The sequence below is a fragment of the Rissa tridactyla genome, chromosome 12 (genome assembly GCF_028500815.1).
Source record: "Rissa tridactyla isolate bRisTri1 chromosome 12, bRisTri1.patW.cur.20221130, whole genome shotgun sequence".
NCBI classification, from domain to species: Eukaryota; Metazoa; Chordata; class Aves; order Charadriiformes; family Laridae; genus Rissa; species Rissa tridactyla.
Window position 1 is genome coordinate 8,434,507 of NC_071477.1, and position 126,538 is coordinate 8,561,044.

At 43.5% G+C, this 126,538-nt stretch overlaps 2 protein-coding genes across 4 annotated transcripts; both read left to right on the forward strand.

Moving 5' to 3' along the window:
• Nucleotides 1–30,288: 30,288 nt before the first annotated feature.
• On the forward strand, nucleotides 30,289–45,572 carry SALL4 (spalt like transcription factor 4). Of its 2 annotated transcripts, none has more exons than XM_054218858.1 (4): nucleotides 30,289–30,681; nucleotides 38,709–41,243; nucleotides 41,895–42,202; nucleotides 43,066–45,572. In XM_054218858.1, the coding sequence occupies exons 1-4, from the start codon at nucleotides 30,612–30,614 to the stop codon at nucleotides 43,486–43,488; spliced, it is 3,336 nt and encodes a 1,111-aa protein (XP_054074833.1). In that variant the 5' UTR covers nucleotides 30,289–30,611; the 3' UTR covers nucleotides 43,489–45,572. The 2 variants fall into 2 exon arrangements, with proteins under 2 accessions (XP_054074833.1, XP_054074834.1); XM_054218859.1 differs by lacking the exon at nucleotides 30,289–30,681 and adding an exon at nucleotides 31,299–31,357.
• Nucleotides 45,573–56,936: 11,364 nt separating this feature from the next.
• Nucleotides 56,937–120,446, forward strand: ATP9A (ATPase phospholipid transporting 9A (putative)). 2 transcript variants are annotated; one of them, XM_054218210.1, is made up of 28 exons: nucleotides 56,937–57,083; nucleotides 68,046–68,190; nucleotides 68,519–68,632; nucleotides 71,220–71,328; nucleotides 78,113–78,171; nucleotides 79,075–79,126; nucleotides 79,691–79,785; nucleotides 81,018–81,098; nucleotides 82,476–82,551; nucleotides 85,418–85,494; nucleotides 86,089–86,249; nucleotides 87,013–87,155; nucleotides 87,933–88,045; nucleotides 90,846–91,058; nucleotides 96,380–96,541; nucleotides 102,363–102,455; nucleotides 103,282–103,365; nucleotides 104,228–104,398; nucleotides 106,249–106,347; nucleotides 106,624–106,713; nucleotides 106,850–106,994; nucleotides 107,754–107,818; nucleotides 108,610–108,765; nucleotides 110,152–110,216; nucleotides 111,046–111,154; nucleotides 112,424–112,481; nucleotides 114,315–114,518; nucleotides 115,641–120,445. In XM_054218210.1, the coding sequence occupies exons 1-28, from the start codon at nucleotides 57,016–57,018 to the stop codon at nucleotides 115,775–115,777; spliced, it is 3,144 nt and encodes a 1,047-aa protein (XP_054074185.1). In that variant the 5' UTR covers nucleotides 56,937–57,015; the 3' UTR covers nucleotides 115,778–120,445. The 2 variants fall into 2 exon arrangements, with proteins under 2 accessions (XP_054074185.1, XP_054074184.1); XM_054218209.1 differs by lacking the exon at nucleotides 56,937–57,083 and adding an exon at nucleotides 62,311–62,579 and having other exon boundaries at nucleotides 115,641–120,446.
• The last annotated feature ends 6,092 nt before the right edge of the window (nucleotides 120,447–126,538 follow it).

The window sequence follows — 126,538 nt, forward strand, 5'->3', positions numbered from 1 at the left end:
CACTGTTTGGCAGCATTAACTGGAAGAAAATGCAACAACATCTATTTGGAATATTCAGATTTTAAGCTTGTTTTGTCTTTCTTTAGGGGTATATTGAAACCTATGTAAAACTTGACGTTTAGAGATAAATGGCACGCATTAGAATAATCTGCCAGGTTCTGACGGATATGGGGTTTTAACCACTTAAATCCCCAAAGTTTAAAGGAAAGCTAATTCTCAAAGTTATAGTCGTCTGAAATAGATGAATGTCACCTGACTTTTTGGGTCAAAACCAGGTGAAACTATTTTTCCTTGATTTGAATATAAAACTGTGAGCTAGATGGGTCTCTCTTGCTATTAGACCTGCTTTTCAGTGAATTCGGCCTTGGTTTGGAAAAGGAGCGGAGCATTTTGAAGAAACTGATCTGAATTTAGAGTTTGGAATAAAACCATAAAGCAGGTAAGTCTTGTACAACGTTGCGTTCCTGTTTTGAACAACTTCCATGGTCTTAATACTTAGCTTTTCTTTTTTTCCCCCCGCTAAAGATTTTCTGTGTTGCAAGACGGGTGCCAGGATTGCAATTTGTTATTGGAAAGATCTGATGTTAGTTAAAAAAAAAAAATAAAGCGAAAGAAAAAATAAACTTGTAACAGCTGCGTATAGTTTGACAGAGAGTTATAGCAGCGTCTCCCTCTTGTAGAGGCTGTCTGTGCTTCTACAAAAAAATCTTGAAAAATAGTTAAACGAGCCTGCTTTTCTGCCTTCTGTAAAAATGTGGGGTTACCTCTGTGTAAAAGAAAAAAAAAAATTAATGAAATTCAGCAATCCGGTTTAACAATGCTACTGTTTTGCTGTTTGGCTGTACAATGAGCCGGCCTGGCTGTAGTGTTACAGGCAGCAGTTTCTGTGCAGCAGCACAAAGGACACATCAGATCTCTCTCTCCTTTTTTTTTGCCTTTTTTATTTATTTATTTATTTATTTTGCCTTCCACCCACCTTCCTTTATCAGCACAGCCCTTACCCGCTGTTTTGGGTTTTTTGGGTTTTTTTGTTTTTTTTTTTTTTTTAAAGCCAAAGGAAAATGCCCAAGTGAACAGGGAAAATGTGTTTTCATGCCCAAGATTAAAATTAAAAAACAAATTAGGAAAAGTTTGTGCTGGGATTTATTTTTTTTTTCTGGATTTAAGTTACATTGAACTGACTTTTAAAAATATTCTAAAAACATATTTAAAAATATTTTACAGGGTGCCTAGTTAGGTGGGGGAGTTCAATGAGCTAAAACCCTGAGGACAGTCAGAGGACAAAGTGTGATTTACATTTTAGGAGCATGTCGATGTGGATTAAATCCGCAAGGGAATCATACCCGCAGTGGAGATTTGGCTGCACCTCTGAGTCTTGCCTTGCTTTTTCATGGAGGTGGCGGGGGCATTCTCCATCTCCCCGGCAGTCCCCAGCCGAGGGGACAGGCCCCTCCTGTACACGCTCATCCTTTCCAGTGCGAAGGCAGCTTTCCCCGACGTCAGTAGCAATTTTCTGGAATGCTGGATGGATGCATTGGAGCTGTGAGAGGGAACCCATGTCCGGCTGAGCCACAGCATCCCACCAGCATGGCAGAGGGGGACCCCTCCTTGGCCAGCACAATGAGATGAGCCTCCTGTTTGTGCTTCACACGCCGCTGCTGCTGCTGGCAAATGTCATAAAGCAAACCAGCTTCCGCCCCAGCTTCCCAGACAGGCCCCTTCTGCCCCCTTGCCCCGGGCCAGGGGACGCGGGTGGGTGCGAAGGGAGCACCCAGGAAGGCGGTGGGTGCACTGAGCCCACCAGGGTTTCAGTCACCAAGCCTTGCGCCAGACAAGCAGCGGAGCAACCTCGGCTTTGCCAGTGCTGCCGCTTCAGATAAATTCCTTAAAACATCTTTTTTGTGTGTTTCCAGGCTGCAAAGTTAATTTAAAGGGACACTGTCAAGGTTAGCGAGCTCACAATTTGATTTGACGGGCTGTGCGTGTGTCCTAATAAGTGTTTGAAAAGTCCGCATCGTTCTACTTCCCCCCCTGCCCCCCAAGAAAAAGATTTTTCTTCAGGGAAAGTATATCAAAGCTGCAGGTCTGACTTCATGGGCAATCCTGCTAAATCTGCCCAGTGTTCATACATAATAGAGGAAAAGCAAATTAGAATGAAAGCAAGCTTCCTTTTCAAGCTTTCCAAAGGAATGAGTTGATTTAAAAATAAAAAAAATGAAAAAAAAAAAAAGGAAAGAAAAAGAAGCTGAAGCAAGAGGAGGATTTTATAAATGGTGTACAACTCTTTAAGCAAAGCTCTTTGAAATTTAAAAACCAAACAAACATAGCAAGTATTTGTCAGTGGATTATGGGGCACTTATTGACTCCTACAGTGGTTCCCACACTTCCCAGGGTCACACTTACATAGTCTCCCCTCACATCTGCTCCAGCCCCTCCAGATATAACCGACAAATCCTGACATCCAGACTTCTCCGCTGTAATTACTGTGTGTTGGACTTATCAGTTATTCAATCAATAACCCGTAAGATGTGTATCCTCCTCTATCTATGTGCAGAATCTTCCTTTCGCCCCCATTACTGTGGCGTTGCTCAATGAAACAGAACATGGTGAAGCTTTGGGGTTCTTTGCTTCAAGGTTGTTTTTTTTTTTTCAGGAATGAAATGAGGATGCCTGCCTGTGTTTCAAGGTTAAGTAAGAGGCTAAGCCTCTTACTTGTCTACGTTCTTAAGTTGTAGAGACAAATTATGTAAATATGAACCCTGAAACTTGCTCCTAATTTTTCAACAGGACTGTGTTTTGGCATTTTTTTTGCAAATATTCCCAGGAAAGCAAGGGAAGCTGTAATACAGGTGCTCAAAGAAATCTTTGAAACTCTAGGGTCACCATCAACAGGTGAATCAATATCTGAGGCATTTGGAGTCCTTAGCATCTGAACACCAAACTTACATAGTCCCTCCGCAAGTGTGCTAGAACTGGTCACCTTATCATCACCACTGGCTGAGGGATCAGGGATTTATTTTATGCTGTGGAGTATGGATATCAGAGACAAATTAAATGCCTTGCAGTACTTCATATAAACCACATAGTGCTCAAAAAATAACTTCCCAAGTTTCAGCGTATTTTTCGTGTCTTCATATGCAACTTGTGACTCTTAAAAATACCGCTTGCGTGGCTCCTTCTGGCCAGCATGGCAAGCGTGCTTTATGCGCTGTTTATCAGGATTTTCTTTTATGTTGAGATAAAATATTTTACCTCCTCAGATGCAAAGCAGTACTCCAGAACTGTTAGAAACACCGTGAATGAAAAATGTGGAACACTGTAAACTTAGTTGAAAAGTTCCGTTTCAACCAGTTTGTTACTTTTCCACTTTCAAGGATAATCAAACCAGATTTGATTGTAGTTTTTCTCCTATCTTCTCTGTACGCTTTTGGGTTTTTTTCCCCATTCCCCCTTCCACTGCCACAATAGGGAATGAGAGAAAACACTTTGGGGGGGTGGAACAAAACAAACAAAAACCAAAACCCACAACAAAACATCCCACTTTATTATTATTATTATTTAAAGGATTATTATTCAAGTAACTTCCGAAAAGCAGCTTCAAATTTAATTTCTTCATTTTGATTTTGAGATATGAACAATTTAATCATTGACTTAGAATTTCAGCTAAACCCCGTGCAATTATTTCTTCAGATTAAAGGAAGCGAAGTGCCCCGGCTGAATTTTCTATGTGTTTCGTGCAGCCGCCACTGGACGCCTGTCTGCAAGTCCATTGCCTGAAGAGCTCAGCTGGCTCCGGCAGAGCTTACCACGCTGTTTCTCCTCGCGCGCGCGTGTGTGTAGGTGAGCTGTGCTGTAGTCCTGCAGCATCCCCTGGTCCCCCCACCCCCCGCAGCATCCCCTGGTCCCCCCCGCCCCCCGCAGCATAGAATCACAGAATGGTTCGGGTTGGAAAGGACCTTAAAGATCAGCTAGTTCCGACCCCTCTGCCACGGGCAGGGACGCCTCCCACTAGACCAGGCTGCTCAAAGCCTCATCCAGCCTGGCCTTGAACCCCTCCAGGGATGGGGCGGCCACAGCTTCCCGCCGCACGCCCCGCTCCCCGCACCCCCGGCCCCGCAGCGCGGGCGCCGCGGCGGGAGCTGTCCAGCAAAGGCCGAGGCCGAAGCAGCTCCCGGCGCGGAGCCGCTCCTCCACCAGCCGGAACAGCCAAGGACGCCCCCGAAAACCAACAAAACGCCGCTTTGCTCTTTTTCATACTCGGCGAAAATACTAGGGGGACTGTTTGTTTCCAGCTCCTGTGAATTTTACAGAGTTGCATCAGCTCCCAAGGCAAGGAGCTGGGTGAGGGAAATGGTGCGCGATGAGTCACTCTCCGCTTTATGAGCATAAACACACATGCAGGCACGTACGTTTACAGCCTCCGAGTTTGCGCTGAGCAAACGTCCTGCAGCCCGTGCTGCCCCTGCTTCAGCTGCAGGGTGATGCCTCTCACACCTTAAATCATTCCCAAAACGGAAGGGTTCACCTGCACAGGCCACCACAGGAAATACAGTTCTGTTTACCTTTCTGCAAAACTCTGTGTAATTATATTATAGGTTTTTAAAGGCTTCATTGTATCACATATGTTAAATGACTATCTGAAGGAACTCAATCTCTTTCTGCAGGCTTTTCTGAAGTATCTTTTTTCCCCCCAGAAGCTGTCCTAGGCTTTAGGACCCCTTCCATCTCACCTCCCACGGGTAAGCCATTAAGCATGAGACTGAAACGCAGCGCATCTGTGGCACTTATTGTGTTAAAAGATAAGAGATAACTATATGTGAGGGATCAATTATTTGGCTATAATTCAGCGAAGTACTGAGTCATGCTCCAAAATTTAAATGTACACATTCTCTTAGGGTTACTTATATGCTTAAAGTTGGGCACACGCGTAATCAGTTTGTTGAATCAGGGCCTAAAATGGCATGCTATTGCTCAGTATAAATTATACTTTAAAGCTTATTCTAGAGCACTATGGTAAAATAAATCTTTATCTTAGGTACTTAGTACTAATGAAAAACAATATTATCGCTACTTTTCCTATAGCAATTCACTTAAAGAGAAATGTTGTACAATTACAGAGAACGGCTAACCATGCTTCTTGATCAACCTGATAATTAATAGGAATAGAGAAAAAGCCCTGTATTTCTGAGTGCTGATCAGGCAGCAAAGGCACTCCAAACATCTGAAGAAAAAACAGTTTGTTAATTGCTGTCTAGACAGTTTATTGCTGCAATAAGATCAAAACACAGAATACTGAGGTTTGTGGTATGAATCATGCAGACTAAACAATTGTTTTATTGCATTTACAGAGCACTTGATTTATAACGCAGTCAGCTTGGTAATAAAATTCCTCCATTGTATATCCTGAATAATTTCACCTCTTTTCACATCTCTCTGGTTTAATTCTATATCAAGATGTTTTAAAAATGTCCGGATGGAGGGGGGATTACTGTCGTGTATATATAAAGTTACTTATCTGGGGTCTCTGCTATATCATCAGTGAGCGTACAGCATTCAGCTGAGCCTTGATCAGCTGATGGTATTGTGGATACGCTGAAGAACAGATTTATTGGTCTGCCGTCTGCTGTGAGTGCACTAGCGGAAAAGTAAGACTGTCCCATTGCAAAAGGTTTCATTCCACTTCACGTTCAGCTAAAAGGGATCAATCAGGCAAGTGAAATATTTTTTTTAAAACTTTATGACTCTACAAAACTTTTTTTTTTTTTTTACTGAGAAGAAAGATTCATGTGTCTGCTTCTGTGGGTATCTCTGAGGTTTAAAGGGAGTTTTTCTGGGAACCAAGAAACTTTTGGGATGATGGAAATTCCTCTTGTCTTTATTGAGTGCTGAGCTGGGCTAAGGGAATAGTTGCACGAAATCTGAGTCTGTGCAAAATGCCAACTTTCCCGGGAGCATAAAGTGATGTTGCCTGTGTCTTTGTATAAAACAACTTTTTTCATTTTCTTTTCATTTCCTAGTTTTGATGAATTATGATCATTCCAATATCCATGAAGAGCAAAGAAATAATAGATCAGATTGTAGTTCTGGAGGAAAATCAAACCAGAGACCTAAATCTTGAGAATCCGAATTTCACAAATTACGGACTGCAATCCTGGTCCCATTGAATACAGGGGAAACATTGCCATTGACTTCACTGGGTGACCACTGCACCTACAAACTTAGTGAACTGTTTCTTAATAAATCTGACAGTGCTGGGGTAAAGCAGGATGATATTTCTCACTTCATAAATGCCTGTTTACATAAGATTTTGAAGTAAAAGCTGTTTGGGTAAGTTTAGATAAGTATCTTTGACTCAGTGTTTGGGGAAAAAAAAAAATCCTTCTGCAGAGTAATCCCCTGACTAAGAAGATCTGTGCTGTCTCATCGTAATATCTTAACTTGAATACTGTAGTCGTATTTCAAATTAAGCTCTTTTTTAAAAGGCAGGCCCTACCAGGCCTGACTGGTAAAATATGTCTGAAGTGGAGGTATGTTTGCATATATCCACACTTGGCTTCACCAGTAAAAGTTGATATTCCAGATGGTCAAATGACATTACTTCTAAAATAGCACTAGGTCTCTATCAAGACTGTTCCACCCACAAAGCTGCTGTATGGGCTCTTCTTTATCTCCTGGTACAAACTGCACTCCAGAGAAATGACAGAAAATACTGCAGTACAAATTTTTACTCCTGTTGCCCACTTCCATGGTGTGTGGAAATCAGTCCTGGCCCTCTAAAGTCTCCCAGTATTACGTTGCCTGTCTGCCTTGTAATTCCTCTTGCAGCTCTGCAGAAAGACCAGAATGGGTCCGTTTCAAGCTGCATCTGGACCTCCAGCTTCCACCTAGGGCAGAACTAACCTTCCCGAATGGCCAAAGCACACGAGGAGCTGAATTTGCAGGGGAGAGGTGGTCTCTGAGAAGTGCAGAGGCAGGAGCGCCTTGCAGAGGAAGAGCCAACGTGAGTAAAGGTAGGACTCTGGGTACCAAGCCGGACAGTGTCTGTCTTGTGACTGATCCCACAGGCTTTTTGTTTCCGGAAAGCAGGAATCTCCAGAGCACACGCAGATGAAGACCCAGCCTGGAGGCTGGGGGTTCAGCTAGTGCACTTTCAAAAGAGACCCACAGGTTCTTGGAGACCCAGACACGCAACCCAGTGAAGAAGGGAAAGACATTCAGGTAGATACTGTGTTCCCCAGAATAGCACCTCCACAGACGTCTATTTTTTTCTTCTCTAAATGACAGAGAAACAAATACAAGAGGAGAATGAGAAAGTGCCTTTTTAAATGCTGGTTTATTTTAAAAAAATTTAAAATGGTTACAGTGTTAGACAAAAGCAAATACTAGAAGCCATCATGATAGGACAGGGTAAGACAGGCAAATGGGCTTCTAGCAGCATAAATCAATGGCTTGTGAACAGAGAGATGCTGAAAAGAATACCTGAGATGTAAACAGAACTCAGTAATCTTGCAAGCAATCCAGGAACTATAATTTACAGCTAGAGGTTTTCATGAATAAAATTGTAAAGTAAATCTATAACTTTAATGTCAATAACGCAGAACAATAGTTTTTTTGGTTTTGAAAGTCCAGAAAAATTACTTGGTTACTTTCTAATAAAAGAGAGAATCTGTTGCTGCCTGAGAGGGTTTGGCACTAAATTAGCTGGTGGAAACAGCAGCAAAAGCTCTTTTCAGAGTCCAGCTTCTACAGAGGTGTTTTTTAAAGCTGAGTGAATACTTCTAGAAAGGGTTGCCTTGGTTTTGTGTGGGAGGACACTGGCCCACACCGCTCAAGCTACCACAGCTTTTTGATACCAGTTCAGGCAGTTTTCTTCTCTGTATCTCCAACGTTTTACGTGTAACACTATGGCAGCCACCAGCACGTAAAGTAAAATTCGTGGTACCATTCCTGTATGTGTTGCCCAAGATGCTCTAGAGTCCATCCCCTGCTGCAGAGAACCTACCAGGGAGCTTTTACCCACCCCACTACGAATGGCCAAAATGCACTGACAAGAGTCAAGGTATTCTTATGAAAAATTTTAAGATAAAATTATGGGAATTTGTTTTGCCCGCTTTTCAGTCTAATTTTGGCTTGCTCATCCCTGATGGCTTTGAGTGTGTTATTCTAGAGAACCACTTCCACCACCTGCTCAGAGTGTGAAGCCAGACAGGAGGGTGGCACAGATGATGTGTCCTCTGGTCCAAAACTGTCCTCAGGACAAAAAAGCAGAGGAATTTATGGTGAGGAAAGGCAGAGTGAGAGAAGGATTATGTCTAGGGAAAGGCACCAAAATGTTGTAGATACTGTGAGCAACAAATGTAGGTGCTGAAAGGCATTGTGAACCAAAGACCCAGGGAGTTACAGCGCCTGACAGCCAGCGCTCCTCCAGCGAAGCCCCTTCTCTCCCATCACTGCAACACAAGCTGTTACAAGCACACGTACTCGGGGGCAATCAGCCCTTCGTGCTTTTTTTTTTTCTTTTTTTTACACAGCTTTAAATGCTGTTAGAAGTATTTCTGTCGTTTATTGCTACTCAATAAAGTTTTATCTTGTGAAAGTCATGATTTATTTACTCCATCTCGCAGAACAGACTTGTGCGCTCTCCCACATCAGCACCCCTTTACCAGATTCATAAAACGTGTTAACAATTCATTTAAAATTCATATACAAGCCAAGTACAGTTCCTTCACAAAGCTGCACCAAGTAATATAAAGCAGCACGCACCCTGACATATGGCACACTGTCAACGTATGCTCCTACGGTCTCCCTCAGCTGTAAGTACTTCAGTGTGCTTTTGTAATTGCTCGTGTGCCCAGCCAGTCAAACGACATCTTTCTGTTTTTCGGTTACCACTGAGCTTTTGCTAATTTCCCCCTCTCGGATACCAGGAAAACACAGATTGTGAGAATAGTTGGTTTAGAGAGGGACTGGCCAAGAACTTATCTCCAGCCTTTCAGTTTATCAACTGCCTGTTTAACAGGGGGCTTTCACCTGCTCAGACAAGATGCAGCTTTTTGCTGGTCTATGTGTGAGTTACGCACGCAAAAAGGTAAGGTGAGAATCAAAATAAGGGTTTCTATTCCTGCGTGCCCCTCTGGGAAAAGCATCTTTGCCTGTAGCTCTTCCAACTTCTCTCTTCTCTTCTCTTTCCTTCTGAAAGGTGCAATAATTGTCTGGTTTCAGTGACCTTTTACTAATGGCTGTGAAATATCTCTTTTTATTCCCTTTCCCCGATATGTTCGGTTTTACTGCAGCAGACCCGCTCACAGCACTGGTATCTTCATTTTCCAGCACCAAAGGATCCTGGCTCTGAACCTGACCAGGAATATCTCTCCTCCAGGCTCCTCACAGCAAGATGCCCCACTTTCAGCCCCGTCCACGCAAAGAAGACTTATGGGAACACAACCTCAGACTTCATCATCCTCCGGTATCTCACAATATTTGCATAATTTCCAACCCAACAAGATGTGGGGGATCTGCAGTGTCCCTGCCGTGTGCTTTTTCCTTCTATTCCTATTTTAACAGGGCCGTGGACTCTGAAAGACAGCCTGAGGTTTCTGAATTCCAGAGGGAAAACCACTGGCAATTTTGTGCTGACCTAAACAGTAACGATACCGTTTTGGGGTGTGGACAGGACCCAAGTGTGTGCTTCAGGCCCTGATTGTCCTTCAAAAGTGCACCCAGCCTGCTCTGCTCTGTGTGAAGTTGGGAAGGGTCCTTGCTGCATTCCTCACAATGTTGCTACACACATTTGTGCAATATTTGGCTTATTTGTGCAACATAATTAATGAAACATGTCTCATTGGCACCAGCATCCCTAGGGACCCTAAAGCAAATGGGAGTCTTTGAAGCCTTAAAGGGTCTTAAAAGCAGAAAATATTTACCACAAGTTTATTAAAACAAGCTTTACTGGTAATAAATTAGCAGCCTGTAGACATGCCCTTTTCCTGAGGATCTGACATTAATCTTTTAGAAAAATACAGTAATGAGTTATAATTTTCATAGCACCTTTCAATCTTTCCGTTCGCTAGCTGCTGATGCACTTTGCTACCAAAACCTCTAAGTTTGGTAAGGTGTCCCTTCCTAAGGCACGTCCTCCGCAGAAAACAGCCGTGAGTTGATGACTCCTGTCCGTACGCAATTCTCAGAAAGTCCATGAAAGGCATCAAGCCTTACGCAGCACTCACAGGCACATGCGAGCAAAACCCCACACATAACACCATCGTGTTATTCCTTTTCCCATGGCCACTGATCCATGATGCTGGAAGTATTTTAAAGACATTGATCCAGAGTCCCGGTAATTGAGCCGGGGAGGGCTGATATGTCCGTTCTGTCCCTACATCTGCAGTTTAGGTTATGTGATCTTACTGTGCTGTTTCAAAACCACAAAACGCTGGGGGGGAGTGTTTACGGATTTGCACATCCCTTACACTGCACCATTGTATGGTAAATTATATTGGAGCCTCTCCGGAGCTCAATAACAAAAGCCCATTGTTTGAGGGTGTTATACATCCCGCGTGCTCAGCCTGAGAGTTATACTTGTATCATGAAAGTGTTGGCGAGTTCACATGAGAACTGCTTTCTAGTATTTCTGTTTGGATTTTTAATGACATTTCTGCAGGTGCACAACTTTTAAAAGGGCTCTTTTCTCAATCTACAGAATTGTTCCCAAATTCAGCTGGAGCAACAGCCGTTCCCAGCAATGCTGGATTTTTAGCAGTCATCTCAAAACTTTTTGTCACGACACCTAGTATTACTCAGTTTTATTTATGAAGGGTGTGTTTGAATATCTTTGCATTAAATAGGGTATAGGGGTGGGAGATAGGTTGTACAGTTCGGTGAGGGCTAAATCAAGTCCAAGGCAGTTGCACTTGAGGATGTGTGCAGATATTAATACATTTATCTTTTCAGTGTAAATGCTTTCTTAAGTTAATAAACAATTAAGTTTTATTGCAGGATCAAGCCTTATGTGCCAGGCAGTGTATTCTTCACTGTATTTGACATACCCTGATAACTACTCAAAAGGTCTAAAACCTGGGGACTCAACTGTGGCATCTGTGAGCATGGCTTCATGGCTTGGTGACAGAAGGGGCTCGGAGTATTCTTGCCCCATTACACCTATCCCAGTTCCCATCCTGAGCTGGCTCTCCATCCTTTGGGGTTTTTTTTTGTGTGTGTGTGTGTGTGTTTTTAAGCTGGATCAGTTCCCTGAACTGGATCACCGACTGATTTCACAACCAGATGTGCCAGCACAGGAAGGACTGTGGTGCACGCAAGAAGAAACGCGGAGGGAGTCCTGGATTGTTGGAAACCACAATTGCCTCAAAACTCGCCATAACATGAATCCGCAGATAAGGTTAGTCATAGCCTGCAACGTGCAGCTGATGACTGACCCCATGGGAGAATCGCTTCCCAGCAGCGTTGTGCAAGGGGCTCATACTCTGTCTTCCTAAATCCTGGAGGGCTGAAGCTTGTTTGTACAACAAACAAGGCCCAGTTGGAGTTTAGCATGCCGAGCTGTCCCTCTCTAATATAATTCAGCTGTGTATGTATTTCATTGCAAAGAAAATATAGCTATGAGTTTTTCTAGGTTTCTTCATCAGTGGCCACTGCATTAGTGCTAAACATTCGTGTGACTTCTACATGTTGAAAGAAGTACGTTGGGCAGGTTTCTGAATAAATGCAAATCAGAGGTGAATCACCTAAAATACTTGGAGTTGCGGGCACAAGCGGGATCCAAGTCAAGCCACTTGTCCTAGTTTCTGTCACACAAACACTAACCCTTTATAAATCATTAATTTCCCGACTGTTTATTATCCGGGGGAAGTAACAAAACAGTAGTATCACATAACACATCCTAAGAATGCCTTGTTCATTTTAAGAGCAAATAAAACTAAATAGCACCAAGTTGTTAGTGATGCTGCCTACGAGACCAAGCAGAAACACAAAAAGGGGACCTTAATCAGGCTAAGGCCGCAAAATAAACAGGGGAATGGGTAAAAAAAGAAAACTAAAAGGCTAGACAAGAGTGGCTTCACGTAGACTGTCTTCACAGAGATATTCTTTGTTTACTATCACGTGGAAATTGTCTCTGCTCGTTACATGGTGGGGCTTTCACCGGGGACACCGCAGCAGCGCTGTTAGAGTGCCAATGGTTTCCACAGCTGCTGCCGTTACCCTCCGCCGCCTTTCTCACAGGAATAATCTAACACCTACCCATGGGCAGAGAACAGAGCAGAGCCACCGGTTCAAAAAATAATCACCAAAATGAATTACTCCGTTGAGAAAGCAAACTTTTTGTTGTTTTGCTAGCACGGCCCCTCCTCTAATGTGTTTGTCATCTGTCGCCCAGAAGCCTCTTGCGATGATGAGGTAACGGCATTAATTCCCATCTGAAGATGAAGCAGAGAAAGAGCGATGTTTATCTTTGCTATAACTCGACTGAAGTTCGCCTTTCTGCGCAGCAGCGGCTCGGGGGGCGCAGAGCAGACCCTGCCGCGGGCAGAGGATGCTACAGCCGCAGGCGCCACCGGGGCACCGGCGTTCCACCGTGCACCTTGGTCCAAAATACGATGACAAAGTTGCAGGCAGGAAGGTGAGAGTTAGATAAAATAGGTGGAAATTCTAAGTGATTTTGTAACCTTTCAATGGACAGCACCGACAGCTGAGAAACGCACGGTTATTTACTCCCCGCTAATACAGCAATGCCAGAAACTGCACCGCTTCGGTACGGTCGAACCTCACCAGTGCAAAACGTATTGGCTTTTTGTCAATTTAGCTTTAATCACTTCCCACTTTCGCTAGTAAAAAGCCCTTTTCTGGCCAACATTCCTGTGTTTATATGGAGCTGGCTTTTTTTTATTCGTCAGTAAAGTATTGTACTTCTAAACGTGATGTTAGCAAAACCCTAATCCAGGCCTCACTTTGGTCCAGATGTTATTTATTTTAATCTCTTAAGGCTCCAAAATACTATATATTTACAGTTGCCTTTAAAGTTATTGTTAGGTACAAAATATTAGAGACATAGTTTCATCTATAAAATGCATAATTAAATTAATCTTTACCATACTTATTTTACATCGCACAGGAAACATTTTCGTCTGATGAATACCATGGACATATAATTAGTACTTTATACCATAAACTAGATTATAACTTACACTGTCCACCCTGGCTCCAAAAATCCTTGCAGATTTTAATTCAATTGCTGCGCTTTATCTGAATGAAAGCATTTGAATTCAATTATTATTATTCAGTGCGGATTTGTGCCTTTATGTAGGTTAGATGTGGTAGTAGTTTTAAAACAGAAGTTTAGTGGAAGTCTCAAATTAGGCATTTTTGCATCTATATTTAGGCATCTGCCAGATTTTAAATGCTGAACATCTGATTTTTCTAGCTGAGGTTTGCCTAAGTGAGGGTTTAACAGGAATCAAGACTGGCAGATGAAAGTAAAGGGAAACTAATTTTGAGGTATTTCTGAATTTCAATGGGAACTGGGTGCCTGACCTTCTCGGACTCTTTTGAAAGCCCTCTTACATGCCTATCTCTATCTTTCAATGACTAAATACCTTTCAAAATCTGGCAGGACGCTTTGGATAAATGTTTAACAGTAAACCCAATAAAATCTCCTTGTTCTCTTTGATTTGTTCGTTCCACTGCCTGAGACACTTTTAGATATTTTTGGCAACGAGACATCCCTTGAGGTAGATCTGCCCTTTTTACTTTTAGCTGAAGATAAGCTAGATGTGGTTGCAATTTAAAGACGTTTTAAAAACGGAGTGCTGGAATTAGCCAGATGGTTCTATATGTAGGCATCTCCCAGATTTAAGCTGCAAAGGGCCGGTCGGGGGGATTGATGCTCTGCGGTCCCTCGCTCAGCCCAGGGCTCCGCCGGGAGCGCAGCCTCCAAGGGGCTGCCGCAGGAAGCCGAGGCAGCCCATTTATTCTCCTATTACAGAGCCATTCCTGTGTTTATACCATCTTGTTTAGCTTACTCCTAATGCACATCCTAAGACGTACCTCTAATACACATCCTAAGACATGTTTATGAAAATTCTTTATAAGCAAAATATTTTACTTCCATTGAGTAAGTTCAGATACAGAACAGCCTCAGCGCCACGGGCCGGTTCAACTGCACTCTCGCTCTCTCCCTCTGCATCTTTTATTTAAAAATTCAGCCTTCAGCCCACCCACACTACCACAGCAAGACCCAATAATTGTAACATATGGATTCTCGGCCAATCTTGTGCTGCTCTTGTTGGCAAGCAGTAATTATTCTTCAGAAGATTAAATACTACTTAGAGCTGCAGAAGGTACGTTGTTAGCTGGAGAACGAGCAACTGGGGTTTGGACTCATGTTGGGGTTTGATTCTTTAAATGCTTATTCAGAACAGATGCTGTATCTCTTTATGAAGCACATATTCCCAAGGTGTGATCATCCACTGTCCGCTAATTTGGAAATCCGTTCCATCGAATGGGCTCGAATGAATGGCATCACTGAACTGGCTAAACACCAAAACCATGCCCTGGTCTTAAAAAGATTTTGAACGTTTTCAGAACGCACTGAACAGACTTGGTTTGCATGTGCTCAGCACTTCTGAAAATCAGGCAAGAAGCTTTTAAAGATTTAACAGTCACTCGTCTCCAGCAGGAAGTAAAATCATTTAAAATTTGAAGAGAGACACATAAAAAGGGGACGTGACATTCAAGAGATATTTTATTATATTAGACAGCAAATTCATAGGAAATGCTCTTTCAGTGAAGCGATTTATTGCACTGTGGGACTCATGGCCACCGAGACAAGGATTTTAAAAGTTTCACGCGCAGAGTGGATGACAGAACTATCTTTGTTTAACTGTTATTGCTAATGGCATTTCTGCAAGGGTTGTTTAACCTCAGGCTTTAGGGTCTAATCTATACTCTGATTTTTCAGCTCAAGATGAACCTAATGCGGTGCCTGATTATCTTGCATGGCTTTTTACACCATCTTCCCTGAGCATCAAATGATGTCCAGTATCAAAAGTGGCTATTGAAGGAGATAGGCACCTTGCCCTCCACCTCGTTTAGTCCCATGTGGTAATTTCTGTTGCCCTAAAATCAAGTCTTGGTGTTCAGACACTGTGGGAAGGGTACTGGGCAAATGCCCTGCAGAGAGATTCTGTCTCTAGAAGGCAGAGATGATGAGCTCTACAAGCACAGCAATAACCAGCTGCTTAGATAAAAGCTTTCTTCCCCAGATGCCATGATTTGTCCCCAGAGTCTTGGTGTACATGTTCCCACGTGCCCTAATCTCAGATTCATCAGGATTCATGTGGGTGCCGCTTCCACATCGCCGAACTCAGCATTATTTATGTTTATTCTTTCCTGGAAAGAAAAATATGAAAATACTTTACGTGCTTTTTAAACTCATAAATGTAATGAATCAAGGGCAATTTGGCAAATCTGTTTTATGGCTAGAGGCCCACCTTGGATCTGCCCACTTAGTTAAACTCAATCTTGCTGAGGCATCTTTCTACCTCTGAAGAATCTGTCACTTGGAGCCAATCGATCACGGTGACGTCCCGTCCTTCCTAGCCCGACAATGCATGTTTCTTTTTATTTGCCCATTACTTCACTTCCTGCCATCTATCTCCCTCAAGATGTCTTTCCATTATTTTTAATACCTCGTCCAAGTTGTATCTCCACAATCTATTTACCCGCTGTGATCATCAGACTAAAACCAGAAAGAGACCGAAGCTCATATTCCCAGCAGGCTGAAATCTGATTTCCTGGGCCGTTTTATTCACGTATCATTGATAGTATCTGGAAAACTGAATATGCACTGGGTTTGGATGAATAAATTTCACGTAAGAGTGAGGTAAACACAGCATTATGCCTCACAGGTATTCAGACAAAAAAAAAAAAAAAGAAAAAGAAAAAACAGATTGGCTTACATTACTCCAAAAGCTCCACAATTATCTCAAAGCCCTCTGAGATTTAGACATACATATATATACACACACACTCTGGATATATAAAAATACTGTGTGTGTATATACATATATATATATATACTGGAAATCTATATATACTTTTATTTTTTTATATATATATAAAAATACAGGAGATATATATACTAGAAATGTTCTGTTCACTTTCTGGGGATTTGTGACCTTAGGGTGAACCCCACAGAGACCCCACATTTTCAAGCTTTTCTTTATTATCACATGTTTTAAGATTACTTTACAGATCCGCAGAAGAAAGGCTTCTCTTACAACCATTTGTTTCTCTAGCAACTTCAGTTCTAAATGAAACATCAAATATCGTGGGAGTTAGTAACCCGAAACCGAACAGTTTGTATCAAGAAACTGCTTGATACGAACATTCAGTGCTCTGAATAGTAGTCATTCATTTTCAGAAGTGCCATCAGCTGGCCATGGAATAGTAGGTTCAAAAAATTATGGAAGTTTGCATAAATAGCTCCTCAAACAGGCATTAGTGAACGAAAACTTTTTTCCTCTTTTTTTGCACATGCATGGATGGAACTTCCATCGTATTTCACAGATAACACATAATTACATGTAAGGCTTGATTAAATAAAATCAGTTTTTCTTGAAAAAATGTTGAAAGTAGGGGGTTAGGTAGGAAGAGAAGCTGGTGGTGGACCAGAGCCTCAGCTGTTGCCCGTTAACACCACTGCTGCGGGAGCCCACTTATACCCACCCCATCGCTCCAGAGCCCCCGGCTGTGCCTGAGGAAGGAGCCAAAGGCTTGGCGGATGCAGGGGGGAGAAGACGCTGTTCTCTGGCTATGGAGTAATGGCACAAAGGAAGAGCTGGACATCCCACTCCTCAGGATTTATGAAGACTAAACAGGTGAATTTATGGATGACTTTTTCCCTCCCCTCTTGTGTTACAGTAGCAGGCTTTGGCTAGTTTGGATGCTAGGGAGCTAAATCTGCACGTTCAGAGACTTTTCACTGGTGCAAACTCATTGCAGAGCCACAGCAGAAACTGGAGGGGAGGCTCCAGCACCCCCACGGGACAAGCAAACCTGGTGTTTGTGCTGTAACGTGACCGAGCCTTTTCTTGTTTCAGGAAATTTCAAGTCCTTCTTAAGTCTTTATCCACATGAAGCCTTATTTTGGAGCCACTGCTCCTGATTAACTCTCTATGGATACCTAAATATTTGGAAAGCTGCTTAACCTTGGGGAACGCTCCTAGTGATTCACTGTGGGGGGGCGTGGAGGGGGCAGGGTATTTTAAAAAGAAAAAAAGTTATGCCCATACTATGCAACTCCATGACTCGAGGTAAATCCACCCTGGCCCAGGAAACCATATCCCGTGTTGCTCATTCAGAGCGCCTCTTCCGAGAGGCTGCTTGTTTGTGTGCGGCTGCCCCGGGCTATTGCAGCGAAATTCCTTGTGCTGAAGCAACTCCATTCATACAGGCAGGGCCAGGAATAACGCACAGCGAGGCAACGCGCTGCTCATCGGCATTAGCCAGGAGCTGCAGATGTAAACCCTAACCCATCTGAATTCACTTCTCTTTACACGCCACGCTAGCAATAGCATGTAAAACACAGCGCAACAAAGCTGGAAGGAGAAACTCCCATAGCTTGTGTTTACACCATGCATCCAACACACCTCCCCTTTTTCTGGAAGAGTTACAGAATGCATTAATTGAGCTTCAGGGTGGCTGCTAATTACATCATTGATTTCCCTTTTCCTAGAGGTGAAGTTACATTAGTGGCAAAAAAAAACCAAACCCTTGCACAGCCTTCCCAAAAGTAGGAATCGCTCCTGAACACAAGCCTTCATCCTGTCCTGTCCAAGGCTATGTTGGTGAGAACCTGATGAAAAGGAGGTAACCAGGTGGTGCAGGTGGTGTGGCTGGCAGGAGCCTGTAGCCCGTGGCTGGCATGGTCCAGCCTCCCCTCCTTGCTGGATGGACCCATGAGCATTTTTTGTGGCTGTGGCCTGAGGAAATGATCCAGCTGAGCTAGCAACTTTTTTTACTGGGTTATTTTCCAGCCAGTGTAGCATAAAAAGAACAAAAGAGAGGTGGGAGCACAGGCTGGTATAGCCATGATGTCGTCAAGCTACACTGGGAGGCTTTGGCTCCATGAACGTGAAAACCCTCTCTAAAGACCTGGTGCCACCATCCTTCATCTTCCCATCCCTGCTGGAAGCAGAGTTGGCAGTATATAAGTATTTTGGCTCATCCCAAACTGTAACCTCGCCCTGAGAGAAAGCACCAGGTCTCCTCATTACAAGCCACTTGGGCTTTGTCATCTTCTGTGTTTAAGCAGTCCTGAGCACACTGCCTGCCCAAGGTGGACAGCAGGGGGGGAATGAGGGTGACAGGCTGCGCCCCGGTTATTGTAGGTGGTGATACCATTTCTGAGAGCAGCATTAGCATTCAAACTTCAAGCTATTCAGCCTTGATTTCACCATTACTGACACTGAGGTCAGGCAACCGCTCTCATACAAAGCCTGGCTGGGAGAACCGGCATTCGGAATTTCGCATGTGGTGGGTGAGGATGTGCCACCTCGGCACGGAGTTGTCCTTGCACTATGTCATACGGAGGTAACACCCTGCACCTTGATAACGCACGATCGGGTCTTTCAACTCCCAGGCAATGACTTTATACTTTCTTTGACATGGCTGTAGGGATGATAAATATACATGCATTTCTTAAGATTACTTCAGATGGTCTCTGAAGGCCTGAGTTCTTCCTAATCTCTTTTGCTTTTTCCAAAATAACAAAAAAGATTTCTCAGCCGTCTTAAAACCTACCGGGAGGCCTATAGCTTCAGACTCAAATTACAACTTGAAAAGACTTGTAGGAAACAAGTCTGCAAATGTATTTAGTGTATGAAAAATTATTTTCTAAAAAACATACAAGATGTTCTATTTCACCTAATTCTCTATATTGATTTCTGTGGCATCATCTTCTTCCTTCTCTTTTTCTTCTTTTAATGCATTTCTATTTCTTCCAAACACACAAAGAACTATTTCTTTTACAAAACAGAACAAAGAAGTTTTCCTTCCCAATCAGTAATTTCGTTTTCTTTTGTAATTGTAAAAAGAAACTCCTGAAAAATCAATATATTGTTGCCAAGTCATACACAAACGGGAATGGAGCAAGCTTAGTAAATAAAGGAAATTGCAATTTTTTCCTCTCTTTGGTCACCCTTTAGTACACTCAAGGTGACTGCCAATCTCTTCTGTGCTTCTGCTTTGCTCCCCCACCCTGTCTATCCTTCCCTCCTCCCTGAAAATTTAAAAGTTAGTCTTGGAGATGAAAAGAGAAGGTTGAAAAGAATTGTTTCTTGGAGTCTAAATTCCTGATGTCCTAAATTACAACAACCCCCACCCCGAAGTGATTGGCTCCTTAAAGTAATCTGACCCCTCTCAATTAACTAGCACAGAGATAAAGATTGCTCATGCTAAAGTTGTCACATAACACCAGGCTTAGAAATTGGAAAATCTCAAGTAAAAGACAGATACCTGTTCGGCTGTATCAATAGTTTCAACATATATCAATACTTGGATATGATTTCCTCTCTCAATGTGCAAAATTGAGTGAATTTATGCACCTAAACCTAACAAGAAGGGCTTCTTGTTGAATACTTTAATTAAAATATATAAGAGACCATTTACAAGTTGAAGCTTTAAGAGAGCTAGGACCTGTGTTGGTTTTTTTTTTTTGTTTTCTAAGGCGCAACTGTCATCTGCAAAATATACACGCGGAGTTTTGAAGCTCAGATGTGAGCTGCTTACAAATCCAAGAGAGGCAGAAAAAGATGTTTTACCGACTTGATTTGCACCTGCAATTAAACAGACACACAGGCTAGGCTAATTTACACTGAAACTTAATTGCGAGCATAAATCTTGTGTATACAAATGACATATAAATAAAACCACTCCTGGATACCCATGATCTGTTACACAAAGGAGCCAAGAGTCCTATATCTCCTTTTTTTTTTTCACGGCTGTAGGTCTCACTTTGGGACACAGAATTACTTTAATGCATTCGTCGTCTTCCCTTCTTCCCTGAAAATAACTGTGGGATGTCAAAAAAAAAAAAATAATCAGGACACAATTTGTCCTGGAGTACCTTTAAACAGAGATGCTGTTAACAATTAATCAGCAAAAAGAGTGTGGGGAAACACAAGCATGTGGATCATAACTTATTAACTGTAATTCCAGCTTGTTTGAGCATCCTGTAAAGGTGCTTTGTTGGTCTTGAGTTTTTGTGGAGGGAGCCAGGACTGAGCGTCATAAGGAAAGGGTCAAGGGATTATAGATCTGCTGAGGCCATTTTTATTTTCTAAACAATATTTCATGTGTGGAAGGCACTTTGAGACGCCAGGGGTGAGCAGTGTACAACTGGAGCAGCGTTCTCTATGTGAGTGGCGAGTTCTTGATGAAGCCTAAAGGAGAAGGTAAAAAAAGGAAACATCCAAAAAAGAACAAAAAGCAACCCAAGTTGGCTTATGTGCAAATACCTCCCACATAACGTATTTCCATATCAGCACGAATGCTTGGGGGATTTTGAGGAGCGCGTATAAGGAGACCAAATGGGGCTGAGAGGCTGAAGGCTCAAGAGACCTAAAGTCACTTCATGCCTGGAGCAGAAGGGCGCACCACAGCCACCCTCTGAATAACGATATCTTCATGGAGACTTAGACTGTAACAGGAGCAGATATTTTGAGGGTTGAATTTTAATTTCTTTTTGTGACATGGCTGGTCAGTTAAGAGGCTGCTAGAGTTGTTTTGTTTCTCTTCCACAAAATGCAATCTCTAGGGTTTTGCTACTTGAGTTATGAGCCTGCTGTTATTCTGATAAGCCCGTTTATGGTGTGACCTACTTAACCAGGGCTCTGGTGGCTGGAGGCTCACAGTAGTGCAAAGACTAAAGGCCACAAACAGGAAAAGATATCATATGAAAAAAAAAAAAAGTTTTCAGGCTTTTGTCCTTTACATGCTGCAAGGTGTCAAGCACTGAACCAGCTCCGAGACCATTGTTCAACCAACTGCTCTTTTCAAATGGAAATGTCTGCAAAAGCCATGTCAGCAAAAGGAATTCTTTGCTTAAACTGTGGCTCCTAGCTTATATCCTACAATAAAACCTGAGGCCTATTAGTCCATTCTTAGGACTTGTTACTAGGTTTTAAACCCCCTTTCAAGGCACAGTTTTAGCCTAATCTGGCTGTATCACTAGCACGGGCAAGATTATGAAGCTGCAAGGTTATGTTGCCTTTGACTTGCGGATGTATGTCAGAAGTCTGGTTTATAGTTTCCACTGGTGCAATTGTCTTTTAAAAAAATATCTTTCTGCAGAAGGCACTGGAGCAACACAGGACTAGCTACGTCCACACAGGAAACAGGATCAAGGATTTCCAAAGGTCTGTTGATTTTTCAGCTTTCATGCTCTGAAGATACATTTCCTTTGAAGTGTCTCAAATAGGGTAGTATCCAATTATATTTGTAATCCCAATCTAATTCAATCAGGGACTCCAATTATAGCTGATCTGCCTCTTAATCTAGTTAAAGTCTGTAGAGTAGACTGCACCTTAGCTAACGTAACCGAATTAACATTCAAGCTGTTGAACACTTGTAATCAGGGATAACCAAGTTTCAGCCAGAGCTAGCTGAAAAGTGGGAGGTTTACAAGGGAAATGGGCTGATCTTCATTTCATGTCTGAACCCTGCAACAGTTCTCCTTGCAGCTGACTCTCTGCCAAGCTTCTAAAGGGCCTTAAAAAGGACTTTTGGGACGAGTGAAACACAACGGCTATTTCAGCTTTATCTAGTTGTGTTCTTCCTCCCAAACGCTTCATCCCAGCTCCCCCAGGGGCTCAGGAGCACTAATGCAGCACCATTTCAAGCGCATCACCTTGCAACTTTCTGGAGCACGTGGCCCAGCAGTTTCTTGGCACCTTACCCGCTCATTGTGTGGCCACGGCACATCTGGAGCAACCAGGCAGACACCCAGGCCTTGCACAAATCCACCCTCGCCTGCACTCCTCCAGGAGAAAGCCTCACCTGAAGAGCCTCCATGCTCTTGAGTAGACAGCATGCATTGAGGGACAGCAGGTAGATGACCTGACATACATGGGAGCACATGGCTGTGGTGCATCATTTACGCTACTCCAGGGAATAATCACACAGCACTAAGGGTCTTGTAGGTATAAAAGCAGACAGATTGTAAAAGAGCTGTCAGGAGAACTTTACAGTGATGGCCCCACTGGCCAGTCATGTCGCATCAGTGTGACTTCAGAAAACACCTGGTTAATCAACCAATGTTAAAACCAGCAGGTCCTAAAGCAGCTCGATCAGCCGGTGTGGATGGCGCTACAGTGAAACAACTGAGCTTCATAGGCAGCAATGCTTTAGGGTTGTGGGGTTTTGTTTTGGTTGTTTGGGATTTTTTTAATTTATACCAGAACTGGCTGGCTGAGGTGACCTTGGCCAACAAAACAGCAAAGATGTCTTATTGTGTTTAATCATACTTGGGGGCAGCTATTAAATTTAATTAGTTCTGTCCCAACTGCCAGTTGCTCAGTTTCAATGTATTTACCCCCCAATTCCAGGCGCTCTCTTTCAGTTTTAAGGGCTGTACTTAAGCTGCCTTGACGAAGACCAAAGTCTGTTTCAACCTTTTTGGGAGACAATGTATGAACTAACACTCAACAATCACTTCCTTTGTTTGAAGAGAAAATAGAGTAGCAATGCTGTCTTTTGCTGAAAGTGGTGTCTGACAGCAGGAACACCTTGCAAAAGATGTCAGCCTACCCCGGTTTGGCCTGAACTTTCTGATCTGATTTAGGACTTGTTTAGAAAGGCAAATGCATTCTCCTAAATACAGTAATACAGCTATATACAGCATCCAGACTGATTAAACACTCTGGGATTTATAGCATTATACCCGTAGTTTGAATTTTCAGTGATAAATCTTCTTGTGTGAAGAAATTTGAATGTAATATTTTAGGTCCAAGTAGAGAAAAATATCAAAAGTGTAGTCTTTTCTTCAGTGGGCTCATTCTGCTGTGGCACTTCAGCATCTCTATGAAAAGCCAGACAAAATCCCTTTAATCATTCATTTAAAAGAATGATATTGGAAATTTCATCAAAACTGGAGATATGCATTTAAATCAGAGTTTCTTGAAATAATATTACTTATGGCAGACAGAACATTCTAGCGTCTTTGAGTCTTGGTCAAGAATTGATCTGTAGGAAAGCTGGAACGAGGAGAAGGAAGGGATGACTTTCTTCCAAACTTTACTCTCAGTACAAGATCCATAAATTGTGAAAGTAGGATACCACTCACAGTAAATTGCTCAGATATTCAAGAGTGATCATACTATTATATCCCCACCATTTCCCCCCTCATTCCTGGCAAAAAGAGTCGAGTACTAAGCTTGATCATTTCAGATATTTAAATCATCGTTCTGCAACTAAGCTAACACTTCACCAAAAAAAAAGTGTAATTCATAGATTTTTGTCCTTTTTTCTTGCAGTCTGTCATCATGATAATATTATGTTGACTTCATTCTATTCATGGTTTTCACTGATAATGTTTTGGTTTGGGCTTTTTCCTTCCTTGGTTTGTTTTTTTGCCTTCCAAACATCACAGTTGAAGACAGGGGGCTTGAGGATTTTTCAATTATTAATTTTCAATATTTTTTAACTAAAAGATGAGCTATCAAAGACCAGATGGCACCTCCAAAACCTGCTAATGCTTTAAATCTCCACTAGCAATTGGCTGTCAGTCCTTCATTAGGCATGGCATGAATCAAATTCACCCAAATAGAAACTAGACAGATTAAGGATGGCGAGTAACTGCTGATAGAAGTAATTGGAAAAACTGCCACAGCAAAAGAAATGGAATTAGGTCTACCATGTAAAAAATAAATAAAAAAAAATCTTACTAATCATAGTCATAAAAGCATAAAATGAGAGCTAATTTTACTAAGTAAAAGACCCCTGCTAAGTGGTACTTTGACATCTGAAAATAATTCAGTTTTGATCTTGGTGCTTCACTGATGTCAACAAGGAAATTCATAACTCTCCCCCCGAGCTGATGTTTCAAGCCGTCACCGCACAGACGGTCGCAGATCGCTCGAACCCCGTTGGCAGATTTTCTGTGCAACCCCCAGGAACATGGACCTGGGAAGAGACCTTCTGGAACCAAGCTCAGCCCTTTCCTGGGACAGGCAATGTCTTCCACGTACCTTTTGTGGGCTGCTTTTTAGGATAAGGTAGTGGCACGACATATTGACAAATTAATTATGAAGCGATAGTACATGCAATTCAGTCACAGTTATCTGAGGTGATAAGGATACAGGGGAACGTTGTCCTAATTTGTTACCCACTGAGTTGTATTAAGCGTTGCCATCTGATTGAATATTTCACCATCGCATTCAGATATGGTTCGGTATTCACTGAAAAAACTATACCCCATAATCAAAACTCATTACCCCAGTTCCTAATTATGATGGGGATTTACCACAGGCAAATGGCAGCCCTGATGCACTCCAAGACCCTTACGCCACTGCTGGCCCTGCGTCCCCCCCCTGCAGAAAGGGATAATAATTAGACATCTCTAAAGGCTCCATTACAGCTTAGTGTTAAAAACAAGATTTGTGTACATTGTCTGGAAGGAAACAATCTCACAGGATTCCTGTTACTATCTGTGATGTATCATTGGGTCATGAAATTCAGTGAAGACAGCACCACAAAGACAAGTTACACTTGCCTCTGATCTTACGTTTATTCAGAAGCAAGGAAGTGTTTGAAAATGAACAAATATTGCAGAGTAGGGGGAATGCTATTGACTTAACACGCGGTTAATCCATTCCTTAAAATACTTGGTTTGTATTCTTGGGCAAAGCTGGGTCTCCCATTCTCCAGACTGCGTCTGCCATCAAATACAAGATATTACATGAGGAGACTTTTCATGCTGTGAGAAATAGAGCTGATAATGTTTACTCTTGTGTAGATGAAACGCTTGGGCATTTTAACAAACATCCAGAGATTTGTTTGTTTACCTGCCTAGCCCACATGCCTCTCATTCCTCCTGGCCGGGGAGCCAGTTGGTGGTTCTTTCAAAAAGTTACAACTCCTATGTTATTCCTTCCCTTGCTTGGGAGAGCCAAGGTTTGAAACCGAGTTGCTTCCTCCGTCTTCGGTCAGATGCATCTTTGGTAAAACGCATTTTAGATGTAACAGCCCATGGGCATCACCCCTCTATTAGTTGCATTAGAAATACCATTGAGAAGGTAGTATTTCTGTTGTGTTTATAAAATCTTAGAGTTGGCAGCATTGTCAGCCTGACTATAAGAGACCGCGTTTACAAGAGGGAGAGTAACTACTATTTCTCACTTGTTACACACCCATCTGGTTTCTTTCTCTTTCACCTTCCCACACTGTAATGGAGGTGTGAAAATCTTGCCACCTCAAAACTCTTCCTCCCCTCTTCAGTATCATCATCAATATCTAAATATTGCTCCTAAAACATAATAATGCAAACTAATGTCATCTCTTGACAGTAATCCCAGCCAACGGAGCTGGAGTGAACAGTGGGCGAGGGGCAGTCAGATGACTGCACAGTCACAACCATGAAAGCGAGAAGGCTTGCTCCTATCGGAAAGTTTCAAAACAATCTAAGTGGCTGCTCACACTTAACAACTAGCTATTAATTAATAGTTAATAACAGTTATAACAGTTAATAATAATTAATAACAGCTCTGTGGTGCTGTTACACTGACACTGTGCTTGTTTAGCGATAGGAGGAAAATATGAAGCTCTGTTAATATCTTTGTTGCAGCTCTTCATTACTGTTTTACTTAATATTCTGGCTCTTAAATATTTAGGACTGAGTGTCTGAGGGAATGCAGTGCCTAGATCCCTTTAGCGTGTTCAAAAGAATTGGCATCAAAGATTCTAGCGCAGCAATAAAGAAACTGGAAGCAAATTTAGGCAAGTTTCTAAATTTAACTTAAAGCGTATTCATGAACAGGCGTACAAGGGGTTATATTGGCCTGCAAATACACACAAAGTAGGGCCCTTGCTCTAGTGAGGGGAGTTGTATTTGTATTGACAACTCCCACACGGGAGGTGCTTAAGCTATATTGTGGCTGTGTTAACTGCAGCCGGACTAAAAGCATCCCTAGGTCCATAAGCAAGTTGTTCCCTGGGTAGAGGGATAAGGAAGCTTCTTTCTACAGGTTTGTGCTCCATCGTTCTCCCACTCCTCGGTGTTTTCCCTGCTCAGTCCAATGCCCACAACCCGTGTGGGTGGCTGGTGCCAGCGAGTGTGTGCAGATCTGGAGCAACACCGTGGCTGATGGACCCGCAGTGTGTAGGTGCTATCTATCTGGCTTGCTGGCTGCCGTGGGGGTAGGGTTTGAGCCATAATTCTGTCTTTCAGTGAGGACGTTAATTTGGATCTTTCTTCCCTATCCAGATGCTGATTGTCACACAATTTGCACGAACTCCTGTCTGTGAAACTGCTCCCCTGCTATCAGGTTCGACTGAAGTGGTCAGCAGCTTCAAAAAAAGGAAGATGGATGGATGGACCAAGGAAAAACATAACCCTTATTTTCTTATAAAGTAGGAAAAAATAAATCCCTTAATTACAGTAGTTATAATTATATAAAAACTGTCTAAAGAGAGTGTCTCCTGATTTTGGGTTCAGTTAGAGTCTAGTCTGCGGGAGTCATAAGTACTTACCAACATGCAATTTAACATACTTATTAACTACTTCTGAATTTGAATGTCTGGGTCTCTGCATTCAATCTTGATTAACTGGCCCAACAATGAACGTTAATTACCCTGATTTACATTGCCTACAGAGCTATGGTCAACTTCATATCAGCAAACTTAGCCTTCCTAAATGTGTTCCAACAGGGTAACATTCAAGTCATCTTCCATGTAGTGGAGACAAGCCCTGAGAGCCTACACTGGGAGATTCATCTTGTGATGAGCCGCAGGAAGGTACAGGGGGAAGGATACAGGAGGAAAGTGAACTGCTGGTGTGCCTCAAAGTATATTAAGACTGTTTAAAAAAAACAACAAAACAAAAAACAAAAAAAACCCAACAAAACAAAACCCCTCTTCAAACTATAAAGATGTAGGTAATACATAGTGCAGTTTAGGAAAAGGCATTTTTATTTACATTTAAATTCTGAATTTATTAAAAAAAAAGATGAACTAGGTTTTAAATTTGTGCATTCTTCCCAGCAAGAATAGGACAGCACAGGTTTTAAGACAACGTTCTTTACCTTGGTGGGAGTTAGTAAGTGCATATGGAGACATATATACATAGATAGATATACAAACGTCTGTGTATATCTATATTTTTTTATATATATCCCCACAGACATACTTATCAGATTTTCCATAGTCCTACTCATTTCGCAGTGACATTCCTGAAGACAGGAATTTCCCGGGCTGGGCAGAGCTGTGGTTCCTGCCGCTGGCAAGGGTTTCTTGTGGCAATGAGTTCCACGTGCTCATAACACGGGGCGTTAAAAAAGCCTCCTTTTATCAGCTCGGAGGGTGGGGCTGGGCTGCTGTTGGAAGGATGCCTATCGAGGATGATGCCTCAGCTCTGTTGGTGGTAGAAGATTGTTCCTCTGGACTTTCCTTAAAAAAATAAATAAATGTCAAGCCAGAAAAGGAAGCCTGCTATTTTTCAAATCCAGAAGCTGTAATCATGCTAATCCATATGATCGCGCTAAAGCCAAGCAACATGCCTTTTGCGTATGATGTAATCATTCAGCGTAGCCTATTTATAATCACCACTGCCTGGGAACACCTTCCCTGAAAAATATAATCAGGACAGTTTTTCCTTGGTCACATTCCTCCTCTTCCTCCCTGTATTTTTCAGTCCGTTGTGCTCTTTCTCCTACTTTTGCTGTCTTCCCAGCCTTAAGCACAGCAACGCCCCTTGCTTTTTTATCTTTCATTTTAAACTAACACTTTCCACGTCTTCTATTCTTTCAGCGTGTTAGAGCCATACCGAGCGAAATCCCAGTCCTCTGAAATCAATACTAAAACTTCCATTGATTTCATATAATATATTCTTTTAAATTCAGTACAAATGCTCCACATGAGTCGCCTATTTTAAATATGGATCTACTGTACAGGGCTGTCTGTCTCTCAGCTTGATACATAAAACAGCCTGTTTAATAAATTCGCTGGTGTGGGTTGGTAGCATTATGCGTAATAAATGAAAATCTGTTGGTTACACTGAGCATATCGAGTGTAAAAGGAGAAAATTCATCAATGTGAATATCTATCTGTGGATCAATTGGTATCAATCTTGTTTAACAGTCTATTTCCTCAGGACACACTTTGGAAACAAAGAGCATTTCAAACTGCTGGTTAAACAAACAAATATATAGAAGCTCCGTGGGCAACATGAAGGTGGAGTAATCGCCAGATAAAAATGGTCAGAGTTATTTTAAATACCTGTTAATCTCTTCTATTTTATATCAGTAAATACAGGGGTTTTGTTGATGTAACGTGTCCATTAAAGTGCATCATGAGTAGGGGGTTGTAAAAGCGTTATTTGCTTCCAGAGGAAAGGGCAAGGAAAGTGGCCTGAAAAACAAAAATTGTCCCCTGACCTCCATGCTCAGTAATTGTCCAAGGAGGAGGGTGATACCTTCTGCTCTGCAAGATTTTTTCTAAGGTTTGTATTATCCTTAGCTAAATAAAACCCCTTACGAGACATTATAAAAACAAAACAAAACCCCAAGAGGATATATAACTAATTAGATCATGACGCGCTGTTTACCTTGGTCTACAACGTGAAGATCTTTTCATGGCTGTCCCATGCAAACTACAGCTTCCCCCTCCTCAGGCATCACAACAACAATAAAAAAAAAGACGTAATCCTGAGCAGTGCCATGGACACTTGGCATGACTGTACGCACAAGCTTTAGAATGTAATAAATGTTGTACAAACCCCAGGGTTTTTACAAAGTGGAAACGCCACTAAAGTAACTGGTGAAATGAGACTGTGGTGTTGTGCAATGTCCTGTGGCAACTGTGTGGCCTCGTTAGGTACCATTGCTTCCTCCCTCCGCCTTCCTGCTGTCTGGTAAGATTTGGATTTTCCACTCTACATTACCCTCCTGAACCCCACGTAATCTCGGCTGGGTGTTTATCCTCACAACAGCTTTGCAGCCAGGCAAATGTCACCTTCAGTTCACAGGTGGGAAACTGAGGCACAGACCCTGGTTAATTGTTTGCTGATGAACGCGATGGCAAGTGCGTGTTGAGTCCGACTTCAACTGAACTTAGATCTTCTGAACCCTGCTCCTCCGAATCAACAAAATCATCTCTTCATCAAATCAATCTCTCTCCAGTGTGTTCTAGCACACCATTTCATTCTTTGTGAGGTGTTCTATGTGAAAACAAAATTTAAAAAATCATGTCTCCACGAAGATTTCGCAATACATGTCTCCATATATTCAAGGATCCTCACGTTTTTTGCTTATGAAGGTCCAGCTGGCTTCAGTGGGGATGAGAGGGGTAGAGGTGACTCTACAGCACTCGGGGGCTTTACAGCGAAGTAAATCCGAGCCTCAGCTGAGCTGGGTCCTGCAATCGCCTCTGGCCGCATGGACTCTACCCCCAGTGTGCCACCAAACGCCAGGGGCCACCCAGCTGGGGCGGATTTAAATCTGGAGCATTTTCACGTAGAACCCACCAGCAGAAGAGGGGAATAAAATGAAAATTATTCCACTATGTACATACACAGCTAACTTAGTACAGGCAAACACTTTCAAAGTGGTGTTTTTTCACTTGCTTCAAGTTTTTCGCATGAGCGTTTTACATGTCTAAAGTTTTTATTTTCTGTTAAAAATACTGTTGGCTCAATTTTGCCAGCTTCCCAGAAAGTGAGACTTAAAAGAAGTCTTTAAACAAATGAACCAACGCCAAGCATAATTACGCACCGTCTGGATCCGCTTTTAAAGCCCCTGAACTCGCCCACACCACCGGGAGACCTCCAGCTCGTCCCTTCGGACAATCGGTGCTCTTTCCTTTTCCACCTTATCTAACGACAAAGGGAAGAATTAGCATTGTCCTGGGCTTTGGGAGAAAATAAAAAAAAAAAAAAAGAAAAAAAAGTCTTTAAAGCACAATATAAAAAGCGCAGGTGAGATAACAAAGGTATTGTCCCTCGCCAGCCTGGAAAGTCGGGCTGCCGGGTTGTTTGTTTACTCTCCACGCTGGCTCCTGCCCGGGGGGGGGCTGCCGGGGGGCGGCCCCGGTCCCCGGCGGGGCGCTCGCCTTTGTCGCCCGCCCGGGCGGGCCGGGCCGGGCAGGGACTACATCGCCCAGCGTGCCCCGCTGCGCCCTGATCAATGGACCTTATTTGAATAATCTGTGAGCCCTTGGACTCAGGCCAATCAGCTGTCAGGGACCCATGATAAATCGCAATGCATTATTGATAATCATAATTACTCTGACATGCGCATTCCGCCCAATGGGGGTAATTTCCCAACTCTAGGAATTTGTTGTGAAGAGGAAAATAATTGCTACTATTTTGCTCCCGATGCTGGTGCACCATGTCGCGACGGAAGCAGGCGAAGCCCCAGCACATCAACTCCGAGGAGCAGCCCCCAGATGCTGCAAGTGGTAAGCGCGGAGCCTCCGCGGGTCCCAACTTTCCCGATGCGCGGAGGCGGCGGCGAGGGGCTCTTGCCGGGGGGCTTTTTCCACCCTCGTGTTTCACCCCCCGCTCCTTTTCCCCCAGCTCCCGGCAGAGCCCGACCCCCAGCTCCCCGCAGGCTTTTTGGGGGGCATTTAAATCCCCGCGCCCCTGTGGAGCCCCCAGCTCGGGGTTGTTCCGCGGGGCACCGGCCCCTCGGTATTTCGCGCGGGGGCGGGGGGGATTGGACTTGGGCTGCTCCGGGGCGCAACCCTGCGCGGTGCTGTCCGAAGGGTCCCTCGCCCTGCCTGGCTGGCCGCCCCCCAATGTCGTCCCGTCCTCCCCCCCGGCCGCGCTGCCCTCGGGGTGCAGCCTCATGGGAGGGGAACCCCAAAGCCTCCCTTCGGCGGAGGGCATGGGGGGGGCGGGGGAGGAAGGAATTGCGAACGGTCTTTGCAGGGGTAGGAAACGACTCGAGTTTGGTTTCCCCGATGTATTTAACACTTTCTCGGTAGTTATGAGGATTTTTGTGGGGCTCTTAAAAAAAAAAAGGGGGGGGGGGAGGGCGCTCGGACTATTTTTGTTGGAGATCACAATCGCCCTGGACCTTTTGTAGCTTGACCTCCAGCCATCTTTGATTTCCGACTTCCTAAAATAACTCCGGTGAGCTAATGTGGGGTGTGCGGGAGCGCTTTGTATTTGGGCGCTGTGGGGGGATTTCGGTACCGCAAATCGCCGACCCTCCTTTTCGGGCAGCTGGCGGCCCCGAGCCTGCCTAAGGGAAGGGGAAAGTCTAAATTTGCGCTCAAATTAGCCCTTGAGCTCCTGGTGGGGGTGGTGGGCGTGCAGGGCAAGGGCGGGGGGGCGCTCCCTTGCTGGTGTCCCCCACGGGAGCGGGGAAGGGTCGGGGCTGCCGGACCGTGCCCGGCTTTGCAGGACGGAGCGGCATCTCCCCGCGGGGTGGGGGCTGGCGGCTCCCCGGGCTCCCCCCCGCCTATTGCCGCCCCGGGTGCCGCGGAGCCGGGGGAGCTCCCGCGGTGCCCGTCCCGCCGCGAAGCGAGAGCGGAGCCCGGGAGGGCAGGTCCCGGGTGGGGAAGGTGGTGGTGGTGGGGGCTGCCGGGGAGCTGACCTGGGCTGCGGTTATTTAGAAGAGTTGTTGTGGTCGTTGTGCCCAAACGCTTCTATATGCCCCCCAAAAACTTTCTTTGGGTTCTCTGCCCTCCTAAGGGACGGGTTTTGTGTGGGGTTTTTCCATCCCTAGAGCTGATCGATACAAATGCACGTTACAGGAGCTGCTTATTCCCAGCCCGCAGGAGGTTCGGGCTCTTAATTTTTTTTCCTCCTCCCCCCTCTCTTCTTTGAGTCGAAATGTGCAATTGTTGGGTCCGGTTAATGGTGACTTAAGAAACAGCAAGCTGGCCAGAAGGCAATAAATCCCATGTTTAATGCATGACTGTTTTCCTTTGTGCATATGGTTAGGTTGGGGGATGGAGGTGATGTTTCCACATGTAAATCTCTGCCCACTGCTGGAAAGCCACCTCCGGGGCTGCGCTGAAACAAAAGGGTTAATAACTCCTGATGCGGCCCGCTTGGGGCGGGGGAGGTGTGCGGGGAGGGGAGGATCGCTACACACCGTGCTCTCCGGGGCAATGGCCAGCTGCTTTTTTGTTGTTGATGGTGGTGGGGCTTCTTTTTTTTTTCCCCTCTCCCCCCACCCTCTTTTAACAACAAAACCCTGGCTGGAAATCCCTCCTGCCGCTGGGGCAGCGATCGCGCAGGCCGAGGGGACCCGGCGAAGCTGTCGCCCCGCCGGGGGGGGTTTCTGCCGCCTCGGATGGGGTCGTTTTTTGTGGGTCGTGGGGCTGTTGCGGTGGCCGGAGCGATGGCGGGGGGGGCGGTGCTGCTGCTGCGCGCCGCCCCGCGGCCGCGCTCCGGCGGGACCCTCCGCTGCGGCCCGGGGGGGAAGCGGCCGGTGCGGGTCCCCGCACTGAAACTGCGTGATCTCCGCTTCTGCCACCAGAAATAAAACCCGCGGCTCCGGTGCCCCTTATCGCCCGCAAACCTCCAAAATAGCCCTGGTACGCCCCGCTCCAGGTGTGCCCGTAAATAACAAGTGATGAAGCTGCGTAACAAAGTCGAAATCCCGCAGGGATTTGTGTGGGACATTATCGAGTATATACATAATAGTAATAATAAAATGAAGCCCTTATTTTTTCCTCTTTTTCTTTCCTTTTTTTTTTTTTTTCTTGCAAAGCGATTTGGGACCCACCTCTGTGAACAATGCAGCGTGTTAAGAAACGGTTCTGCTAACCTGGTGATCAATTAACAGGTCAAAAAATCAGCAGGTGGTCACTGGAGAATAATGCTACATACTGAAAATTAGCATTTTCACAAAGGGGTTGAAAATGCCCATTGTGCTGGATCGCTGCCATTAAAAAATGTGATTCATTCTTAAAAAAATAATACAGTATCAAACTGCCACTTTTTCTCAGGGAAAAATTGGAGATTTCCTTTATTTAGATCTGCTTTTCGTGCTTTGAGCTCTGCAGAAGCGGAGAAAGGGGGAAGGGGTGTTTTAACGAGGAAACCCAAGTTTTGTGGTGTTTTTTTAATTATTATTTTAGTTTAATTTCGGGTTGCCCGAGGCTGGCCTGGCCACCGGGGCTGGGGTATCAGCATCCCCCGGCCGTGCCCGGGGTGCTGCAGCCGTGTGAGGGGTGCGAGGGTGCCTGGGAGCCGGGGAGGGGGTGGGAAGGGGGGGGACGGGACGATGCCCGGCTTGTTTTTCCTTTTACGTAAGTGAAACATTATATTGGTTGTAGTGATGAAGGCCTTTTGCTGGGCTCGGCGGCATGTGACGTTTTGACAGAGCTGCTGCTCTAACCTTTGCCTCCTCCCGCTTGCTGTGGGTGGTAAGTTGATGTCAGGCTCACAATTAGGACTCTCATGCAATTGACCTTGGCAGCGGGGTTTGTGCCGTTTAGCTCGGTCTTAAACACTGTACTAGTGTTAAGTGTGGTCCGGGGCAGCCGCGGCGGCGGGGGGACCGGCACCGCCGAGCAGGTAGGGCCGCGGGCGGGTGGCCGCTGCTGCCGCTTCTGGGGCGAAACCTCGGGTTTTTCTTTTTTTTTTTTTTTTTTTTTGCCGTTTATTGCTTTATCTTGCAGCAGGGGCGAGAAGTTTAAAAAAAAAAAAAAAAAAAAAAGTCGTTATAATGTGTAATGCCTGGGTTGGTGTTGAGGCCGGGTGGGTGCCGGAGGCGGGGGGTGCTCCCCGGGGTGGCCCCGCCCGGGGGCGGCCGGTGGCCCGGCGGGGCCGGGGCGGGCAGCGCGGGGCGTGAGTGCCCTCCACCGACCGGCGCCGGGACGCGGGGCTGCGGGAGGCTCCGGCAGGTAACTCCCCGGCGTACTATAAGGCGGCAGACAGAAAATCGGGTGGATTTTTGGGTTTGGTTTTTTTTTTTTTGGTTGTTTTTTTAAAGCCCTTTCGAAAGACGGTGCGGAGAGCGGGGCGGCGGGGGCCCTGCCGTGCCCTCCGTTTGAAGCCAGTGCCTCCCATCTTAACTTTTCCTGCCCGTTTTAACACTTCTCTGCCCTTGGCCGAATATTTCGCTCGAATAAGTGGATAATCAAAAGGACGAATCAGTAGGTAGATAATAAAAAAACCCTAAAGCCTTGAGAGACAACCTGAAAGCACGTGAAATGCTAATTGCTAGGTGTAACACGTTTCTGGCTTGTTCTTGGGTAGAAAAATGCTACTGATCAATTCAGCGTAGAAAACATAAAGGGCATTGGAACATTTCTGTAAGTAATCAGTCGTGTATTTTTCTTACTCGAGGAAGTGGTTTTTTGTCATAGTTACAAAGAAAATGCTTTAAACGGTGTTTTATAGCGGGAGAAGGGAAATTTCGGACAGTTTAAAAGTTCTTGTAAGTTGTAGCTTTTCAGCTGGGAACAGGGAAAAAAAAAAAATCAGGGAAGCACGATGCCTGAGAGCAAGAAGGAGCTGATGGCAGAGGTTTTCATATCTAGGGCTGGAGTGGGTACTTGCTAGTCCTTCATGAGTTAATTTTAACTGTGAAAGTGGATGGTTTTGTTTTTGTTAAAGTAAAAATAGTTGATCAAATGCAGTCTGTGAAAAAAGTAAGCTCACCAAAGGTATTAAACTCTCGAAAAAAAAATAATGGGGGAGGAAAGCTTGAGCTCTGACCATTTCCTCCCAATTCAAGTGAAACATAATTTTATCACAGTTGAGGGGAGGGGGGGAAGGTCAGTAATTGTTCAGGTGAGTGGTAGACCAGCAGCACCCATTTTGAAATTACATCAAACCAGACAAGACTTCGCTCTTCTTTTACTGGTTCCCTTAAAAAAAAAAAAAAAATTAATGCGAGCTGTGTGGATTTTATCAGCCTTCCTTGTCGATGACCGCCTTGTCCTACACAATAGTGGATTTTTTCCATCCATTTGCCAGTGATTCAATCTAACCCCCCTGCTGGGTTTACTGCATTCTTCTAACTTATTGGATAACTAGATGCTGAGAGATAACATTCCTGAAATTCGGGGGTGGGGAGATAAAAAAAAACAGTAGAAGCCCTATCCCTGGGAAGCCTTGGGAGAGGGTTAAGTGAAGTGCACAAGCAATTGCTGTGGCAGGGCTCTGGGCTCCGGTAAATCCTCGTACAGTATGTGGACAGAGCTGGCTGTACAGGGAGGTGTCCTTGCAGAGAAGCCCCACGTTTTCAGACCGTTAAGTTCATGAGATAACTGCTGGGGGGGAGGGCAGGGCTGCGGGGGTTTGGGTAAATGAGGTGCTCTGATTGCAGGCGCTGGGTGCTCCTTCGAGGCTGGGCAGAGGATGTAGCTAGAAATCAAGATGAAGAGTTTCACAGAAGCCGACAGGTTTTTTTAAAGAAACAGTAAATTGCTCTCCTGTGTTATTCCAGCTACTACACAATAATCGAGCATCCTGCTCCCACTGACTGTGTCTTAATAAACCTTTTTTTGAGATAGGGAAAGCTATTATATTCCCTGTTATCTAAGGTAGAAGAGAATATAAGGCACAACTCTTCCCTACTTATCATGCAACAAGTCGGTACGAGCTGGGAATTGAATTTATGTGGAGTCCTGAGCTGTCTGCCTGACTGTCAGACAGGGTAACTGGAAAGTAAACGGTGTGACAGTGGCAGTGGGAGCAGGCAGGGGCAGGGCTGGTAACCTGCCGCACACAGGTCCCTTCCATTTACTGGAGTTTCTTCCTCTGGGATGGCAACTGGTGCTTAGGACCAGAAAAGCTACCTCTGGAGCTTCTCAGAATTATGAAAATTAGGAGCATGGGCTGTGCTGGAGTTTGGAGAAAGGGGCTTTGAATTTACGGTGGTCTTATCAGTGGAAAAGTGGAAAAATAAGAAAGTGCTATTGAGGGCAGGGAGATAAATGATCAGGTGCTTTGAAGCAGTTAAAGTTTGAGGATGTGTCTAGACGTAGTTATCCTGGAATATCTCCTTGGGGGTGGGCAACAGGCTTTCATGCAGACATTTCTGCTCCACTTGAGACATTTTGCATGGCCACTGTGGAGGTGCAAACTGCAGGGTGACATGCATGGGCTCACGGAGGAGGGGCTGTGGGAGAAAGACCTTTGTGCTTTCTAAGGTAGAACCTAAGGTTATTTTGCAACATGGGGAAACTGTGTAGTTGGGCCTGGGAGAATGGACTGTTAAAGCCCTAAACCCTAAAGGATTTGGACAAGAGGTTTTGGTGTTTTAGCCTATTCTGTGGAATACCTGTTGAGTGGATGAAAATAGTTAGGAAACTAATGAAGTAAAGACCTCTCCAGTCAGAGTACAGAGTAGTTATGGAATCTTCTTGTCTTTTTTCAACACCAGTGCTTTCTTTCCCATTATATCTGCTCAGACTCTTGCAAAGATGTGTTTTAAAAACATCCATTCTTGGCTTCAGTTGACCCTAATTTATTGACTGAGTTCTGAATCATGTGCTGCTTGTACTTGTCTGCAGACTGGATTTCTCTGTATATTTTTCCATAGAGTTAAATCAATTTAGGGGCATCAATTTAATGATATTTGGGGCAGGAAATGTATGCTAAAACTATGCTTGTACTCTTCATTTCCTTCACTTGTGGAAGTTGTTTGGGCGGGGGGCGGGGCAGGAATATATAATTCTCCCTGTTTAGATATGAGGGATCCAAACAGTTTTGATCATAGCTGTGCTGAGAGCACCTTTCCCCCACGTTTAAGATACTTGTAACCCCAAAGTGTCTGTGATTAACAGAATTACATACATATACATTTGGATTTATTGCTCTGCACACCATAGCATAACAGGCCTTTGATACTTGCATTTTTTTTTAATTGATCGAGTTGTTTGCTTTTTAAGAAAAATAACAAACTCTCATGTACACTCAATATTAAACAGTTGGAAGTTTGGTTTGTTGAATGTATGTACGATACCCTTGTGACCCTAACAAATGTCAAGGTTTGCAGTATCCTCCCATACAGAGCTCTTATGCTACCCCGAAACAGTAATTCAACGTGCTTGAGTCGTTGCTTGGACATGCTTCCCCTCACCCTGCCCTGTACAGGATATACACATGTATCAGATGTGTGGTTCAGTTACACCTTTAAGATGAAAGCCGCAAATAGCTCCTGCGCTTGCAGAGTCTTGGGTTCCCCTTGTAAGACAGTGCGGGCTTGTAACGTGGAACCAGAGCTGAGCCCCAGGGTGAGTTACTGGAGACGCAAGACCTGAACAGAGGAGATGTCGCAGCGCAGGTTCTCAGCTGTGGTGGAGGTCTGCAGCGTGCCCCGCCGGCCGCGTGGGAGGGGATGCGCTCGGTTACTGCACCCGGGGCACCCATCAAAACTGGGCCAGTTAATTAATGGGACTCACAGGACGTTTCACCTGATGGGGGTCGTTGAATTATCTGCAGTCCTTCCCGCCTCCCCCTCAGCTGTGTGAGCCTCAAGTCTTACCTCCCGAGCCCTCCATGCCCCGTGTGCTCGCCCGCCTCGAGCTGTGTGCGAGTTGTTGTTTGAAGGATGGCTAGACATGAGCAAAAACATCCTGTTTTGGTGTAGAATTTCTCTTAACCTCTCTTCCCGTTCCGATATTTCCCTGAATGATTTTTTTTTTTTTTTTGGTCCGCGTGCAAATTACGCGCAGTCTAATCAGCGGGGTGCTGATGGAGGCAGGGCAGGAGTGGACTGGCTGACCAGCTCTCCTTGCCCCCTCCTCCAAGCTCCCTAAAAGCAGGTGAATTACGGATGTAGTGAAACACCCCGTCCTGAGCGGGTCCAAAACGGCTGCGGGTGTTTTGCGAGCAGGACTTGTTGCTTCGCTCTCTAATATAATCATCAGTATCAATGTAGGCTCGTACCTACGTGTGGGGTTCTGTAAGTTAACCATCTTTTCTTTACTCCTGTGGCTTTTTAGAGGTTGTTTTTAATGTGAGCGTGCTTTTGAAGTATTTAAAAGCTAATATTGGACTTGCTTTTGCTTTTGTCAGCCCTCTTCGGTAGTAATGACTTCCATAATGGCGGAGTGAATGTCATCTAATAGTTCAGTGTGCTGCTCTAAAATTGTTGTGTTAACAATCTTGTGTGAATTTCTGTGAGATGGTGAACTGAGGATTAAAGACTGAAGGGCAAACACAAGTTTATAGGATGTTTTGCTCAATGTTACAATATCTTCTCTGTCTTCCTTGAGGCGTGTTCCTTTGAGCTGTTTTGCAGGTGCTGGCTGCCTTGCTGCACCATCCCTTTACCTCTGTAAAGGGATTTGCGATATTACTGGTTTTATTGAAAACAGAACTAAGATGCGGATTTCTTTGGGGCTGCAAATGAATTAGCAGCAAAACAAAGAGCAGGAGTTCAGATCGAGCTGCAAACTCAATGCCGGTGCCTGGTGTCTTTAACTTGCAATTCAGGCGAAGTCGGTGATCTTAAGAATAGGAAATAGTCTAAATCTAGCTATTAACAATGCGACTTTCGTTTATTTTTAAGGGAGTCCACAAGACGTCCCAGGTGACGGAGATGGTGAAATGAGTTCCAAAAGGTGCCGCACGGAGGAAACTAAAATCTGTGAGAAATGCTGTGCAGAATTCTTTGATCTCTCTGAATTCCTTGAGCATAAGAAAAATTGCACTAAAAATCCACCTGTTCTAATCATGAATGACAGTGAGGGAACAGTACCCCCTGAGAGCTTCTCCGAGTCTTCTCTAGGGAGCTTTCCAAGTGATCGGATGGATAGCAGGGCACGCAAGGACATTCAGGCAAAGGGCTGCACTGGTTCTATGGAAAAGAGAGAAGGAAAAATGGATGCTGAAGCGGTGGGAGGAATGTACCTTAAAATAGAACCCCCCGTCACGCCTGCGGCTCCTGGGCTAAGCTATCTACCAAAATCCAAAGTACCAAACACTAATGTGACTTTGCAGACGATACGTGGCACTAAAGTGGCTGTGAACCAGCGGACCTCCGATGCCATCTCTTCTTCGGCAGCCAGTTTTAATGCTATCCCAATGATCCTGGAGCAGCTCGTGTGTTTGCAGCAGCAGCAACTCCAGCAAATACAGCTGACGGAGCAAATTCGCATTCAGATTGCCATGATGGCTCCCCATGCCCTGCATCCTTCCATAGCAGCTGCTACTGATCCACTAAAAGCTCTGGGCGCTCACATGTCTCAGCAGCTGTCGGCTGCTGTTGCTTTAATCGGACAAAAAGCTGGAAGCCAGAGCCTATCACTGGAATCCTTGAAGCAAGGAAAACTACCTCATTCTAACACTGGCGTTGCGGCCGCCGGCTCGCTGGCTGCTGGGCTTTCCTCCTCCTTCCCCTTGAAGCCGGAGGCAAGCAGAAGCCTCCCTGGCTCCATTTCTCGGTTCCCAAATCCTTTGCTACCTCAGTCCTCCAACTCCGTCATCTTCCAAAATCCGCTTTCGGCCGTTTCTTCTGTAATAGATTCCTCAAAGAAGGGGAAGGGAAAACCTCCCAACATTAGCGTGTCTGAAAGCAAACCGAATGCAGAAGAACCGTTCTTCAAACACAAGTGTAAATTCTGCGGCAAGGTCTTTGGCAATGACAGTGCCCTGCAGATCCACCTCCGCTCCCACACCGGTGAAAGACCCTACAAGTGTAACATTTGTGGTAACCGCTTTACAACCAAAGGAAACCTTAAAGTGCATTTTCAGCGTCATAAAGACAAATACCCCCACATAAAGATGAATCCTTACCCGGTTCCTGAGCACCTGGACAATGTTCCCACCAGCACTGGAATCCCGTATGGGATGTCTGTGCCACTGGATGAGTCTAACCTGATTGTGGATAGCAAACCTCTCCTAACAACCCTGCCTACCTCTGCGGCCACCAGTGCACCTCAGACCGCCTCCAGCCTAGCAGGCGTTAAGGAGTCCCTGCCTGGTACCTTCTCAAATGATCTGCAGTCAAGGCCTTCTCCAGAAAGTGAGGGTGGCTCTTCCTCATCAGGGGCGGTCGGTCATGAATCGGGAACAGAGCAGAGCTTGAGTTCACCACAAGCTACCTGCAGCGTGAGCATCTTCCATGTAAGTGGGTCAAACGAGCAAGGCTCAGAAACATCAAAGCTTCAGCAACTGGTTGAAAATATCGACAAATCCACTGCTGACCCCAACGAGTGCCTGATCTGTCACAGAGTGCTGAGCTGCCAGAGTTCACTCAAAATGCATTATCGTACTCACACTGGAGAGAGGCCGTTCAAGTGCAAAATCTGTGGCCGTGCCTTCTCCACTAAAGGGAACCTTAAAACTCATTATGGTGTCCACCGGGCCAATACTCCTTTGAAGATGCAACATTCATGTCCTATTTGCCAGAAGAAGTTTACAAACGCAGTTGTGTTGCAGCAGCATATCCGCATGCATATGGGGGGACAGATACCCAATACACCGATGCCGGAAAACGCCTGCGACAACACTGATGTGGATCCAGCTGTGGCTGAGAAGAACGGAGACATCAGTCGCCCGGACGAGACCGTGGAAAGCATAGAGATGGAAGAGGACCTGGACTCTCAGGATGGCCCTAGGAGTTCTTCAAAACCTCCTACTCCGTACGATGCACAATCAGAATCTCCATCCACGGCAGCCACCTTCTCTGGTATTGCAGCTCTGGAGAATCAGATGAAGATCGTCAACTCTGCTTTGAACTTGCAGCGGCAAAGCAGCTTGAAGTCTAGTGACAACGGCTCAGCAGAAAGTGATGGCATGACAAATGATTCGTCTTCTGTGGCAGGAGATCCAGATTATCAGAACGGCAGGAGTCCTGCTGCCTCTGAGTCTGCATCGCTCCAGGCTCTGTCCCCAGCCAACAGCCAAGCTGAGAGCGTAAGGTCAAAGTCACCTAGCTTCAACAATCAAGAAGATACAGGCACGGGAAATAAATCAGAGGGTCCTGAGAACACTTCTGCAGAAGTGGAAGGGGTCGTCGGTGCTTTGGATTTAACTTACGGCAATATCGGTCGAAAGGTCATTAAAGAAGAACCCGGCTTACACTTTGCAAATGGAGAATATGGTGAGTAACATGAAATGCTGCAAGAACTTGGTGTGGGGTAGTAGGATTGGAGGAAATCCATCTCTAAAAGGACCAACAGGAGTCAAAACTTCCTCAGCTTTCCCCTCTTCCTTCACCCCTATTAGGATAGAGGCATATGCCCTGGAAACTTTTGCTGACTCACTCAAAATTCAACAAAATTCAGAGACTTAAGTGCTGTCATCTCCTGCAAGGGGGAGCATAGAGGGCCTTAAAATAAATAGAGGCTGTGCACTTAACTGTCTTTCACGGGCTCATCTGATACCTCGCTATAGCTCTCTAAAAGATACACGTTTCTGTGTCGTGGAAAACTGCTTAACCCGAGAGTGTGGCATTAAAACTCTGGAATCTTTTGTGGGGTTTTCGAGCTCTTTAGCACTGAGGCTGATGTTGATCTAAATTTGATCAGAAGGTGAGACTTCCTATCTCCTAAGCTCACCAACAAAAATAGGGATGAACTGATTTTTTTCAGGGCATCCTAGCAAGTGTAATAGCAGCCCTTCCACAGGGCTTTGGAGGGCTTTGCGGTCACACTTGTCAGGCTCTAAAGCCAGGGCCTCTGGTATCTTAGCCAGACTTAAGTTTGGAAGCAGAAGGAATTTGGGATAAATGTTATCTTTGCTTTCTTTCCAGGTCGAAGTAGTATTCCAGCTGCTTTTGTCAGAGCCCCACCAGCCCTTATAAAAATGGAGATGCCCAGCGAGCGTCCCATTAGCACTAGCCATTTCATTGGCCCACCAGCTCTCTCCCCTGGTGTTGCCCCTCTCCTCGTGCCACGACCGAAATTCTGCCGTCCTGCCAAACAGCACATCTGCACTACGTGTGGGAAGAACTTCTCCTCTGCCAGCGCCCTTCAGATTCATGAACGGACCCATACTGGTGAAAAGCCATTTGCCTGCACCATCTGTGGGAGAGCCTTCACAACAAAAGGAAACCTGAAGGTAAGTTGTCCCTTATGTTGTGATCCCCTTTGTTGGGGAAAGTCATACCAGTGAGGGAAAGACTAGCTAATGCTTGTCCTGCCCTTGGGGACAACTTTGATTTTCTTTTTAGTTCCTCAAATGGTTAGCCTTGACTTTTGTGTCTCCTTCCTGATTTTTTTCACACAATTTGCTAAACAGTGTACTGGGATCACACACAGAAGTCTTTGCTACTGTCCTTGACTTCCCTTTTTGGATGGTAGGAAAGACTTAGCCTTACTAAGCAGATTGCTTGATTATTTTCATTTGGATTTCAATGTGTCAAGATATAAGGATTTTATAGACTGAATGCTACAAAATGAGGCCTACAAAATACATGCATCACACTGCACTGCTTGAAACACCATGCAGGATGAGGAGGGATAAAACTGAGAGGATAATCCCGAGATGGCACAAAGTACTTGGGGATTTTGTGTCTAAGCACCTGCTGAAGTCCTGCAAGTCTGTCCTTATTGTCTGTCAAATTAATCCATTTGCTCTCTCGCTTGCACAGAGGCTTCTCGCGTCCCATGAGAACCTCTTTGAGCTCCTCAGTCCTCTTGCATAAATGGGGAGGGAAAATACAGTGAGTGTAAAACCACTTCGGCAGTAAACTAGAGAGCCATAGTGATGTCAGACAGTACATATGTATGATTCAGAGTGTCTTACACACGCCAGCAAGAGAACAAGAACTAGCCAGCTTAAATACTTACCCGAATGCAAGTGGAGTATACGTGACTCCTTTTGAGCAACTTGGCTGTAAGCAAAGTAGAACTTGGGTATACCATAAAAAAAACCCTGCAATATTAATGATTCCCTTCACTTTTTTTTTCCCCCTCTGGAAGGTCCATGTAGGAACTCACATGTGGAATAACTCTGCCAGACGGGGAAGAAGGCTTTCGATTGATAACCCCATGGCTCTGCTGGGGAATGATCCCAAGAAGGTATCTGAAATGTTTCCAAAGGATATAATGCCTCCTTCAGTGAGCATTGACCCCACAGTATGGAATCAGTATGCAGCGGTACTCAGCAATGGCATAGCGATGAAGACTAACGAGATCTCGGTGATCCAGAGCGGTGGCTTACCTGCCCTTCCAGTCACCATTGGGGGTGGTTCGGCAATAAATACCGCTACGGTCTCCAAAATAGATGGGACCCAGTCTGGGACTGGTTCTGATACGGAGAAGGCCAGTGGTGCTGCTGCAGACAATGTGCCAAAACACCAGTTCCCTCACTTCATGGAGGAGAACAAAATTGCTGTTAGTTAAAAACTCAAGTGAAGCTGACGTACAGAAAGAACAAATATATATATACACAAACATATATTTTTAAGAGATTCCACTTCAGCCTCCTATTTTCCTATTGACGTGCAAATGATTTTATGGTTGTCTTTGTAAGAGTTGCCCAGAGTACAATCATGATATTGCTTTGCAAATAGTAAATAATAAAGAATAGGATTTCCTTCTATTTGGAAAGATGCGGGTCTTGCAAAGTAGTTCTTACGTGTGACTTTAATGTGTACAGCCTTACAGAAGTTTCTACAACTTGAAATTCCAAAGGTTAGAATATTTACCTCTTTGTTTAGAGTGAAATATTTGGGGGTTTTGAATAGAGTGGAAACAACCTACTGTTGATGGAAAAGCTTCTATTTACTGATGAGAAATGAAAACTATTAATGCGGGTAAATATCCTAGAATGTCTGCCACCCTCTTAGAAATAGTTTTTTCTGTTTGGATTTTTGGCTCCGTGTGGTTTCTGAATGTACTTTTTACTATAATGGCTATAAAAACTACAAATTTTTTTTTTAATTCCTTTTTTTGCCTCAGAAGTTCTATGAGAAGAAAGTTGCTGTTTTTCTTTAATCACTGCTCCTAAGGAACTAATTCTCTGTATTGTTGACTGCTGCTTATTTAATACTACTACTAGGACAGTCCTCCAAGTATAGTGCCAAAACTCCTACTTCCAAAGATGTGCAGTTTTTCCTAGATGTTTTATTTCAATACCGAGAGCCCCAAACAAGCATGGGTGGGTATGTATATACTTTTTTTTTTTTTTTTTTTCTCTCCTCTCTTGAAAGGGAAGACTTGCCTTGGGAAGTCAGGTCTAAAAGCTCTGCAAGGAATCTCAGGTGACTGTTGCAATTAGGCATGGGAACTGGTTTCCTTAGCAAGAGACTTTTTTATTTTTATTTTTTTTTCATTTGGGTAATTTAGAAGATCAGTCTGTGTAAACCTGTATTTAAATATGAAGTATTCATGCTTAGGTTAAATGTTTTGTGGGTTTTTGGATGGCATTCCTACTCTGGTCATTAAGTTTCTTGGTGGTCTGTGAATTTGCATTCTACCAAAATGGTAATTAATGATCCATGTGTATTGTATGAAGGTTGCTGGGATAGTCATCTGGATTCTAAGTTATCTACCTCATTTTTTCCTTTTGTAGTTGTAGTGTCTATTTTTCTATTAATGACCACTGTAATGAACTGAGATTCAAGCAGATGCTTCCATGCACTATCTGAAACCAAAACCTGATGTATTAGTGGAAGCACCTGAAGACTTACTGGACTGACCTTTCACTATTCCTCTAACGTCTGCTGGAACTGTGTGTGTAATGGGATCTAAACCAGACTGGAAAGTGAGCATTTGGTATGGAAGGACTGAGCAATGGAAAGAAAAGTCTAGTTGTTGACTGCAGGAAATCTTCAAGTCCAGTCTCTGTCGTGGAAGGCCCCAAAAATGCAGATTACCAAAAGTTTGTGTAATGTTGTTGCACCTGATTCTTGCTTATGATCTCTGTATGCCGAGTTGTGCCTTTCCTGCTGGACTTGTAAGTAAGAACATACCAGTACCTGTTTACACTGTAAAATGGATATTGTTACATAGACCATGTGAGAGGCATCCCAATTGTCAAGTTTCTGCGTTGTGAATGTATGACTTTTAAGAACTCTGTAGTTTTGAGTATCTACTGATGCGTTTCTGTTGACATTTTGAGAATAAATTTTGGGATGGCTTTTTCACACTTAGTGCTGAAACTTTTCTGGCAGAGCATTTGTCTCCTGAAGAGCAAATTCAATAGGCAGCATGCTGTCTCACTCCAGCGACTCTGTTTTTAAATCCCTGATCCAGGGTTGTGCTTTAGTTTGTTACTTGAAACAACAGAAAAACTAGGTAGCAGCGCAAGAGTCTCAATGAGTTTCTTGGGAACAGTTGGGGCTTGCCCCAGGGATGTTGGTTCCCACACTAAAATAGAATGGCAGTGATATGTGCGGTAATTCCTGTACTGTGATCACCCTGGAAAGGAATATCAAATTATCAAATTGTGAGTGCCCAAAGATGCTGACTGCATAGAAAAATGATAAATAACTTCTAAAGAGCAAAGGAAAACAGAGTTCTGAAAACAGCCCTGATCGAATGGAAAAGTGCTGAGATTTTGACACTTACTCAGGACCTGAGCTAGTGAGTGTATTTAGTGCTGGGGAGGCAATGGTGTGGAACAAGTCTGCCTTGAAGGTGCGACCTTCCAACAGGGGCAGGGAGCACCCATGCGTGATCACTGCTGCCTGGTCGTGGTGGCCGTTGCACAAGGCTCATGCTTCAGGGTGGAAAAAAGCATAAAGGAAACACGTGTTCTCTAGGCACTACTCCAAGCTCTGGAGGAATGAAAAAAGAACAGGTGGGGAGGGCAGGACCAGGTGTGAGGTGGTCCAGAAAGGTGTGCAAATGGCAAAATAAACAGGAGCAGAAGGAAAGGTAGGAACACATGGTGGATGTGAGGAAAGGTAGAAAACATACAACACTTAACTAGTCTACACAGAGCATGCAGTTGTTTAAAAGCAGTACTGTGGTTCCAGGAGGCAAAATATTTGGTGCAAGATGAAGGTGTGACTGTTCTCTGCTCAGGGAAACCAAGGGATTATAATCCGAGCCACAATGGATGAGGAGTATAGAAAAAGGTCTCAGTGGCGAGAAGTAAATATAAATCTCGGTACTGTTCTCATCCCTGAGCTGATAACCCGCTTTGAGAGCAGCATTGCTCTGGGTGCCCGCTTGGGCTCGCTGCCAGAGCTGCTGCTCTGTGCCCTCAAACCTTGGGCTGGATTTCTGGCTGGTTCCTTACACTGGTGGTGCTGGGAACCCCAGGCAGGAGGTGCTGCCTGTGCAGGACTAAGTGCAGTAGCACTAGGAGCAATGTGGTGCGAAAACAGAGGTGTTGGGTTTCCAGGAGAGGTGGATGGGATCTAAAGACCTGCCCTAACTGGGAAAGCTGCTCTCCAGCGTGGGCCAGCCATGGCTGTTGTGAACAAGTGGTCTGGCTTCCAAAGAGCCTGCGATAACAAGCCTGCTCTCCACCGATGGCTTGATACTAAGCGGTATCACAGTGCTATGAAAATGTCATCAGCATGAGGAAAGGAGCAGTTTTGTTAGCAGGAAGTCAACAAAACCTGCTGTCCTGGGGCTTTGCATCTTGGTAGTATCTGTTGATGTCTCCTCATCCAAACAGCTCCTGAGGTTTGGGGTCTCTCTTAAACGTAGATTCTGAGTCTGTCCCAGGAGGACTGAGCCCACGTTACAGCTTTATCTCAAAAGGTGCCAAGCTGTGGGGCTCTGACTGCCTTTTCGTGACCATCTGTAAGAATGTAATTATGTATTCAGACCTCTGCCTTCTTTAACTGTATTGGTCAACAAGTTGGAAATCAAAGGGAGATGAGGAGGGAGGAGGAGTTTATTAAAGCATGAGCTCTGGATTAGAAATAAAATGTCGGGAAACTGATGGGAAACCAGGACAAGAGGTTTTGGCAAATAGTTGTACCATATCCTGCAGCACGGGGTTGCTCGGGGAATCGGGTAGATGCAGCTGGGGCCTGCCTTGGCCAGGCAGGCGGCAGTGGAAATGAAACGATGGGACTTGGCACAGAGTCACCGCAAGGCTTTACTCTCCAGGCCGCGGTGTCAAGCTCTCACTGTGCCCAAAGCTGTATCATAAGGCAGCTCCAGGCCGGAGCGTAGCAGGATCCCCAGCTAAGCCGCTGTGGGCAAGTCATGGATCTTGTCACAAAACTTGAAGAGCGGGTAGGACCTATCTGACCACTGTCCCCGTGGCAGAAAGTGGGCTGTGCCATAGGGATATTTCTGCTGGAGGGAGCTGGGGGGGACTGTGTTTCTGAAACAAGCGAGACTGGGAATTGGCTGCTCTCCTGTGTACAAGAGCTCAACCAACACCACCTGAAACTCAGCGTGGTGGAACTCATCGCAATGGCAAGTGTTTACAGCAACAATTGCGTCTTAACAATTAAAAAAGACGGCTGATTCTCTTCGTCCCTGTGCTGATGTAAATTAAGAACAAGTTTACCGAAGCTGATGTAGCTCCACTCGTGTGAGAGCAGCAGTGACACGGTATGTGCGCTGTCTCTGCTCGTTAGCCTCTCCTTGTGCCTAAAGGACTCTCCTGTTCTTATTTGTTACTCCTTACTTTGCTCATCGCATAGGGGATTTGCCCGGGCTGTTGTTGCTTTTGCAGAAGTAGCATATTAACTTGCCTGAGCTAAGGTAAAGGCTGGCTTACTTAAAATATTAAATTTGAACTTAATAGTTGCATTGCTTTAAAAAAAAAAAAGTGCAGTAGGTTTACCTTAATGTTTTAGCTCTATTCCTCTAAAGAAACATCACTCTTGACCTACCTTTTCTGTTCAAAACTTTCCAGAAAGTCAATGGGAACTTTGAGGGGTGAGCTTGTCTGAAAATCATGTAGATAACCAGCCCCGCAGGCTGAGCTCAGTGGCTGATTGCCTTTCCAACAGCTGGCAGCGAGGAGCTGGGAGCCTTCCCAGGGCCGCTGATCAATACACCTGGAGGGAAGTGTAAAGGGCCGTTGAGCTTGGATCCACAGAGGGGAAAGGACCTGGCTGAGGTGCTTGAGCTGATGGGAAGGCAGAGAGAGGTTGAAACAAAGAAAAAGGTACAAGTATTGCATTAATTTTTATTTATTCCTGTTGAAAACCACTGTGCTTACTGCAGGGTTTGCAGTACATTTGGAATCGGGAAAAATGGTTCTGTTTGTAAAAATAACAGCTTAGGCAGAAAGCCTTCTTAGCGTCCATGTGATCCCATGAGGTTGCTGCTATGGTGCTGAGGCTTTCTGGGTCTCTCTTTGTGTTGCGTGTTCAGATGCGAGGGCTCTCTGCGTGCGCCTCCCCCAGCCGCCCCGCGCGCGCTCCCCGCTGCCTGCCCTGCCCGAGGCCGGGGGGCTGAGCTCGCGCTGGACTTGCCTGTGTGTGACTTCAGCTCACGTTCATCGCTGACCTAGAAAAGTGTCTGTCACTGCACAGCCACAGCAGGACAGGAAGCATAACTTGGCAGCGGAGAAAAGAACCGGCAATCGCACACTCCTGCCTATTATCATATTATCTATTTCATTATCATATCTTCTCTTTTCTGCACTTTGAATTAATTGCTTATAAAGGGCAGCATTTTTGCAACATTTTGATTGCTGTTAATGCCGCTGATTCTCAAAGCTGTCTGACTTATTGGAAAGCATGCTTTTTAATGCCTATTATAACTGAGTTATGTGCTGAACATCCCAGCTAATCTAAAGCAGCATCCCCCTCTTTTCAAACGTCTTCCTTAGCCTCTCTGGTGTCACATCTTGCAGCTCAAAGATGAACTTCTCTGATTCGATTGTTTCGTGCAGAAAATATCTCAATTTAGAATGAGAACAGGTGGATCTCATTGTGTGCATTATTTTCCAATACTTAGTTTAGGCAAAATTCAGACGTTACTAAAGGTTTGTATAAAAGCACCTCTCTATATAGAAAACTAACAAACAAGTTACCTAGCGGTATTTTTTTAATAGATTTATTTATTTATTTCTAGAAAACACAGAATCTAAATATATGGAGGAAAAGCGGAGGTACTGTCCATGATTTCAAGGTAATGCCTAGAACTGTAAGAGCAAAAGAGAAGAATGTGGTGAAATATAAAGACCACAGCCTCCAACAGCAACGGGCATAGGTCAGGAATCCAAATCCGCTGTTGCAGCGTTTCAACGTCGTAGCAGTGGAGTGCGGTCACCGCTTCCATACTCTTGGAAGCATGAAGGCCATCTCTGCTGAAACTGTGCTGTCAAACTGCGGGTCACTAAGGGGTGTTCCCCGGCTCCTCTCCCATGCCAGAGCCTGGCTTCGGTGGGCAGGTACCACACCTGAGCACTCATGGTAGGTCAGGATGCCTCTGTGTTCCTCCTCACTCTGGTTAAGCAGGACACATTGAACAGCACAAACAAAGTCTTTTTAAAAACAGTTTGATAATTGTTGTGTGGGGACGTTCCTATGCTTTTGCTCACAAAGGTTTAGAGGCAAATATGATTCAAGGCATAAATAAGATACCAAATTTTATTAATAATGTTCTTGTCTATACTTCAGTCAGCTCACTTAAGCTTTCAAATAAAAGAAAAAAAATCCAACAAAAACCCAAACAAAAAAACCACCAAAACCCAAACCAAAACCCAAAACAAGCTGTGAGATGACCAAAAGTCCAAGCACCTGGTTTATGAAACCATGAGAATGTGAGGGCCAGGCGCACAAACCGTGGTGTGTTGTGAAAGGTGATGCAGGAGGAATATACGGGGTAAACGACTACTTGACAAATGACCTGTATTCTTAGTGTAGTAATATAGAATGTGTCCTGAAACCTTTTATGCATATTATCTTCCTAGATCCCCAATGGCTTTGCAGTCCCGTGTGTAAATCCAGTCGACTGAATTGTCTCAACCACCCTTTACAGTCCTGTAGATCCACTTAGCGAAGTTTGTTTTAGAAAAAATTGTCTCCATGCAGTCTACGTGTTCAGAATACCAAACATAATTTTCTTAATTTTTTTTATTTTTTTTTGACCTGCAGGTTGTTTCCGTGAAACCAGTCTGATTACTTAGGTCCTTGAAGTTCAGCACACGTTCAGGTGATGTGCTGAGCTGGGGTACCTAGATCTCTGTACGTGTTAAAAGCACTCTGCAGCTCTCAGCTCATGATGTCAGATTTCCTCATTATCTATTCTTCTGTTACCCCATCAGTTCTTTCAGTCTTAACTGACAAAATAACCACTTTACGTAGGGGTTTTTTTGTAAAATTTGCAAATGTAAAATATGTAACAAATAGCAATTTATTCTCAGTTTATAGCTTTACATTTTTTATCACACCCACAGGATGCCTAACACAGAAACAAAAATCAGTATGGTGAGAATTTATAAAACCGTTACAGCTAATAGCAAAATCATTTCAAGAGCTAACAAAATAAAATTAGGAGTTTATTTGTCTAGAAAGCTGCACCTTTTTCTTTCTTCTTTTCTTATATTTGACCAGCAGGACAAGATGAGTGACAGTTTGACTATAATTGTTTTGAAAATTAGGGGCAGAAGGGTTGTTTTCTTCTTGATCCACAAGGTATAATTGTGTGAGGAAGAAAAAGATCCTGTACAAATAGTACACTTCCTCAGAGCAACATGAAAAGTATCTGCTCTGAAACTTCATTATGAGAATGCCAAATGTTCTCTCGATAACAGAGCCTATGGCAGTATGAGCTTTATTGTAGTTTCCCTTAGCAGGTGTTGATGGATTTATGGAGGGCTTCATTAAATATAGGCTTAAAGGATATCCGCTATCGCCCACTTGTCAAAAGAAAAAATAATATCAAAGCCATCCGTGCCGATCAGAGATGCAGGTGTTAACAGTGCATTATAATCTGGTAGTGTTTAACTTGCCAATTATTTGCAGTAGTCTTGTCTGAGTTCAGACGTTTAAAAGATAAATTTAAAAGATGAATGCGTCTCGTGCAGGCTTAGGGCACATGTACAATGATACCATAGTGCTAATGATTTTTGCTGCGGCATCCCGGTTCACGTTTGCATTTTTCTTACTAAAATGCTGCTTCCCAAGAATGGCTCTGGGTACGTGTGGCCATTAAGCCCCGGGAACGGGCAGCTTTGGCACGTTTGCTCTTATTTTGATGGACTGGACGTCATAGTCCGAGCCTGTTTCAGTACTGCCTGGAGAAAGAGGGATGTTTCACCAAACCCACCTCTTTCCTTGTCATTTGTGGGAGTGAGTCGGTAGCATGGGGAAATAACGTGGCGTATGAGGCTGCCTGCTGCACGGTTACTGCATGACTGCAAGTTTTCAAGCCCTTAGCAACCAAATCCCTACTCCTGCACGCTCGTCTGCCTTACAAATGCTGCAGCGGCAAACACAGCTCTAAAAAATACCATGTGCAACGGGCTGCATTTTCAGACAAAGAAGGTGCACCCTGGTATTTGTAAAACATGCACTTATGAAATCAAATAATAACAGGTAGAAAGAATAATGTCACAAGTTGAATTGCCTGTGGAATCATAAACATTTGGTGCAACCAGTTACATACCTATGGTCTGAGCCATCTCCTTAGCTGTCAGAATTACCTATAATTTGATACTCGTGTTTAGGGGGAAAAAAAAAATAAACAAAGTTAGCAAAGCCAAATGTAGCTCCAAAATTGAATTAATCTCCAGCATATAGAAAGTCAAACATAATATTATTATTATTATTATTCTACAGTGTTCATTGGGTAAAACCACTGGAGTCCTATGCATAAAAACCTCAATCATTTATTTAGTAGAACAACTAAAATGGAAGAAAATTTATAGCATATTGTGCTAAATAGGCAATAAGTACAATTTGCAAGTGTATTGTCAAAACTGCCGTCCATTGTTTGCCGGGGAAAATGGCATTTGCTCCTTGGAGGAATATAGGCACACCCCTAAAATACAGTTTATTTACATGTTCTTTAATCAGTGGAGCTTAGAGACCTGGATGCACGCGGGGATCAGTGAAACACATCGGAAGGCATCACCTGTGGGTGAGAAGCTGGTGTCACCGGCAGAGAGGAGGAGGCAAAGCCGCGGGGACGAGGGGGTGACGGTGCTCTGTAACACAGCGCTGCAATGGAGAGCTGGGGGAGAAAGGCAAAAAAGATAACGCAGAGAGGCTGGTGTCCGAAATACTGGGAACCGCTATGGCAAAGGCTGATGGACATAGACATTTCTGGTTTGATCTAGGCACACCCTGCCAGCCAGCCCACAGGCTGTGCTTTGCCAGATTGAACTTCTACTTGCATTTGCAAACTTGAATGGCAGACCACAAGAGATTTGTGACTATTCAGCACGTAAAACATAATCCTACTTGCAAAGCAAGTGTGCTTGTGCCGCCTGCTCTGGGAAAAGATATTAAATCATTCCAATCATCAGCCTGATAGTTTTGTACAACCCTTTGCATTAAAAACGGAAGCTCAACCTTGGACTTGCCAATAAACAATTTCTGGGTTTGAAAGGGGATCTATAATGTGCAGTGATAAAAGCACTGACAGCATCTGATAAACTCTCTCTGCCGGGCAGCCTCCGGGGAGGCCAAATGGTCCAGAACTGGTTCCATGACAAATCATTTGGGGGGGGGGCGGGGGGCAGAGTGGGAAGAGGAATAAAAGTCTGCTTGCTGTAGTGTTCATTCAATCATTGGGGGGGGAAGGGGGGGGGAAGTCCTGGGAGAAAAAACACAGCTAATGACTTAAAATTTAAAAAAAAAAAAAAGGCTCCTTTTAATTAGCAGTTGTGCAGTATGAATTCAGCAGCTTGCAGGGCTCCTTTGTGAGCCTCAATTTCTGTGCTTACAAAAGTTGAGCATCAGAAGAACAAGCCAGTGGCATCAGAAAAACCAAAATGGGTTTTATTTCACTTGATTTAACAAATCTAACCTCTCAGTCTGAGGCTGGAGGTTTTCCTTTGGGCATTCCTTCTCAACAGGCAAATGAAAATCAAAGGCTTGGAAATCAGGAGAGCACATACCTGCTGTGAACGGCGAGATCACATGTAAAATCTTTATAGCAAAGCTATTGCTATGCAAGAAACATGTCAAGGAGTGGGTTTAGCCCAGTCTAGAGCTAGCCTACAGCCTAGTCTAGATCTTTCACAGTGATTTTCTAACTAAAAAAACAGAAGTGTTACAAGACAAGACAGACAATTAGAGTGCCCATAAGGGAGGCTTTGAAAGTTTGTTTGGATCTTCAGATGCTGCAGGAGTAAGTCTGCAGGCTGCAGTATCACTGTCGCTTGATTTCTGTCACCATTTGCCAAATTCATTATCCTTGATTGTGCAGATACGTGTAAACCTGGCTGTGCATCCCTTTGCTCCTCTTTTAGGATTACTGGAATTGAGAGTCACCACATACGACAGTCGTTTTTTTTTCTCCTCCCGTGTCCTTGGATGGCGGAGTTGGGCAATGTGCCGAAATGATGTGAAGGAAGTTTAGCTGCTCCGTCTAAAGGAGGGATGTCATTCATTCCTGTCTGAAACACAAAGATACTAAGAGCTAAAATGTGGTGCTTAAAAGAATATTGGCTGTTTTAAAATCCAGTGCCGCTTCCACCTCAAAACAAATAGCAGTGACATTTGATAAGTTTTATTTCAACTACAGATTGAGCCTCGAGGCTGGAGGCCGGGGTTGTCATTTCAGCCAGTTACAGTGTTAGGCCAGTGGTTTCGTGGCAACGGTGTTATCGCTTTTGACAGTTTTGGTCAAGTACAACATCCTGTTTAGGTTCTTCAGTTGCTCCTTTTATTAAATTATCATTTGAAGTGAATTCTATCATCATATCTTTTCTCTCATTTAAAACGAAAAATAATCTGCAGTTGATCATGAGAAAAAAAATGGAGCAAGTATGTTTCACGAGCTGAGATGTTCATGGGAGCAGAAGGGATTTCTATTTCTACTTCAATTGTCCCCATGAGTGGATAAGAACAGTAGATTGAGAAGTAAGAAATTAAAACATGGTATTACTTAATTGAAATACAGTCTAAAAGTCAGTTCTACAGACAGTTTTTGTAATAAGACTGCCCTAGTTAGAAGGCATTGAAAATATCTGCCTAAACATTCTCAGTGCTGGAGCCTGAAACTGGTGTAACTATTAATTACGTTGCTGAAATGTCCTCATTACAAAATGTCAGGATGACTCTGCTTCAACTGCAAAGAAAAAATTTAAATGACAATTGCAGTTTTTGTGCTGGTGTAATCCATAGTGTAATGTGAGCTAGAGCGCAGTGAGGGCAAGAAGGAAAAGAGAGAAACTCCAATGCGATTCGCTATTCTTTGCTCTTATTTTTGGTTTTTTACTTGTATTATTTGTTTTTCTTTTTTTTAATGGTCTTCATTTTTCACGGGGAAAGTACTAACTCTTATTTAAGATTACCTTGAGCTCATTTTAAGATCTACACAAACATCCCTCGTCTTAAAAAAACAGTCTGGCACATTCTGCTTCTTAGTGTGTTAAAACAAATGGTGATTTTTGAATTTACGCTGGGGCGTAGCCACTCATTCTATGTTCTTGGTCATTGTGATTGTGGTATTTGAGTTCTGCAGACCCGTGAGCAGCTTAGATTGACGGTGCAGGCAGACGAGATCCAGCAGCCCAGGACAGGAGGCAGCTGCAGGGAGCAGCCGCAATAACTAAATAAGGTGCCTGCTCTAAGTGCTCTAAATACGCTGCGTGTGTAAGTAGGCACGGTGAGTCTCTGCCTAGCGAACACTTCCAAGCAGGTTATTTGTTAAATGAAGGATTTTGCAGACTGTTTGAAAAGGAATGAGAAATAAGCTGGCCGTGCACTAGATGGAGATTCAGATTTTGTGGTGACCAGGACTGCAGTGTAAGATGCTGAGAGGGATGTGTAGATCTGACTGTCTCATACGATCTTTATCTGCACTGGGCATTTCCTCCATCCGTATAGGTGCACCAGTGTAAATCTTGCTGGTTTCAAACAGGAAGAAGCTATGCTGGCACGAATGACAGCCTACGCAGGCTTGGTGGCCTCGCTGGTGTGGCTACGCCGGTGGCAGGAGCAAGCTTAGATGGGCAATGCCCATGGTGACAGAAGCACTCTTACCGAAATGGTCACCTTGTCGGCTGGATATGAGCAGCACCCATGGGCACCTGCCCGCAAGAGCCACGGTGGCAGCTACTGCTGGGTGCAGGCAAAACTTAGATTACAGAAAATGTCGAACACACACATTGTGATTCCCCTTGAGGCAAACCCAGCTGAAGAAGCTCCTGGTCCAAGCCCGTGGCCTCCTGAGGCTGTATCATTCTCGCTGGTGCTGCTTGGCTGTTCGCAGGCTGCGCTCAGCATCCAGCTCCTAATGGGATTTGATTGAAACAAATAAACAAAGGAACTCCCCCAGACAGATGGCTTTTGTAGAACCAGTCCCTTTGCAGAGCTGACGTAGAGCACGGTCACACAGAGCGTTACAGGGGAATGGCGAAGCAGGAGGAAGTCATTTCAAAGGGGTGGGGGCTGGATCCCCATCCACCAGTGGTGACTCTGTGACACGGGACCATCGCCTAACTAGTTACACAACCTGAAGCAATTTTTTCTGTTATTACTGACATTTTCTCAATCACTTGTTGGTTTTCTACACTGACTTTACCCAAGCTTCAACCAGGCTATCATCACAGTTTCTGGTGGCTGACCAGATACCATCCCAACTTCCCTATTTGTGGTTTTCTAGATGTAATTTAACATTCCACATTTTAAGAAGGATGTGTTACATGAATATTTGTCTTGACCATTTTTTTTCATGATAGTATCACTAGTAAAGTGTACTTCGTTTGAATAGGACCATTGCAATACCAGTTTCTAATCCTCCTTATGAAATACATCTTCACCAGTGGGAATTTTGTTTTTCATGTTTGAATGCAGAATAAGGTCAACAGCATGAAAGGTACGTGGGCTGGGGGTGAGCAGGGTGCGTGGTTCTTAAAGGATTCCTTTGCTTTCTTGTTTATGGCAAAGAACATGAAGATGTGGAGATGGCAGGAGGAAAATGCAGTGGAGGTAGAAGAGTTGGGAGTGAAGCAAGATGAGTGGATGGAGAAGACAGAACGGGTCCAAAGACACATGGGCAGAGTTTAGCTGGGATAGGAATATGAAGGAACCAGTTGGGAAGACTACAGTGGCATCCAAGAACCTTGTCTGATGAAATACAAAGTTTATCAGGCCAAGCGTGCATATCAGCTTCTGTAGCCCAGCGCTTTATTGGAACCTGATTTGTATAGTTTTAACGAAGATTTAGTCACTGTGATTGTTGAGAAAACCTTGAAGCCAGAAACAGAAATGCTGGTGCAATTTGTGCCTAAATTTGCAGAGGAAATCTGAATCAGGATCCAGAAATGAGCATTGCCAGGGTCGGTGAAGGTCACCGAGCAAGAAGGATGGAGCAGCATCCCTGTAAGGTGTGTGTGTGGGGGGGCGGTATAAAGAAGGGGAGATAACCTGCACCTCCGCGCTGGCTGCAGAGGACACAGGGGCTGTGGCGTGGGCCTTTCCCCCGCGGTGAAACACCCCACGGGTGCGGAGGCGGTGGGTGCAGAAGGCCGGCGGTGCCGGTGTGGGACGTGGAGGTGGGCCGTGCGGGGCAGGGGCAGGCCGGAGCGCGGGGGGGCCACGGGCGCTGGCAGCCGGCGGGGCCCGGCGCCCCGGGTGCGGGGTTGGGGCAGAGCAGGTGCCGGGGACCGGACAGGCGGAGCGGCCCGGGAGGGGAGAAGCGAACCGGGCCGGGAGGGCGGAGCGCACCGGGGCGGGCGGAGCGGGCGCGGCACCTGCGTGCTGGCGGCCCGGCGGCGGCGAGCCCGGCCCCCTCGGCGGAGCCGCCAGACGGCGGCGGGCCGGGCCGAGGCGCTGCTGGGAAGCGCATCCCGCTTCGCTCCGCTCCGCCCCGGCAGCCGCGGCCATGACCGACAACATCCCGCTGCAGCCGGTCCGGCAGAAGAAGCGGATGGACAGCAAGCACCGCAGCGGGTGAGCCGCTCCCGCGGGACCGGCGCCCCGCGCCTTGCCCGCCCGCCGCCTGCGCTGCGGGAGGCGGGCGGTGCCACCCTCGCCCCCCCCGCGCCTCGGGGCGGCGGCGGGGCCTCGGCTCCCCGGGATGCCCGGGGCAGGGGGGAGCCGCGTCGCCTTGCGCGGCCGCGGTCCGAGCGGAGGAGGAGGAGGAGGAGGAGGAGGAAGGGGAGGCAGGCGCTGACAGGTTGTTCCTGACGCCATTGCCGTGGCACGCCCGGGCGGAGGGCAGGATCCTGCCGGGCGGTGCCGCGCTGCGGCCGGGGGAAGCGGGGCCAGCCATCGGCTGGCAGCCCTTTGCGTGGAGGAAAATCCATCCCGGTCGGCCCTTATCCTCATCGCCTTCTCCATTAGAGCCCTCCAGACAAAGCGGTGCCTGGGCAGCAGCGGAGATGGACGCCGAGGCCGGCCGGGCTGGCCCGGGAGGGGCGGCTGTGTCCCGGTTGCCCGGCTCTCGGCCCGGTTTGTGTGTCCCGGCTCCAGCCCGGCTCTCCACCCGGTTTTCCATTCCCGCTGGTGCGGGGCCGGGGAACGACAGGCTGGTGCTCGGGCGAGCGCTCGGCCTTCGCCGAGGGGTAGCGTTGGGCCGGGAATGGTGTCTGTAGGCTGCAACAAAGCTCTCTGAAGGCTCTGTTTAACTCCATCAGCTAAAGCAAGACAACATCCCTGGTGTTGCGATATCCTGAGGGTGGGATGTGTTCCTAAAGAAGATGTATCTATATATTTATACTGGTGTTCCCATGCAGGCTGTTAAATAAGAAAAATGATGCTTTAACACTATTTTGGTAGGGAATTGCATCGCTATCCAGACAGGTTGGTTTGTACGTAGTGGGGTGTACAGGGTATCTGAGTTACCTGGCTGTCAGTTATTGCAGTGCTTCTTTTGTCCCTGGATATTTTGGTTTTTAAAATGTGGTGAGTGATATTAGCAAAATAAATATCAAAGGAAATCCTGACTGCTAAAACAAGAGGAAATTGATACTTTCCCTCTTGTTTGTTATGTTTTCGGTTGATAGTTTTGATTACGATTCCTCTAACTGGAATTGTTCTGTATAGTTTATTCATTATTAGAATTATTCCTTATTATCAGCATGGTTTCTACTAATTGATGTAGCAATATCCGTGCCAGTTGATGCTGAGCTGGGAGGTGTGTGTGATGCAGCAAGTAATTCCACAGTGCCCGTGTAACATGCATCACTGGGCAAGTTCCACAAGGTGCAGCCGCCATGGCATTAAATTGGGTGACGTGATTGAAAGGGTTCAGGGAGAGGTGGATGCCTGAGAAATTTCTCAAAGCTTCTTTTCCTAAAGTTCTCTAATCTCCACCAAGGCCCTGTTGGGTATTACGATGTGGTTAGTAGTGTCTAACAGAAATTGCGCTCACCTAACCTAAGCTATGGTTCATTGGTTGTGGACTCTACCTGATTAGCAGTCACGGAGATGATGTTTCCTGTGTTAGCACGAAATTTTGTCAGCGAGAAGTTGTGAAAGGAGACTGCTTATGCTTTTTCTCAATAGCGGTCTGAATAACATGGATTTGAGGTTTTTGTTTGGTGCGGTAACTCTGGGGATGGGACTTATCATATATTGAGAACTCTTGTTGTACTGATAAATACCCCGTGATATGTTAGTAATTTGATCAAATGATAGTGTGGATAACAAAGCAAGTTGAAGTCCAACAAATCCAAGAGTATTATAAACCAAAGGAGAAATCAACCAGCAAGTCAGGGGGGGATCCAGTTGTCACATCCAGAATGGAGTCCTGGGAATCCTAAGCCATAATCAGGACCTTCCTTCTTCTGTTCCCTCTGAGAAAAACCCAGACAAAAGCACTTCCATGTGATCTTCCTTGATACGTATGAAAACCCAGGGATAAGCAAGGCTTGAAAGACTTCACCTTAGCGTAGCCCTGACTGCAATTTTTTACTGTGGGGGCTTCCTTGCACCAGTGGAGGCAAGTTCTCAGGCAGAGATTTTTGTCTGTGTGGTCTTCTGGAGTGGGGAACAGATTTCTGCTCGTGTACTGAATGACTTCATAGAAATCTTCATGTATGTTAACAAAAAAGTAAGAAATGCCTAATTCTCCTGTAGGCAGAAAAGGGCAGGTGTCATCCGAGCAAGGCTTTCGTTACAGCTTCATCCTTCAGTGTTTCCTTTGAAGGGAAGCCAGGGAGGAACTCACACAGTAGCCTTGCAGAGATGAATGATGGTACAGGCAGCTGAGATCTGTGTTGATGAGAATCCATGTGCTTAATAAACCAGTGGGAGAAGTGGTTATTGGTTACTGAGCATAACTTTAATGTGGATCTGCCTTGCTGCAGTCAAAGGCTAAGCTCTAAATTCTGCAGCTGTATGACTGTATTCAGCCACATTCTTCCAAATGCTCTGCAGCACTCTGAAAACCACTGAGATATGTGCCAGTTGGGAGGGGAGGATGGCATTAGCTGTAGTGGGGCTGTTGGTGGGATGGCAAGTGAGTCTGAGCTTCCCAGGGGCTGAGCTCTGCCGGGAACGGAGCTGCAATTCCTGAAGCACCCCAGATGCTCTGTTCAGTGCATGACACAAGTTTTTCCCTAAATAGCTTATGGTCTCAGGCCACAATCCTGCAAGGCATATTTTTTTTTTTTTTTGAAACCAGCAAACTGCTGTGCTCCTGCTGCCTCTGCCATGTGGAAAGGCCTTCATCCAGAAATGTGGGGAGGAAGAATGGGGAATGAGACGGGGAAGGAGGAGCTCCACAGTAACATTTCATGTGGCCATTCCATTGTATGTGTGTATGTGCGCTCTTTGGCTCTATTTAAAATGGCAAATTCCATTTCAAAGTCAACAGAGAGAGATGGGAGCTCCTGCCTTCCATCTGCCTGCCTGTGGGTGTGCCTCGGCGCGTGCAGAGCCGGGCTGGTTGCCCGTAGCTGGGCTGGTTGGCCCGGTGGCCCTCGGCGCATGAGCAGGGGTGGGCTGCAGGAATGGCAACGCTCCTTGCCCCCTCCGGAGCCACCCCAGCTGCGCCGTCACACGTGCTGAGACAGGGGAGTGTCTGAGTACTGTGGAGATGCAGAAAAGGGCTAGGTGGTTGTGCTCTGGTTTTGGTTGTTTCTTTTGGTTTGTTTTTTTTTTTTTAATCAATGGAAAATTCTTTATTTGCTTTTAAAAAAATGAAATGTGGAAGGTTGGTTTGCATATTAAAGGTGCCAAGGACTTAACAGCACAGCCTGTGAGAAGCATAGAAACATCATCTGAGAAATGTGCTGTTGTAGAAGTGATTGAATATGTTTATTAACTTCACTAATTTGACAAATACTACCCCAGTATTAGACAAATGTGGCATTTCTTTCCGTTAGGTTTGTTTTACATGAAAAATGCCTATGAAAGCAATTTTCATTTGCTTTCTCGAATATTTCTCCATCAAACATGCTGCACTTTAAATAAAAACTGCTTCTTGGTAATGGCTCTTCTGGCATCTGACAGTCAATCTGTCATATTAGTGCTTCTTACATCATCACTAAGAATGCATTTTTGTAAACAAATATCCTCCCAAGTGAAGTACACATTAGACCTTTGTGTTTTTCATCACCTCCCCATTCCTGTAGATCCCTGTGCAGATTAAGGGCCACATCACTTACAGGACTCAAAGTTTTGGATACAGTTCACGTTTGAAGTGATGCTTTTGAGTGCTTGTGACTCTATTTGGGGATTTGTGAGTTTGGTTTTTTTATTATTATTATTTTTGCCAGGTTATTATTTAAAACATAAACATCACAATGCTATATAAGCTTCCCCATATAAACTGTTTTCATATACTTCTGGTGTTCTCTGTAAGATAACTTTTAAAAGTTCATGGTGTGTAGTGACTTACTAGTTTACTATACTTCAGAGGCTATTGCAATACTGTTCTTCAATGCTTCAGTTGCAAAACAGAGAAGGAGAAATGTTTAGGAATGTGTATTCCTAAACTTTTATAGAAAACTGCTCACACTTCTGTAACTTTGTGATTCCCATTCCTGGAAAGTGCACGCTAATTTTATCTCTGTGCAGCAGTGTGAACTTTCCTGTGTTTTTCTAGACAATCTTTCCCTTTTGAGGACGTAGTCTTCGGATTTCCTGATGACAGTATTTTATTATTCCTAATAATGCCAATAGTTCTCTCCTACCAGCACCAGACAGCTTCCTCCTGTGACACTGACCTTGCCCTGAGCAGAAAACTTCAGAGTAATGTGATGGCCTGAGCAGCCCCTTCCCTCATCATCCAGGTCTTTAAGCTTGATACACAAAAATAAGGATGGTGTCCAAAGAAACAGTAGATTACAGAACTGTGCAATACCTATAAATTTTTTTCAGGGAGGAACAGCTAAGTTAACTGGAAAAAGCTGGTAGCCCCAGTCAAAAGGACTTCTTATTTAATGAGCACCAGGATAATCTGAAAACACCTTTGTGTGCTTGTTTGTATGTGCTCAGAGTACTTTGTTTCTGGTACCCAACTGAATGGATTTGTCAGAATGTTTTTTTCAGGGTTAAGATTCTTCAGTTTCCAGAGGAGAAGAAAGGGAAGAGGAGACTGTCTGAAACGTTCCTTGTTAGTTCACCACCCATCTTTCTGCATCTTCTTTCCTTTTTGCTCTCAGTATGAGTTGTATTTTGTCATCGCAGCATGCGGGCATCCCAAGTCGGATATTTAGCGGTGTGGCCCAGGACTTTGCACCCTAAGTGTGGCTGTCTTTCCCCACAGTACAGGTCCTTGGCAGCTTTGGGGGCTTTTGCTTTGGCTCCTGTGAGTGGGCAGCAGCTGTGCAGTGCCAGTGAGCACCAGGCTTTCACCGGTGTTGCACTGGGTGTTGTGCCAACACAACCTGGTGCAGTAATGAAAGCGCCTGTGGAGACCCGTGTTTACTCACATTGCAACACCGGCACGTGTAAGACAGAAAGGGTTCAGGTAGTGAAACTGTCGTGTCTGCCTGTGACCCTGGTAGGTTAATGAAACCTGCCGTTAGTCTATTAAAACACGATCTGCCATCGCAGCTGCTCCTGGCTGTGTAAAGCGCTTTGTGAGGATCACAGATGTCATATAGAGGATTTTAAAGCAGAACTAGTAAGCTTAATAATGTATTCTTCCTTAATGAAGTTTAAGACATCATCGATAAGTTTAAAAGTTTAAAAAAATAAAAATTATGACAATTGAATATCTTTGGATGGGAGTGATAAACATCTGCCTATGAGAATGAGCACGTGGTTCTGTGCTTGAGAAATGTCTGTGTTGTTACCAAAAGCTTATTTTCTAACTTATTTCAACAAGCCATGGGCACTTGCGCAATTAGTGTGCACAGATAACCGTCGCCGCTTAACATTCCTGCGAGCCCGAGGTTTGGATTGTGGGCTTCTGCTTGGTGCCCACCTGGAAAGCACAGGCAGTGTTGCCGGGTGGTTTGTGGGACAAGAGGGAGAAACAAGGTCACGGAATAGGTAAGAGTTAAATGCCAGCACTGGGGTTGACTGGGTGCCTTCGTAACAAAAGCTCTTGGGGGATCTTTAAATTCATATGGGATAAAAATTAGCGTTTGCGGTTTTTCAGGATTTTCAGGCAGTGGTGCAGGAGTTCCTTGCTGAGCACTACAGGCTCTGGAGGAGGCTTGGAGTCACTGTCGTAATGGGATTCCTGAGCACTGATAAACCTCCCCAGTTGAAGTGTCGCAACCTGCGACTCTGTTACTGCTGGTTGTAGTATTGTGTTCATTGGTTGGAGTTTTGTTTTTTTTTTTCCTTAATGAATTCCTTTAGGTGGCATAGAAACCTTGTGCTAAAAGGCTATGTAGGAGCTTCCTAGTAGAAATTCTGGATATTCTCTACTTGAGCATTGACACTACTGATAATCGCTTTCAAAAACTTGCTAGGCAGGAAGTTTTTCTTCTGTTTGTCTAATTAGGTTTTCAGTTTGCTTTCCCTGTAATTCAGGAGGTTGCGAAAACTGTGACTCCAGCCAGGCAGGAATTTCACAAAACTGTGAGTTTTACACAGCAGATTCTCCCATGCCCTTTCTTGCCTATACTTGGAACTGCATTATTTTTAGATTGATTCGCAGACCTGACAGTAGCGCAGCATTTGTAAATTCAGATGCTTACAGCAACAAGTATCTTTGCGGTGGGAATGCTACGAGAGGTCATGGCTTTAATTACAGAACATGTGCTAAATTTGGGGTAATTTCACTTCTGTGCAATTGCCTTCTACCCTGCCTTTGTAGGTGCTGTCAGTATTGGGGGCTGCCATCTCATTTGGAAAAGCATGAGCGTAAGCAGTTTCACAGTGCTAGGTGTTAGCATTCAGAGTAGTGAATTCATAGTAATTTGGAAAAGACTAAAGGCAATATAATTGTATGTAAACAGTTGGGCAGAGCGCACTCTTATTAAGGTAAAACATTCTGCTTAGTTTATGGGGTTCATTTGCTATTTTCTTACACACTTATGAAAAAATACTGAGAAGTCATTCAGCTTTCTAAAATATCTGGAAGTTTGCTTTGGAGATTTAGATATTGGTTTGAAGATCTGCCCAGATATTTGGAAAGTTCTCTGGAGCATACTGGTGAATTTTACTTTGTTAAAAAAAAAAAAAAAAAATTAACAACGTAAGTAAAAAATTTATTAAACTAATAGGGGTACGAAGAACCCCTTTTAAACTAACAGAGGGTACTAAGTAGTACCCTCTTTGAGCCTTATCCTATTGTAAATATTATGATATAGGTGTGTGGGTATTTTTGCTGTTGAGTACAATCCCTGGAAGAGGCCCAGCCTAAAAAATAAACAAAGGTAACTGGTTTCAGATGCCTGATTAGAAGGACTGACCGACTCTCTCTGCTACTGGGGGGCACGTTGTGATGAAACAGGGTGTATGGACACCACGTTTGCCCACATGGGCAAAGCCTCTTATTTGGAGCTTTATCGTGGAGGTCATTCTGGATTCATAGTCATTAAAACGTGGAATCAAGGCTAATCTTGTGTGGTTTTCTCCATCATGAAAGAAGCAAAAACAGTTTTTCACCTATAGAACGTATCTATACCACCCTTTTCACTATGTTCCATTAAAATTTGGGATGCAGGTGACTATTTGTCTTGGGTCTTCATCTGCAAACATGAAAGAAAACTGTAATTAAAAGGTATCAAGGTAATGAAATATACTTCTGAAGTAGAGTTTAGGAATTTGAGTGTTTAACACCCACTTTACTGTTTGTCTCATGTTGCTAATTGCATTTCAGATGTGGGTATTATATGCAAATGTGGAGAAGAAAGATCTGCTGGTTTTTCTTAACAAGAGAAAGAAAAGTTTGTAGATTTTTTTTTGACAAAAATTGATAGTTTCAGGGGCAAGTGTAACTTTTTGAAGTGTGTTACTTATGTTAATTGTGGTTTTATGGTACTCCCTAGGGAATAGTCAAAGGTGTACCGAAAATGTTAACCAATGCAGCATAACAGGTGATGTCCCTGTCTAAAGGTGAGCAGAGATGGCAGTAGTGGTGCTGCAAGTCTGTAGGAAGTCAAATGTCTCTTGTATATACCTGACCAGGAAAGCATCTCCAATTATTTTATTCCAGTAGTTTGATCTGGACTTGCATTGCTGTGAGGGGTTTGAGCAGTTCGCATTACCCACCGTGTTCGTCTGTCACATTTTCCTGCATTCTCCTAATTTTCTCTTCTTCAGCAAATGAACAGTTTGCAAGTCAGAGTTGACAACTGCCAAGGCTTTGCTAAAGCTGACTTTGCTTAAATGGTGTGTAGGTGAAAGCAGCAGGATTGTTACTGAAATTGGGGAACCTTGTAAGTACTCTGGTTTTGGAATGGAGAGTTTGACTTGCATGGAGCTGGTAAGAGATTACTTAGCACCATCTGAAATTTGTGATTCCATGTTCCTTCACTACCGGTGCGTGGGTGCTATGTAGTGCTCTGCTGTCTTGTCAGCATTTCTGTCTGAAAGCTGCTTTAGCAAGAAAACCTTCTCTCCTGTGTTTGGGTGGCACCTGGGCGCTTACAGCTTCGGTTTTTCTTGAGTACAGACTAGGGAAAATCTACCTTTGCAGGGCTCGTCTGGCACTGTTCATGAAATATAATAATGTCAAAGTAATTTGATTATGCAAAAATCCTTTTGTCTAGTTTTAAAAGCTTGTGAGAAATTATCTTGCTAGTCAGCCTTGTGAAGCTAATGTCTATGGCTGCTCCTGGAGCAGTGAATCCCATGGTGACACCTTGTCTTTACTTCTAGAAAAAAAGTTGATTTGTATTCCTCTTATATACTGAAGGAGCTGACGCAACTGATAACACTTCTGTTTATTTGCATCCAGCAGGGCGTAAAACATGGTATCTTTGTGGAAAACACATGATGTTGTAAACTCCGTTCATCGTGCTGCATGCATCTTCAGGCAAGGCAGTGCCTTCAGAGGTCAAATGCTTTGAGTACTTCCTTAAATAGTTATTTATCTCTTTTTGATTAGGTGTGTATTTAACTAAACATTTGCAGCAGAATGCCATGATTCAAGAGCAGATCTTAGCAGTGGTTTCTGGAAAGATGTTTGTAAGAGCTCTGAAGCGTTTGGTAATCAGTGTGACTGATACTGGCTTTCCCAAATGTCAATAAAATTCAATAGGGCTGTTCTTAAAGGAAGAAGGGGGATTGAGAAGAGATTGGCTTTCAGTAAGAAGCAGCGACAACGGAAAAATGACCCTTTTAGGGTTTGGGAGGGTACAATGCTGCAATTTTGAACAGAGAGGCTTTTTCAAGGTACAAGAGGGATTGCTGATAAGTCCTTGCATCTCCCACGAAGTAACCGACGCTCTGTGTGAATCATTGCTGCAATTAAGGATTTGTAACATCGAGCAGTGCAAGGTTTTATTCACTGCAGCCCATTTGGACTGGCTGAGGTGAAGGTTCCATGAGGCGCCTCACGTTGATGGTGGCCGGCCTGGGGGCCACGGCGGGCGGGCTCCGGCCTGTGGAAAGAAAGTCACAGTTCTCTGCTGTTACCGTTGCTTAATGAATTACATGTTAATCCTCTGTGCTTTTCTAGAGAGTAAGTGTTCCCTGTCACCTCATCCCGGGGTCTTTTAGTTGAGAAAAGCGGCGTCTAGCCTGCAGTTTGTAGGCAACGCAGTGGTTTCCGAAAGAGGGAACATGGTTTTGTTATGTATGACGCCCAGCTGTGTGCTGGAGGAGATTTTAACCTGGGTAATTCCAAATATAGGTACGACGTGCCATTGCTAGGATTTTTTTATTGACTCTGGTGAGGCCAGAGCTCCCTGACAGCAGCAGGGAGAGGTTGGGGCACAGGCCAGCCCATGGCTGCCGGGGGGACACTCGGCGAGGGGAGGTATGCTGGTGGTTCCATCTGGCTGAGCTCATGTCTCCTGCCCTGGACTTTAAATATCTCCCTGGAGAGAAGAGAGAATCCTTTAGGAACCTTATCAGTTTTGGGGAAGTTGATGTGGCTTTCCCGAATTCCCATATAACTTTTAGCAAAGGCCAGAAATAATGTTAAATAAATGGCTTGAATGTAAGCCTGAGTCGAAAAAGTAAAAAATCAGCATGCTGACGTGTTCATTTTTTATTTATTTTGAAGACTTTTTGGAAAACTGGCATTGCAAGATATAAAAAGTAATTGTAGTGCTGAATAATTGAAACGTGACAACATTTAATGTAACAAGAACAGACGCTGTTGACAAAGTAGACAAAAATGCTAGAAGACTCAGAGGTTATATTGGACTAATCTGATTGCAAATAGGGTTAACTTAAATCCCTGCAGCCGTTTCTCTGGCAGCTTGGGTCTGGTGCTGGGTCCAGGCATTGGTCTGGGCTGCCCAAACTCGCAGCCTCCACAGTGGTGCCGAAGAGCTGAAAATACAGATTACTACAGCTAAAGGAACAAACTGAGAGTGTGTAGCTGGATCTACAGTGCATGTTCTCAGTTGATAAGAATGTGTATTATTCATTAGTAGTTAACATACAATTTTCCATTAACATAAGCAGAGCTAATGACTGTAATAGTGTGTAAAAATAAAACCATTTAGTATCTATTTTCAGATTCCTCTTAAGGTTTCATTCTTAGAGGATTATAGATTATTGTTCCTTGGCAAGACTGTTTTAAAGGGCAAAAATTCAAATGTGCAAATATTAAACCTTTCTGTCAAAAAGGTGTAAATTTCTGTGAAGTAGGGGTTGCAGGGAAGGAGGACAATCTCTGTCCATCTCCATCTCTTCTTTTCTTAAGGACACATGAGATTACTTTAGTACATGCATTCATGTTTAAGTTCGATTAAGGGAAAGCCCCCTTTTGAGGGAGTTTCCATACACCAACGAGGACACAGAGGAAATAATAGAAAGCACCTGTTAATATTTTTTTTTCACGTGAGCTTTCTGTCATAAAAGCTGCAATGCAGGATCAGTGCGACAGCACCTTTCTGCCTGTACCCCACACCTCCTTGCTTCCTGAAGCTCTCCCGGCAGCCGGCGCTGACTCAGTGTAGTGATGAGCTTGGTCCATGCTTCTCCGTGCATTGTTTTCCTGACAGCAAAGCGAGGAGCCTCCCCAGCCCTCTTTGCTGCAGGCACATTTCTAGCTCTGCCACAGGCCTGCCCAGCTTTGAACATGTGGTTGCGTGATGTTTGAATTACAGCTCCAATGCCATATGAGATGTTTGCTCAGTGGACTGCAAGGCAGGTCTGCAGTGGCTGTAGCAGGTGGAATGTCTGTATTTGGAAGAAAGTCAAGCCCTGGGTTTTAAGATGCTTGTAATACGGTGGATAATTGACAGATGGGAGGTGGGGAGTGACAGATGAAGAAGTCATGCTCAGTTGTTCTGTCTGGCCGGTGGAGAGGGTCTGGGGTGCGTGTGTGAGTCATAGAAACATGTTAAAAATTAACTCATTTATTAATTAATGTTCCTTCTATAGGTGTTGTGAGTGCTTAAGATGCTGTGGGAGGAGAGACCCAAGGCCTCGTACTGTTTGGCTTGGCCATCCAGAGAAGAGAGAGCAGAGATACCCTCGCAATGTGATCAACAATCAGAAATACAACTTTTTTACGTTTCTCCCTGGGGTAAGTGTGAAGAAAGTTGCTTTTCATCATCCCGCCCCAATGCTTTCCCCAGTTTCAGTGGTTTTACGGTAGACAGGTGCAGAACCTGGAGCTGGAGGAAATAATTAATGTTTGGGTTGTGTTTGGTGGGCCTCCTGCAAAGGCTGCCTTAGGGCAGCAGCAAACCAGGCACGGATCTGTCCTGAGTGTCCAGGAGTACTTTAAGACTGCCCTAAGTTAGCATTTAGACACTAGAGGAGCATGCAAAAATGTTTCTGGTGGTTAGTTCAATATGCATAACTTCTGAACTCCATTGATCTCCTCCCTCCTCTTTTTTTCTTTTTTTTAGGTGTTGTTTAACCAGTTCAAATACTTCTTCAACCTTTATTTCTTGCTTTTGGCCTGCTCTCAATTTGTTGTTGAAATGAGGCTTGGTGCACTTTACACATACTGGGTTCCTCTGGTAGGTAATTTAAGATTTATTTATTCAAGAAAGTTTAATTTTGATGAAATTTCTTTTGCTGCCTTTTCTCTAGGGCATAAGTTTGCACCTTAAATTATTTTGTTAGCTTACGTCTTCAGGCCAGCTCCATACACGTCGTAGCATAGATGCCTCTTCTGGCCTTAAGCTTTATTTTGTAGAGGTTTGACAAGGATGTGAGAGGATTCTGCCGCCAACTTGTTCATCTGTGGGCTGTTAACATGCACAGAGCTCTTGCCACTGGTCGCGGTGACTGCAAGGGCAGCAGGGCTTCGTGATTAACAGGGGAAAATTAATGGAGACTGGAGCAATGTGTGTGTTGTTCACAGCTGCATCTGAACAGAGGGTGTGCTCATGGAGGGTGTGTGGGGGGTGATCACACAAGGGCCAGTGCTTGTGGGAGCCCAGACCAGCCTGGCAACTGCAGTGAAGGACCGAAGGGCACCTTTCAAAAGTGACCTTAATGAGTAGCCATATGCGCAATGATGGCAAATTATGCTCCCCTGCCAAACAGTTTGACCTGTGGCCTTGGGATAGGTCAACAGGCTGCTTCATAGTTTAACCGCATTGTAAAAAACAAATGAAAAAACTGAGAAGCACCCCTTCACAAACCTCCCACTTATAAAAATCCATATAGAGAGGCATATTCACACTCACTCAAGGTGCAGATACTCTTTCCTTTCTGTAAATTATTTGCCCTTTTGTTTTGATAGCCGTGTGTTTCACCTGCAATCAAAGGAAATCGATAATAATCAGTTTTGAAACAGTGCTGTCAAAGGACAGAAAAAGGAACAGTTGCATAGAGTGGGCTTTTTAAATCTCTAAAATGCACTGCATGAGCCAGTTAAAACTGCTTAAATATAGGTACCTATATATTTCTTTTGTTTATCCCAGTAAAACTATTATTTCTCTTTCTACGTGACTAACTTCTCTGCTACATTTCAGCTCATAGTATTGTAGATCAGAAGGACATCTGGTCCAAAGCAGGGCTTTCTTTAAACTTAAGTTGGTTTAATTCATCTACCTGAGTTTTGAAAATGTCCAAGGACAGACATAATTTTGGTTAAAGAAATGACACAAAACTAACTGAAAATTGATTTAAAAAGCATGGGGACCTTTCTAAGTGCTTGTACACTAATTTGAGAAATGGTGGTGGTAAAAATTCATGGCTCTATTGAGGGAGCTGAGGAGGGGCAAAGGAAATTTTTCCTGCCTTTTAGACTTTCAGTACAGTGAGATCCCTAGTAAAAGCCAGAAAGAAGCGAAGGGGGCAGCTTTGGGACGTTGCTGCTAAAATTATGTTTGTATTGAAGCCTGGATCTCACCGAATTCTCTCTCGAGTGTGTGCTGTATTGCATTTGCCGTATGAATCTAATGCTAGTTTCATAAGATCCTGTCCTATAAATAAAGTATACATGCACCCAGAGGATCTCTCTTTCTGGGTTTTGTATAGGCGGTTGTGACTTGTCTGTGCCAGGTGAGCAATTAGAATTTGGCGTATGAGTTGCCAGAAAGCAGGATAAGAAAGGTCTTTGTTCATTACTGGCTGCTAAGATGAGTGTTGGGGATGGAATGACATATGAGATGACACAGTGAGCTGGCACATGTGGGAATATTTTGGAGTGATTATTTGAAGACTCATTCAAACAGCTGAAAATTTGAACAGTTGAAAATAACTGATGCTTTTTTATTTTACTTTGGAAAGCAGATAGGAATTTCTAGCTAAATTCACAAATGCCACTTGTAAATAGAAGAGAAATGTTCATTCTTTTCTTGATTTGTTGGTTATGGGAAAGAGATCTTCCACGGTTGTGGTCTTGAACGCTGAGGGGTGAAATGCTTCTCTGAAAATACTATATTAATGGCTTCTTACTTTCAGTGTTTGTAAATACAGGATTGAATACAGGCATTTTTAAAAAAAGTAATTGGCCATCCTTGGGTCTCTTCATGTGTCTGCATTTTTAAATACTGCAGAAATGTACTGCGTTGCATTTTGACAGATATCAATGAATTTAGATCATGCATTTAGGTGCATATGTATATACTAGAAATAGGGACTATTTAGTTTTGTTATAGCATTGTGAGAGCTGGTGAAGTGTACCTCAGTATTTTAATAATTAAATAAACTGCCCTCCTTCAGTCTTAGTTGTTCTTAGGTCATTCTTCATCATTTTTTTTTGTTTAAAAGAAAGGTGAGAATTTAAATTTTTAGTGTGTTTGGTAGTGTTAGCAGTGTTTCACAGCAAGACTTTCCCAAGGTGGTTGAAATATGTTTACACTCTTCAGATAAACTTTACAAAGATTTGCTTGGGGAGGTACTGGCGGAGGATGGCGTAAAGCTGAGAAACAACCATATTTTTTTAAGTGACAAGTCTGTTGTCAGTTCGCTACTGGGAGTTCTGCACAGCAGCACATAATATCACTATAATGATTTAGTGAGAGAAGATAGAATAAGGAAATGCAGATTGTTGGCATTGGTACTGATAAATATTGCTCTTATTAGAGGCAGATGTGGTTTTTCCTGACCTTTTCATCCATTCTGTTTTGCCCCTCTCCATGCTCCTTTTAGGGATTTGTGCTCGCTGTTACCGTCATCCGAGAAGCCGCGGAGGAGATCAGATGTTACATGCGCGACAAGGAAGTGAACTCGCAGATCTACAGCAAGCTCACAGCGAGAGGTCGGCTCGGCGGCTCCAGCGCGCCCGCTGCATCCTGGCACGGCCGCCGCAGCGCCGGGGGTTGCAACTCAATCAAACGCTGCTGACAGTCAGAGAAGCAGAGTTCAAGGAATGGGGAGGGGGTTATGGGCTCGCAGGCACGTGGCTTCGTGGCCACACTGCTGCTCCTGCTGCTGCAGAGGCCTCAGGGGGCCGGGTGGCTTCTCAGGGATGGCTCCTTGCCAGGCTGCAGTGGATGCTGGGCTTTGCTAAGGGTTTCCCAGGGAGATGCACAGCTAATGCGGGGATTCGGGGGAGGTTAATTGCCTCAGATAACTTCAGAGCATCATCTCAGTGACCCGAGGTGTGGGGAGCGGGCAGTCAGTGCACTTTCATGTGCGGGAGCCTGTGTGGTGGGCTGGGAGCCAGCATGAGGCAGGGGTGAACTTCCAAGCAACTGATGGGATATTTTTAAACCCTGCTTGTTCCTAAGTCCAGTGTAGGGCAAAACTTCTTCCCCAAAGAAGTCACCAAAGAAAATGAAACTGGACCTGAATTGCTCTAGGTTGTGGAGGTGGACGTTTCTGAAAGGGAAATGTCTTTTCCTTCCTGCAAAGCTGTGACGTGAGAGTTCTCCGTAATGTTGCATGGATAAAGGAAGGGAGAGGCAAATACAGCAAACAGCATAGTAGGAAGAAAACAAGAATGGAGCTATAGTAGATGTGATATGTTTTTTGGTGATTTGTTTGGTTTTCTTCCACTTTTGGTAATGGTGCATTTGTCCTCCCCCTGCGTGTGTTTTTTGCTGGCTCACCCTGTTGGTAAGAGACAGACGTAAGAAGGATTCGTATAAGCTACCAATTCAGATTCTTTAATGGAAACAACAAATGTGTGTTTAAAAAAGGGAGGCGGATCCACATTGTCAGATAATTTGCAGAAGCACTTTAGTAGAAGAATTAAACCTGTGAAAATGTCAAAAGATGGTTATGCAGAGGTAGACTCGAATAATGAGGGTGGAGGTAGGCTGTGTTCTAGTGTCTAGGACTGGGGACCCGCAAATCATACTTAAGTACAAGTACTCTGTACTGAAGGAGCTTGTGAGTGCATATATTAAATTTAAGGTGTTTGCTTGACATACTGACATTTTCCATCACTTATTGAACATTCAATACCAATCTAGTTTCATTTTTTTTTTTTTGAGTTCTACCAGACAGGGACTTACATCATGCAAGTCCTTTGCTAAAAGAGACTGTGGGATTGTTAACCCATCTTTTGTGTTTTTCTGTTAGCAGCTGATGTAGTTCCTCAATATTGGCAATATCTTCTCTTGTATTTTTTTTTGTGTACGTCATCTTTAGTCCCTTTCTCCAACTGTTGAGGAGTTGGGAGACCTCGTTTGTAAGTGAGCCCAGGCTGCAGCTCAGCTGTGTCTGATCCCTGGCTCTGGCCATTGTTTACAGCTGTGCCATACCTAACAAAGACATTTAAATTCTCATTTGAAAACTAGAATGCTGCCTCACTATGGAGTTACTCCTAATTCCATGACAATGATGGTGAGGCCAGGGTTTTGTTTTTAAAAAAGGAATGAACTGAATTTAAGCAACTTCTTTTTTTTCATATCCAATTTTCTTTGTTATAAAAGGTTATACCCCTGAATTATGATGCAGTGAACTAGGTGTAGTAAAAATATGTTGCTTTCAACACTTGCACTTTTAAGAACAAGGCTGCTTTTTAAACGTAATAGCTTAAAGCTGTATATATTTTACATGACGGGAATTATGAGGCAACTCCGAACTAGGGAGTTTGAGTTTCTGAATATTAAATCCCCTTTTAATAACGTGTTCTTACTACAACACTTAAAATGCTTGGCAACCAACAAAAGCCTCATCCAAGAGGGGTGTACTACATCTATTTAAAGATATAAAAGAGTTGCCTTCTGGATTCTATTCAATGATCTATAAGGGGCCTGACCTCTGCTTTAGTTCTTTTCATATTGCTATTACGTTTCCCATGAATGATTTCCCTGCCCCCAGTCCTTTAACTTTTCTAATTTTGTGAAAGAAACCAAGGAGGATTGGCAGCTGGGCACTAGCTGAAAATCTTGAGCCACTTTTTTTAACATGAATTTGGTGCGGAAACAGGAGAGAGACTCTCTAGCAGTATGCTAGAGTAGGAAAAACACAGGAAAATTACATATGATTTGACTTGTGGTTTGGGGAGAAAAGTCATTTTCAGTCTCTCACTGAATCTGGTGTCTCTCAGTAGTTGAGCTTTTCAGGGCACCTGAACATCCACTTTTTCACTGATTAAAACCTTAGCACCCCTGAGAATCACCTAGGAGCAGGGAAGTCCCTTGTGAGGCCACCATGACTGTGGGATGGAAGAGTGTTGGGTTTGTTTTATTATATCTATTGGTACAGCTAGAAAAAGTAGGCAAGCTTTCAAGGAAGCCCGTCATAAGTAGAAGCAGCAAATATCAAAATAAGCTGAGAACAGCTGATCTTAACTGTTAATTTTTAGTGTAGCTGACAACACTCCAGGTAGAACTTGCCTTGGACAAACAGTCCTGTTTCTTTTTTTTTTTTTCTTGTGTTCAGTAGCAAGGTTCATGCTTCAGGATATCGGCACAGCCCTGCACTGTAAAGGGGCAGTGCAGAAGGGTACCGATGCACAAAAGCCCTCTGAGATGTTGCTATATAATTTTTTTAAACGTCACAATAGTTTCACCTCTATAGCTAGTGGTTTTGGGGGGGCGGTTGGGTGAAGCTCGACACTGAGCACTGCTGTTCGTGAACGTTGGCTATAATGGATCAAATGGAGCACTTTCTCCAAGCTATTTTTATTTCCCCTGAGTATTTAAAGCACTAAGCTGCTGTTAAGGTGGCTGGAGAATAGTTTTTCCTGTCTCCAACCTTGGCCTCCCCACCACAACCGCACGGATGCAAATACATTCTCAGGTCTGAATGAAGTCAGGGAGCCTTAAGCATATGCAGTTCTGAACAGGGACGGGAGTAAGCGCAGATTTCGGTGCTTTCCTGAGTCAGGATCCTCATGTCGTCTTCGTGTGCGGTTCCTCGCGCCCTGTGCAGAGCCATCAGGCACAGCTCCTGCCGCCAGCCAGAGCTCTGCAGCTCCAGCACACCCGCCAGCCTGGTCCCCTACCCCTGGGGGGAAATCTGGGATTTGCAGCTTTGCTCCTGTACCTGAAACTTTTTTTCATGCACTCGTCTTGTTAAGCTTTTTAAGATTCATCAAGCTGCTTGCATTGTAGAGAAAAAAGGAGAATCCTCTTTGGATCGCATTTTGTTTTGAATATGGTTGCTCAATTCCAGGGACTAATCTTTTTGGAGGGCAGTGTGAGGGAGAGTAGAAAGTAGTGTATTTCTGTCTTCCTTTATTTTATATAACATCAAAAAAACCTCTTCTTTTCTCTTTCTACCGATGTGATCCGTTTATGTTCCAAAATGATGAAACCAGCAGACTTCTGGAAAGCATTTTTTTTCTTAATAGAAAGCGCTCCATTTAAAGGACAGTTGTTTGGATTGTAATAAAAAATAATCAAATTTCAATCCCCTATTCATAAACCTACAAGCTGCCTTGTGTTCAGAAGTCTGTGTGCTGACTTTCTGCGTGATAGAAAGCTAGAACTGTGCTTGCAAATTCTTGGTTTGTTTTTCTTCTCTCACAGCCCCCCTCCCTGGGTAACGCTGCATAATAGAGAGAAACTCCGCAGAAAGAAATGGGAAGAGACCTCCTACTGTGGGGTGCTACTTAAGATACAGATCATTGGCATTTACCAGCCATATAAAAACAATATTTTCCCAAACCCTCTGAGTCCTGCTCCACAGTTTGTACAGCATAAAGCTGCAAAAGCCAAAAGTTTGGTGCAGCACATCCAAACAAGCCTTTTTTTTCAGATGCGTTTGGTTGTTTTAACAAACCTCCGGCTTCATCTTTAATGCCAAATTAAGTGTTTTGATCTGTACCTTAGTGAAGCTCTGCAGATAGATTGTTGTGAAAGCTTGACTTAAGTGCTCACATGGTAGAAAAAGGCATCTCTTCTCGCTAATACGTTTAATACTTTAAATTATCTGCTTTATGGTATATCCATCACGGTACAGGTTTGGTGATAATTCTGAAGGTCATAGCTGAAGTTGGAAAAAACTGTTTCCATTTTATTGTGTTCAGGTTTTTGTCTTTAAAAAAACCATATAAATCAGGATACAGAAAAGAATGAAACAAATATCAATCAAATAGTAAGAATTGATTATTTTCTAAAAAAATAAGAGATCAAGACTAGTTGCTTTTTAAAATTGTGCTAATCACTGATTTGTATTCTGATTAACTTTTGCAAATATAAACTGGAAGCATTGTAAATGCTAAATAAAGCTATGTGTACATAGAGGAAGCACTTCTAGATGCATTTATAAAAGCAGTAATTTATTATTACAAAAATACTTTAATAGCAGAGCAATATTGGGAAATGAAGCAGTTGTGTTATTAGCTAGTTTCTTAAATGTGTGTGAGAAAACATCTAATGTTTAGGAGGTAGTTTCCCCACAGAAAGAAAAAGGAATTACGGAATTCCCAAGATCAAAATAAAACTAATTCAAGTAAGTTGCTTTATGGGAGTCCTGAGTCAAAGGAAACATCTGGTCCTGTGCCTTCTTAGCAGGACATATGGTACATACTGCAGAGATGTCATCCGTGAGAGGCCAGGAGTGTGGCTGCAAAAGCAGAATTAGCTTTGCTACGTAAAAAGGGCATCTCATTTATACAGAAGTTATAAAAATGTGTATTAGTTAGGAAGGCCCTCTCTTTTACCTTAAAACAGCTGAGGTTGGGAGGGTTATTGAACAAGACAAATCTGCTCCAGCTGCTTTGATTTTTCTTGCATTGGAAAAACTTTAAAGCAGATGATACTGTTTTCAGAATAATGATCTAAAATGCCTTTTATGTGCGTACTGGTGGGAAATCCTCACATTGTAGCTTTGTCCAGGTGTTAATTTTTCTTTTCCCGTGTGAATTTGCATCATTAAGGAAAGCACTACAAAATTAAGTTTCCATTCTTGAATCCTGCAGGTAGTGTTTCCTATACTAATAGTCACCAAATAAATCCTTGGGATCTTTAAGAGAAACACATAAAATATGGTTAAACAAATCCAGCTCTCCTTCCAAGAGATTTTTTTGCACAGTGGTTTAGGAATTGCTATGCCTATGTGGGGAGAACACACAGGGTTTTTTTTTTTTTTTTCCTCCTTTGCACAGGAGAATATTCAAAAGCACTTTTTGTTGTTTTGTGAATAACCGTATTAAAAGGGGAGGAAGAGATGTTATCTGTCAGACCCTTTTAGTGTCATAGTACCTAACTTTGTATAGCCCATACAGAAGACTGCCAGGGATGCTTTTTTGGATCCTCTTGGAGTGCGGCTTTTCTTTTCAAGCCTCTGCGTAATGGACTCTTAATCCCCGGTATGCTTCCTGCCCTGGCGAGATGTCTTTAGCCCAGCATTCATTTTGTTTACCCCTTTTTTTTTTTTTTTTTTTTTTTTTTTTTTTAAAAACTAAATTCTCGCAAGGCAAAACCCAGAATCTGTGAAAGACCTATGAGATATTTGTGAAATGGGCCAGGACTGCTTATAATTTGTAGGCATAATTACAGCATGTAAGGAAGTCTGCATTTATTAGCAGCGGTGATGAAGCATGTTGTTAAGCACACAGTGTGTCACCAAAGCAGCAGGCTGCCGGGAGCCCAGAATGGCTTTCATTGTTAATTTGGAGCAGAAACACTGAAGCATATCCTGAGAAGGATGCTAATGAAGGGACTGCCAGTAGTAAAATCCTGGTGACCTTTGTGCTTTGTGCTAATTTCTATTCCCCCTCCCTTCCCCCTTCTCCTTTCCCCCTGAGCTGCTATCTGGCCAGTTAGCCCATGAATTTCGAGGTACAGTAGGAGTGTTGTCCGTGCCGGGGTGAGCTCCACGTGCCTCCCCCACTTCCACTCAAATCACAGCAGATTAAAGAGGCTTTTGTTGAAATATAACAGACAGACACATAGAGGCAGGGTTCAAATTAACTGATTATAAATCACTACTTAGTCTGAGAAGCCAAATCTAGAGCTGGCTAATGATTTGAAATTACTAGCCAATTGTTAAATTAATCCCGTGTTTTAAAGCAACTGGGAAATGTTTGACAGCTGCAAAGAAATAAATATTTACGCGTTTTCTGTAGGACTTGTACTCTGCAGGGCTTGTTCAGGCTGAGGCAAAGGAGAGGTGGTAGAGCTGAGCCAGATACAAGAGCTGCAGCGTGGAAGGAAATGAGCCTGGTTTTTAAGATGGGCCCATTGTACTTATGGTTTCCAGCTCTTGGATTGGGAGCTGAGCTTTAAATTTTCAACGACCTAAGGAAAAGGAGTTGGGAGTTGATGGTTCCCTGTTGTAATTTTCCTATTCTTGCTCTGTTGTCTGCCTGACGCTGGGTTAAGCAGTACAAAAAAAAAGTTTAAGGGCTTGTTTCAGAGTTGTCACTAGAGAGTGACCAGGGGTTTCCGTGTGCAGGACTGGAGCTGTTAGACGAGAGATGTTCAGCCCTTTTCGCAGATTGAGACCCACTGCCTTATGCAGTGGGACCAGTGGGCTCAGCAAGTCTTTACAGGGCAGTGTTCCCTAATTCTTGTGATAGAAACGTTACCCATTTTCTCCTGAATAGTGAGAAAGGAAGGAAGGGAGGTAAGGAGCATCACACAGCACCCGCAAACTGTGTCCTGCTGCTGCTCTAAGGCACTGATATCTTTCCTTTGCAGGGACTGTGAAGGTGAAGAGCTCTAATATACAAGTAGGCGACCTCATCATTGTTGAAAAGGTTAGCCTTTATGTGTATCTTTTCTGTGTAAAGTACTTCTTTTTTTTTTTTTTTTTTTGCAAGACCATAGAAAATTAGGTATTTTGAAGTCATATTTGTTTTAGAATAGGCTTAGAATGTCAAGTGTTGAACACTAGTTACAATATTTAATAACTTTTCAGGGTTTCCCCTCCATCGCCCCACCAAAATAGCATCATCATCTTTACAAATGAGATGAAATCTGTAGATATGTGCCTCTAACTAATTTTTTCACTTATACTGTAACAAGATAAAAAGCCTCCCTTGTCCTGTCTCTGGCTGTTGGACACAGGTTAAATGCCTGGTACAAATGCAACATCCAGTTGTTGCTTTGGGTGTAAATAACACGAATATCAGGAGACATAGTGGTCCATTTGTAGGGACTGGAATGTATAGGTGTATTTCCCCCTTTATACAAGTTTGTGTGTGCTTTTTTTTAATCCACTAATTTATTTTTTTTACACACACTGTGCAAGCAGCTATGACCTCTAAAACCATTAGTATGAAAATATTCAGTACAAAAAAGAGAAAAATGGCAGCTGTAGATTCCAGATACAGGCTTTCTTCTAGCATGGGACTTCTTGAAAGGAAACCAGCAGTAGTTTAAAATTTCTTCATACTTCTAGAATTACTCACTGGCCCTTTTGTAAACCTAGCTGGTGGGTCTGATCAGTGGGGGCTGGCACCAGTTATTATTCTGCACTTGGAATTCTGCAGGGAAGTAAGTTCAGGATTCAAAGCAAAATGAATATCAAGCTTCAGTTTGACAAAGAAATCCTCTTTCTACCCCCATATCCCCTTTGCTTGTCATGGTGGGGCTGTGGAAGGCGGCTGCACACGCGTGCAGGGGTGTATGCACAATAATGGCCTTTCTTCTCCTAACAGAACCAGCGGGTCCCTGCTGACATGATCTTCCTGAGGACGTCGGAGAAGAATGGTAAACATCTGGAACCAATTGTCAAAATAGCCATTAACCTTTCACTGGTTGTTTAGAGAAAATTATCTTTTGGAAATGTGAAAGAAATAGATAATAGTAAAATTTTAGAGACAGAGAATTCAAATGCTTTTATGGACCGCCACTTCTCAGGATGTTATACTCTGTTTTTGTTTGCCAATCAAAGAACGTACATGGTTGAATCCAGGGTAAATGAATCTGGTTGCATAAGAGTTTGTGGTTTAGATGTAAATCATTTTACTTGCTGTTCAGGTTTGTTTTGTTAAACGTGGGATAAGGAAATGTTTGATCAGAAGGATTAGAATGTCCTGAATGAGAATATTTCAAATGTCTCAATGTGCAGGGTCTCGCTGTGTTCGGGACTGGTGGAAGGAAATGAAAGTGTGATGCAAGAATATCATTCTTAAGTTATTAACAAATGTTACTTGAAACTAGATACTGTTTTTAAAGAAAGAAGGGTATCCTAGATAAGAAGCCGCTTCATGAGTTATAGTTGTACCTAAGACAGATCTGCAAAGAGCACTGACTGGTGTTGAAAATCCACAGGGTCTTGCTTCCTTCGCACTGACCAGCTGGATGGTGAGACAGACTGGAAACTGCGGCTGCCTGTTACCTGTACTCAGAGGCTGCCAACTGCTTCTGTAAGCTGCCTTCGTACAAAATACTGTACTTGGTAAACTCGCATATCTGTCTTACCTGAAAAATGTTCAGGTCCTTCAGTTGATGGGCTCTTTTGAGAAACAGATTAATGCAGCATTGTTCTGCCCAGGTCTCAGTGCATGCTACAGTTTAGCTTTGGCAACAAAGAATATATCGCTAAACCAGCTCTTCTGAGCTCCAGGCAAGATTTCAGGGAAGGTGAAGCTAGGTGCTATGTGCTGCATGGCTGTCACCACAAAGCTGTGCAGACAGGCGCTGGGGTTGGCAGCTAGAGAATGGCGCTGGGGTTGGCAGCTAGAGAATGACCTTGCAAGTAAGAGGTGGCTAATGGTAGGCTGCTCCTATTTTATTTTTCCATTTATTTTTCCAGAGACCAGTGCAGTAACTTACTGCAGGGTAGGTCTTGTTGCAGGATAGGTACACTTGGTGGTGGTACTTCTCAAATGCTCCCTCTCATTCCTTGCACTGCAGTACGTTAGGAGGCACAATTCATTCATTTTCATGAAATGGTTTCAGAGGCTGTTACGTTTTCATTGCTCGCCTTCATGAAAGGAGGAGCGTCACCGTGGAAGCTCTACTGAAATAAGCATATAACCTCATAACCTCCATCAAACATGCTGTTTCCCAAAACCTCTAGCTGAAGTAGTTTGTGTATTGGTTTTTTTTTTTTTTAGAAAAGAAAACAAGAAAAAGAAGGGGGGGTAAGAGTACCTGCTTTATTGATGTTCTATCTGTAAAAAGTGCAAGAAGCTTATTTTATACAAAGGCTTTGAACTAAAGCATTCTCTCCATGGAGTGACTAGTGTAGGAGTCAGCAGTGAAGACACTGTGCAGAACTGGCATACCTTCTTGTCACCACAGAACTCTTCCTAGTTCCTTGGTTGCCTTGGAAGACTAGTCCAGACCTTCTTTGCTACCAAGTAATAAGTGTCTTAGGCTTTCTTGATTATTCAGGCTGAAATTTCTTTTATGGGGCACCAACATTTAAGTAACTCCTAGGAGACTCTCGGGTATCAGTTCAAGAAATACTCTTCAGTGAAGCTGGTACACCAATTGTATTTTCTCTTAGACAGTTGGTCTCCAGTAAGTAACACAATTTAGTCATTATCTTAACTTGATAAGTAACTCTTGCTCAAAGTATTTTGGTAGAAACATTTGTACATTATTAAAATCAGGTTGTCTAACTGTCTGCCAAAACATGTCTGTTTTATAGGACCTACTGCAAATCCGATCCTATGTATATGCAGAAGAACCCAATATTGATATACATAACTTCGTGGGGACCTTCACAAGGGTGGGTCTTGCTGACATATACTTGAAGTCATATATGTAGTGTTTGCTATGCAAGCCTGCTGAATGCTACCACGATGCCAGAGTTTTTCAGGAGAAATAGTGAAGTCTGTCTTGCCATTCCTTGTCTCTTCCTTTTTTTTTCTTTTTTTTTCCTTCACAAAATCCATGAAATAAATCTGAAACAAAAATATGGCTATTGAAGCTTTGACTTGAAGACAATGTCATAGGCTGTTGGGGGTTAAGGACCTAACTCTGAAGGTATTAGATCTGAACGTTCAGACAGAGATTGGTAGTTACGTATTCATGGTGCCCGTTCAGAAGGAAATCTGAATCACCATGCATTCTGTAGGATTAAAATCCTTTAATTGTGAGGAAAATGGGATCTTAGCTAGATCAGGCAATAATAGTCTTAATTCTGAGTCAGTTGGGTTTTTTGCCTTCAATTGCATGCAACCTATGTGAACTCAGTTATATCTGCCCCCTATTTCAAAGGGCAGCAGCTCAGAGCCACTGTGAAATATCACCATTAAATATATATATATATATATATCTATCTCTCTCTATATCTTTTGACTTGTTGGGAAGGCGCATTGCCTACCTGGGGCAAAAGGTTGGGTTTTTTTAATCTCAGTGGGATTACAAAAATTTTGAGAGATTCATCTAATACCCCTGGTGAGCTTTCAGAGGACAAACGGTTTTGTAACAAATAGGAGACAGTTACAGGTTTTTAGAAGTTGTCTGCTGGTATTTTAGTTCAAAATTGTAGGGTTTGCCCTTTTTATCTTTGTGTCAGGGTTTAATCTGTTTTAATAGCGTTGGAATGGAAGAGGAGTTTGAGTGGCTTGAGGAGGTAGTTCTGGTATAAAACCTGCACAGACATTAATTTACTTTCTCATGCAAAGGTACAATTGTGTAGAATTAATCTTTTGGTGCCTAAGAGGAATCACGCTTTCTTGTAACTGTTCTCTGGTGCGTATCAGACAACTTTGCAGGCGTAACTGAGCAGTCCAAACAGGTTCTCAGTGAGATCTTACAGTAGCAGAAGAAATGCTATTAATCTGCATGAGCCAAGTGGGGGAGCACTTTCCTGTAGTCCCTGGAGAGCTGCTGACAAATCCCTTTCTCATTTATGATTCCCGGGAGACTTCAGCAAGCAGAAGTATCTTAATAGAATTTTTTTTTCCAACCTTTCTGCTCCAGTGGAACAAAGTGCTTGTGTTTTTAACCCAACCGGAGATTCACCTGGCTTTATGAAAATCCTCCATCTTATCAAGAAACCCTCTGCCAACACTCCCAGCATGCCTCTCCCAACACCTCGATGTAACTCTGGCATCCTTTTACGCTACTGACAAGTTTGTTTGGTTTTATCCTGTTGTAGGAGGACAGTGACCCTCCAGTGAACGAAAGTTTAAGCATAGAAAACACTTTATGGGCCAGCACAGTGATTGCATCAGGTAAGATGGAGGCATGTGTAATTTTTTTTTTTTTTTTAAGGGAATATGTTAACAATTTTTAAAGGTCTTTTTGTAATGGAATAATAATCTCTGTCAGTTGGAGAAATTAGCAGTTGGAATGAGGTTTCCCACTTGTCCTAACACCTCTGGGGAGCTGAGCTGACATCTAATTGCCTCTTGGACATTCCTAGATGAGAAAGAATTGGAGTGGCCTTTGGGCACTTCTTTAGCATCTAGGACCAGAATAGCACTTAATTGCTCTCCACATTGACATCCTAATCTGTAACAGAAATGGTGTCAAATAGATTCTGGTAACAGAAGCTAAGATGAAAGATTTCCAGGTAAGTGCTTCCATTGAGTTTCTCTTCTATACTTTCAAAAAGGAAAAAAATAAATTCTTTGGCAGATTTTCGTTTATATATATGATAAGCTCCCAAGGCCTGAGATTAATCAATGCCCTCTTGTAGAGGCTTGTCAAAGTAAAAGCCTTGTTCCTGTCCTGTCCAGCATGCTTGCAAGGTTTGCAGGGCGGCAGCTGGAGGAGAGTGAAATTCTGTTCTGGAATTAAAGTTGTTGAATGGAGAGACTTCACAGTGCAGTACCTAGGTGTACGTGAAATTAATAATAATGGGAAGGAACATGAACTTCAAAAGTTTTTTTCTGAAGCACTGAAAAGATTTTTATTTGCTCTTTTAAAAGCAGAAAACAGTGAATAAATTTTATTCCTGTATGTTTCTAATCCTGCTCTGACTCTTCTTTGAAATGTATTACAGTGTTGTCACAGTGCTGTGACCAAGGGATCGTAAAAAAAAATAGTTGTCCAAATACAATTAAATCAAGTTAACTATGTTTATAGATTAGTAATTGCCATGCAGTAGGTAACCTACCTTCCTCCCCTCTGACTGTAGACACAGGTAGTCAGCCTGGCAGCTTCAAATACCCATCAGGCTGCTTAATGCATGAGTCTCTGCTCATTCTGCTTTCGAACAAAATAGATGGAGAAATGGAAATCCATTTTCCTTGTGATTCTGTCCTGTATGGCTCCTCTCTCCGCAGCATGCTTTCCCGGAGGGGCTTTCTTGCCTCTCGTATCAAAGCTATTTCAGTGCTGTTTAGAAGTCCCGGGTGGTCTTGGTTGCATCAAGGCACGCAATGACCTTCTCTCTGCCCAAATGAACTTAGTGTTTGAATCCAGCCCTCCTTTCTGAATATGAACAAAGTTATTTGTAGATAGACATCTTTGAGCTCAGTTAATAGGAATAACATTTGCAAACATTTTCATCATTTCAAATGGTTTATGCAGTTGAGTCTGTTTTGAATGGCCATAAAACAACTAGAAACACTTTTTATATGTACCAGTGTGCCTTCAGGCTGTTTTCTAGTCCTGGCAGGTTTTCCTCCTCTTTTTGACTGACTTGATCAGTATAGTACCCAGTTTTGTTTCTCCTATGGCCATAATAAATAGCATGTTGTAGGTTATTTCTGTTATGAAAAAAACAGGCATATTATTTTTCTTCTTCTCTAAGTGAAAGCTGTCAAGTTGTGGTGATGCCATCTCACTGGGGCAGCCTTTGCTTGTAAGATGAAGCAGAGCTATGTGGCTTTCTCCATCTGCTGTAGTAGGAATGGGTCTGACTCTGACTGTTTGCGGTTGATTTGGAGTAGCTGTGCCATCTGCTGATTTGAATTGTGATGATCTTACCACCACCTGCCATCTGGCTCCAGTGATTTGTTATTGTTTTGGTTTTTGTTTTTTTTTTTTTTTTTTTTTTTTTTAAAGGAATGTTTCCCAGCATATTTTTAGAAACCACCTCTTTTGAATCACTCTTAAAAATAATTCACTTGCATTTTCTTAAAACTTTGATCATTAATGGGTGTAGGGGAATAGCAGAGTATAAAATAGCAATGTATTTGCAGTAGTGCTTTTTTTCAGCGTTGTTTTTCTCAGTTTTTACAGACTCCTAAAATTTTCTGGAAAAAAAATAATACTTTGACAATAGCAGCTTTTAAACTCTTGACGGTAGATAGCTTTTTGCAAAGTCTTTAAGGGAAATTTGTAGAAAACCAGTAATTTATGGTGCTAAACTGTATTATGTTTCTGTGAGAAGAAAAGGGAGCACTTTGCTCTCAGCTCTTCAGCAGCTGTGGGACAGAGCATTAAAATACACTGATAGGCTCCCAGCAGCTCCATCTGTTACAGTAAGGTAGGAGTTGGTATGATTTGCATCTCGATGGGAATAGCAATTAGGCAAATACTCAAAGTAAATTGTAGATTTTAAAATAAGGTAATTCTGTCTTTGAAAGCTGTCGGAATTCATTGGTTTTACTCTGATTGTGGCATCCTTCACCAATAAAAAATTGTAGCCCAGAGCACTGATTTAATTTTGATGCACAATGAAGGACCGCGATCAAGTGTAAAGCGAACTTACCCACACCTAAGTGGGACTCAAGGTGGTGGGAGGAAAACCAAGAAATCTTCCATCCTTAGCAACTTTTATTTATAGTGGGGAGAGACAACTGACATCAAAAAGGAGGTCAGGGAACATTGAGAGAGCAAAGCAGATGACTTCTCTTTCCATGCACATCAGTTGATGCAGACTGTGGTGCTTCATCAGGTCCAACCGTATGGGCAGTGCCGTTGAAGACTTTCTGACTTGTTGTAGGATGTCTTCCGTTTGAAGTCTGTGTTTTCATAGGTTTTGTATTCCAGGAACCGGGTTTTTAATTTCTGGTTGGTATTGCTTCTGAAATTAACCTGCTAAAAATCCTTTCCAACTGTCAAGCCTTTGGATTTAACAAGTATTTTTATAGAGAAAACAAACGGAGGTTGTTTTACTTCAGCTGATGCATGCTCTGTTTTGTTTAGGTACCGTTGTGGGACTTGTCCTCTACACAGGGAGGGAACTGCGGAGTGTGATGAATACTTCAAACCCAAGAAGTAAGGTATGGTAAGGAAGCAGCCTTGTAATAAATAAAAAGGGTCAGAAATTTATTTTTCTTTAAAAAGAAAAACCTTCCAAATGCTATGCGTACATACTATAGGGACAACCTCATAGGAATAATGATTAATATCTTTCAGCCTATGATTTCAGATAGCTACCATAGCAGAACCTATTTCTCCTTATTTTTTCGAGCCTGTTGTACATGTCTTCTCACTTTATTAGGATTGGTAAAACTATTATTTTGTATGGCTATAATGAGATAGTCCCAGTTAGAACAGGAAAGTTTATTTTGCTGCATTCTTCTATGGTAGCAAAGCTAAGAAAAGATGCAAGGGTGTTTGTACAATCTGCAGCTTTTGGCAGCATGAGTCCTCTCACACCTCTTCATGCATTGCTTAGCTTCCAAAGGATGGAAGTCTTATTTAATAAGCTGGCAACAATATTGCTTGTAAACTTAAAGATCTTTTGTAGTGTTTCAAAAGAGAAGTTGACTAGTGGAGAATGGCTCTTTGCATGTGGCAGTTCATTCCCTTTGTGAATATTACATTGAGCTAACATCTTCTCTTGTGTGTTTGAAATGTCTTTATTTCTTTAGATCGGTCTCTTTGATTTGGAAGTGAACTGTCTTACCAAGATCCTGTTTGGGGCTCTTGTGGTGGTCTCGCTTGTCATGGTGGCCCTTCAGCACTTTGCTGGCCGTTGGTATCTTCAGATCATAAGATTTCTCCTTCTGTTCTCAAACATCATTCCCATTAGGTAAGGCAATTGCTAGTTCTTCCCAGCAAAATACTGTTTCCTTTTCATTCTCCTCCATGCTTCTAGTATGAACAAGCGCATAAACTCTTATCTGTTCCTCACTTGACAAGTAAGCAAATCTAGAAATAGAAATCAAATTGCTGTTCAAACATAAGAATTGCTTTGTTGTCTCTGCTGAATTTGTTTAGCATATTCACACGTTCACTGGCTCTAATGACTGTGGATTAGTCATTTAAGGCCCCTTCTCTCAGTGTTTGGGCTGCCTGGTTACTTTGAATAAAAGCAGAGCAAAAAAATGGAGAAGGAGAGATATTTGTACAGCGTGTAGTGTAATAGGACCCAATTGCCTTTTAGAGGGGACTGAAACTTTAATATTTAGTTGCACTATATGAATAAGTACGTTGTTACTTTTGGTGTAAATCTGGGATTCATTTCAGCTCCATTTTTAACCAGCTGTCCGTGTATCAGTCACGCTGTCCTTACTGGTCTGTGTCCATCTTCCCTTCAGATTATACCGGTTCTTCTCAACGTAATTTTATCGTTTATCTTTGAATTACAGTACCACTGCAGCCATGCATGTTCTCCCCGTTTGCCACCTGAACACTGACTTTGAACGTACTTCTCCCAAAACACCCTTTTTGGCAGCTCAAGTTCAGGGTGGGAGACATGTCCTTTCATTGCATTGTGGTAGTTCACAATGATTTTTTCCAAAGTTTAACTGAAGATACATTATTTTTTCTTTTTTCCCCTTCCTCCTGCATAGTTTACGTGTGAATCTGGACATGGGGAAAATTGTCTACAGCTGGGTGATCCGCAGAGATTCCAAAATCCCTGGGACTGTGGTTCGGTCCAGCACTATTCCTGAGCAGCTGGGGAGGATATCCTATTTGCTTACAGACAAAACAGGTATTTAGGTAGAAAATACAGTTTTGAGTCATGGTATGTTGTTGTTTGGATTTTGTTACATTTTTGGCCAGCCAGAGAGTATAATGTACGATTTCTTTGGACTGCAAGAAATATGCATTTCCTGTCCCTTTGACAATATGATTTAATCAGTTTTTGAAAAACAAAAATGACGCTTTTTTTCTTTGGTTCTGAACACACTATAAGTAAGATGGAATAGGAATATTATGCTACTTCAAAGAAACACTTCAAGTGTGCTTTTAAACCAAAAGCTGAGGGTAAAAATAAAATTAAAAGCAACTTTTTCGAGTTAGTTTTCAAAGCCAGATGAAGATGTAGGTACATGTAGGTAGAAATGTACCATCAGTCTGTCTGCTGCTGTTCTTACAATTTTGAAGTTGAGCTTGAATTCAGAAGACATAAGCTGCAATGAAAAGCTTGGTCTAACGTCGAATCCTGGTCCCATTGAAGTTGTTTCCTAAAGTTGTCTTTGGTTCCAACAGGACCAGAATTATGCCTGCAGCTCTTGCTATCACTGGCTTTGGGGTGAATAATCTCATTCTTATTTACTGGCATGGTAATGTGCACCACTGCTTCCTGGGAGAATCGGCCCTCAGGCTTGTTAATACTGTCTTTTTTGCTGGCCTGAGCCTGGTGCAGTGACTTATTCAGCTTGTGGCCTAGTTTCACTTGGATTTGGGATACAGCAAGGACAAGAACATTTGTTGGGGAACAGATGTTTTGGTCCCCACTCCATGTCTGGTGCTGCTTCCGTTACAGGAACTCTTACGCAGAACGAGATGGTCTTCAAGCGACTTCACCTGGGAACGGTAGCTTACGGCCTGGACTCCATGGATGAAGTGCAGAGCCACATATTCAGTATATACACGCAGGTAGAATTAAATTGCATTACTTAACTTTTTGTTCACAAAACAGTTTTCTGGGTCACTAGGTGAATTAGTATGGCATGAATCTACCTATTAGCTTTTTGGAAGACTCTGAAGGTTGTTGGATGCTTAATACATAAATATTATCATGATTGCTTATTACATTTGTACATTGTTTCACATCCACCAATCTTTCAACTCTAACCGCCACAGCACATGCACGGATCTGTAAATTTAAGTGCGTATATGTGCCTGTGTCTCGCTGCTGAGGTCTGGCTGTAAAATAGCATACTTTTATTTAGATAGTCGCTGTTTGCAGCAACCACAGCGTTTGCTTTGATGAAAAGTTGGCTCTGGGTAATATTTAATGGATTAAATTGCTGTTTGAAATGCTGTGTACTGGGGCAATAAAAAAGGAAGAGGTACCATTAGTACTCAGTAAGCAGTACCACTATTGCTGCTTTAGGCCTGATGGTTAAAAAAAAAAAAGAAAAAGAAAATGGTAAAAGTGGGATTCTTTCGGTAATGCACTGGGGATCTTAGATGGTGCATAACTGATGTCTGCACTGAGAACTATCTATACCTAAAGAAGGCAACAAAGTCAGTATATAAAGTATAGAACAGGAAAATCCTGTTTTGGGAAGCCTCTCCCTTGCATTCCTCTTTCAGTATCATGGGATGAGCCAGCATCTCAAAAGCCTTCTTCATCTCTGTTCTTAGACTTTTATTTCAGTTTTGTATAATAACCAGGTAATGCCCTGTGACTCGTCTGGGTCAGCATACTGTATTCCTAAGCATCTTCTCCATTGTAACATGCTAATGAATTGAAATTTCATATAAATACATGCACTTTCTTTGTAAGGTAAAGGATGAGGTTTTACTTAAGAATATTACTACCTTTAAAAAAAAATAAGCAAGCTGTCAGTGGCTGATGTTCCAGCCACCTCTCTGAGTGGTACTTAGACAAGATTTAAGAATTGTCACCAATTATGTAATCATGAAAGCATTATTTCTCACTTTCTGTTAATAACCATTCTCTCAACTACAGCTAGAAATAACTACTTTGTGACTTAGTGACAATTAGATTTTTTTTTTTTCTTTTGCAAAATGTGATTCCACAGATGCAATCTGCAGATGATAGTGATGGGTTACTACTACTGCTGTGTCGTATGTCAAGTATTTTCATTTCTCGATAGTTGTGCAATTGCTTCAGTCCTACAGAAACTGCAGAAGTCGTTTTTTGAAGTGCCTGTGCCTTTCTTTGGGCATGCACACCCAATGCAGTGAACTGGGTTTGCTCATGTCACATTGGTTTTGCTTTGCTCGAGAGATTTTTAGACTGAAGTGCTCTTTCTGTACTCCCCACAAAGTGAAACATGAAGCCAGCATTCTTGTCTGGAAGAAGGCACTATGTACTGTAAATAGGATTTTTATTTTTGGATTTTGTTCATGGTGGCAAAGATGCACAGCAGGTTTCCTTGACCTCAGTGATCTGTTTGGTGGCATAGCTTTTCCCTGGGCAGACTACAGTGTGTTTTTAACTAAGCATAAGATAGTTGGTAAATACCTGGTATTTTGAGTCATTATCTTTTTCACTGGCATGTGTCTTAGGTAACTTGTAACTCCTCTAGCTATCTCTCTTTTTCCCTCCTTGGCTTTCACAGCCTTCTTAGCATTTGGTTCTTCTCTTGGTGTTCAGACCCTTAAATGACTGGACTGTACTTTTTAAAAAAAAAAAAAAAAAAAAAAAAAGGCACAACCAAAACAAAAAACCCCATACTTCAGATCTATTTGCCCTCATTTCGTACTCAATCTCCAGAGAAAACTTGACTACTGGTTAATTATTTGCCAAAGTATTCAATATTTGTCAAGAACGTTTTGGTGACTGTGACTAGTCCAGTATGTGACTAGTGCTGTGTGTCAATCTAAATGCACTTCAGCTGGGGTTTGCTGGGGTTTGATTTGGTTAAAGTCTGTTGCGATGGTGCTGATGAGCCGCAATATTAAATTTGAAGATCTTATGTGTCCTAATCACTAGAGTGTGGAAAATAGCATGTGGAATTACACTGGTAAAGGATATGTCTCATAAAACATTTACCATTACCAAGTGAGATTCCTTATAATGAGAAGCATTTGCTGGCAATGATTCATTTTGAACTGTAGTTCTTATTCTTTGCTCTTATTTTTACCATGTTGTGGCCTTTGACCTGGAAGTGAAACTTTTGTCCTCTTGACACTAAAGGTTAACAGAGCAGGAAACTAGATCACTATGTGTCCCTTCTTCAACCAGGATAATTTAGTAATTGTGCAATTATCTGAAGACTCCCATTCTGATACTAAAAATAGTATTAAAAATTAAATGAATGTAATTAAGATTTTCTAGGTCCATACGAGTCATCTGTTTTCTGTTTTCAGCAATTATATTCTTTTGCACGTGAAACCCAGTTGACTATTTTCAAAGCCACTGGTCTTTTGTGGAGCAAAAAGTGGTTTCACCGAGTCGTCCAACTTTGATCTTTTACCAGTCGTTTGGTGGATCTGCAACAAAGGGTGTTTTTCTCAGTGTACTGTTGCAAAACTTTGGTAAATCTTTTGGGGCACTTTACTCCACCAGTAACAATGAGAAAGAAGTTGGTTATGCTGGAATATATTCCTAATGATGGTCTGAGTTAAGGTGTGTAAGAGTGCGTCTCGTTCCTGGGGACACAAGAGTCTGCACAGCTGCTACATTTTACTTCACTGAAGTAAAAACTTAATTTTTTTTTTTTCCTGCAAGAAGACTTTATTCTATTTCCTTTTTTATAAGCAATCTCAGGACCCTCCTGCTGTGAAGGGCCTTACCTTAGCCACCAAGGTGCGTAAAACCATGAGCAGCCGAGTGCACGAGGCGGTGAAGGCGATCGCGCTGTGCCACAATGTGACGCCGGTGTACGAGTCCAACGGGGTGACGGACCAGGCTGAAGCCGAGAGACACTACGAGGACTCCTGCAGGGTGTACCAGGCTTCCAGTCCTGATGAGGTCAGTATCCAGTTGGATGCATAAAAACATAAATATGATCTAGCTTGTTGCTGCAGAAAAAAATATTTGGTGAAAGTACTCCAGTCTAGTGAAGGGGATAATATTTTAATGCATTTATTGCACTGATAACCCATGAATAGACTATAAGTGCCCTCTTAGCTGATATACTCCAGGCAAATCTGTCTCTCTGCCTGAAGCTGCAGAGCTGCACGTGACTGTTACATCAGCCTCTGTATCACAGAGTTTTGCTCATACTTATGCACCTTTGCAGTTCAATGCCATGAGTCCCTTTGACCACACTTGGTAAATTATAGGCAATCTTGTCTTGTTTTGGAGGGGGACAACTTGTGGGAGGGGGTTAGAGCACTCCCACAAATCAGCTTGCCCCTGATCTGCAAGGTGTTGCAACTTCCAGACCAAGTGAAAAGTTGTAAATCACGCTGGGTAGCACTGCTAACACAGAACACACCCCGTCCCATGCAGACGGGACAGACCCACAGCCCCAGTTAATCCTGCAGCGTGAGTGAAGTGCACAAGAGTTTGTCCCGGAGCGAAGCTGTGCCCTGCCAGTTCTCTGCCTGCACCCAGTCCAGCCAGGGCGACGCAGGGTGCTTCAGTAGAGAGAAACTTTACAGCTCTCCAGAGACTCACTGGAGACTTGTACTGAACACTTGAGAGACCAGGTTCAATACAAGACTTAAGAATAAAGTGTTCTTTGCCACCCTCTGCAAAATTTGGAAAATTTTCCAAAATTGTTCGAAGTTCTTTCCTTCTGTGACAAAGACAGGAGGAATAAAATGTGGTTTCATGTATTGGTTATGCTTCTTGGGTACATCATCTTTAGTGCAACCAAGGTAAAACAATTTGTTTTCTATTAATTTGTACAATTACACATGCTCTATGCCATTGAAAGAGATTGAAGTCCAAAACTTTCCACAAGAATCCTACTGACAGTATGAGATCAGATCACTCATTTGACTATATTCAAAGCGTTATTCCATTTATTGCCCCAAATAAAACAGATTTGCCTCTGATAATAACCTTTTCACCTTTGACATCAAAAGAGAAGCTGGCTTTCCTCATTGTTAGAGGTGAGAAATTGTTTTGCATAGAAATAAATTTATTCGTTAGCCTGGCTATGTGAGGATTTTGTAATTGTTGGATGTATTAATGAAAGACTGACACACGGAATTTAGTTTCCACACTTCATGTACATTCAGAATATTCCCTCTAGTGTAGGCAATTCACTCATTTCATATAACGTGTTCTTGTCTGTATTATACAAAAGCTTTTTTTTCCCCCCTCCTCTGTTGACGTGCCTACGGTGACAGCAAGCACTTCCTCCTCCCAGGCTCTGGAGCTGGAGAGCAGTGTGCTTGTGTGTCCTCTCCCACCACAGAATCTAGGTCAGTGTTTTGCTTACCTGCGTTTCTCCTCCAATGTGTTGCTCTCCCCTGTAAAGACAGCTTACAGAAATCAGCTGCCTTTTGGACTGAAACAAGTTCTGAATTATTTCCAGATGGGAATTTTTGTGATTTGCATTTAAGGGTTTTTTTCCCTAAAGCATTTACTGGCTATTTTTGCACAGATCCTCTGTTTATTTACATATATACTGTGATATATAGTGAAGTCGGTGATTTTTCTTTTCCTTTTTCGCTTTATACTGTTCTGTCTTTAAAATATTTATGCAGCAATTTGTCTCAAATACCCAAGGGATTATTATTTGTTTGTTTTACTATAGCATGATAACTAATCCTTCCAAGATTATTGTTTAAGTTCTTTTTTTCCTTTCTTGCGGTGTCTTAAGTAGAGAATTACAGTGGGTTCAGAAATCAGATATGCTTTGCTGCACTGAGGAAATCTTGTCTGTAGGTCTTAGATATACAAATATTGTTTAGACATGCTCGGTGTATGTCATACTAGATGGTACAAAATGCAGGATCAGCACAAGTCGAGTCCTTGAGAAAAGAGTGATGCTGTTAAATAACATTCCCTGTAGGGGAACGGCTTTGGACTCCTGTTAAAGCCAGCCTTTGAAATCCTATATCAATAAAATATTGCCATGGCAGGGAAGGTCAGTTTATGAAATGAGTACAAAAACTTGTATTCTCTTTACTTTAACAGCAAGGGTAATTTCTACCAGTTGGCATAGGATTCATTTCCTGTAACAGAAAGCAGGATTTCCTAAATTTGTTTCCTGTGCACACTGCCATTTAGAAGTCTTGAAGTATCTTTATTCAGATATCGGTTACAGCCTTGGGGCTCTGCAAGCGTGTCAGTTGTAGCCATACAGTAACTAACAGGGGAAATGAAATAGATATAATCTGATCAGAGATAAGAGCGCCTGGGATTCCTGGGCAAACAGTCTTTAACCCTGACAACCCACCGCAGCTGCCAGGACATGAAAGGGTGCACCGATCAATTGGTTTCTGCCTGTTGTCTGTCTGCCTAGGCAACCCTAAATGGGACGTTTGTAGAGCAACTCATGGCACAGAAGGATCAATTTGTCTCTTTAGAGTGAAATTTATTAGTCGATATCCACTTCAGTGGTGGCTTGGGTAATTTAATTGTCGGAAAGAGCAAAGTTTGGGGGATAGTGTGCTGAGCTGCTGTAGCTGCTCTGCTTTGTAATGCTCAGTTCTGTGTCCGACGTGGCCTGGATGGAGCCGCAGTCTCCTGGAGTGCAGTCAGGGACTGTACTGATTTCTCCTCATCACTCAGCATGGGCTCTCTTGAAGGCCTATGAGGAGTTTCAAGCCTGCTTAAATTTCCTCGATTTAAGCTGATTTTGCATCTTGAATGTTTCTCATCTTTTTGCTCTGATGGAGAGCGCCTCCAGTTACTGTTTGGGTGGTGCAGAGTACAGCTCTCCCGTCTAGCACCGAGCTGGGAACACGCTCCCCGTCCCGGGCTGCCCAGACCCTGCCGAAGAGCCATCGGCGCTTTGTGTTGTCTGCCAGTGCCGTGGCACTTCCCAGGGGCCGGGACCATTGTGTTGCCTATTGAATGGGGACGGTAATTTCAATGCTTTTAGTACATCTGATAGGAACACTTCAAAATTATATCACTTTCCCTCTCGGTAATTATTCATTAAGTACTACAGAGGCTGGGAAGTGGCATGTTCAAAGGGGTCAGCCCCACTTCCCCTCTGGTGCTGAATGCGGTCCACCTGGAGGGCCATTAAGGGCCGACAGGACCCATGCCTGCTCAGAAGCAGCATGGAAAAGGGGTCATTTCTTTCATTACTCTTCCCCTTCCATTGACGAACCTTTTCATGGTCTCAGGGCCAGCCGAAGTGACTGGCCTTGCACAATGCGGTGCAGTTAGTTTGAAGCGCGTCATGTGCACGACGTAGCACCTCTTGACGTGCTGCTCGTCCGTTTGTTCCTCTGCGCAGGGCTTTGCTTTTGGGAGGTTTAAATACTTTCTGGCACAGGATTTAAATGAGGCGCTGGCAGGGAAGGAGGGAGGAGGTGTTTGTGAAAGTAAGTCGCAAAGGAGATGCTTTAAGGAGCTGGGAGCAGAGATTTGTATCTTCAACATTTGCAGTTTACCAACATGGGCAAATCAACAACCAGTGCTGCGCACGCTGAACGTCACATAACATCATGCTGCGAAAAATTCTCAATAATTATTTATTAACCAGAGTATTAGAAACCCAAGCTCCATCTCTGCTCTGGGAGACTGTTAGGAAGATTATCTAACTGCACACTTTAATGCACTAAGGATGGCTTGAAGAAACTTTTGAAAAAGATAAGCTTGAAAGAGCCTTTGAGTTGTTGTAAGCTTTGTGAATGAGCCTGCAAAAACTTACTAATATTAAACCAAATATTGATTCAAATTGATTTAAAGGTCTTTCAAGGCAAAGCCAACTCAACTAATTTGTTTTTATCTGTCAATTTAAGACTACTTTATGAAAGAAAAATTTATTTTAGGTTGTCTCTTAAGCCTAATTGTGGATGAAAGGGAGCTGAGTTGACCTAAGATTCTTCAGTTAGACCCAATTGAATCAATTCATGTAGTAAAAATTTGACTCAATGCAAGTATCTATAGGTTCCATTTTTATCTGTATCTCATGTATGTGGTTTCCCAAAATAAATTACATTTTTGTCTAAGGTATTTGTGGTCACTTAAGGCAATAAAGGCAGAACCTGAAAGGCACAAGGGATAATTAACCTTCAAGTCAGCAGCAACCACGTGCCCAGCAATCCCGTGCCTTTGAAAATGTCACCATAAAATACTTACAGTATTTCGTGTCAGTTTGGAGAAAGTATCCCTTGATCCTTTCTGGAGGCCAGTGATACATGGGCTCATGTCAGCTGCTGCTCCCATCCGTTACTGCCAGGACAGCTTCTAGAGTTAAACGCCCGTATCTCAGCAGGCTCGGTCTTAGATGGATGTGTCAGCGGAGGTGGGGATTCCGGGGGGATCGAAAGGGAAGCAAAATGAAGGCTTTGGTCTTGTGTCGTGACTCTGGTTGTAATCTAGTGAAAGCTTGTAAGGAATTAAGCGTTGTGGGTCCTTAAATACTAGAAGCTGCAATCAAAATGATACTCAGAGAAGCTCAATTCAATGAGTTCTGCGGTGTGCCTTGAATAATCTGGGGTTTGTTTGGGGTTTTTTATTTTGTTTGTTCCAATGTTTGGGGAGAACGGGTTCTTCTCTGGTAATAAGGGTCTGTGACCCAGCCTTCAACCATCTTGCTGATCAGTGCGGAGGCTGAAATTTGTTGATGAACTGTTACTACCAAAGAGATAGAGTATAACACAGCTCATTTTGTTTGTTTGCTTTTAAAATATGAATTTTTAATGCTCTGCATTAGTGTTTCTGGCTTTGATGCTGTAAATCCAGGGTGAATGCTTTGTTTTGAATTCTTGATTTCAAAAACAGCAAGCTGGGAAATAGCACATTCAAAAAGTGAGTGTTTGTAAAGAGATTTACCTGATGTGCCCAAGCAGAGGTTTGGGCACCCCAGGCCTGGGTTGGAGGGTATTTGTGCCTGCCCTTGCTGAAGGGTTGTCCTTCGGGACATGACAGTTGAAGGCAGGGAGCCGACCACCTCTTGCTGAGAGTCTGGGACAGCCGGGCAGCTGAATCAGACAGGAGCTGGGCTGCCCAAACTCCAAAAATACTGGAAGTAAGCTTCTAACTTTGGGAAGAGTCCACTAGAATGAGCTACATAGGAGCACCCGTGTATATGAACAGATCCACTCTATAATACCATTAATGACTAATGAACTTCTTTGCAGCCCCCACCCGCTGTCCCCTCAGGGGAGGTATGGTGTGGGTTGGCCGCCCTCACCATGGCCTTCTCCTCTCAGGTGGCCCTGGTACAGTGGACGGAGAGTGTGGGTTTAACGCTGGTGGGCAGAGACCAGTCCTCCGTGCAGCTGAGGACACCGGGTGGCCACATCCTGAACTTCACCATCCTCCAGATCTTCCCCTTCACTTATGAGAGCAAGCGCATGGGGATAATCGTTCGGGTAAGTGGCATCGGGTAAGCTCTCATGTCTTTGTGCGTCTCTGGCTAACGCAACGTGAAACATATAAAACATTTGCTCTCAGCTGTGCTGTTCTTCCTGGCTGAGTTTTGCAGTCTCTCCTGCCTCAGGCTATGAGCTGGTTCTCTGTTTTGAGCTAATAGCATCTCATTACCAGGTTTGTTTAGTGAGTCATCCTTTTCCTTGGCCATATTTGGCAGTAAGTGCAGTAGTGCCCTGAGACATCTTTAGTTTGATCTTTGGTCCCTTGTTCAAAATAACAAGGAGCCTAAGATTCCGTCTTCCACCAGCCGCTCCTGCCCGCTCATATTCTTAAATCATCGTGTGCTCTGGTTGGGTTTCAGCCGTACACCTCCTGTCTGACACACCGGTTCCTGAAGGGCACTGCTGGGCGCAGTGTCAGGCTGGGGATGGGTGTGCAGCCAGTCCCTCAAGCAGCGCTGCCACCAGCCGTGAAAGCACGTCCTTGGCAGTGCAATGGAGGCTCCAGGATGGTGCTGGGAAGGAAGAGGGAGCTCAAGCGTTTCCCTCCTACTGTGAAACTGAGGGCCCTGGGGATGCTGGAAAATGTTGGGAGGGAGTTTTTGCTATAAGCGCAAGGTGGAAGAGGACATAGGAGGGACTGGTGGAGCAGAAGAAGAGAGCTAAAATCTGAATGTTTTGGCTGTCTGTGGCCTCAACAGCTTTGGTAATCAGCAGAGATGCCACTTTATCTCTCAGGTAAGGCAGCTGTTTCAGGAAATTTTGAAGCCAGCAAAAGAAGTAATCACAGTTACCCTGTACCCTGGGACCCAAGTTCTGTGTCCCCTCCCACAGTAGCTGACACAGCGAGGGGTAAGAGGAGCCCGGGTAAGGGCAGGACTGCTCTCTCCAGGGGAGCAGGCACTAGCAGCATCTCAGGGAAGCTGAGCTGACTTTGAAGCCTTGCTCTGTGTCCCTGGGGTTGTCTTTTCATCCATCCAAAAGCTCCTGCCCGTCCTGTCATGTCCATGGGGATCATGTTGGGGGGAGCTATATGGTGGACTGGGGCAGTGAGTCAGCCCAGGTCACAAGTGCTTTTCCCCCTCGGGGTAAGCCAGGAGCAGGAACCCGAACAGGTTCACGGGTCCGGCTTGTACTGCATCTCCAGAGCAGTTGTGGTGGTACAACAGGGGGTGATGGAGATGGCAGCAGATGGGGAGGAAGGAGGGGATCCTAGACCGATGCCACAAATAACTTTAGGATATTGTATTGTTAGAGGTATTGTGGAAGGGCTCCCCAGATCTCTGCCAGGCATCAAAACTCCTCTCAGACCCCATGGAAGTACAGCAGTGCAGGAGGAGGCACTTGTAGCTGCAGGGAACTGTGGAGATTTTCTTTTTTTTGCGCTGTAGCCCGCAGCCATGCTGAGAACACGGTGTCACGAAGAGGGTTTGAAAATAGCTAAGGTTAAGCCAAAAGGTGCATTTGTGCAAGTACCTTTATCATCAGCATCAGGCACTTCGCATGCTAAATATGTGCCCGGCTGAAATTGTACATATAACTTTGGTTCTATATACAAATACGATATAAGATCAGACTCTCAGAAAAAAATTACTTTAAAAAGAAAGAAGAAGAAAGTGTGGGTGTTAAAAACAGTTGAGATCAGTTGTCACCGTTATCATCAGTAGTTGTCAAGATAGTGCTAGAGAATCAATGTTAGTAAGATAAACCCAGCTATGGTAAGGCACTTCCATTTGCCTGCAAAGAAAACAAGGTGAAGCAGTTTGAATATTTCTTTTGTAGATAATTATAACATCCTTGTTATTTTTTACTGAGAGTACAGACAGATAATTGGTACCAGGAATCTAAAACATGAATATGAAACCTATAATCCAGGGCAAGATATGATTTGTTGTATCCTTTCATGGGATCTGCAGCTTTGTTATTTAGGGTAGGGAGAACAGGTAAGATTAATTTTTTTTTTCCCCTCCTTGTCCTTTGTGGTAAAACTGAGTTGCTGCATATTTATTTTGGGGTATCAAGAAATATCTGGTATCTGGGTGTAAAAATACCCTCTGCCTCATGTATTTTTTTAATTACAACAGTAGGAGGAATAGCCTTTGGTTTTAGTTAGAAGCAGTTGGGACCAGTGTTGCACACGCAGGCCTCTTCGATAGGAGATGAATTTGGTCTGCTTTATTGGCTGACGTTTGGTAGCATGACAATTCTCAACTTCGTGTTGGTGTAAAATGGAGCAACACAGTGGTTGTATTCAACAGCAACAAATATTATGGAGAACTTCAGTATTCCTATTACCAAGAGATTTGGTCATAAAGATGAACTGTAATATGTGTGTATAATTATTTTCACAAACCCATGAAGGATTGAAAATTGTTAAAACTTATGCAGATGGCTGTATTTGCATTATCACACCTGAGTATTTTGGGCCTGGATCTCTTGTTCCTCAAGGAACTGCTTTTAAGTTCTGGATCACACGCCACAGTACAGTGTAGGGGGGAAAAAACTGTATTTCAAGTTGTTCCAGGATTTGGAATATTAAAACATGCCCAAGGGCAGGAATGTTCGTTGAAGTGGTCTGGTAGGCTGAGCTTGTACAAAGTAATCAGTGTGTTAAATCTGTGAATCTAGAGATCCGACTGAATGCATTTGAGAGTACACAGTCATCGGGGTTCCCACGAATGTCTCGTGCTGCGTGGGATAGCTGCAACAAGTATAGTGCATTATCTGTTTAGATACAGGAAGTGTGAATTCTTCAGGTTAATTATTTTTATAGTGAAAATGACATGGAGACTTCAGGCCACCTTTTCAAGACCTAGAACAAAAATATTAGCAATAAGGGAGGGAGAACTAAACAGTCTCCCTCCCCATTGCTTACTGTAAGTGCAAACTTTTGGGGAGGTGCTCTTTTGTCAAAGGTATAAGAAGCGGGCTAACCATCGAAGCCAGGGTATACTTCAAGAAATTGTGTTTACATGCTTAGCAGAGAAGTGGATACCCTGGCATTTTTTCATCTAAGTGGAAAGGAGTCCTCTTTTTTGTCTTTTATTTGAAGCTTATTCCTTTTAAATTACCTGTTATCTATATGCTCCCCCTTTAGGAAGAAGGTTTCTTATTTTGCATTTCTGTATTTACAATATTGCTGCTGTCAAAACCAGCAAAACTCCCACTTGTGGTCAGTGGGAGTAACATCAGGCCCAGATCCTGATGGTAAATACTGTTAATAGAAGCATTGGCCCCTCTCTGTTGTGCTTGTTATTTATTTTGCATCAATTGAGCTGCTGCTAAGCCACTAAAACCGGCTCCCTGTATCCCCTATGCAGACGTAAGTTGTGAGCAGCACGTGCTGGCTCCCTGCGTATTACTTTGTCATGTTCCTGTATGCTCTAAAATAATATCTTCGAGCAGGGTTTTCATTTTCATTAAAAAAGAAAACAAGAAAAAACAGTTTATAAATAGGTAGTTTTCAAGTAGAATTGTCTTTTATTAAACATACATGTATGCACGTGTAAGCACTCTGCTTGGTTTTGATCCACAACTTACAAGGCGTTTACTACTTTGGTGTGTCTTCTAAAACTGAGCTGCTTGTTTAAAAAACAGAAATGAGGGAAAGTAGCGTGAGGTATCCAGAAGACCACAGATACAGTGGGCAGCCGGGGAGGGGAGGGAGAAGCTGCAGAATGAACCTGCACTCGGAATTGTAGTGAGTAGAGTTCAAATGGTAATATTTTCTGCTCAACTATACAGATATTGCCCATTCTTAGAAACTGCCTTTTTTTTTTCGGCTAGCGGGAGCCATTGCGACTGTCTTGCCAGGCTTCCTGTACAATCCGGGTATAGAGTTTCAGCGAGTGATTCATGCGTCCAGCCCAGTAAAGCTGTTACTGAAATCCTTGGCAGAGACGCCCATCTCCCCTGCTGGCCCTGTCCGCTCTGGCTCCTATAAAAAGATCTCCTTCAACACGTAACTTTTAGTAAATAAAGTAGTAGTTAATATTGAAAACAAGTAGCAGATGTTGCCTCGTTTACGATATTTTTGCAATATCTGCTTGTTTACTTGTGATCGACTGTCATTTCTGTAGCTGATTATTACGGTTCTAAGAAGTCTTGTTCTACCAAAGCAGCCGCTCTTCACCGTACTGTTTACTGACTTAATCTTCTTCTTGAAAGAAGGCCTGTTTGTTTGACCACAATATTTTCCATTCTTCTTTTTCTTTGCGTTGTTTTCCCCTTACCCATGTGGAATGATCTTTGTTGTAAAGCAAAGATAGTGCTATTGTCATATCTGGAATTGAAAGAAGCCTTTGAACCGTGGCCAGAGTCAGACCACGGTGGAAAAAGATGCCTCTCCAAAACAACATAACTGGCAAATCTCTGTGTAGATTTATAGTGTGATCTTACCATAATATGAGAACGCACTAACCTCCTATTGAACTCGGTGAGAGGAAATGACTAATGCAAGGAGATAGCTGATACAGTATTTATATTGGACAAAAAATCTAAACTATCTTAAGCCAGTTCTGCAGCACGGGAAGTGGAGTCTTTATTCAGTTTCCTACAGAGATGTTGTTAGACACTTTTTAATCAAATAATTTAATAGATAAACCTTTACCTTTGGCTACTGCCAAAAGCGTTGTGTTTTATTTAAGCAGATTCTAATTGTTTTGGTAGAGTGACACACATTTTGCTTTGGGGATGTGTGGGTATCAGTATATGAAGGCTGCACGTTTCAGGACATTGAAAACCATGCTTAAGCTTGATTATAAGAATCTTCCTTGTGAATATCTTTGAGCTTGGCAAAAATGTTCAGTAAAGCAGCTTCATTATCCTTGGCTACTTTGTAATTTCCCTAGCAAAAATGCTTCTTTTATCTTCTTTGCATTTTTCATATGCACATCAGGTACTGCTTTTTTTCACTATGCAAGTAAATTCTCTTTCGCCAGTGCCGCAGGACATTAGGCTTTTACCTGCTGACTCAAACTCTTCATGCGGGAGAACCTTCACCACTAGTTTCTATAACTGCAGAACAGGTTGACACGTATATTAAATAGTATGAGGATGAAAAAGCGTCCACTGTGCTTTTCTTTCATTTCTTCTTTTCCTAAAGTACTTTTCCCTTTCGTTCTGTGTATTTCCAGACCTTCCTGGGTTTTTGGTTTTGCGTGTTAAGTTTATTTTCTTCCTATCCCTGGTGGCTGTCTTGGTTTACAGAGCAGTTTGTTCCTTACTCATTGTTTTGTCTCCTTTGAGGAAATTGCCAGGGTTTCCATTAGCTTGTAATACTAATAACTGTGACCTCCTTAGATATCTGCCTGGTTAGAAGGGATTTTTTAATTTGTGGTAATGTATCAGATAAGGCAGGCAGCAATCTAACCTTTCAGTGGCAAGCATAAACTTTAATTATGCTTATGCCATATAATGTAACAGAGGGGGTAAATTAGAGTGATTTTTACTGTTAAGCTTCACGCATCTGTTTTACTGTTTCAGGTAAGTATGAAATAAATTTTCAAGGGTGAGGGCTAGAGGTTATTCCAAAGGCACATGCAGTCACGATTGAGAGGTGTCTGCATGGAGATGCCGTGTTGCTGATTAAAAAGCTGATCATCCTTGTCTAAAGCGTTATTCTTGCTGCGAGTAACCAAGTTGCAATTGAATAGGCATCTCCTTTTGGCCCCAAGACAAGATGCTGAGCCAGATGGACCTTCAGCCTGACCCCGTGCATTTTTCTGACTGTTGTGTAGAAAACTCATCACTTAGCTTGCTGAGGCCATCCCAAATATGCTGATAATCGCCCAACTTAGACTTTTCTGGGTTTTGTCTACAGGATGAATCAACAGGAGAGATCACCTTCTATATGAAGGGGGCTGATGTGGTGATGGCTGGGATCGTGCAATACAACGACTGGCTGGAAGAGGAGGTATGGGGCTGTCCCTCCTATGTGCGGAGGGTTTCTCGTGCTTGTCTCATTCCAGGGCAACGCGTGACTGTGGCAGAGTGGGCATAACTGCTAAAACATCTGCGAGACGGAAGGTCACTGATCATCTTGGCGGTTCATTGGATTAGACTTCAGCCATACATACATGCAGAAACAAGGAAGTCAGGTGGCAAATTCAACATAGTTAGTGCAGAATAAGTCCTGTAAATAAAATGGATTTTGCTCAAGACTGATTGCCACTCAAGATTACCAAACATGTCCTGGGCTTGATCCTGTGCTTGGGTTTATTTTAGACCGAAAGGTCTGATTTCAAAACTACATTTGGCAGCTTTGTACTGGGATACGTTTGTCAGGTTAGTAGTCATGTTGACAGAGAGTTCATAGCAGTAGCTTCAGTTACTGATTCTCCCCACGCCCAAACCCTGGTGTTCAAAGAAGTAATAATACCTTGGTCTTATTTTAAAGAGTTTATGGCCAAAGATGTGAAGTCTATAAATCAAAGGCTTGTGTCCTTTTGCTTAAAGACAGAGAAAATTAAATCAGTGGGGTTGTTTTTGCCACACAGGTGTAGCAGAGAGGACATTTTTGTTTCTGATCGCTGGGATAGATTACAAACTATTGTAGATCGCCTTTATTCCTCTCCGGTTTATCATGCATTTTATCAGATGTTATAGGCTCACTGGGGTTGCTCAAATGGGATGGTTATTTTCTTAACCGGCTATCTTACACTGCCATCTCTGCAATGCTGTGCATAAATCATCTTACTTGAGATGCAGTTTATGGTTTACAATGTGATATTTCTTTCCAGTGTGGTAACATGGCTCGGGAAGGCCTGAGGGTTCTTGTCGTAGCCAAGAAGTCTCTGACGGAAGAGCAGTATCAAGACTTTGAAGTAAGTTTTTATTTGTTTTTTTTTCTTTGTTTTTAAACAAACAGTCACTGAAGTGATTCTCACAGACCTCTAGTGATAATGCTGCTTCTCATCTCCCTACTCCTTCTGCTAGAATTGTCATTCTTCAATGTCTTGCTGTTCTTTTAATCAAAGTGGCTTTTTAAGTGATATGTATGAAATTGGATCCCAGCCAGGACCCTCCAAAACAGTTCCTGAATCCTGCCTTACAATCTTTTGTGGTTATAAATTCTGCAAATATTCATCATTTGTGTGGGGAAATGTGTTGGCTTTTAACTTTCCTTGTTACGTTCCAACATCCAGGGAAACTACAAACAACCGGAATATAACCCTGTCGGGCTTCATGGAAACGCGGGCTTCATGCTTGGGGTTTGTGAGATGGGTCGCTACACACAGCACTAATTTGCTTAGCCCAGGCAGGCAAAATGAGGAGGAGAACCGTTCAGTTAAATGCAGAGATGAGATAATGGAAATGCTTAGGATTCTCTATTGCCCTGTTTGTAGATGTGTTGGCTGCAGAAGCCATGGTTAGACCTGTGGTGCGAGGAGAGCACTTCCAGGCTTTCTGCAGTGTCACTTCAGCAGCTGCTGTGCATTTGTGTGCACAAGGACACGCTGTGTGCCCGGCTGGCACAGGGCAGAGACAAAACAAAAACTTCCTGAAATATCTTCCACCTTACTCTGTAACATGCACCTCGTGTTTGTCAGCCATTGCAGGTGGCATCCCTGAATGACAGTTAACAGAGGGAGGTTGACTGGTTAACCCTCGTGCTGGTTAAGCCTGTATTCCACAAAATTGCAGGCTGGCTGTGTGTGACTGTGGCTGTGTCTGCTCTGTCCTCAGGCACGCTACGTCCAGGCGAAGCTAAGCGTGCACGACCGCTCCCTGAAGGTGGCCACAGTCATCGAGAGCCTGGAAATGGAGATGGAGCTGCTGTGTCTCACTGGCGTGGAGGATCAGCTGCAGACGGATGTCAGACCCACTCTGGAGACGCTGAGAAACGCTGGCATTAAGGTCTGCCTTACCTAATGTTACCCCTAGCAGGAACACGTACACCCTCTGGAGTATGTGGCACTGTCCTACAAACAGTAAATTAAGACAGTCTGGGGGCCCTGTCAAGGTAAAAGTTTCACCAGGTGCCCTTTGCAAGTGGGAACAGTGGGGCTGGCTGATGCATTTTAAACATTACTTTGGGAGCAGAACATGCTGGAAGTAGTAAATGTTAACGCGTGAAAGCATGTCACCTTCCGTGCTTTTCTTCCCCCAACGTGCTCTGGCTCCTTGTGCAGGGAGACCGAGTGCGTAGGCAGGAGAGTAGCTACAGGAGGCTTCTGGGCAATTGTTTCCTTCGGGTGGTCGCATGAAACAAGACAGGTTTGGGTGGGTTTGGTCTCTGGTGCACAGACTGCCGTGCTGGGGTTGGAGCAGCGGGCTGGGAATAGACGTGTTTTCAGTGGCCACTAGAGGGGGTCTGAGCCAAGAGAATCGGGGACTGCGCAGGTTTTTTTTCCAGCTTTCTGGTCTCCAGCATCTGAGACTGGGACAGGGAACCTTAGTTTATCTCTCTGAAAACTTGTCGGTCAGATCCTGGAATTGAAAAACTGGGGGGGGGAATGGACTAAAAATTTGGATTTGTGCAAGAAAAATGGGTAAAAGGTTCTGCTTGTGGTTTCTCTGTTTTAAGTAACAAAGTGAGTGAAATATTGAGGCATCCGGTGAGTCCAAAGCAGGGCTGTGTGTTTGGGTGGAATTCAAGGCTTAGGACAGGCTTCCAAAAGTGCTTTCTGGTTGGAGCCATCCCTGTGAACAACAGGGGCTTCAGCAGAGAAGTGAGATGAGCAGAATCAGACAAAGCCCCTTGGCAGCACCGTGGCTTTCTCCCCCTGCGGCATAGTCTCCTATGCCAAAGCAGTTTCATTTTTTCTCTTCGCCTTGGCTGGAGTCGGTGTCGGGGTGTGGAGCGTGTCGTTGCACAGCGAGTGCGGCACTGCTGAGCACTCCTTGCAATGGTATGTTCGTTAGGGTATTGCATGCAAGAAGTAAATCAAGAGTGAAGGCAGTTTTGTAATTCATTACAGGGACCATCTTGTTAAGATCAAATCTTTTTCCAACCTCAGATTATTAAACAAATAAGTGAGTCTTTGTGTGTTTTTTTGGGGTTTGTTTTTTTTCTTAGTTTTGTTAAATATTCTTGGTCAGTGTCTTGAAAGAATAAAAACACCGGTGGAAAAAACAAAACAAACTCTGATGTATTTACACTGTTGAGGGAATTCCCTGCCAGATTATAATAAGGTATTGCTGCTGATATTGCTTTCTAATGCCCCCTCCCCAGCACAAAATAAAAGGAGCAGTGTATATTTAAAAAAAAAAAGAAAAATATAAGAAAAAAAACAAAACCAACCCAACCAACTTAGTCTGTTCCAGATGCACACATCAGCAGTGAGCTAACCCCAGTTGCATCATCCACATTTCAGGCAGGGCCATGAGGGATCTTTCTGCAGCAAGGCCCTCTTATTTCAGCATAGGAGAAATAGCTGGGGTGGGACATATTAACACACGCATACACATTCTTTAGCTTGCATTTTGTGGGTTTATCAGCAGAATCTTGAAATATCGCAGGTGGGAAAAAATGTTATACATAGTTTGTAACTTCTTTTGTGTTTCGGCCTCTTTAAAAGTTTTGCTTTCTTTCATCGGTGAGAATTTTCTTGTATGTTTTAAAATAGGGATTTTTTAGAAAACTAATTTATATATGTATTCTAACAGTCCATTTATATGCCTGAACTGGCAGGCGGTACCTCTAGATGTCCTGCAGACGTGGTTGTTAAGTTCTGTATTTAATCCATTAAATATTTGGATTTTAGGTGTGGATGCTGACAGGGGATAAGTTAGAGACAGCCACATGTACAGCCAAGAACGCGCATTTGGTGACACGGACACAGGACATCCATATATTCAGACTAGTGAGTAACACCCGCCTTCCCCTCTCTCAAGACTTGTTTGGGACCCCATATTCTGGGACAGGAGGGGTGCTGAGATCACAACTGTTTTCCAACAGTAGACACAGAATATTCTTATTCTTTTGACCCACGTTTCTATCCCCTGAGCCTTTGTTTATCTGTGTGCTCTGAATAACTCAGTGTGTTGCCTGTCCCTATTACTTTTACTCCGAGGCTCGTTTGTTTGCTTTTTCACCCCAATGAAGCAAACCCTTCCTCGGTTGCCATCTTTTTCCACAGGTGACTAACCGTGGAGAAGCCCATCTGGAGCTGAACGCCTTCCGCCGGAAACACGACTGCGCCCTTGTTATTTCTGGCGACTCGCTGGAGGTAGGCTCCAAACACCTCAGGCTGTTCAGGAACAGCCCCCAAACACTGTGCCTGAATTAGGATTTTTTTTTTTTTTTTTGGAAAAGAAACTTTTGTAGCACAAACGTTGGTGACGCTTCTGATCTCTGTCAATTAGATGTGCCTGAAATTCTATGAGTATGAGTTCATGGAGCTGGCTTGCCAGTGCCCTGCCGTCGTGTGCTGCAGATGTGCTCCGACACAGAAGGCCCAGATTGTGCGATTGCTCCAGGAAAGGACTGGCAAACTCACCTGTGCAGTGGGTAAGGGACTGGTTAGGGAGAAGTGACCATGTAGGACAACAGGTAACGGGCACAAACTTGAACATAGGAAATTCCATTTCAACATGAGGAGGAACTTCTTTACTTTGAGGGTGGCAGAGCCCTGGCACAGGCTGCCCAGAGAGGTGGTGGAGTCTCTGTCTCCGGAGACATTCAAAACCCGCCTGGATGCGTTCCTGTGCCACCTGCTCTGGGTGACCCTGCTCTGGCAGGGGGGTTGGACTGGATGATCTCCAGAGGTCCTTTCCAACCCCGACCATCCTGTGTGTGTGATTCTGTGTGTGTCTTTATTATTTCTTCTTTTGAGCACACAGCCCGATGTCATCTCATAACACCTGGAAGTGCTGAGTTAGGAACAGTGGTTTTGCGGGATGATTGATAAGATAAAATATTGTATCTGGAAACTTCACTGAACAACTGCTCATAAATATTTGGGGTGATATCTTTCCCTGAACTTGATCAGATAAAGCGCCATTATTCATCTGTGAGCTTTATTGCAGCACTGTAGGTATAACGGTACACCTACAAGTCAAGGTGATCAGTAACTTGTGGGTCTATTAAAAACAAAACAAAACTTCTTAAAGAATTTAAATTCATTATTCCTGTTCAAAAGCCTGCTTTTGTTGATCGGGTTAAACGTTCCTTCTAATACTACAATCTGATGCAGATGCCTTTAGTGGGGTTGCAAATTGCCTCTGTTGCTTAACTACCGGTGTCGTTTTTCTGTGCTCTGATCTGCAGGTGATGGAGGGAATGATGTTAGCATGATTCAGGAGGCTGACTGTGGTGTTGGAGTTGAAGGAAAGGTGAGATTGCCTCGTGTTTAGTAAGAATTCGTATGGCAATTCAGGAGCTAGTTTGCAACTAACTTTTAAATGAATCCCCAGAAATTTGTGCAAGCAAATGAGAAGCTTCCACAAGAACAATCATCAGACCAACAGCCTTATCGTGAAAAATAATTTGGCTGTAAAGGAGACTACTGTTTAACAGGATTCAAGTTCATTATGTCTTTCTTGGCAGATTCCCTGAATTTGGACCATCATGGTTAGTTTGGTGTTTTTTAATCATGCGTAGATGCTCTAAATGCTGGAGTTGTAATTACTCTGGTAAGATACACCCTACATGTACAATTAAAAGCTGGTTATATTAGTTTAGAAAGCAAACTCTGGGTTAGAGCTCTGGTTCCTGCATGTGGAGCTGCTTGGAATGACAAGACTGGATTTGGCGGCAGTGGAAAGGCTCTGCTTGCAGTGAGCCAAAACATTAAAATTGAGTGAACTTTTGAGACTGAAAATTTGTGTTCAGAACTGACTTGATACGAGTGTCACGTTAACATGCGTGTTGTGAATCATAATCCAGAGAGTTGCTTGGAATTGGAGGCCAGGGTTCAAATGGGAATTCTCTTCATATTTTTGCTCTTTGCTTAAAAGCCACGGTGGAAGGCAGAAGTGCTGAGGTAATACTCTCCCCCACCTAATGCATTGCAAATTTTTTTGGAAATTCTGTCAGTAATAACTAAATAATAATATAATTTTTTTTTTGTTTCAAATAACGCTATGATCTCACTGTGATTTTACTTGCTTTTACTTCCTTACAGGAAGGAAAACAGGCATCACTTGCAGCCGATTTCTCTATCACTCAGTTTAAGCATCTGGGTCGTTTACTAATGGTGCATGGAAGGAACAGTTACAAACGGTCTGCAGCTCTCAGTCAGTTTGTAATCCACAGGAGCCTGTGCATCAGTACCATGCAGGTAAATGGACTGCCATGAGGGCTTTTCCAATGGAGAGTTGAAAAAGCAAAATCAAAAAGTACAGGTTCTGTGTTTCATTTTAGACGCAACTGTTTCTTCTCCTGAAAAGTTGGAACTTAAAGCTGTTACTTTGATATGAAAACACATAAGAAAGTTCCTGGTATTGGACAAACATCAGCAACTTTTCCAAAATTGGGCAAACAATATTCAACCTTAGAAATGACTGCTTTCACACAGTGTGTCATCGCTGTTATTTAGTAACGCTAGGAAATACTGAAAATCTGAAGCAGGGCAATATTCTCAAGGCCTCTGCTGAGTAAGCGTGCTTATTTTCGGGTGTGTTTTAACTTCAGTCTCACTATTTGAAGGCCTTTCTTAGGCAACTGAGGAGGACCTGGCTCAGACCCTGAAGGAAAGGTTACCGAAAGCTCAGTTGGGCGTGCTGTGGAGTGTTCACAGGAGCCGTGCCGCAAAGGCTGCTGAAGCACGTATTAACCTTCCCAAGCACTCAGCAGCTCGCCGCAGCAACGTGGAGGTGGTCTGTTCCTCTCCGTTTCAAAAGGAACCTTAGAAACAGATTTGGTATTCACCAAATTGACATTGTTCGTGTGTGCTGAGCCTCAGTGTAACAAAAATGCAGTTGCCAGTTGGCAGGAAGTGTTGAAAGAGATTTTATGAGTTCACGAGCCAAATTCCGTTCTTAGCTGTGGTGACTTGAGTGAAAGTTACAGTTAAGGACAGAGGTTGCTATTTGGGAGTTGCATTTCCATGCTATAGCGTACTGACATATTCCTTAAAAATACTAGGGTTTTTGTTAAGTAAAACACTTAATATTTTTGGGAAGGCTGATGATTCTCCCCTCTCCTCTTTTTAGAGGAGAGGGATGCATAGAGACAAAAGGTTAAAACTCAGGGGACAGTCCAACTCAGTCTGCAGCTAAAAACAAGAACAGAAAACAAACCCCATAACTTCTGACAAAAAAAAAATTTATCTTGAACACTTTGGAGTTCGTATTAGTGAGCGTTTACTCTTTACATTGGGAAGGCATCATCAAGGCATAAATAAGTGTGCACCTGTCCTTCACAACATCTGGATGACTTTGATCAAACCAGTGGGCTTTGGAGGAAACTCTTTATGTTCTTTTCTGTGGAATTACATTACAAAAACTTTTCCAAGTCCAGCTCTCCAGTGTTTGCTATTAAACATAGCTTTCATCCAAGGTTTGCGTAGGAATAAAAAGGGTTGATATTACATTCTTCTGTCTTCATTTCAGGAATTTGGAGAACCCACTGCAAGTATGTTCCAGTTTGAACAGAGTCTATTTTTAAGCTGTTAGTTTTACTGCAGTACCTATCGCCTGAAAAGCTTATTTCTTTTCTTTTCTAGGCTGTTTTCTCATCAGTATTTTACTTCGCTTCAGTTCCTCTCTACCAAGGCTTTCTCATCATTGGGTAAGAGCTCACATTTTACTATTAGTGTGGAAAACCTGTGCCTAATGAATAGATTTGAGCTAATTAACACGCAAGGCATGCGCATCTTCACTCTGCATGTTTCACAACACTGCTTCAGAAGATGGTTGTGATCTGTGTCCCCTTTCTGTTCCTCTGCACGGAGCAAAGCCACCAAGGCAGCACACGTCCTTCTAGAAGCCTTTCCAAAAGGACAGTTTGTCACACTCAAAACACGAGAAGCAAGCCGTCCTCCAGGAAGCGCTCCTTCGATCCTAGTAAAAAGCAGAGGGACAGTCGTCGTGCTCCGGTGCCTGCACAGCACTGACAGCCAGTGCCCAGCTCCTGACAGCATCAGAAAGGGGGGACAACCCAACCTCTTAACAGAAGGAATCAGTTCCTGCCTAAAATATCCTGGGACTACACTTCCCCATGACTTTATAGGCTTTTGAGTGCATAATTAAAAAAAAAAAAACAAACAGCAAATTCATCTCCACTGCCTCCTGATGCAAACAGGATCAAGCCTGAACTGCAGAGCAAACTTTGGGGTGGAGACAGGTCTGTCCTTGGCTCCATTAATAACCCTATAACACCGGTTGCAATACTTGAACCAGTCATCTGTGTATGAGTGTTTCTAATCAAAAGCCATTCAAAAAGCAAATCCTGCAGGTTTTTCCTACATGCAAAACTCTGGCGTGTTCCATTTGTGAGTTTTTATAATACTTACGTCATTTGGCACTTCAAGAATACTGTATTTCCTTTCTGAAGACTAGCATTTCTGTTTGCTCATCTACACCTTAGATAATTTACTGGTCTTCTACCTTCTTCCCAGCTATTCCACAATCTACACGATGTTTCCAGTGTTTTCTCTAGTCCTGGACAAGGATGTTAAATCTGAAGTTGCAATGTTGTACCCAGAGCTCTACAAAGATCTTCTTAAGGTATGTGAGACTCCTGTTTGTCTATTACGGTTTAAGGCAGGATCCCTGTCTTGATTCGAAACTCTCTAAATGTGTAAAGTCAAATATATTATCAGTAGATACAGAACTTTATCATGCATTTTCAAGCAAAATTGTTTTAAAGGCAAATTTGTATTAACAGATACAACCAGATTTCCTGGCAGTTTGTTATTGAATGCTACATGAAATGCAATTTATTAAAAACGGCTGGGGAAATAGAAGTTCCATTATGTGGGAAATTCTAAGGATTTAATATTACCGATTTGTTCCAAAATAAAGGGGAAAGAGAAATTGTCGGGGATTTGGCACTATCCTGAAGCCAGAAAAGGGGATGGGGGAAGGGATATGCTCATTTTATGGAGGGAGGAGGTTATCACATAGTTTCTTGAATAGAAATTTGCCTTGAGGGTGATCTGAAGGGACCTAAAGGTTTGGTTGCTGTGCTGTTTTTCTAGTGTTTTCTTGACAAAGAAAACTATTTTATGTTTACCATAGAAATATTGGGAAGGTAAATCTTGTCTTAGGTTCTTTTTTTTTTTTTTTTCCTGGAAAATTTTTTGAATAACTGGGGTACAGAGACTGAGAACATCTTTCTTAATTGAAGGAAAGGGTGGACTGAGTCTTCAACAGATCCTTTCCCTCAAGGATTTCTGTTAAACAGATACTCTCAGAAGCAAAGCCTGTTTTTCCAACAGCCTGAATAAGTCTCCATCTGGTTTCACTTGTATGTTGTCTCTTATGTCATAAACCACTAATTCTCCAACCATCCTTAGGCCTGGTCTAAACATAGGGGGTTTTTTGTACTGGTATAGCTGCGTTGGCTGGAGATGCTTTTATTAAAACCTATCCGCCTTCAATATGATGGTGATTTGTGTGTGTGTGTGTGTGTCTAGAAATATAATATTAATATATTCATATATATGTGTATACACACATCCTATATTTCACAGTACAATGACTAAACTCGTGAGACATCTTTGAGTTGAATTAATCTCGTGTGCAGTAAGGAGGAGGCTGTACTGTCCTGTGCAAGCAGTGAGCTTCCACAGTCCCAGGCCTCCTTCGTGCATCAGGAAAAATGAGAATAAAAAGACAGTACCTCAGGGTTGGTTGATTTGTTTTGTTTTATTTCCAAATCACCTTTAAATTCTCTTTTATTAATTGCTGGGTGGATCTGTAAGTGAATGTTTATAAAAGAAAACCCAACTGAACTTTGTCTTTTTTTTTTTTTCTTTCTTCCCCCTCCCTTAGGGACGACCGTTATCATACAAAACATTTTTAATATGGGTCTTAATAAGCATCTATCAAGGTAAGAAATTACCTTCTGCTTGTGCCTTTGGATGCTTTAATGAGTACAGAATATCTGTTTGTATTGCAGGAAGTTAAGTAAGGCACGAAGTGAATTTAGCAATGCATCCTTGGGATAATGAATAAATATTTTTTTTTTGTCTTGGAAAATGTTGGCAGCATTACCAAAGGAAGAAATTATCTAAAACTAAATATTGGCAGCAACTGGTCAGCCCCATTGTAGGCAACGATGTAGAAGTTCAAAGTGTTGTGCCTCTTCCCATTGGGACCATCCTTTGTAATTTTGTGGCAGTTCCTTTCAGTGCTTTAATTGCTCCATCTGTAAAGCAGAATTTGTATTTTATCTAAACCCTGTCTATTAGAAGTGGCAATAGTTCTGGTTACTTCGTAGCCGTCTGTAATGAAGCTCTGGTTCTTGATCATATCCCATACACTCTAATCAGGCTGCTAAAACAGTTAAGCAAATGCCTTAATTAAAATGCTTCTGTTTTCCAAAACTGGAGGTAGTAATTGGGGTGTATGTCTAAGAAGATCTTTTCTTTCAGTTTGCCTTTCTTTTATCAAGTAACCTTAAACTGAAATAGTTTCTATAAGTGTTAATCAGGGAATCCTGGAAAACATGTAAATAACATGGAGCTATAAAGCTAAAATGGCAATATGATACTGTAACAAAATTTCTTGTTTTCCAACAAGACTCCTTTATCAACGAGAGTCAGAATAAATGTGCCAAAATAAGCAGCTAATTCCTACTGATTAATTGGTATTACCATCCTCATTAGGGAGTGAAACCAAGAATATAAAAGCTCTTTTGGCATTATCTTCTGAAATCTAATATGGTAGAACCCCATGGTAGGGATAATGGCACTTCTGATGCTGTACGGCTATGATGGCAAAGCCAAGGCATTTATAGAAAACTCACAAGTGGTGGAAAGCGAGAGCCAGAGGGTGATGCATTGAGGGAAAGATTTCTTATTGAGCTAAGACCACTATCTGGTTACAATATTTGGTTAAAGTGACTTCACTTCTGATGTGCTAAATAACTAGAAAACAGCAGGCCAAACAATTGGGCTAGTTGCTAGCAGAGATGAACCTGACTGAGAACTTGAGCAGTCCTAAATTTTGGAAAGTTCACAGATGGATTTGAACTTTGTGGCTCGAGCTCTAGTCACTTGCAGGTTTTCCCTTCCGAAACTAGCCTAGTGTGATGGATGTTGGTGAGGATTACTCATGCTGCTAACATGAGTTATTTGTGCAGGTGGCCGTGCGGGTCCTTGTGAGCGTTCCCTGGCTAGCCAGAATGGGAGTACGAAACAATGCATCATTAGCAGTGCTTTAATGTGTGCTCCTTTTTAGGAGGAAGTGTAAAGGGGAGAGAACTTGGCCAAAGTAGTGCAAAGAGAGTCTAACTTGTATCCACTGAGCTTTTCAACACCTTACTTCCATCTGGGCACTGAGGCAAGGCAGTAGGTTTTAGAAGTATTTGGTATCTTTTAGCTTCTGAGTAGTGACCAACTGCTTTCTGGGAGGATAGAGTTTCATGATGTTAGAAATCTCCAGTTGCCAAAATAGCGTGTATTAATTTCCTATCTCCATGTGTCTATGAATATGATAGACTGTTATAAAAGTCTGGGCACCCCTGCTGTAACTTTTCCCTGTCTTCTCATCGGTTCTGTCTCCTAAATAGTAACTGATTCATTGTCATTACGTTCATCAGGCTTCATGAAAAACATTCTCATGGCACGACTATTTTTCAGCCTTTCCAAGACGTAGGGGTGGGTTTTAGAGCTTAGACTGATGTTTGAGTAAAACACCCAAATGTTCCATTCCTTTGCAGGTAGCATCATCATGTATGGAGCACTTCTCCTCTTTGAATCCGAATTTGTCCACATTGTTGCCATTTCCTTCACATCCTTGATTCTCACCGAGTTACTGATGGTGGCATTGACGATCCAGACGTGGCACTGGCTCATGATAGTGGCTGAGCTGCTTAGTCTCTCCTGCTACATAGCTTCTCTGGTCTTCTTACATGAGTTTATTGGTAAGGTTAAATGCCTTTTCTCCAGTCATTTCGTTTACGACCTGAATAGGAACAGGACCATAAAGAGCTGAATTGAGCTTAAAGGCTGTTGATGAAGCCAACAATAATTATAATGGCAGTGGTTCTGACCAGAATAAGCTCTATTTGCTTTGAAGGCACTTGAAAGGTATTTTATGGTTCCTTCTCCTAGCAAAGTGCTAGAGGAGATAAAGGAGGTCAGTAGACTGTGTGCTGCCCAGTGAATTTCATACGTACTGTCAGAGCTCCACCACGTATCAGCTGTCATATGTAACAGTGGTCTTTGCTTCCATATGGGAACTGAACCTGAGACTATGGATTGAAGCTTCTGTTGTTGGTTTGAAAGATTTCAGCTTTTAACTGGGTAAAGGAGCTGCCTCCTAAAACTTACCTTATTTTATGTGCTTCACTGGGGCCCTTCTCTTCTGAGTTTGGTTGTTGGAGGTTTTTTACTCGCCTGAAACAGCAAATTCTTTTCCCTGGCTAAAGGAAAAAGGGTGAGGAATTCCAGATTCCCTCAGTAGCTGTTTAGTTGCAAATATCAGGTCCGTAGGGTTTGTTCCAGTTTTTGTTTGGGAACCACAAGGTGTCACTACTTCTTCCATAAAGCTCTTTGGTAGCTCTGAAGACAATGAAGATAACTTCCCAGTGGGTTAGATCCATATCTCTTGCATCTGGGTACACCAGCTCCATTTTGAACAATGCTCCCAACTATTTTTGGACTGATTCTGAGGTATTATCACTGAGTCGAGAGATGCATTTGCTGGACTACCAGCAAAGTAGCGGAGGGCAGCTCCCAGAGTCAGAAGACAAGTAGTCCGTTTACGGGAAGCTTAGTATTGCCAGGAGACGGATGCCCCTGTTTCAGACGGGGTATGTATAGGTGCTTGCCTGTGAGGGTTGCACGCCTTGATGAAAAGTGCTGTTCAGGAAGCTGTATCTTTTGTGGAAGAGAAGGGCAGAAGGGATTGTATGAGCTTTGAATTTGCATGTGGAAGAGGTGAGGCTGTTTAAGAAGCATTGGCAGATTGAATTGCTTTTCTGCACCTCTTCCAAGAACGTACTTCCTGTCATCATCGACTCCATGCTGTTTCCTTTTTACAGATGTTTACTTCATTGCAACTTTGTCGTTCTTGTGGAAAGTCACCGTCATCACTCTGGTGAGCTGCCTTCCCCTCTATGTCCTGAAGTACCTGAGACGAAGGTTTTCTCCGCCAAGCTATTCGAAGCTCACATCCTAGGGCTGCTCTCCTTGCACACCGGAGACAAACATTGCACATGGCTGAGAGACAAAATCATGTAGTTGTTACTATAACGAATACGTCCGATATTTGCATAAGGATCATGTGGTAATCTCTATTACATGCTGCTTTATTGAAAAAGACTTCACAACTGCCGTGAACGGAAACCTAATGATAAAAAGGAGTTTTTTGGAGGGCAGAGGCACTTGTTAGTTCATCCAGTTTTTGTCCCTCTTGTTCAACTTAGCTGGGGTCAAATGCGTGTAACTGCGATGACGATGGGTTTCTCCTGCATGGTTAAAAGTATCTGAAAGCTGCTAACTGACCTTGGAATTTACATTTGGCAAATTTAAGTTACTTTTTTTAAGTATCTGTGCTGTTCCTTGCATTGTGTTATGTTGTTTTATAGTATTTATCTTTTTGATTCAAGTAGTTACATTTGTTTTTTACATCTTGGAAATCCCTTAATGTAGGTGATGCACTGTACTGCTGACAGCTGATTCCTGATTTATGGCATGCCGTTTCCATAACAGGGCTCCAGCATGTCGGATCTACACACACTTGAGAATCTGAACGTGTTTGAGATTTTTCTTCAGTTGAAATGTGGTCAGTCACCCTAGTGATTTTGGAGGTATCCAACCATTGATAAATACAGAGAAATGTAGTCTGAAATGGAGAAATTCAATTTTGTTTAGTTTTTGTGCTTCCTGTTACAAGAAGCTGGTGACATAATAGCTTTACTCTGTATTTATTTGTGTAGGAGAAAATTATCTAAACTAAAGCAAATCTTCTTTGGAAAAGAAATTTGCAGTTGATCAGACTTGAAATGTGTCGACAACGTGAGAAGAGACTCGTACTGTTCTGCAGACAATGTGGCAGACGTGTCTTGAATCCTTGGAGACTGAAAGGAAAGGTCACAGAGCTGCTACTCCTCACAGCTACACGAAATCTGTTTCCTGTTAGGGTGAAACTGCGAAGATGAGCTGCAAATAAGCTGAGGCACTCCTAGGTGGATGTTGTTCATGACACGCTCCCTGCAGAGAGGCAGTTTTTGCGAACCTCGCACTTGCTTTGCTCTGAAAACCAAACCTGAATCACAGAGGCAGGAGTGGGGTTCGTATGAAGGTGCTAGGCTCGTGTGCAGAGCAAATTTACTTACTGATTTTTAATTTTCAAAAATTAAACTCAATGAGTTCTGGTTTTATAGTAAGGATTGGCCCACACTATAACACTGTGAGGAGGGCAACTTAGTCTGCTCAGGAGAATGGCGGAGAGTTATGGGAACCTTTTACCGTTGGGTCCGTGTATCAAACGTGGATGAGCTTTTCATGGCAGCCACCCTCATCTAATGGCTGTTTAGTCTGTGCTAAATTAGTTGCTTGCTGTCTCATTCCCACATCATAAAAACCACCGTCAGAGCTGGCACTGCTTGGCGCTGTTGTTGGTCATCTGCGTGGAGGGACCAGGAACGGCGAGCCCAGAGCCTGAGCTCCCTTCTCCTCTCTCAAGGCAGCCCTTCCAGGTCAGGGCAACCACGCTGGACTGAGGAGCAGAAGCTCCCTGGTCATCTCTGTGCCATGCTGAACCTCTTTAATGGACTGCCAGCTTCTGGTGCCATTGCTACAGGCATTCCATTGTCGCAAGGAGCACAATTCAAACAGCATTAAAAGGTCTGGTGTGAAAATGGGAGTGTTGTTTTAAAAGGAGAGCCGGAGTCTGTGTTGACCCATAGTGGTACGTCTTGAATTTTCAAATCTAAGATAGCCGTGGCTTGTGTGGTTGATGTGTGGTAATTGCCCCGGGGAAAGTTTTGCACAACCTGACCTGCCTTCTGTGCTCTCAGTTCCTGTGAGTAAATAGCAGAGAGGAGGAGATGCAAGTTCCAGAAGACTTAGAGAAAAATTGGATGTGCTTCATAATGCATGTGGCTCGGGGTGAGAGGAAGGTGCAAGTCCATATGACCTTGTTATTTCATGTGGGGGGAACTCTCTTAATTTAGAAAATTATGTTTCAGAATCCTTCAGGAGTAAGAACAGCAAATTCTATTTAATCTAATTCGCTGGGTTTTCTTCTGTTCCAGCCTTCTGATTAGGCTCTTGTCTGAAGTCCTGATACATAGCGATCGCCGTCAGAAACAACCTACTGGCTAAGGAAAGCTAATTCTCAGTATTCACCTTTTCATAATATTTTGAAAAAATTGCCTTCTTTCTCCCCTTCTCTTCTATTTTTTTTTTCCTAAAAATAATAATGATTTATTTCTACCTTTTTGACACACATGTTTGTGTTGGGAAAGTCCAGCGCTTCTCAGTGCTTTGTCTCACAGAGGAAAAGCAGTGCCTGAACAGCCCATTCACGGGGAATTGGCCAACAGCCTTTTGTGAATTGTGCCACTTTGCCAAAAAGATATTTAACGTTGTCTTTATCGTGACTTGCTACAGCTCCCGGCGAGTGTTGGCCATGCAGGTGTCACCCAGTCAGCACTTGGCTTAAGGAGATTTAAATACAAGAATCAAGAATTTCTTTTGGCGACTTCTTGTGGCTGAGAAGTCAAGTCCCTCTTGTCTGTTGGCAAACACATCGCAGTACACGTCTTCGTAAAGCCCTGTCCCTGTCTCGTGTGTGTTAGTAGTTAAATGTCCTGCAAGAATAACAGTGCCATGCTACTGTATGTAAATATTTGAGACGTATATATGGTAGAATTCACTGTTTCCTGAAGTCAATACAGTTTACACTGAGTGGACCATATTTGCAAAATATTAGCCTACACCAAGAAAGGGAGTGAATTGTGATTTCGGTTATATTTATTGAGTCCTAACTTTAATAAGGAACACGTATTTAGTGGAATTGATAGTAATCTGTAGCTGTGTTTTGGAGTGCGAATTATATTCCTTTGCAGCTAGTTATTTTGCACAAGGTTGTAAATCCAGGAAGTAATTTCTGTCTGGGTATACACTGCGTTTTTTTAAAGCAATCAGAAAATTAAAACTGCCATCTAACAAACAGCAGGAAAGAGGAATGATTGTTGTATTTTTCAAGTTTAGCACTTTATGTCTGCAATCTATTTCTCTTAAGTTATTTAAAAAAATGTTTTTAAAAGCGAAGTTTAATACATATGTTCATACTTACTGTACATTTGAATAAATGGATTCTCTGCTGGAAATTTAATTTAGTCTTTTTCCTCTAGTATGCTCATAATTTGTGCTTATTGGGAGCGAAGCATTGTTTTCTTCTTCTATGTAGTATCTTGTTTGTAGCCTTACTTCGTGTTCTTCCTATTCCCGTCTTTTGGTCTGGTTTCTGTACTGTAGCAGTTCATATAACTCGTGTGCTTTGGGGCCGTGCTGGGAGCGGTGCTGTGGGGTAGCGGTGTGTGTCTCACGGTGTGCTCCTGCTTCCCGGGGCTGCTTTAGGGAAGCCAACGCTCTGTGCTGTGCTGCTGCGGTGGTTAGTTAACGTGGGGGCTTTGTGACACGCACTGTTCTCTCCTTGCATCTCCGCAGTAATTCCATGTTCGGTTTTCTTTTTTCTGTAACTCTATATTTGTTTCCTCCGTAGAGCTCGTCCTGTTCATCTCTGCAAACACTTGTTTTGCTCTGCTGGTAGCGCAATTGAAACGAAACATTCTTTATTCAGCAGCAGCAGCTTAAATCTGTGCAGGGTCTTATCAGAGCTGGGCTGGGGAGTGACGAGTGACAGCCCTGGTGGCCCCTCGGTGTTGGGAGCTACGTGCTGAGAGCTGCAGCTGTGGCTGGACCAAACTGAGCGGCACCAAAGGCGTTGTTTTTCTGTGGTCTACTGAACTATCACAATTAAACGCCGTAACAACCTCTCTCGTCCTCTGCAACTGCTGAGGAGGATTTTGCTGTAGTTGAGCTGAGTTTGTGAGGGAGCCCCAGAGAATTGGATGTGTGAATCCCTAAAGCTTGTCTTTTGGCTTTATCTTTTGAAGAAAGCTGCTGCACCACCTGATGCATCCTAAACCCTTGGTTTGCACCCGCAGTGCTCTGAACCAGGTATGTGGACTACGATAGCGAGCAGCTCACCGTCACGAGTTCTTTGCACGCAACTGTTCGGATGGGGTTTGACTCATCTCCACAGTTGCTGGGGCCAGTCCAGTGCCCGCTAAAATCTTCAGCGTGAGCAACTTGGGCTCTCTTGCTTTTTATTTATTATTAGCTATTTCATAATTGATAAGCTCTTTGATTTGCATGAAATCCTGGGTTCTACAGCTTTGCCAATATGGTCCATTACTACTGCCTACTACAACTTGTGTACTTATATGCCTTTGAGAACATTTTTAATTGTTAAAATTGTTAAAAAAAATAATGTTAAGTTAATTTAATTTTTAATTGGGGAAATGGATTCTGGTGTCAAAATGATATTTACTGTGATGCCGATGTTTTGTACCTGTCATCTAGTTAAACAACGTGTAAATACTCTTGATTGAAAAGAAATACGAATGCCAATCATTTATTGTTCTGTGGAGTTACATGTTGCAGATGTGTAAAAACTTAAAAGGGAATGTTGTAAAACAAGGTGGAAAAATAAATTTTATGCAACTTCTTTACTTCATCCATATGTACTGTGTATGATGCGCCTGAGTTAGTCCTGGCATGATGAGTCCAAGATGTGTTTTGGCAGTTGTAAGTGCAGAGGTTAAGTTGTGTTGTGGCCCTTTAACTTCTCTGTGTGGGAAACGCGTATCAGACACGGTCAGTACTTTCTGCTGATCGGTGTAGACCTGCTTCGTTAATGTCTTTGTTATAAATGGTTTTCTAATTGTCTTAACAGGAGGGGGTTTTTTGGTGGAGGTGGACGACAGTCGTGTGTGTGTGTTGGTGGGTTTTGGTTTTGTTTTTTTAAAGTTTTGCTGTAAGGTTTTGCTGGCCTTGGCTTTCTTAGTGGCTTCTTGCAAGATGGCTTGGGCAGGCTGCTGGCCCCGCTGCCATCCTGCCACCGCTCCCCCCAGAGGACCTGGGTCCACCTGAGGACCACCAGGTGGAACTTCAGCCCCGGGCTGCCGCTTCGCCGCGGCCTTCCCTACAACCGGTTGGTCCCAGAGCACCCGACTGTCCCAAGGATTTCAAACAAGCCCCGTGATTTGTAAATTCAGTTTCAAGAGACTCGGCTCATTCAGGAAAATTCTGGTCAAATCATCCTCGCAATTTTTGGTGCAACGCCAACTAGGCAGAAGATGGTCGTTCCTGCTGGTACCCACTGCTGTGATTTAGGGGAAATTTTTTCGTTTGAAACATATATGTGCTGCTCTTGGAAAAGCAATGATGCAGTAGCATTAGGAACAGCTATTCTTGGAATGGTCTCATCACTTGGACGTTTGATTAAGGAACTGGCTCGGCACAAGGGCAGTCCCGCGGCTGGGGGGGGCTGCCCCGCTTCTGGGTCAGCAACGGCAGGGAGAGGCGGGAGTTCAGCACCGAGTATTCTCCAGAGGGAAAACTTCAATAGCACCAATCACAGGATGGATGACAGTTTTCTACCAAAAATGTAATACAGCCATAAGCATGCAAAAAAAAAAAAAAAAATTAAAAAAAAATTAAAATAAAAAATAGGATAAAGTAAATCTATAACTTGGGAGACTATTTCACTAAAACACTGATAAACTATCCCTCAAATCATTAAACAATTATTAAATATTTATTTAATAAATATAGGACGCAGATGCCAGTATCTTAACCTTTTTCATGGTTAACATTTTTTGTCTAAAATACTAAATAAACAATTTTTGTGATGTTTGCACACATCAAATGAATGCTGTAGACTCCAGAAATGACAGTAACAAGACTTCGCTCCCAAGTGTTACCAATTTCCCACTCTAAATGGGTTACATAAGCCCTAGTTAGTGGTTCTTCTAATTTATGGATGGTTTCTTTTTAATGGTGAAATGTGTAATTAAAAAAAGCTAGAAATAGTTTTTTTAAACTCACTCTGGAAAGGGAAGGAGAATTTCTGCAATTTTTTTTTTTTCACCCAAACATTGCATAATAGTAGAAATGTCAAAGATTTCCATGGGGTTTAATTTCATTCTTCATGTGGCTGTGGTCATACAAGAAGTTTGAACACTGCAGGGGTTGGCAGATTTTTGGAAGATCATGCATCCTGGGATAAGTTTTCAGCCTAGGCTTTACCAAAGAATGCCTGGCCTTATTTTTCGAATTGTGGTTGTATTACACACTAGACACTAGCGTGTCTTTTTTTTTTTTTTTCTGTTTTCTTCTAAAAAGAAAAGGTGCTGGCTGGTAATTGTGTGTCTAACTATGGCCCTGAGCCTTACGTGTTGTGGGAGGACGTACAGAAGCTTCCCTTTGCCTTAAATCATTTGGAGAGAAGAAAAGCTTCTCGATGTACCCTCTGTCTGTGCCTTCTGATGGCCCACGTCGTGCGGCTGTGTGCCTACTCTGCCTCCTCCATGGCATTACTGTGCCATAAAATACCGTCGTCATGATAAACCTTCACTAGAGGAAGGTAACTGCTCCAGTTCCTGGTTCACAGGGGGAGCCTGCGGTCTCCGGGCTGCACCCAAAGTCCCTGGCAGAGTATGGAGTGCAGCACAATATTCTGGGTTTGATTATTAGGCTTAATCCCCACCTTAAACACTGGAGTCAATCCTATGGGAAAGTCACTTATTCCTCAGAGTATTCAGATGCGTGTTTTTAAATTATGGGTGTGATTGCAAGCTTCGAATACTGTCCTTATATGGAATATTGATAAACCCCAATCCAAAAATTCTGCTGGGATCTTCCGTCTTAAAACATGGACCTGCAGATCCAAGTTACATCTGAGCTAAATGTTTTGCGACCACACGTGAAAGCGGCGAGTTCGGGAGAGCATGAGCAGCAGTTGGCAGCAGAAATAGCATCGCTGTGACTGCAAAATGGTAACACAAGGAGAAACTTTGCTGAGCGCGACAGCAGTCAGTGGTAGCCCTACCTCCCGGTCCAGCACCTATGTAAGGTCAGTACCAAAAGTGATGCTCTGGGATTTCGGGGCCACGAGCTGGCATTTCCTGGCCTTAAAACTCTCTGGGTGGTGTTGGGCTCTCTAAATTACATGGTGAATCTCTGAATTTTTCCTGCTTGTAATTATAGATGATGAGAATCTTGCAGGATCTGGCCTTCAGAAGAACGTCCTTCCCTCTGCTGCTCTTCCTCCCTTTGTGGCCTAAGACCTGACTGTTATTGAGTGAGTGGGTTACAAAAAAAAAGGCTTTAAAATCATTGCATTCCCACTTTAAAGCCTCCCCCTCTTGGCTTGCTGTAATTGTGCACGTAAGGAGGAATATTGTGTGCTGTTCAGATTCTCTCACAGAAAGAAGTAGTAACAAGAACAATCTGTGCAAAAGAATTTAGCGCATTAAATATGGGGGTAATAGTCATTCTCATTTGTCCTTTTATGTGAAACAGATTTTATTTTAAATGTACACTCTGAGTAGCTTAACCATATCCAGAAACTTGTTTACCAGGGCAAAAGTAGAATTACCCACGATATAAATTAAGAGCATGAGTAGAGGTGAACGGATTGTGCTGCGTGATTCTGCTCGGTGGGCTCGGAAGTGCCGGAGCTCACCTTGGTGAGCGTGGGGGACGCAGGTATCGCCTCTGCTTGGGAGCTCAGAGGACAAAGTATTTACTCATGTGTTTCACATCTGCTCCAAAAAAAGCCATGTTGCAGCTCTGCTGTAGGCGTTATGTTTCTGTGCCGTTAGACACGGCTCTGTCCTGTGCTGGCTCCTCTCTTTTTAAGACACGTCACTTCGGGTTCGTTTTGTACAGTGGCAGGTTTCACCAACGTCTGACTTGTCAAAAAGTGATGCAAATCACTATTGATCGGGATTCCTATTTAAAATGAGAACAAACCATTTGTCAGTGGTACCATTATATAAAAGTGCCACATAATGGTCTCGAGGAAGCGTGTTACTTGCTCCAGCAGCAGCGGTGTGACTGCCAGGGAAAGAAACACCGCTCGGCACCGAGCCTAAGCGATGCCGCCCGCAAGGCAGAATTCCTCTGCATCCTTTGTACATTCGAGATAAGGATTTTGACTAAAAGGTGCATTTATAAGGATTGGCATTCCCCCTGTCCGACAGCGTCTCTACTCCAGTGCAGTGGTTTGCAGTGAATCGCTGCGTCCTGCATCTGCCCTTGCTGTGACTGCGGATGGGCAGGGCCATCGCTGCCACTCTGGACAGGAATCATAGAATGGTTCGGGTTGGAAGGGACCTTAAAGACCATCTAGTTCCAGCCCCCCTGCCCTGGGCAGGGACACCTCCCACCAGACCAGGCTGCTCAAAGCCTCATCCAGCCTGGCCTTGAACACCTCCAGGGATGGGGCAGCCACAGCTTCTCTGGGCAACCTGGGCCAGTGTCTCACCACCTTCACAGTGAAGAATTTCTTCCTACTATCTAATCTAAATTTCCCCTCTTTCAGTTTAAAACTGTTAGCCCTTGTCCTATCGCTCCACTCCCTGATCCAGAGTCCCTCCCCAGCTTTCCTGTAGGCCCTTTAGGGACTGGAAGGGGTTCTAAGGTCTCCCCGGAGCCTTCTCTTCTCCAGGCTGAACAACCCCAACTCTCTCAGCCTGTCCTCACAGCAGAGGTGCTCCAGCCCCTGATCATCTTCATGGCCCTCTGCCGGACCTGTTCCAACAGGTCCATGTCCTTCTTGTGCTGAGGAAGGTCCCACAGGTGACTTGGCTCTCCCGGGCAGGCCAGGGTGCCAACTGGGGAAGGGGAGTTGAACGGGTCGCGCTTACCATGTTTTTATTACCTGTGGCTTTGATCTTGTTCCAAGAGTTAAAAGCTAGGACCTTTGAGGTCCTCTGGACCGCAGCATGCGGAGAAGCAGCACTGCCAGCGGTCCTCTCGGCCCCGGCGAGGTAGGGTCTTTGCCCTGGAGATGTTGCTGGAAATGTTTATTGCTCTCCAGCTGCACCTCTGTTAGGCTCCCTCCTGTTCTCCTTACGTTTGACAACCAGCACGCCACGAGCTGTAAAATTTCAGAGCCCTGGTGAGGAGCAGCCAGGGCTTAACCGCTCTCTTGCCAAGGCGGCCTCGGCGTGAGGCTGCGGCATGAGCGAGGAGGGCTCTTGCTGTGGGAGCTGCTCCGGTGGGCGGCCAGCCCAGGAAACCCGGTGCCTCCCTGCCCGGCCGAGGTTCTCCCCCCGAATCCCCCCGGCGACATCGTGGGTGTCAGCCCTCGCGCTGCTCCTGCCTGATCTCCACGCGTGCCTACACACCGCCTCTGCACGTGTTACAGATCACTTGATTTGCACACAAGATCTTTGTCTTAATTTAACTTGTAAACATAACTGGAGCAGTTACATCCTGCTGTTTATTAATGGAGCTTTAATTATTTAGCATGCCATCTTGGCTTCATTCTAGCCTGGAACAATTACTTTAAGCCCAACGACAAACAGAAAAGTGATTTTAACGTGGAAGATGAACAAAATTAAACAAGAGCAAGGAAATTTTTTTGCCTAAAGTGAGAGCTGGAAACTAACACAGGTTCTTCTCCTTACCTCTATTTGTGTCCAAGGTAAGTAAAACCCCTGGAGAAGGGGAAGACCAGTTTTAATCACATTCTACACTATCGTTGTCTGCTGTGAGCTGCTCCAAAGACGCATTTTTCAATTCTTATTTGCAGGGTGGCGTAAGGACCTGGACCTTTACAGCTGAGCTGTAAAGTGAAAAAGAACTTTCTAAAAGACCAAGGTTAGATGTTATCAACCTCTCATCTATCTTGCTTTCTCCAGATATGCCACTTTCCAATCTGTACTATCCCTTTATTTGTTTGTAAAGATGCATTGCTGCCTTTTAGCTGGATCCAGATAAGTTAACCGAAGTGACAGTTTACATTTTGGGCTGAAAGTAGTGCCAGAATTTCTCAGGCAACTGTCTATAGACTAAAGTTGCCCAGTTTTCCTTCTAGGAAATCTCAAGCCTCCTGCTGACCAGATTTTGATATCTGATCTTTCCTATAGACAAGGAGAAATGAGCCAGAAAACAGATTTTCTAAGGGAAATTGCCATTTGCAACACTAGCCCTTAAGGAGAAAATCTTTCCACAATCAGATGGGAAAAGCGCATCGTGTCGGTATCTTGGCGGCAGACCCGCGGCTGGTGCCAGGGAGCAGGTCCCGCTCACCCACACCCTCCCACAGTCCCCAGGTTTTGTTCAAGTCCGAGTGGAATTCTTGCGAGTCCTTGTTACCGAAGTGTGGAACTAATTTTTACAGGTGCGGTGTTCACCGTAAACAGCCTTCAACAGAAAGAAACATCTTGTATTTCACACGTGGACGACAGCTATTTCCTTCAGCGGCCTCGCGCTCTTTTGTGATCTTTCACCGTCGGGACACCGCGCGGGGCGGTGATTTATACGCGTTCCCACTCGTCTGTCTTTCAGCTCCTGTTGCCATTTCAGCTCCGAAGGACACACAAGCCTTCAGTAAAACCAGAGCCCGGAGGAAATATCAGGTGTTAACATCCAATAAAAAGCTAACACGCTCGAATGAACCGGGATTGCAGGGTACCACTTGCGCGGACCGAGCAAGGACTGACCTAATGCGGCAGTTTTATGGCGGTGGCAGGTAAGGACTAATTATGGACCCTGGACTCCATCACGAACGGAGGTGTCAGGTTAACTTACCGACTGAAGTACCTACAATTACATTGTGGTACTTTCTGCTCCTTTGTGTAACTGAATGCAGTTGCTCCTGTAGAAACATAGGGAGTAAATCTGAGGTGCT

Bases quoted from the DNA above. Each gene is read 5' to 3' on its own strand.
- SALL4 (XM_054218858.1), top strand. From the start codon at position 30,612: ATGTCGCGACGGAAGCAGGCGAAGCCCCAGCACATCAACTCCGAGGAG. The intron at 41,244-41,894 runs GTGAGTAACATG...CTTTCTTTCCAG, and splicing joins CTTTGCAAATGGAGAATATG to GTCGAAGTAGTATTCCAGCT. The intron at 42,203-43,065 runs GTAAGTTGTCCC...CCCCTCTGGAAG, and splicing joins CAACAAAAGGAAACCTGAAG to GTCCATGTAGGAACTCACAT.
- ATP9A (XM_054218209.1), top strand. From the start codon at position 62,365: ATGTCTGTGTTGTTACCAAAAGCTTATTTTCTAACTTATTTCAACAAG. The intron at 81,099-82,475 runs GTGGGTCTTGCT...ATCCTGTTGTAG, and splicing joins TCGTGGGGACCTTCACAAGG to GAGGACAGTGACCCTCCAGT. The intron at 106,714-106,849 runs GTAGGCTCCAAA...TCTGTCAATTAG, and splicing joins TTTCTGGCGACTCGCTGGAG to ATGTGCCTGAAATTCTATGA.